This window comes from Ovis canadensis, chromosome 6 (genome assembly GCF_042477335.2).
Source record: "Ovis canadensis isolate MfBH-ARS-UI-01 breed Bighorn chromosome 6, ARS-UI_OviCan_v2, whole genome shotgun sequence".
NCBI classification, from domain to species: domain Eukaryota; kingdom Metazoa; phylum Chordata; class Mammalia; order Artiodactyla; family Bovidae; genus Ovis; species Ovis canadensis.
In genome coordinates this window covers 64,533,422-64,677,600 of record NC_091250.1, presented here as the reverse complement: position 1 = coordinate 64,677,600, position 144,179 = coordinate 64,533,422, and positions in this window count along the sequence as shown.

Below are 144,179 nucleotides of genomic sequence, written 5' to 3'. Positions count from 1 at the left end.
AGTAATGTCCCTGCTTTTGAATATGCTATCTAGGTTGGTCATAACTTTTCTTCCAACAACAGTCTTAGTAGAACTTAAAAAATGAAAAATGATATAAGAGAAGTTTCCTACTCCAAATATATATATTCTGTAGTGGGTTGGAGATCATAGAATTGAGGAGTCATATGTTTGGTTCACTGACAATTGGCCATATACATTGGCCCTGCGTGTGTGTGTGCTCACTTCAGTCATGTTCGATGCTTTGCAGCCTCATGAACTGTAGCCCCCACCAGGCTCCTCTGTCCATGGAATTTTCCAGGCAAGAATACTGGAATGGGTTGCTATGTCCTCCTTTAGGGAATCTTCCCAACTCAGGGATCAAACCCACATCTCATGTCTCCTGAATTGGCAGGTGGATTCTTTACCACTAGCTCCACATGGGAAGCCCATACATTGGCCCTATCCAGGACCAAAAACTGTAGATTGAGAGATGATGAGTGCAATAGTAATTAAAAAAAGCCTTAAGGTACAAGAACCCAAGAGCCCAGAGTGGGACTCAAACTATCACTCCTGGGGAGAATCTCAGCAATTGTGATTATTTTTGTTTGTTGGTCTCATATCCAAGGAATATGGATACTGACCATAGTTTCCCCACATCTCCTTCCCCATATCATTATGTTTCCTTCTTTATAACCTTTATAGAGGCAAATTTTTTGGCCAGTGCTCAAGTCATTTTCATTGATAGTTGCTCTGTAAATAATTCTAATCTTGGTATGTTCATGGGAGGAGGTGAGGTCAGCCAAGTCTTCATATGACTTACTAAAGAACACTGAACCTGACCATATTACTTAGAAAAATCAGGGTGATATAAGTTTTAATATCTTAAAGGAAAATTTGATAGATCCCCCTTTACTTGGACACCCTAAATATAACTCTTTCTTCTTTTGTATATGGAAAGAAAGGAAATGCCCTTAGGGTGTTCACCTAAAAACATGAGGCTCATCATCGAGCAGAATATTGTAGCTAACAAATAGACCCTTTGGCAAAAGAATACTCCCTTGCCTCAGAGATGTTCCTGCTGCTGTAATTTTAATGCTGCTGGAGAAATAATAATAGGGTCACCTTTAACCATTTTGTAACGCATGCAAGAAAAGGCCTAAATTCTCATCACAGTCAGTGCATTTTGCCCTGTTGCCTTACCTCCTATGCGATTCTCTTACTAACTGTTCCTCATTTAACTGTTTGCCACCCTAATAACTTTACTCCTGCTGCCTTTCTTCCTTCCCCTACAAAGGAGACTACTCATGACTGCTCAACACTGACAGACCACCCTTTGACTACATACAACAACTTACTGGAAAATCCTTTAGACAATGCCGATTTCTCAGGGTTCACTGATGGTTCTCATTTTAAAGATGGAAGTGGCAAATGTTATGCTGACTATGCAGTATCAACTCTTTTTAAATAACTGAAGAGGAACATTGCATTTGGCTACTTTGGTCCAACAAGACAAGGTATGTGCCTTCTCAGTGTCCTATATTCTGTTGTTGTTCAGTCACCAAGTTGTGTCTGACTCTGCAACCTCATGGACTGGAGCACACTAGGCCACCCTATGCCCCATCATCTCCCTGAGTTTGCCCAAGTCCATTGAATGAGTGATCCCTGTATTCTAGCCAAAGGAAAAATAGCCAATATTTACACTGAAATTATATAGGCCTTTGGAGTATCACAAAACTTTAAAATGTTATGAAAACAAGGTGGCTTTTTTACTTCCAACAGGGATAAAATTTTAAATGGCTCCAAAATTCATTAGATGCCATACTCCTACCCTTTGGCTATTGAGAAGCCTAGTGATGCTAATGTTGATTATAGAGGTGAATAGATTTTCAGTTTCTCCCTCTTGAATTATGCTGTAAATTGAAAATCATTATCTAAGAGAGACTATGAGTCTAGTGAATAAATATACCTGTCTCCTTCAGTTCATTTATCCACTATCTTTCTGTGATAGTGGATAAAGCAAGAGAACAAATTTGGCACACATATCAAATCCTGACTAGATGGGAAAATGCCATTAAGATTTTGCAAATTTCCTTCAAACTTCTATGATAAACAAAAATAGAAATGCTTTTAAAAACTAAAATGTTGGTTAGAGAAGAAGGATATTTAGCAGCTTTTATTTTCATTATACATGCACATCTCCGAGAGAAAAAGTGTGACATATGCATGAAAGATTTTTATTCTACCTTTTGAAATGCAAAAAATATTCTCAAATCAAAGCTGAAATAGAAGAAATGCATATAGTTTTAGCTAAAAATATCCTCTTTTACCTATCCTCATATCAAGATAGCTATAAAAATGATGTTTTTTGAGTTTCATTTATTTAGCTCTTCTAAATTTTATTTTTTCCAACTCTTCCAATCTAAAAATACTCACTGTCTAATTTTAGTCTTAATTCATAGAATACATAGAAATGCTAGCTAATTGTATATTTATAAACATATATTTTCCCTTAACAAATTTTTTCTTCTCTATCCTAATTAATTTTATCCTGAAATAACCATGGTAGATAACAAAACTAATCACAGAATCTTCCCTTTTCTTAAATATGGGGAGCTATTTCTATACTCACTCACTTAATCTGGATAGGACTTGTGACGTACTTTAGCCAAAGTATGGTAGAAGGGACAACGTATGAATTTAGAATCTAACCCTCAGGAGACTTTGTACAGTTGCCTTCTCTTTCTCAAAACTCTAGTAGGAAGCACTAGACAACCTTGTCTGAGGATGATAATTGCAGTTGAGAAAGGCTGCCCCATTTGCCTCTCCATAAAACTATAGAAGGTCTCTGAAAATAATCTAGTCCATTTGATCACAGCTAATGTCCAGATGATCATACTTGCATATGAAACTCCAGTAATATTCCATCTGAAGAATCACTTAGCTGAGCTCAGCCTTGCAGGTTCATGAGATTTACAATTTGGTTATGGCAAGCAGGATTTCTCACTTGTCTGATATATACACACTGTCCCTGGGATTTTAAATTTGATAGATTTTCCTTCCATAATTAAATTTTGCTGTTTGACAGCTAACCTTCAGAAATTACCTGGATAAGCCCTTTAAAAGTTTTCTATGGCTATTCTCAAAAGAGAATGCTTAGTAAGATCAAAGCAAGAGAGGATTTTGACTCAGAGGAGTTGCTCTATGGCTAAGTCAGAAGGGACTGCAAAGCAAAGAACTGAGAACAACTTCTAAAAACTGAAAGCAGTAACTAATCAATAGCTCATAAGACAATGGGGGCCTTGGTTCTGCACCTACAAGGAACTAATTTCTTCCAACAACCTGAGACATCTTGAAAGTGTATCTTTCCTGAGTCAAGCCCCAGGTGAGGACACAGTCAGTCAACACTTTGCTTCAGCCTTGTGAGACGTTGATTAGAGATATAACACACTGGACTCCTGACATAAGAATTGTAACAAAATAACATTGTGTTAAGTTGCTAAATTCCTGATAATTTGCTGTATAGCCATAGAATCCTGATTCATGCATTGCTTTAAATTGCTAAATTATATTCTTAAGTGCAAAACAAAATCTAACTGATATACACAGTAGAAATTATAAGCTTGAAATAGTTGGAGGCTAAGCTTTGTATTAGCTAAGTGAGAATTACATCTCTGACGTAGGACTATATCTTCCTATAAATAATGAATTTCTTAAATGTTCATGAAGAGGTAGTAATTCTTTTCTCCTACTTCTCTTCTAATGAAGCAAATGTTCTCTTCTTGGATATGTTTTTCTCAATCATGACAAAGACAAAAATAGTTATTAATAACATAGTTAATAGTAACAGAAAGGCAAATAGCCGTTTTTTTTTTAATATTTTTCATTTTATCCTCAATATTTCCTCTGAAGTTAACCATGGTAACTGTCATTCTAGTGTAATCTGTAAGTCATTTCAAAAGATTTTACTTGGTCACTCACATATCTGGCTTGTGCCTCCATTAAGATTCTTGTTTCTCCTTTGCCTTTCAAATATCAGCTTAGGACAGTAAATTAAAAATAAAGGTAATCAATTAAAATGCTTGGGGCTGGTGCACAGGGATGACCCAGAGAGATGTTATGGGGAGGGAGGCAGGAGGGGGGTTCATATTTGGGAACGCATGTACACCCGTGGTGAATTCATGTCAATGTATGGCAAAACCAACACAGTATTATAAAGTAAAATAAAGTAAAAATAAAAATTTAATTAAAAAAAGTTGCAAAATAATTTTGAAATTTTTTTCAAAAAAAAAAAAGTAGTTCTTGGCTTTCTGCCAAGAAACAGCAACTAATATATGTAATATTAATATACTAGAAAGGAAATGAAAATCAATGATTTTAGCTTATCCATGTCTTTTGTCTTGGATTACTCTAGATGATTGAGCATAGTAAGACTAAATTACAAACATATGTTTAAAAGGTTTATTAAGGCTATTCAGTGAGAGAGCCTCATAATAAATACTTTCTCCTTAATATGTCCATCTTTGACCATTAACCTCCATAGAAACAAATGTTGGGAGCACTAAGAATAAAAACAGTGAGAAGTTCTTTTTTTTTTTTTTTAAATTTTACAATCTTTAATTCTTACATGCGTTCCCAAACATGAACCCCCCCTCCCACCTCCCTCCCCATGACATCTCTCTGGGTCATCCCCATGCACCAGCCCCAAGCATGCTGCATCCTGCGTCAGACATAGACTGGCGATTCAATTCTTACATGATAGTATACATGTTAGAATGTCATTCTCCCAAATCGTCCCACCCTCTCCCTCTCCCTCTGAGTCCAAAAGTCCGTTATACACATCTGTGTCTCTTTCCCTGTCTTGCATACAGGGTCGTCATTGCCATCTTCCTAAATTCCATATATATGTGTTCGTATACTGTATTGGTGTTTTTCTTTCTGGCTTACTTCACTCTGTATAATCGGCTCCAGTTTCATCCATCTCGTCAGAACTGATTCAAATGAATTCTTTTTAATGGCTGAGTAATACTCCATTGTGTATATGTACCACAGCTTTCTTATCCATTCATCTGCTGATGGACATCTAGGTTGTTTCCATGTCCTGGCTATTATAAACAGTGCTGCAATGAACACTGGGGTACATGTGTCTCTTTCAATTCTGGTTTCCTTGGTGTGTATGCCCAGCAGTGGGATTGCTGGGTCATAAGGTAGTTCTATTTGCAATTTTTTAAGGAATCGCCACACTGTTCTCCATAGTGGCTGTACTAGTTTGCATTCCCACCAACAGTGTAGGAGGGTTCCCTTTTCTCCACACCCTCTCCAGCATTTATTGCTTGCAGATTTTTGGATCGCAGCCATTCTGACTGGTGTGAAGTGGTACCTCACTGTGGTTTTGATTTGCATTTCTCTAATAATGAGTGATGTTGAGCATCTTTTCATGTGTTTGTTAGCCATCCGTATGTCATCAAGACAGTATGGTACTGGCACAAAGACAGACACATAGATCAATGGAACAAAATAGAAAGCCCAGAGATAAATCCACACACATATGGACACCTTATCTTTGACAAAGGAGGCAAGAATATACAATGGAGTAAAGACAATCTCTTTAACAAGTGGTGCTGGGAAAACTGGTCAACCACTTGTAAAAGAATGAAACTAGATCACTTTCTAACACCACACACAAAAATAAACTCAAAATGGATTAAAGATCTAAATATAAGATCAGAAACTATAAAACTCCTAGAGGAGAACATAGGCAAAACACTCTCAGACATAAATCACAGCAGGATCCTCTATGATCCACCTCCCAGAATTCTGGAAATAAAAGCAAAAATAAACAAATGGGATCTAATTAAAATTAAAAGCTTCTGCACAACAAAGGAAAATATAAGCAAGGTGAAAAGACAGCCTTTGGAATGGGAGAAAACAATAGGAAATGAAGCAACTGACAAACAACTAATCTCAAAAATATACAAGCAACTTATGCAGCTCAATTCCAGAAAAATAAACGACCCAATCAAAAAATGGGCCAAAGAACTAAATAGACATTTCTCCAAAGAAGACATACGGATGGCTAACAGTGAGAAGTTCTTAAAAACTTTATATGCCATACAATTTAGAAGTGAGTCCTAGAGTAAATTAGCACAGGTAAATTGGGGTTATAGGAAATTCTGAGAAAATATCAAATGTTACTTATTATTTTAGAGGGAAAAGATGATTTACATATATACCTATATCTATATATATTATATATGTGTACATATATAGCCTGTGTTACCTGAGTCTGAAAAATTTCCTCTTCTAATGTCTGTTATGTGGCTCAGAGGTTAAAGCATCTGCCTCCAATGTGGGAGAGCAGGGTTCGATACTTGAGCCGGGAAGATCCCCTGGAGAAGGAAATGGTAACCCACTCCTGTATTCTTGCCTGGAGAATCCCATGGACAGAGAAGCCTGGCAGGCTACAGTCCACGGGGTCGCAAAGAGTCTGACACGACTGAGCGACTTCACTTCACTTCAATGTCTGTTATTATACCCTAGAAATATCCCTATTTTATTACTGCTTAATTACTCTTGCCTGAAAACATGCCTTTAACCCCAGCTTACAGCCTGATACAGGATTTCAAATTTATGAACTTAAAGTTCATAAATAAAGGAGAATTTCTTTTGTCAGCCTAATTATAACTCTGAATATTCTGTTAAATGCTCAGAATAATAAAATGAGAGTTAGAATAAGCCAAATGAATACTTCTTTTTGGTAGACAGTCTATTATTACAAACAAGTTTTAAGTGCGTTTTTAACTTACAGTGAAGACAACCATCTATGGCCCGGTAGGCAAAAGCTAAAACAGGTCACATGTTTTACTTGTTAGGGTTATGCCTTAATAATTTGTGTCATTATATTTCCAGATGCATATAATTTTCTGGCTTTTTTTTTCCAAAACTGACCACAAAAATTGTTGTAACATATACGAGAGAAATGCTCATTCAAATCTAAGAAAAAAGTAAACTCAAATGTAACTCAGAATTTTTTCCAATGATATGTTGAAATAATTAAAGAAAATGAATCATTAGAAGACAAGAGAGCATATGTCATAGTCTTAAAAATTTGTGTGGAAGGGAAGCAAACTAAGGACAATTAAAAAATGTTTCACTATTTATGAAATTATTTTCTTAAAATATCATATTAAATAAAGAGCATAGTTTCTGTCATATTAAGGAGACTGACCACAACTGACCTTTTCTACAACACACGAAAATATTCCAAATAAAACCTCAGTAATTTAGAAAAGTGCTTAAAAAAATTGAAGATAGAATTATCATTCTGAAAATGGCTAGAGTGGGCTCTGGGAAGAAGATATCAAAGAGTTCTGTATAGAAATGAGACAGAAATATTTCACATTGTTGGTAAGCATACTGTTTACATTTTAATAATAAAAATGATGATGGCAGTGTTTAGAACTGCCAGCCACCATTTCAAAATCCACACATATGATTATCTTTGAGCAAACAAACAAAAATCAGAGCACCTAGCCACATCAATTGGTAACATTCTCAGATGACACAAGTAAACTTTTATTGAAGAGCTGCTTTGCCTTTAAAGAGGGCATGCTCACACTCATCAGAGCCCTCAAACTTCCTTTTGAATTATTTAGGTAATTTTGATTTTGGCTTGTCCCAGATCCATTTGAGTATGTCATTCCTAAAGGGAAATACTCGGACTAAGAGTAAAGACATGTGATTTCTAGTCTAGTCTTTCTATCTTTCCACCATCTGACCCTACCTTAATTTCTTTAAAAAAAAATAGCTAATTTATGTAATTCATTCATTCATTAATTTTTATTTTTGGCTATTCTGGGTCTTCATTGTTTTCTCTAGGTGTAGTGAGCTGAGGCAACTCTCTGGTTGCAGCACACAGACTTCTCATTGCAGTGGCTTCTCATCGCAGAGCACAGGCTCTAGGGCACGTGGGCTTCAGTAGTTACAGTGCACAGGCTTAGTTGCCTCATAGTATGTGGGGTCTTCCAGGATCAGGGATTGAATTGGTGTTCCCTGCATTTCAAGGTATATTCATAACCACTGGGTCACCAGGGAAGCTCTAATCATAACTTTATTTCTTCTTTCCTCTTTATATTCCATTATTCAGGAAAAATGAATCAAGCTTCTCTTGTGTGTTAGCCATTGCACTTGGTGGTATGTATACAGCAGTGGACAATATATAGCATTTGTCCTCAATCAGACTACAGTTTAGTCAGGAATAAAGACTGATACAAAACACTAACAACACAAAGTGATGGTTACCATGTCACTGTCCTGTGTTAAATTTTCAAACAAGGGACAAAAGTCAGTATTTTAGCTTAAATTTAGTTGTATCCAAAACTAAGAAATAGATGCATAGGTGAGGAACAAGACTTAGCCAGATGAAGATTTGAGATTTCAATAAAAAAAATAACAGTATATAAAGGTATAGTGATAAGAGAATAGAAGGAATTTTCAGAATGTATGTATTCAGTGAAAGATGAGCACAGGACGAAAAGAGGAATAAGTTATAAAGAACTGAGATCTTACCCAGAGGATATACAGAAATAAACCAAGGACCTTAGGTAGTGGAACATCATGTCAGCTCATTAATAACTGTGTTCATAAAATTCCTAATGGACAAGTCTTCACTTGCTTCATATATAATCTGTTTTCTATTGAACAATAGCTTTATACTATTCTCCACAGAATATTATGAATGCCAACATTTTAGAAAATTCCTTGATTAAAAAAAAATTATTTCAATTGTCTGATTTATCTCTTAATCACTTGGTAAGGTCCTTCCTGTTAGAATCTGAATAATGCTGGTCTTTGGAAGATCATCTATCACCTAATATGTGCTTAAATGTGTGTTGAACTACTACAATGTGCTGTGGTGTTTACATTCTAGGATCTAAATTGGGAGGCTGCTCTACTCGTAATGATTTATTTCTCCCAATGTCTGCCTTAGCTACTTCTACTGGTACTTAGAGGTATTTTTTAATTTGTTTATTGTTGTAAAGTTGTCACAGTTCAGTTCAGTCACTCAGTCACATCGGACTCCTTTCGACCCCATGGACTGCAGCATGCCAGGCTTCACTGTCCCTCACCAACTCCTGGAGTTTACTCAAACTCATGTCCATTCAGTCAGTGATGTAATCCAACAATCTCATCCTCTGTTGTCCCCTTCTCCTCCTGCCTTCACTCTTTCCCAGCATCAGGGTTTTATCAAATGAGTCAGCTCTTCGCATCAGGTAGCCAAAGTATTGGAGTTTCAGCTTCATCAGTCCTTCCAATGAATATTCGGGACTGATTTTCTTTGGATGGACAGGTTGGATCTCCTTGCAGTCCAACGGATTCTCAAGAGTCTTCTCCAACACCACAGTTCAAAAGCCTCCAATTAAAATAAATAAATTTTAAAAAAATCATCAATTCTTCAGTGCTCAGCTTTCATTATTGTCCAACTCTCACGTCCATACAAGGTTACTGGGAAAAACATGAAGTGAAGAAGTGAAGTCACTCAGTCATGTCCGACTCTGTGACCCCATGGACTGTAGCCTATGAGGCTCCTGCATCCATGGGATTTTGCAAGCAAGAATACTGGACTGGGTTGCCATTTCCTTCTCCAGGTCTTCCTGACCCAGTCTGCTGCATTGTAGGAAAACACTTTAATGTCTGAGCCACTTTTAAGACTCATAAAAACCATAGCCTTGACGAGAGGGACCTTTGCTGGCAAAGTAATGTCTCTGCTTCTTAATATGCTGTCTAGATTGGACATAACTTTTCTTCCCAAGGAGTTGCTGCTGCTGCTGCTAAGTGGCTTCAGTCATGTCCGACTCTGTGCGACCAAATAGACGGAAGCCCGCCAGGCTTCCCCTGTACCTGGGATTCTCTAGGCAAGAACACTGGAGTGGGTTGTCATTTCCTTCTCCAATGCATGAAAGTGAAAGTGAAAGTGAAGTCTCTCAGTCGAGTCTGACTCTCTGTGAGGCCATGGACTGCAGCCTACCAGGTTCCCCTGTCCCTGGGATTCTCTAGGCAAGAACACTGGAGTGGGTTGCCATTGCCCAAGGAGTAAGAGTCTTTTAATTTCATGGCTGCAGTCACAATCTGCAGTGATTTTGGAGCCCCCCAAAATAAAGGCTCTCACTGTTTCCACTGTTTCCCTATCTATTTGCCATGAAGTGATGGGACCAGATGCCATGATCTTAGTTTTCTGAATGTTGAGCTTTAAGTCAACTTTTTCACTCTCCTTTTTCACTCTCTTCTTTCATTTAATCAAGAGAATTTTTAGTTCTTTACTTTCTGCCTTAAGGGTGGTGTCATCTGCATATCTGAGGTTATTAATATTTGTCCTGGCAATCTTGATTCCAGCTTGTGCTTCCTCCAGCCCAGCATTTCACATGATGTACTCTGCATATATGTTAAGTAAGCAGGATGACAATATATAGCCTTGATGTACTCCTTTCCTGATTTGGAACCAGTCTGTTGTTCCATGTCTGATTCTAACTGTTGCTTCTTGACCTGCATACAGATTTCTCAAAAGGGAAGGTCAGGTGGTCTGGTATTCCCATCTCTTTCAGAATTTTTGACAGTTTCTTGTGATCCACACAGTCAAAGACTTTGGCATAGTCAATAAAGCAGAAATAGATGTTTTTCTGGAACTCTCTTGCTTTTTCCATGATCCAGCGAATGTTGGCAATTTGATCTCTGGTTCCTCTGCCTTTTCTAAAACCAGTTGAACATCTGGAAGTTCATGGTTCACATAGTGTTGAGGCCTGGCTTGCAGAATTTTGAGCATTACTTTACTAGCATTTTAGATGAGTGCAATTGTATGGTAGTTTGAGCATTGTTTGGCATTGCCTTTCTTTGGGATTGGAATGAAAACTGACCTTTTCCAGTCCCATGGCCACTGCTGCATATTCCAAATTTGCTGGCATATTGAGTGCAGCATTTTCACAACATCGTCTTTTTTTTTTCAAAGTCAATTAAATTTTATTACAACCAAGAATATAAAATAAATGCAATGTAATTCATTTCTAACAGTCATTTCAAGAAGGATGTCAGGAAAACTCAAAAGCAAGAAACACTTGGCTCCAAAGCTGCAAGCTTGTCTTGCACCCCGGGGAGCAGGCCCCGCTGGGGGGCAGCCGGCTTTCAGTGCACAGCTCACAGTGTGTGTGCAAAGCATACACAGTCATGTCTAAAGTCGTACAAACAGGGATGCGTGCAGAAAAATGGCTGAAAAGAGAGACAAGAACAGGTACACTTCACATAGAGGAATTACGGGAAATAGAAACTAGGCAGTTTAGAAAGGATATACTACATAACATATATAAAAAGTACTTTAAATTGTTGTTAAAAAGGACATCTTCAGTTCAGATTTTGTGTAATACTTTCAGTGTCTACACAGACAAATTTTTTAAAAAATTAAATATATTAATTTACTAAATATTTAGGCAATAACAGTGCATTAAGGATTTTTTTTTCATATAATACATACATATCACTCCTTCACAGTGATAGCATAGAAGAGTAAGTATGGCCTTAGGTACAACACATTTTTAAAAAACCCTAAAACAATGAACTTTGCCTTATGATACTTGTGACTATTCTTGAAGATTAAGGAAACCTAAACAGCTATGTTTGAGATAGCTCAACTGGAATTCCATCACCTCCGTGAGCTTTGTTCACAATGATGCTTCTTAAGTCTCATTTGACTTTACATTCCAGGATCTGTCTCTAGGTGAATGATCACACCATTATGATTATCTGGGTCTTGTAGATCTTTTTTGTACAGTTCTTCTGTATTTTCTTGCCATCTCTTCTTAATATCTTCTGCTTCTGTTGTCACAGAAGAGAACATTAATTATTACAGCTCAATGAATTTTTACAAAAGAAATATTCCATGTTCAGAAGATGAAATACTCTAAACTTCTTAGAAGGAATCATGCTGTTTACTCCTTTATCCTACAATAAATTATTATTTTAACACCATGAACTATTTTGTCCATTTTTGAGCTACTTACAAATGTAATCAGATAGTAATTTGTCTTGTTAAACATTAGATTTAAGTGACTCATCCACACTGTTTATATACTGTGTTGTACATGTTTTGTCACCATGGCCTTAATTATTTTTTCCACAAAGAAAATCCCTTAATATTATATTTATAGCCATTTATATTTTTATTTGTTGATTATTTACACCCATCACTAGAATATATATGTTTTGAGGACAAAAGATTTTTTAATTTTTCTGGCTATATGGCCTTCCTAAAGATCATTTCCATACCCACTGAGATCCATGTCCATGTAAATGAATGAACATATAAATGGTGTAGTTCCAAAATTTTTACATCCCTTTCTTTATCAAAATCCCACTCTCATAGGTGGAATCTCCTAGTGTTGGAGAACAGGTCAATGAATGTTCGTGATTATCATGCTCAAAAAGTTAGAAGGCTGGTTTTAGAGTGCAGAGAACCAGAAATCAGAAGGTACAGCAGTAAACAGTCGTGGCTAATGGAATATAAGTATGCATAGGTGAGAAAAGGCAACATAGAGTGATAATAGCACAGAGACAACAGAAGACACTGAATTGGTCCCTATTAGAGTAAAATTTTTTGACAACTGATACAATCCCTTAAAAATTATATTTTATAAATTGAAAAGTGTTCATTGCTCAGTCATGTTTTTCTCTCCATGGAATTCTCCAGGCAAGAATATTGGAGTGGGTTGCTATTTCCTTCTCCAAGGGATCTTCCTAACCCAGGGATTGAACCTGGGTCTCCTGAATTGCAGGCATGTTCATTACTGTCTGAGCCACCAGAGAAGCCCTCTTGTAAGTTGTTGTAAGAACAAATACCCAGAGGAAGAGGGGAAAGGCTGAAAAGGATGCAGATATCCAGGAGATGGTAGAGTGACCAAAATGTAAAGGCCAAGAAAAAAATGCTGTCAGCATCATGCAGCTTCGTCATGTTGTTGTTTTTTGGTCCTCAGTCTTGCCTGACTCTTTGTGATCCCATGGATTGTAGCCTGCCAGCCTCCTCTGTCCATGGGATTTCCCAGGCAAGGATTTTGGAATGGGTTGCCATTTCCTTCTCCAGGGTATCTTCTCAACTCAGGGATGGACTCTGTGTCTCCTACATTGGCAGGCGGATTATTTACCACTGAGCCACAGGGGTTTCCCTGAACTGAATCATGGTACTATTATAACATTCAGTTCAGTTCAGTTCAGTTGCTCAGTCGTGTCCAACTGTTTGTAACCCCATGAATCTCAGCATGTCAGGCCTCCCTGTCCATCACCAAATCCCAGAGTTTATCCAAACTCATGTCCATCAAGTCGGTGATGCCATCCAGCCATCTCTTCCTCTGTCGTCCCCTTCTCCTCCTGCCCCCAATCCCTCCCAGCATCAGAGTCTTTTCCAATGAGTCAACTCTTCGCATGAGGTGGCCAAAATATTGCAGTTTCAGCTTCAGCATCAGTCCTTTCAATGAACACCCAGGACTGATCTCCTTTAGGATAGACTGGTTGGATCTCCTTGCAGTCCAAGGGACTCTCAAGAGTCTTCTTCAGCACCACAGTTCAAAAGCATCAATTCTTCAGTGCTCAGCTTCCTTCACAGTCCAACTCTCACATCCATACATGACCACTGGAAAAGCCATAGCCTTGACTAGATGGAACTATGTTGGCAAACTTTTTAATATGCTATCTAAGTTGGTCCTCCTTCCGAGGAGTACATGTCTTTTAATTTCCTGGCTGCAATCACCATCTGCAGTGATTTTGGAGCCCCCCAAAATAAAGTCTGACACTGTTTCCACTGTTTCCCCATCTATTTTCCATGAAGTGATTATAACATTAGAGCTATAAATTCTCTTATGGGCTGGGGTGAAAGGTATTTATAATGTTTAATAAATGGCACAGCAAGTGAAAGTGAAGTTGCTCAGTTGTGTCTGACTCTTTGCAATCCCATGGACTGTAGCCCACCAGGCTCCTCCATCCATGGAATTTTCCAGGCAAGAGTACTGGAGTGGGTTGCCATTTCCTTCTCCAGAAAGGGCTCAAACCCTGCTTTCAAACTAGAAAATGTAGGTTTGGATCTTTTATCTAATTGGTTTGGTGGTCAAGGCCAAATAATATTTCCTCCTTGAGCTTCAATTTTATCTCGGAAATTTTTTTTTAACAATAATTTGAGATCCTTTTCAAATTTAACTGTCTAAAATTCCTGTATGAATAGTCAAAGTCAATGCATATCTTCTCTTCTAGTAATTCTTAGGTGTAACATATTATGTGATATCAAACTTAATATCTTCCATGTAAGCCTGAAATATTAGAGTTTCCACAGGGGAATCAATAGGCAATGACAGATAGAGCAGGATGTCACTGGCATAACAGTGATGAGTCAGGCTGTTCTGTTGGAAAATTGAAGTCCATGATAGATAGACATTGAGGAATTTCTTTGGTGAGCAGGCAATAGCTCATGAAAAACAGATATCCCAGTCAGATACACTAATATTCTATATTCTAAAACCTTAAAACCTTATATTTTTCTGGCCACTTATCCCTAAGCTAATTAATATGTATATAAATAGAATGTATGAAAATTGGTTAAAATATGGTCTTAAAAAAGACTGCAATTATTTGGCCAATCTATTTACAATTTGTCAGTTTAAATTCTTCATTTAAAAGGTCAATATCAGAAAAAAAATAGACACTTGGCTTTGTTAAATTCTTAGTAATGAATAGTCTTTTACTCTGTTGGTTAAATAGACCCATGTCCACTGAGAAATATATAGATAGTGATAGAAATGCAATTATATAAATTAGACTAAAAATCCACCAAGAAGAGTTATAAACTTCAGCAGTAAAATTTTCTCAATCTTTCCTTTGTGGCAGAAGAATATCAATTATACATACACACCCACATGCAATCCTCTTGCCTTGAGTGTGAGGACTTGTAATTTGTTTTCAATCTACTAAAGATGGAAAAGGTGATGGAATGTCATTCCCTTTAGGTTCTATCATATTGTACCAGTGTTAGGATTTTACTTCCATGGTCAAATTATGACAAATGCAGCAATGTTAAGAAAAATAGATCCTCTTGGCCTTGAAGAAATAAACTACCATACTGTGAGAAAGCCATGTGGCAAGGAGCTGTGGGTAGCCTCTAGAGATTGAGAGTGGCCTTCAAATAACAGCCAGCAAGAAAACAGGATCTGCATTTCCCTAGGTCCAAAGAAATAGATGTTGCCAACAACATGACCGAGCTTGGAAGCAGATTCTTCCCCAACCAAGCATCCCAATAATCTTGCTCACCTGGTTAACATCCTGATTGCTGCCTTGTAAGATACAGAGCAGAGCACTCAGCTGTCATGCCCAGTATTCTCTCCCACAGAAACTGTGAAATAGTGTGTAGTTTTTAGCTCTGTTTGTTGTCATTATTTATGCACCAATAGAAAATTAACACATCCACGTCAGTAAATGTTATTTTAAATATATCCCATTGTCAGGGTGCAAGGTAAAAGGGTTGTATAGAAACAGGATATACATGATGGTGACAAGTTGTTTACATCTGCATCTGAAACTATTTCATTAATTCACCCAATCTTATTGTCTGCTGCTGGTCCAAAATCACTGTGTATCAAACAGATGATGAGGTGTGTCCAAGTAGAAGGTATTTGTTCACTGTTTCAAAGATTTTACAGTGTGGTGAGAGGATAAACTTCCAATTATAGGAGAAAAGGTAATATACCAAAGAGGAAATATGGAAAAATGATAAAGTATATTTGAGGTTGGGTTGTCATTTACATACAAATATGTTATTAGTCTGCCACCATTGGTTGTAAAATGTCATGGAATCTATTTAACAGGATATTTATTGAAAGCGTTTATCTTAAACTCATGAACTCAGGTAAAAATGTCTGTTGCATGCAACCAAAATTCGGTTTAAGTATTTTGCCTTTTTTTTTTTAATTTTTAAGGTGAAATTCCAAGTTAAATATGACAGGAATTCCTAATAGTGTAGAATAGATATGAGCCTGATCAGTCTAAATATTCCATCTGTAACATGTTCATAATAATGAAAACAAATCACTCTCCACTTAGGTTCAGTACACTTCAGTCGCTCACTCATGTCCGACTCTTTGTGACCCCATGGACTGCAGCACACCATGCTTCCCTGTCCATCACCAATGCCCAGAGCTGCTCAAACTCATGTCCATCTAGTTGGTGATGCCATGTAACCATCTCAAATCTCTGTTGTCCCCTTCTCCTTCTGCCTTCAGTCTTTCTCAGCATCAGGATCTTTTCCAATGAGTCAGTTCTTCACATCATGTAGCCAAAGTATTGAAGTTTCAGCTTCAGCATCAGGCTTTTCAATGAATATTCAAGACTGATTTCCTTTAAGATTGACTGATTGGATCTCCTTGCAGTCCAAGAGACCCTTAAGAGTCTAGCTTGGTCATAACTTTCTTTCCAAGGAGTAGCCATAGTTCAAAAACATCAATTCTTCAGCATTCAGCTTCCTTTATACTCCAGCTCTCACATCCATACATGACTGATGGAAAAGCCATAAATTTGACTAGACGGACTTTTGTTGGCAAAGTACTGTCCCCCTTTTTAATATGCTGCCTAGGTTGGTCATACTTTTCTTCCAAGGAGCAAGTGCCTTTTAATTTCATGGCTGCAGTCACCATCTGCTGTAATTTTGGAACCCTAGAAAGTAAAGTCTGTCACAGTTTCCATGGTTTCCCCATCTATTTGCCCTGAAGTGATGGGACCAGATGCCATGATCTTAGTTTTCTGAATGTTGAGTTTTAAGCCAACTTTTTCATCTTTCACTTTCAAGAGGCTCTTTAGTTCTTCTTCTCTTTTTGCCATAAGGGTGGTATCATCTGTGTATATGAGGTTATTGATATTTCTCCCAGCAATCTTGATCACATCTTGTGCTTCATCCAGCCTGGCATTTCATATGATGTACTCTACATATAAGTTAAATAAGCAGGGTGACAATATACAGCCTTGACGTACTCCTTTCCAGATTTGGAACCAGTCTGTTGTTCCATGTCTGGTTCTAACTGTTGCTTCTTGACCTGCATACAGATTTCTCAAGAGGCAGATCAGGTGGTCTGGTATTTCCATCTGTAGTAGAATTTTCCACAGTTTGTTGTGATCTACAGAGTCAAAGGCTTTGATGTAATCAGTAAAGCAGAAGTAGATATTTTTCTGGAACTCTCTTGCTTTTTTGATGATCCAACAGATGTTGGCAATTTGATCTCTACCTTTCCTAAATCCAGCTTGAACATCAGGAAATTCACAGTTGACATACTGTTGAAGCATCCATTCATGAATTTTGAGCATTACTTTGCTAGTATGTGAGATGAGTGTAATTGTGCTCAAAGGATTGTTTGAACATTCTTTGATATTGCCCTTCTTTGGGATTGGAATGAAAACTGACGTGTTCTAGTCCTGCGGCCACTGCTGAGTTTTCCAAATTTGCTGGCATATTGAGTGCAGCACTTTCAAATCATCTTTTAGGATTTGAAATAGCTCAACTGTAATCCCATCACCTCCACTAGCTTTGTCTGTACTGATGCTTCTTAAGGCCCACTTGACTTCACACTCCAAGATGTCTGGCTCTAGGTGAGTGATCACACCATTGTGGTTATCTGGATCATGAAGATCTTTTTTGTACAGTTTTTCTGTGTATTCTTGCCACCTCTCCTTAATATCTTTTGCTTCTGTTAGGTCCATACCATTTCTGTCCTGTATTGTGCCCATCTTTGCATGAAATGTTCCCTTGGTATGTCTAATTTTCTTGAGGAGATCTCTAGTCTTTCTCATTCTATTGTTTTCCTCTATTTCCTTGCATTGATCACTGAGGAAGGCTTCCTAATCTTCTTGCTATTCTTTGGAACTTTGCATTGAAATGGATATATCTTTCCTTTTCACCTTTGTCTTTTGTTTCTCTTCTTTTCTCAGCTATTTGTAAGGGCTCCTCAGAAAACCATTTTGCCTTTTTGCATTTCATTTTGTTGGTGATTTTCTTGATCACTGCCTCCTGTACAATGTCACAAACCTCTGTCCATAGTTTTTCAGGCACCCTATCTATCAGATCTAATTCCTTGAATCCATTTGTCACTTCCACTATATAATTGTAAGGGATTTTATTTAGGTCATACCTGAATGATCTAGTGCTTTTCCCTGTTTTCTTCAATTTAAGTCTGAATTTGGCAATGACAAATTCATGATCTGAACCACAGTCACCTCTCGGTCTTGTTTTTGCTGACTGTATAGAGCTTCTCCATCTTTGGCTGCAAAGAATATAATCAGTCTGATTTCAGTGTTGACCATCTGATGATGTCGTGTAGAGTCTTCTCTTGTGTTGGAAGAAGGTGTTTGCTATGACCAGTGCATTCTCTTGGGAGAACTCTGTTAGCCTTTGCCCTACTTCATTTTATACTCCAAATTTGCCTGTTACTCCAGGTTTCTTTTGACTTCCTACTTCCAGTCCCTTATGATGAATAAAGAACACTCAGAGAGATCAAACAAAATCTTGTGTGTACCAGGACCAAGAGACTCGACAGAGACTGAGCCAGATCTTGTTTGAGTCTCCTATAGAGGTAAGGGTCAGCATTGGCCAGTTGAAAGGGGCAGGGGCTCTGGGTGCAGCTACCTGGGTTACACGGCCTGTAGCATAAGCTCTCTACGAGGAGATTGCCATGAACCCCACCATAGACCCAACCAAGCAGACAACCCACAAACTGCAGAACAATTATATCAAAGAAATTCTCACACTATTAAGAAAGTTCTAGGACCCACAACAGATTTCCCAACCTGGGGATCTGGCAAAGGGGCTGAGACCCCCAGAGAATTTGACTTTGTAGGGCAGTGGGATTTGATTACAGAACTTACACAGGACTGGGGAAACAGACTCTTGGAGGGAACAGACAAAATCTTGTGCACACCAGGACCCAGGAGAAAGGAGCAGTGACCCCAGAGGAGACTGACCCAGACTTGCCTGTGAGTGTCCAGGAATCCCTGGAGGAGGCATGGGTCAGCAGGGGCCTGCTTCAGGGTGGGGGGCACTGAGTGTGGCAGTGTGAGATGGGAACACAGCCCTGCCAAACAACAGAAAATTGGATTAAAGATTTACTAAGCATGGCCCCGCCCATCAGAATAAGATCTAGTTTCCCCCCCAGTCAGCCTCCCCTATCAGGAAGCATCCATAAGCTTCAATAGTCTTCTGTCAGAGGACAGACAGAATGAAAACCACTTAAGTTAATTCACTTATTTTAAAAATATTTTTCTAAAAATAAATTAAAAATAAATAAAAATAAAAATATTTTTTCTCATACTGTATAAGAATAAGGGAAATCATGCATACAGTCATTTGACCTGTGCAAACAATCCCTTACCGAGAGATAAAGAGACCACACAGCCTGTGCTGCCTTGTTTAATAGTCAGTGGGTGTACCTTTGTTCTGCTTACTCATATGCCTCAGTGGCTCTCTGACTTTCAGCACTGAACACTTCATGGGGAAGGAAGAGGGGTCCCTCTTTTGCAGCACTAAGGAATGCCCATAGACCAATTGCCCTGCATCAGCTTGGAGGGGTACTGGGACAACTGTTGGATATTTGGGTGTTGCTAGTCATGAGGACCAATGAACCCTATCAGAGTTGATCTTACTTTTTCACTTCCCTGTGAGTAAAGGCATTGTTCCATCCAGTGCTTGACTGTGTTGTGTTTTCCTCAGATATTGTGATGCCAAGATGTAATGGGTAGGCATAGTTGGACTTCTAATCCTGCAGGGTGCTACTGTGATGACGTTTGCTATACTTCATGTAGTTGAAGTCCTTTCCTGGCATTGGTAATCAGTCCAGGTCTTCTGCTTGGTTAAAAAAAAAAATCAGGAAAATTGTAACAAATCTATGTGAGATACAGCTTGATCCACCAATCTGTGAAAAGCAATAGCACATCCATGGGAAGAAGAGTTACATGAAAACAATATTATTGAATGAACAATGTACTTATGAGATAATTTGGATTGGAATCCAAGCTCTTTCATTGTCTTGCTGTAACCACTGTGTACTTTAAAATATGTTCACTCATAAAATTAGATTATTTTTAATAAGCTCAATACTTAGTAAGGGCTCCACAATTATAAACTCTTTTGTTTTTCCAAAAGTAAATAACCTGAATGTATGTAATAAAATATATCATATGCAATATAAATTGTAAACAATTACATTGTTTTTCCAAAAGTGATCTAAATATATAGTATTACATATATACACATGGTCTTCTCTGGTGGCTCAGTCAGAAAATAATCTGCCAGCAATGCAGAAGACCTGAGTTTGATCTTGGGTCAGTATGATACCCTGGTGAAGGGAATGGAAACACACTCTAATATTCTTGCCTGGAGAATTCCATGGACAGAAGTACCTGATGGCCTACAGTCCATGAAGCTGCAAAGAGTTGGGCACTACTCAGCGACTAACACAGACACACATGTACACACAGTTATTTTTTAAGAATAGCATTTTCTTGATTTTATACTCTTTTTAAAGCTTCTTCTAACCTTTCTAATTTATAAACATTTATGAGGAGAAAAACAAGTTATATAAAAAAGTGTTATTCTAATAGCTGGGTAGATTCTATTAGAATATGTTAGTAGCTTTAAACAATCTCTGAGGTTATTCTAATTCACACTAAATAATTCACACTTAATAATAAATCTTCCAATGTGTGAGTTGGCCTAAAATCTTAAGTTTCAGTAATGTTTTTGTCAGAAAAATGTAAATTCACATCCTCTCTCTTTTTAAATCATTTCCAAAAGGTGAATGTCTATAACAGAAACATTACATCTCTGATGATATCATTTAGATTTTACAAATATGCAGAAAGGAACACGCATCTTTTTTAAATTCAGGCACTCTGCCTTAGCTCTTGAAACCTGTTGAGTGTAGCCATGCACCAATTCTAAAACCATTGCCTTTGGTAGGAAAGTAAACCATTGTCTTCATATCTGTGCAAATACCAGAAACTGAATCTTCAAGCCATTGACTTCTGAATTAAACAGAAATGTGGATCACAGACTTGGAATGGTCTGCCTGGATTTAAGCTCCAATTGCACCATAGGAACCAAATATTTCCTTTGCTGTGTTGAAAATTGTGAGCTATGCTCTATGACAAATATCATTTTGATTAAACACCCACTCACATTTGTCAAGGTTCTGTCAAGTGAAAATTTCAGATTCTAAGGGGCCTCTTATCCTCCAATTATTTTGTTCAGAACATTTGGTGTTTTGATTTCTGGGAAAGTTTGCTTTCCTGCAGTATGAATGAGTCTTGCCAAGTACTGAGATGATTAGTACCAACAATAATAATTGAACCATCATGAAAGGGGAATATTTGAATATGGATGGATTCTCAGTCCTTTCATTATTAAAAAAAAAGAAAAAAAAAAAAAAAACCTCTTCTATGGAAACCAAGGAACCATCACAGCTATTAAACTGAAAATTCTGTTTTATTATTAGAAGTCTCAAGAAAACAAAATTCTGACATAATAATCTAGGGCTTTTTAAAAATGTAAGGAAAATCATATCATGATTCTGGACTTGCCCACTTAAAGTGAACAATTAATTTCATAAGATAAAGCTTCCATTAAGTATTTCTTGAATTAGTGTTAACATAGACATAGATGCATAAAATAGGGAACAATGTTCAACTTCACAACAAGGTGAAGAGTTTAGTGTTAGTTTCTAATGGATTTATTGGTATTTGGCAACCATTTCAAGTTATGCTATGATGATTAGAGATTGAAAGAATTCTTTTGTTTATGTTATAGTCATCTGCAATTTCTTGAGTTCATTTCCAGGATTTCTTTTCCCTTTTTAATTCCACCAAATATTTAAATAGAATAATGTTTTCTTGTTATGTTTTCAGGGAAGAATACATCCACAAAGACCAAAAATATATTCATTTATATTCATTCATTAACTCAATAAACACTGTCATGACTATATGCAAAGACTGTGTTAGGTAAAATAAATATATTGTGACTCTGGCCTCTATGGAAGTTTATACTCTGATGGGGGCATATAAATAACAACAAATGTATGGAGTGGAAGTATAAGGGACCATGAGAGTCTATGATACAAAATCTTGGTATGATCTTGGGGTTCAGCAAAAGATTATTTAAGGAAATAGGGCTTGACTTTGTGTGTGTGTGTGTGTGTGTGTGTGTGTAGGGTAACAGAAAATTGTCTGCATGGCAGGATACAAAGTTCTTTCAAAGAGCCTGAATCAAGTAGAGATATGGTCAAGTCAAGGAATTATTGATTCATTGACTTGACATCCAGAAAATGATGTGAGAACTTCACGTTAAAATATAGAGGAAAAGATTTTCTGTCAAATTTCCATCTTTCAATGATACTGTCATCTATGGTTCCAGCAATTTCTATTCTAAACAACCGAGAGTCCCTCTTGGTATCTGCTTCCTTTGGATGTAGCTGTTGTGGCTGGTTACAATAACCCTAGGAGAAGGCAATGGCACTCCACTGCCCATACTTTTGCCTGGAGAATCCCAAGAACAGGGGAGCCTGGTGCGCCGCCGTCTATGGGGTCGCACAGAGTCGGACACGACTGAAGCGACTTAGCAGCCGCAGCAGCAGCAAGCACAGTCTCTGCTTCTTTTTCAGTAAACCTAGACTCTTATCATGAAGTCTTGTCCACTAGGACAAATCTTAAATGATCAGTTCTGTTCTAGTCCTTCTAAATAGCAGGGTTTTTTTTCTTTTTTTCTTTTTTAAAGTATAGAAAGAGTTTATTGATACCCACAAGAAGACTTGCTGAGCTTTTGGTGGGGATTGCATTGATCCATTTAGTATTAGGATAAATAGTTTTTACAGGTTTCTCAGTATTATTTCTTTTTATAAAAATATAAATTTATTTTTTTAATTGGAGGTTAATTTGAAGATAATTCAAATTTTCTTCTTGTCCAACCATAGTAGTAAATTATTTAGAAAATTTTCAAGACACTATATTGACATATTGGGGCAGGCTTTACGCATTCACCATCTGTGGGCTAAAAACAGTTTGCAAAAATGTTTAATATGGACTATATGGTGTTGGGATACACAATATTAAAAATAATTACTTTCAAAATATGTGAAAGCAGATTGATTTGGCAAAAGACAACAACATTTCCTTCTCCTTAAAAAATGTGCTTCTTGATATTTACACAAAGGAGTTGAAAACGTTTTCTACACTAAAACCTGCACACGTTTGCTGTAGTTTTATTTATAGTTTCCAAAATTTGGAAGCAACCCACATGCCCTGCAGTAAATGAAAGGCCAAACAAATATGCAGATAAAGAAATATTCAGTCAGTTCAGTCCCTCAATCGTGTCAGACTCTTTGCAACCCTGTGAACTGCAGCACGCCAGGCCTCCCTGTCCATCACCAACACCCAGAGTTCACTCAAACTCATGTCCATCGAGTCGGTGATGCCATCCAGCCATCTCATCCTCTGTCATCCGCTTCTCTGCCTGCCCCAATCCCTCCCAGCATCAGAGTATTTTCCAGTCAACTCTTCACATCAGGTGTCCAAAGTACAGGAGTTTCAGCTTTAGCATCACAGCTTCCAAAGAACATCAAGGACTGATTTGCTTTAGAATGGACTGGTTGGATCTCCTTGCAGTCCAAGAGACTCTCAAGAGTCTTCTCCAACACCACAATTCAAAAGCATCAATTCTTCAGTGCTCAGCCTTCTTCACAATCCAACTCTCACATCCATACATGACCACAGGAAAAACCTTAGCTTGACTAGACGGACCTTTATTGGCAAAGTAATGTCTCTGCCTTTGAATATACTATCTTGATTGGTCATAATTTCCTTCCAAGGAGTAAGCATCTTAATTCCATGGCTGCAATCACCATCTGCAGTGATTTTGGAGCCCAAAAAATAAAGTCTGACACTGTTTCCACTATTTCCCATCTATTTCCCATGAAGTGATGGGACTAGAAGCCATGATCTTAGTTTTCTGGATGTTGAGCTTTAAACCAACTTTTTCACTCTCCACTTTCACTTTCATCAAGAGGCTCTTTAGTTCTTCTTCATTTTCTGCCATAAGGGTGGTGTCATCTGCATATCTGAGGTTATTGATATTTCTCTCAGCAATCTTGATTCCAGCTTGTGCTTCTTCCAGCCCAACGTTTCTCATGATGGACTCTGCATATGAGTTAAACAAAGAGGGTGACAATAAACAGCCTTGACATACTCCTTTTCCTATTTGGACCAATCTGTTGTTCCATGTCCAGTTCTAACTGTTGCTTCCTGACCTGCATATAGGTTTCTCAAGAGGAAGGTCAGGTGGTCTGGTATTCCCATCTTTCTCAGAATTTTCCACAGTTGATTGTGAGCCACACAGTCAAAGGCTTTGGCATAGTCAACAAAACAGAAATAGATGTTTTTCTGGAACTCTCTTGCTTTTTCCATGATCCAGCGGATGTTGGCAATTTGATCTCTGGTTCCTCTGCCTTTTCTAAAACCAGCTTGAACATCTGGAAGTTCATGGTTCACATACTGCTGAAGCCTGGCTTGGAGAATTTTGAGCATTACTTTACTAGCATGTGAGATGAATGCAGTTGTGCGGTAGTTTAAGCATTCTTTGGCATTGCCTTTCTTTGGGATTGGAATGAAAACTGACCTTTTCCAGTCCTGTGGCCACTGCTGAGTTTTCCAGATTTGCTGGCATATTGAGTGCAGCACTTTCACAGCATCATCTTTCAGGATTTGAAATAGCTCCACTGGAATTCCATCACCTCCACTAGCTTTGTTCATAGTGATGCTTTCTAAGACCCACTTGACTTCACATTCCAGGATGTCTGGCTCTAGGTGAGTGATCACACCATTGTGATTATCTTGGTCATGAAGATCTCTTTTGTACAGTTCTTCTGTGTATTCTTCCCACCTCTTCTTAATATCTTCTGCTTCTGTTAGGTCCATACCATTTCTGTCCTTTATCGAGCCCATCTTTGCATGAAATGTTCCCTTGGTATTTAATTTTCTTCAAGAGATCTCTAACCTTTCCCATTCTGTTGTTTTCCTCTATTTCTTTGAATTGGTTGCTGAGGAAGGCTTTCTTATCTCTCCTTGCTATTCTTTGGAACTCTGCATTCAGATGGGAATATCTTTCCTTTTCTCCTTTGCTTTTCACTTCTCTTCTTTTCACAGCTGTTTGTAAGGCCTCCTCAGAAAGCCATTTTGCTTTTTTGCATTTCTTTTCCTTGAATGGTCTTGATTCTTGTCTCCTGTACAATGGCACGAACCTCAGTCCATAGTTCATCAGGCACTCTATCTATCAGATCTAGTCCCTTAAATCAATTTCTCATTTCTGCTATATAATCATAAGGAATTTGATTTAGGTCATACCTGAATGGTCTCTGATTTTCCTTATTTTCTTAAACTTAAGTCTGAATTTGGCAATAAGGAGTTCATGATCTGAGCCACGGTCAGCTCCCGGTCTTGTTTTTGATGACTATATAGAGCTTCTCCATCTTTGGCTGCAAAGAATATAATCAGTCTGATTTTGGGGTTGATCATCTGGTGATGTTCACGTATAGAATCTTCTCCTGTGTTGTTGGAAGAGGGTTTTTGCTATGACCAGTGCATTCTTTTGGCAAAACTCTATTAGTCTTTGCCCTGCTTCATTCCATATTCCCAGTTCAAATTTGCCTGTTCCTCCAGGTGTTTCTTGAGTTCCTACTTTTGCATTTCAGTCCCCTATAATGAAAAGGACATCTTTTTTGGGTGCTAGTTCTAAATATTATTCAGTACCAAAAAATAAATGAGCTGTCAAATCATAATAAGATATGGAGGAAATTCTGATGTCTATTACTAAGTGAATGAAGCAAAGTAAAAGACTACATACTGCTTCATTCTAACTATACAACTGGCATTCTTGAAAAGGCAAAATCTGTAGTTTCTGGGATTAAGTAAACAGAACGGATGATGAGGCAAACACTGAGGATTTTTAGGGCATTTAAATTTATTCTGTATATTATAATAATGGATACATGCCATCATACATTTGTTCAAACCCATAGACAATCAAGACCAAGAGTGAAAGCTAATATAAGATATGGACTCAGGTTAATACTTAATGGTTTACCAATTGACTTTCTATTCACTTATATTATTGTTGCAGCTGTTTAGCTGCTATGTCATGTCCGACTCTTTCGGATCCCTTAGACTGTAGCCCACCAGGCTCCTCTATCCATGGGATGCCCCAGAAAAAGAATACTGGAATGAGCTGCCATTTCCTTCTCCAAGGGATCTTCCCTACCCAAAGGTCAAACCCGCATCACCTATACTGCAGGCAGATTTTTCAACCCTGAGCCACCAAGGAAGTCCTTTCCATCACATTAAGTGATCCTAATATTATTCTATTTGTGCCTATAGTTCACATTTACATTATGACTTATATTTATTTATGACCTGCAATGTTTCACCTCTTCATGTAAGTGCTTGAGCACTGATTTTATTGATTTTAATCAAATATTTAATTTCTTTCCACGTTTTCCCCACCCAATCACTTGCTTCATAAATGAAGGTTTCTAAGGCATATGCACCACAGCATAGTGTTTGATATATTAGAGTCTTCCAAGATAGATGCATATGTCAAGTTTAAAAGTAGCATTGGACTATACTATCTTCTTTATTTTTTATTTTGTCACTTACCATATAAGAAAATACAAATATATCTACTAATGAATATTTAATTATATTTTGACAGGTAGGAGTGCTACCTTTCTTATATATATGAAGAAACCTAGAAATGCAGTAGATGCATTACTGAGGATTAAAGTGTTAGTTGTTCAGTTGTGTCCAACTCTTTGTAACCCCATGGGTTGTAGCCCATCAGGCTTCTCTGTCCATGGGATTCTCCAAGCAAGAATACTGGAGTGGGTTGTCATGCCTTTCTCCAGGGGGTATTCCTGACCCAGGGATTGAACTTGTGTCTCTTGCACTGCAGAGGGATCCCTTACTGTCTGAGCCACCAGGGAATCTTCACTGAGGGTTAACAAATTGGTAACTGACAAATTGGTAACCATGATCAAAGATCTGGTATCAGTTGAAACTCTGAGTCAGAATTTTGTAATGGAAGGTGAAGTAAGGATCACTGCATCACAAAAGAACAACCTGTTCTTTTCAGTTTTCTCTAATGGATTGAATAATTAACCATATGTTGTTTCATATTATAAAGGTTGTTATGAAATATTTCCTTTTTTCTATGAGAGAGAAAAAAGAAAAAATCCTTAAAAATATGAATATAATTAAGATGAAGCACATTGCTACATTTTTGCATTTGTTTATAATTCTATGTATGTCAGTTAAACATTAACCTAACACATAAAATAGCTTTGTCTTAATAAGCAAGTGGCTATAATTATAATAACACAATTTGCATACAAACATGAATTACAGAATAGAAACAACAAATCTAATCTTCTCATTAGTGACTCTGATAATTGCTGATGTCAAATGTTATTAAAATATTTTACACTAGCTTTTAAAAAATAAATTTTCTAAAATTATTATTATTGCTACTTCACTACTACCACCCTGATTTCTATTTTACACCATTAAACATGTTAAGGTATGTTTCAAGATTGATGTGAGGAGTTTTATAAGCATCATCTTATTTACCTTCAAACTGTAATGATGAGGAGGCATTTTGAAAATCATTGTGTATAGTCTCAAATAGGGATAAAGCTAAAATTTGATATGGGTTTCACTGCATGATTTCTATAGAGACTTTACAGATATCTTTGGATATTTTAAACTCTAATGTTCTTCTATTGAGGTCACTAAAATTAAACTTGTTTTGCAATGTATTCTAAGCATGGATCATAACTATAACACAAGAGAAAAACCTAACTCATCGTTAATTTTTTTAAACTGTGGATTGCATAGTCTTAACAATCATTTTTATTATGTCACGGTTTTTTGAAATGTTTATTCCCAATTGCAGTTTTATGAGCACTTTTGCAAAGTAATCAGATCAATAAAGGTAGTTTTCTGCTTATTTTCAAGGATTAAACCCTTGAAAGATTTATCCTTTAGATCAAAAGTTTCCAAGGACAATTTTGTTGCATATGCAAAACTGTTTTCTTTTGGGAAATAAAAAGAAAGTGACAAAAATAAGATCTCTTTGAAAATTTCACCTGAATGTGAAACTTGTAGTTGAGTTCTTACATCCTTTACAAGTCTCAAAGTTTATAGGAACGTATATATTATGAAACAATCCTTTTGGGACATAAGTAAATCCTCTAACTCAGCACAACCCCACTGAAAATTCTGGACTGTTAGATATGTGCAATTCTTTTGTTCTTTCTTCTCAGCAGTTATCCCCACTGATACAGTCAGTGTTTCATCTCAGCGTGAAATAACATCTGAAATAACATCAGATAATACTGCACTCTGAAAAGTAGATAAAATGAGGACTCTCAAATGAGAATGAATTAGAAAATTCCCAACAGTAGCAGTCAGAAGTTAAAAACCTGACACTGACAAATGTACTGCAGAGGGGGTTTACAAAGGGTTTTCCACTCCAGCTTCTTATTCATCACATATTATTAGTACTGGAAAGCGTCAATCAGACAGCAAAAGATAAAGCTGGCCATAACAAGTTTATTATTTGAAGGAAAATCAACTGTGTAGTAGATATCCATCTGATGATAGCTTTTAAATATAAAAACAAATAAACAAGGCATTTTCTCAAATTGTCTGAAAAGTTTCTGCCCCATTGGGTGGATGGAGATGGGAGGAGGTCTTCTTTTATTTCCCTATGATACTGAGAATTTTCAGAGAATTTTTTTTAAATACCTGGGGAAGAAGTTGCGAGAATATTTTGTAATATATACAAACTTCCTGTTTAATATTTATCCATATAATATGCTAAAATATTTTCCTGGAGGATATATAATTAATTATGGGATTATCTTTTTTACCAACTTTATTGAGATATAATTGACATATAACAATGTATACATTAAGGTGTACATGCTATGGGATTCTTTTAAAAACTTTAACAAAATTCCTCTTAAACTGTTATTTATGTATCTTAACCTTTGGTATAAAGGGAATAATAGTTGAAAACCAAAGAAAATTTGCCCTGTGTATTTAATTTACAACTTCCCAGGTAAAGAATCCACCTGCCAATGCAGGAGACTCAAGAGACAAGACTTCAATCACTGGGTCAAGAAGATCCCATGAAGCAGGAAATGGCAGCACTCCAGTACTCATGCCTAGAAAATTCCTTGGACAGAGAATCATGGCAGGCTATAGTCCATGTGGTCACAAAGAATCAACCACAACTGAGCAGCTGAGCACATTTGCTTCATAGTTGATTTTTTCCCCTGAAAGCACCATTATTGATTCATGTCTGTTTCAACAGTTTGAGGAGAGGCAAACATTTACATATCAGCAGGATCCAACCATTTAGTACAAAATATTTTATCCACAAAACATGAACAAGCATAATTTGCCTTCATTTTATAATGAGTTGAAATTTTTTGGTTTATCACTATAAGTGTGGTTGAATAGCCCAACACTGAGATATCTTAGTTCAGACAGTGCCTTTTCTGGAGTTCCTTCTCTTGATCAGACACTGTAAGAGTAGCACACACACAGAAGATTTATGCCATCAGTTCAGTTCAGTTGCTCAGTCATGTCTGGCTCTTTGCAACCCCATAGACTATAGCACACCAGGCATCCCTGTCCATCACCAACTCTCAGAGCTGGCTTAAACTCATGTTCATCAAGTCGGTGATACCATCCAACCATCTCATCATCTGTCATCCTCTTCTGCCTTCAATCTTTCTCAGCATCGGGGTCTTTTCTAATGAGTGAGTTCTTCACATCAGGTAGCCAAAATATTGAAATTTCACTTCAGCATCAGTCGTTCCAATGAATATTCAGGACTGATTTTCTTTAGGATTGACTGGTTTGGACTCCTTGCAGTCCAAAAGACTCTCAAGAGTCTTTTCCAACACCACAATTCAAAAGCATCAATTTTTCAGCACTCAGCTTTCCTTATAGTCTAACTCTTACATCCATACATGACTACTGGAAAAACCATAGATTTGGTTAGATGGATTTTTGTTGGCAAAGTAATGTCTCTGCTTTTTAGTATGTTTTCTATGTTGTTCATAGCTTTTCTTCCAAAGAGCAAGCATCTTTTAATTTCATGGCTGCAGTCACCATATGCAGTGATTTTGGAGCCCCCAAAAAATAAAGTCAGTCACTGTTTCCATTGCTTCCCCATCTATTTGCCATGAAGTGATAGGACCAGATCCCATGATCTTTGTTTTTTGAATGTTGACTTTTAAGCCAGCTTTTCCACTCTCCTCTTTAACTTTCATCAAGAAACTCTTTAGTTACCCTTTACTTTCTGCCATACAAGTGGTGTCAACTGCATTTCTGAGGTTATTGATATTTCTCCTGGCAATCTTGATGCTAGCTTGTTTGAAGCCATCTTGTGCTTTATGCCATTTGCCACATTAAAAAAAATGAATTTTACATAATTAAGCCAGATTACAATTAAATGTAAAATGTAACATGATTTAAAATGTGCACAGTATTCTGGGAGCCTAGAGTGTTAGTCAATATTCTAGTGCAAAACAGATGAGAGAGAGAATTCTATAGAATGTGAAGAATAAGACAACACATAAATTATATATCAAATTATTTAACAAAATGTAAGTTCGGTGAACTCCCCTGGTAGCACACTGTATAGGAATCTGCTTGTCAGTGCAGGGAATATGGGTTCAATCGCTGGTCTCGAAGGATTCTGCATGCCTCATAGCTGCTAAGCCATGTGCCACAGCTACTGAGCCTATGCTCTATAGCTCGCATGCTGCAATTACTGAAGCCCACATGCCTCGAGCCTGTGCTTCAAAACCAGAGAGATCACTTCAATGAGAAACCTGTGCACCCACAATGGAGAGTAGCCCCTGATCTCTGCAACTAGAGAAAGCCTGTGTGTAGAAATTAGGTAGATACTTTAAATAAAGATACATGAAAATTATATAATATACATATAATAAGATAAAATATATTGCCATATTTTAATATTATGTATCATCTGTAATGTTTCTCTAAACAGTTAAGCCAAATAATCTATGTGTCCTAAGTCATTGTACCACCATGATTTATTTAACAACTACCTCAAGCATCATATTGCATTATATATTCACATTGTTTATTTAGGCCTCATGGCAAATGTATGAAACAGATGCTTTCTTCACTCTTTAGAAGACAAAACTGAAGATGCTCAGTGAGATTAAAGTCAAATGTCCTCTGAAAAGCAGAGCCAGAACCCTCTCTAGATTTGTCTAACTTCGGAACTCAGGACACTATCTAACACTTTATTGCCTTTTACTTTCACTATGTAGATACATAGAACCGAAGATTTCCTAGTTCTTAACAATTGTAAATGTACTTGATAGATCTTTACACCTGCTAAATCTACCTGGAGCACATATAAATGGACTTGTTTCCCCAGCAATACTTCTATTGCTTCAGGACTCTCATAGCTTATACTTAAGTTAATATATTGTTTTAATTCCAAGGGTTTATATCTAAGAGTATTCAGTTTAGTAGTTCATGGAATGTCTTCATATTCTGACAAATGCAAGTATTCTTATTACACCTGTAAACTATGAAAGATAAGCTTCTGTTGATTTTAAAGTTAATATTTAATGTGGGCTAACTGAATTTGGAAGAAGGATGGAGAAAGTAAACAAAACAGTATATTGTCACCCTATCATTTTCAGGAGATTATGCTTTCTGCTTACTCCCTGGTGGTGTGCTGCAGTCCACAGAGTCACTAAGAATCGAGCACGACTGAGCAACTGAACAATTCTCAAGGATCTTAAAAAATATTATTTTTTTTAATGAGAAGACTATAGATTACACAGGTTAAATTACCTTAGGTCATAAGTGGTACCCAACTAAGTCTCAAAATGACCTGAAAACTTAGCTGATTTAATTGATAAATAATTTAGAAGCACAATAGAAAATAGAACACTATACACTTTTTGGAATTCTTACTGTATTTGTACATACATGACAGACCAGCTTGATAAAAGATTGTTCAAAACTCACAGATATTTGGTAATAAATATTTTCTTTGAGGGTTCAATGCAAATACCACCCTCTGCCAGCACGTTCCTTTGCTAAAGCTCAAAGGCTCAAATCTAGATTTTACTGTTTTTAAGATTTCTACCTCTTCATCCAAACACAATATTTCTAAGGCTTGTAGACAGGCCTATAAAAGTGAACAAGAAAAGGGGATTATTATTTTATAGCAGTTATAAATAGAGCTTGGAGGAATGGTGAATAGCTGCCTCCAGAAATCTTATAGATTTTGACCATTTTTTAAAAGATTGATTCTCTCTTTCTGTCTATCTCTTTTCTCCTTTTTCTCAGGTACACACACTGACTTTGCTGACAATATTTTCTGTGGTGACTGAAAGTAGTTCTGGAAAGATTTAAAACAAAAAGAAGACTATAATTACTTTTAAAATGAGACTTTAGAAATAATTATAAACTAATTTTCAAGTAAGACAGCAGGACACTATTGCTCCTTTCCTTAAAATGGAAATTAAAGGTGCTTTTACATGTTTTGTAGATGATAGTAATGTCACCCTTTCCTCCTTCCAGCTCCAGCTCTGCTCTCTATATTCTACAAGATATCTTTTCCAGATATGGCCCACATCTTCTCAGGAACCAATTAGATCCCTTCCAGAGAACATTTTAAATAGCTTACCCTTTTAAACTAAAATGGAGTTGTCATTGTCTTGTATATCAAACAAAAACAACAAATCATAAATATACCCAAGAAAAAGGCAGACTATTGAATGTTTGCTCCATTGTCTACATGGATTGGACTCATAAGCTTTCTTATCTAATGGAAGGTTAAATGTGATCCTTGGTGGATTTCTTCCTGAGTCACTTGAGGAATCTTCTCTTGTATTGCATTTGGGTAAACCATGCTGTCTGAGTAATGATTCTCTTCTTGCTTTTATCCTTTATCTCTGAATTTTATTCATCTCAACTTTTATTAATGCTTGTATCCTCCAAATGTTTATTAAATCATCACCTGTCCTACGTATTCTGGTTGTAACTGAACATTGTCCCCACTCTTTGGGAACTCAGTGTCAACCCATAGTAGATGTGGTTTCCAAGAACTATACTTGACTTATGAACATGTTCTTCAGGGACTAGTATTTTCTTTTATCTTTGCCCATGATGAACTAGTGTAATCATTTTCCAATGTCAATGATAACAGAAAGGCAAAATGAAATGTAAAGATTAAAACTTTTTTTTAGAAAGTTATTTGACAGTAATTATAGAATCTTAATTCTAGAATCTGGAATTATAGAAGCAAAAAGCAAAAAAGAAAAGGAAAGATATACTCATTTGAATGCAGAGTTCCAAAGAACAGCAAGGAGAGATAAGAAAACTTTCTTCCATGATCAATGCAAAGAAATAGAGGGAAAAAAATAGAATGGGAAAGACTGAGATCTCTTCAAGAAAACTAGAGATACCAAGGGACCATTTCATTCAAACATGGGTTCAATAAAGGACAGAAATGGTATGGACCTAACAGAAACAGAAGCTATTAAGGAGAGGTGGCAGAATACACAGAAGAACTATACAAAAAAGATCTTCATGACCCAGATAACTATGGTTAACACTGAGCTAAAGGTAATCCCTCAACTAGAGCCAAACATCCTGGAATGTGAAGTCAAGTAGACCTTAGGAAGCATCACAACAAAGCTGGTGGAAGTGATGGAATTCCAGTTATTTCATATCCTAAAAGATGATGTGCTGAAAGTGCTGCACTCAATATGCCAGCAAATTTGGAATATACAGCCATGGCCACAGGACTGGAAAATATTTGTTTTCACTCCAATCCCAAAGAAAGGTAGTGGCAAAGAATGTTCAAACTACTACACAACTGTAGTCAACACACACACTAGCAATGTAATGCTCAAAAACCTCTAAGCAAGGTTTCAACAGTATGTGAACCATGGAATTCTAGATTTTCAAGCCAGATTTAGAAAAGGCAGAGGAATAAGAGATCAAATTGACATCTGTTGGATCATCAAAAACACAAGAGAACACCAGAAAAACATCTATTTCTGTTTTATTGAATACACAAATGCCTTTGACTGTGTAGATCACAACAAACTGGAAAATTCTGAAAGAGATGGGAACATCAGACCACCTGAACTGCCTCCTAAGATATCTGTATGCAGGTCAAGAGCAATAGTTAGAACCAGACATGGAACAAGAGACTGGTTCCAAATCTGGAAAAGAGTACGTCAAGGCTGTATTTTTTTATCCTGCTTATTTAACATATATGCAGAGTACATCATGAGAAATGCTGGACTGGATGAAGCACAAGCTGGGATCAAGATTGCCGGGAGAAATATCAATAACTTCAGATATGCAAATGACACCACCCTTATAGCAGAAAGTGAAGAACTAAGGAGCCTCTTGATGAAAGTGAAAGAGGAGAGTGAAAAAGTTGGCTTAAAGCTCAACATTCAGAAAACTAAGATCATGGCATCTGATCCCATGACTTCATGGCAAATAGATGTGGAAATAATGGAAACAATGAAAGACTCTATGTTGGGGCTCCAAAATCACTGCAGATGGTTACTGCAACCATGAAATTATAACAAACTTGCTCCTTGGAAGAAAAGTTATGACCAACCTAGAAAGCATATTAAAAAGCATAGACAATACTTGGTCAACAAAGGTCCATATAGTCAAAGGTATGTTTTTTCCAGTAATTATGTATGGATGTGAGAGTTGGACTATAAAGAAAGCTGAGTGCTGAAGAATTGATGCTTTTGAACTATGGTGTTGGAGGAGACTCTTGAGAGTTCCTTGGACTGCAAGGCGATCAAACAAGTCCATCCTAAAGGAAAGCAGTCTTCAAAATTCATCAGAAGGACTGATGTTGAAGCTGAAACTCCAATACTTTGGCCATCTGATGTGAAAAACTGAGCCATTTGAAAAGACCCGGATGCTGGGAAAGATTGAAGGCAGGAGGAATAAGGGACGACAGAGGATGAGATAGTTGGGTGGCATCACTGACTCAATGGACATGAGTTTGAGCAAGATCCAGAAACTGGTGATGGACAGGGAAGCCTAGTGTGCTGCAGTCCATGGGGTCACAAAGAGTCAGAAATGACTGAGTGACTGAACTGAACTGAACTGATAGAATCTTAAAAAGCTTTATATATTTTTAATATTATTAATTATAAATTATCCAAAGATAATCATTCAAAATAGAGGAAAAGCACAGTATCTGAAGATATCCATTGCAATTTTATCTTCTGTTTAGAAGCAGCTAGTCCTTGAACAATATTAACATGGTTAAAAAAATTACAGTAATAATATCTATTAAGATGATGTAACAATGTAAAAACATTTATTCTGTGGCTACTTCCAGATAAACCATAAATTAATGCATATAGACAAAAGCACACTAATATGAACAGTGAAATCTAGAACAGAATATTAGTAAAAGTAAATAGTTGGTACGACAAGGTGCAATTGTGATTAAGTTTTTAATTTCAATTCTGTTGGTATAATATCATTTATGAATATTAAATTGAAAGATTAATGAATTCAACTGGGTAAGTTACTTTAGAGAAATATTCCTTAAGCAAATTTTAACATACAGTGTGTACAAGCTAAACACTGACTACAAAGATTATCATCTAAAATAAAATCATACCAAACATACAAGTAACTAATTCTGAACCACTGCATGAAATACATTTATATTCAAAACATCAGAATCTGTGGTGGCTTATCCATAGTACACACCCTTGAGAAGTTCTTGTTTTTCTTTAATCATGTTATTTGTTTATTTGTAACAATTTAATTCAAAATTGTTTATTTCTGTTGGGTCTATGTCTTTTCAAATTTTGAGGTAACATAACAAGTATAAGTAGATTTGATTGTGAAATAAGTATAGTACGACTTCTAAATGTCTTTTTTACTTCAATAAAAATCACATGTCCACTTACACTGAAAGAAAATGGACATACAATTTTATATATAGGATTTGCTCAGTGTCTTGATTGTTCTATGAATCCTCATGAAGCTACACAGATTCTAACTTAGTCCATGAAAGTAGCTATACCAAAATAACACAGACTGAGTAGTTTAAACAGCAAATTTTTATTTCTCACTGTGTGGAGGCTGGGAAGTCCAAGATTCATCACCAACAGATTTGGTGTCTGATACCTGCTTGCTTACTGGTTTGGAAACAACTATCTTTTTAAGATATCCTCACATGGCAGAAGTAGCAAGGGAGCTTTCTGGGGTCTCTTTTATAAGAACATTAATCCATTTTGAGTATTCTACCCTCATGACATAATCACCTCTCTAAGGCCCCATTCCTAATACCATCATCTTGGGGTTGAATTTCAGCTTATGACTTTATGGAAAACACAAACACCCTGACCTTATATCAAGTTCACTTACTCTGGGTGTAAAAACTGAAGTACCTTTCATCATACTGTTCCCTGAATATCTGTTTGGGGCCAAAAATTATTCCAGATTCTGTTTATTCAATGGTTAATATGACAAACAAAATGATGGCTTTATGAAACTTCTACTATACTTATGGGACAGATAATAGAGAAATGCTCAAGTAAATAAACATGACTTCAAAGAGAGGTAACTTCTATGAAAAATAAAACTATACAATATGTGGAATAATTTTCTTTTCATCTTTGAATTAATAGGCTAAAACCACATAAAGTAATGAATTTACACTAAAGTGTTATTGCAGTCAAAAGGACATGGTAGAAGTTTAGAACACCTTTTTTTCACTTTCAGAAAATTACTTATGTTTGCCTCAGCTTATAGCAAAATTGACAATGAGATACATAAAAAAAGACAAATGCATTTAACGATTACAAACTTAAAAATATCTGTGGAATGAATACAGAGAAAATTTTCAAAGTTGTTTTATATGTCATTAACTTGCAAACATCTTAAGATATTACAACTGAACATTGAAAATCATTAATATCATATTGCAATTTTGAGTGGACATAATTTAAACCATCCATCATACAGTTTGATTACTATTTTAATATTTCTCCTTATTCATTAGGCATATTGGTGTATAATAGTCATATCTAACACTATCTCTGAATTTATTAAGTACCACATCGTTCATTTGACATCAAACATATATTGTGGTACAGCCGCCCCATTTTAATGTATAGAAAAGGATCCAATCTTCACAGGCTTCATAGAAAGCACTGCCTTATTTTTGTGTAAGTCAAATGAAAACAGTTATGAGGTACTGTAGTTGAACTTTTACCATGAATAAAATAAGTTGTACACTTCAATGTGGTGTACACTTTAGGTGTACACTCATGTGGGAACCCAGTAGAAGGACCAGTCTAGCTTGTGATTTCTGAGTATGCATTTTAGGTGCAAACATTCTGAATCTGAATAGCAAGGAGAGATAAGAAAGACTTCCTCAGTTGTCAGTGCAAGGAAATGGAGGATAACAATAGAATGGGAAAGACTAGAGATCTCTTCAAGAAAATTAAACATACCTGTGCATATAAAGGGAACATTTCATGCACATGTTGGCACAATAAAGGACAGAAATGGTATGAACCTAACAGAAGCAGAACATGTTAAGAAGAGGTGGCAAGAATACACAGAAGAACTACACAAAAAAAGATCTTCATCACCCAGATAATCATGACAGTGTGATCACTCACCAAGAGCCACACATCCTGGAATGTGATGTCAAGCTGGCATTAGGAAGAATCACTATGAACAAAGCTAGTGGAGGTGACGGAATTCCAGTTGAGCTATTTGAAACTCTAAAAGATGATGCTGTAAAAGTGTTGCACTCAATATGCAAACAAATATGGAAAACTCAGCAGTGGCCATGGGACAGGAAAAGGTCAGTTTCATTCCAATCCCAAAGAAAGGTAATGCCAAAGAATGCTCAAACTACCACACAATTGCACTCATCTCACACACTAGTAAAGAAATATTCAAAATTCTCCAAGCCAGGCTTCAACAATACATGAACTGTGAACTTCCAGATCTTCAAGCTGGTTTTAGAAAAGGCAGAGGAACCAGAGATCAAACTGTCAACATCCGCTGGATCATCGGGAAAGCAAGAAAGTACCAGAAAAACATCTATTTCTCCTTTGTTGAATATGCCAATGCCTTCGACTGTGTGGATCACAGTAAACTGTGGAAAATCCTTCAAGCAATGGGAATACCAGACCATCTGACCTGCCTCTTGAGAAACCTATATGCAGGTCAGGAAGCAACAGTTAGAACTGGACTGGAACAACAGACTGGTTCCATACAGGAAAAGGAGTATGTCAAGGCTGTATATTGTTACCATTCTTGTTTAACTTATATGCAGAGTACATAATGAGAAACACTGGGCTGGATGAAGGACAAGCTGGAATCAAGATTGCTGGGAGAAATATCAATAACCTCAGATATGCAGATGACACCACCCTTATGGCAGAAAGTGAAGAACTAAAGAACCTCTTGATGAAAGTGAAAGAGGAGAGTGAAAATGTTGGCTTAAAGCTCAACATTCAGAAAACGAACATTATGGCATCTGGTCCCACCACTTCAGGACAAATAGATGGGGAAACAGTGTCAGACTTTATTTTTTGGGCTCCAAAATCACTGCAGATGGTGATTGCAGCCATTAAATTAAAAGACAGTTAATTCTTGGAAGAAAAGCTACGGCCAACCTAGACAGCATATTAAAAAGCAGAGACATTACTTTACCAACTAAGGTCCATCTAGTGAAGGCTAAGGTTTTTCCAGTGGTCATGTATGGATATGAGAGTTGGATTATAAAGAAAGCTGAGCTCTGAAGAACTGATGTTTCTGAACTGTGTTGCTGGAGAAGACTCTTGAGAGTCCCTTGATCTGCAAGGAGATCCAACAAGTCCATCCTAAAGGAAATCAGTCTTGACTATTCATTGGAAGGACTGACATTGAAGCTGAAACTTTAATGCCATCTGATGTGAAGAGCTGACTCATTTGAAAAGACCCAGATGCTGGGAAAGATTGAAGGCTGGAGAAGACAGGGACGACAGAGGATGAGATAGTTGGATGGCATCACCGACTCAATGGACATGAGTTTGAGTAGGCTCTGGGAGTTGATGATGGACAGGGAGGCCTTGCATGCTGCAGTCCATGGGGTTGCACAGAGTCAGACACAACTGAGCAACTGAACTGAACTGATTTTGAATCTGAACCCTGATATTGCTATTTAACTCTTGAAAAAGCTTGAGCAAATTCTTTGTACCTCAGTATTCTCCTATAATTTGGATAAAATTTTAATATCTGCCTCACAAGTATTGAACCTAAAGCAGTTAGAAAGTTATATGACAAATAGAAAATGCTTTATGTCTTAGTGTGATTGTAATGATTAATTTTGAGTGTTAAGTTGACTAGGCTCTAAGTATGGTCTAAGGAGATGTGTATAAGTATGGAGATGACTAACGACTCAGTTAATTTTCCTTGTTTTTTTCCAAGTTAATTTTCCAAGGCTCAGGGATCACCAGACAACTGGTAAAATGTTATATGTGGGTGTGTCTGTGAGGATGGTTCTGTAAGAGATTGGCATTTGAATTGGTAGACCTAGTAAAAAAGGTCCACCCTCACCAACATGAGTGAGCATCATCCGATCTTTGAGGGTTCAAATAAAACAAAATGGCAGAGGAATGGAAAATCTCTATCTTCTTGAGTTGGGAATCCATCTTTTCCTGCCCTTAGATGTTGCAACTTCTGTCTTCAGAATCTGAGACTTAAATCAGTCACTCAGCCCCATTTGGTCTTGAACTGGGACACCACTCGTCCCTCTGGTCCTTCAGCCTTTAGAGGACATGACTGAATTACGCCACAATTTTTCTAGAGCTTGCAGATTACGCACAGCAGACAATGCAAATTTCTAGTCTTTATAACTACATGAGCCAATTCCTGCAATGTCTCCTCCTATTTATATCTACTATATCTCTACTATCTCTCTACCTATTTATATCTACCCTAACTACATACATATAGCACATTGTTTCTCTTTTTCTGGAGAACCCTGACTAATATGGTGATTATTATTCTTTAATTCAGTCTGAGTATCTGACCAAACTTCCATGGGTAATTATACATAATACAGTGCCATGGTGATGATGCAGAGTTCTGTGTATACCAGAGAATAATGGAATGAGAAATAAACCTAGAGAAATAAGCTAGGGTCAGATTAAAGCTGTTTAGAATATTTAAAAATTAAATAGTCAAAAATTGAATATGTGATATATTTAAGTTGCTACATAGAAACAACTATAGCTGCTGCTGCTGCTAAGTCACTTCAGTTGTGTCTGACTCTATGTGACCCCATATATGGCAGCCCACCAGGCTCCCTCATCCCTGGGACTCTCCAAGCAGGAACACTGGAGTGGGTTGCCATTTCCTTCTCCAATGCATGAAAGTGAAATGTGAAAGTGAAGTTACTCAGTCGTGTCCGACTCTTAGAGACCCCATGGACTGCAGCCTACCAGGCTCCTCCATCCATGGGATTTTCCAGGCAAGAGTACTGGAGGGGGTTGCCATTGCCTTCTCTCAACTATAGCTACTACTTAGCTATAGAAAAAAAAGATAAATTAACAATCTTAAGGGCTTCCTTGGTGACTCAGACAGCAGATAGTTAGGCTGAAATGAGGGAGACCTAGGTTCAATCCTTGGGTTGGGAAAATCCCCTGGAGGAGGGCATGGCAACCCACTCCAGTATTCTTGCCTGGAGACTCTCCATGGTCAGAGGAGTCTGGCAAGCTACATTCCATGGGGTCACAAAGAATCTGACATGACTGAGTGACAAAGTATGTAAAGTATAACAAGTTTTATATGGAAAAACTTAGAAAAAAATAATTTGGCCACAGTGTGAAGGTTTAAAGACTGAGAGATAGAATCTCAAATCACAGCTATTAAAATAATCTAGGCAAATGATAAGAATATGAGCAGGGCAAAGGACTGAAGTGATAGAAGTGGTGATAACAGAGACATTTCAAAAGAGTGTGGCTAGAGTACAGTATTTTATACTTTATTACATTCTCAGCCCTAAGCATAATACATGTTCACATAATTTTAGTTGTCATGGTGGATTGTGAGCACTATCAGAGATGAGAGAGAAAAAAAAAAAAAAAACCTTATAGATAGATCTGCAGTCTCTTCCTAGGCATCAAGGAGTCCAGTGGTGTCATTAATATAGATTCTGAACACAGGCAGAAGAAAAGCCTTTTCAAGAGGAATAAGAAACAAAGCTTTTGAGTTTTAGGTAAGTTTAAAACCAAGTAATTTGGTATATCACATGTGACGCATGTACTCTAAGTAGCTCTGTTTAAATAGCTAATTTAATTTGCTTCAATGAGCTAAATCAACTTAATTTAGCAATGTGTCAGTGATATAAGTCCTGTAATCTTTGCTCTTTTATGAGAAAAAAATGGGCATATTTATTAACTAATTTTAATTTGGTGAGTACCTGTTTTAATGGAATATATTACAAATTTCTATAAAAACCCACTCTGCTTTTGGCACTAGTGATAAAGAGCTTACTTGCAAATACAGAAGACATAAGAGAGGAGGGTTTGATCCGGGTCTGGAAGATCTCCTGGAGGAAGGCATGGCAACCCACTCCAGTATTCTTTCCTGGAGAATCCCATGGACAGAGGAGCCTGGTGGGCTACAATCCGTAGGGTTGCAAAGAGTCTGACACAACTGAAGCGACTTAGCACACACTCACACTTGCCTGGGAGAAAAAAGTTGGAGAGCAGAGAGCATCAGGAAGGACATTTCTGTTTAGAACTGTGCTTTTAGGAATGGCTTGAAGAGTACAAGGTCAGAAGTGGTGGAGGGGAAGAGGACCAGATGAACTTCAAGAAACCTAAGTTTTAAACATAGTGGACACTAGGGTTATGATGAGAAGAGTAGAATTTTGTAGTGTCTGCATTTATTTTTGTGGCATATTTTTCCTTTCTATTTTCTTCTTAAATAAAAGGAAGAATTTTACTTTGATCCACTAAAAAGCTAGTTAATTATTATAATTTAGTTGCTATTGCAGGGCAATAGCTATTTATACAAATTATTACCCTAAACACCTGCTCCAGTTTTTCATGTATTATGCTAACAGTGTTTTTTGTCTTAATTAAAAATGTTAATTAGTGATGATATAAACAGCAGAAAAAGAGCTGGTAACATATGCACAAGAATTTTACAATATGTGCATAACTTTTTTCAAACTGATGAACTAAGCATGAAAGCAATCTAAAACACTTATGAACAGTTGCAAATATTCAACTGAATCTGAGAGTAGTCTCTGAGCATCAGGTTAGCATATGATTGTTCTCTGCTTTCCCATATTTTGCTTCTAACCTAATTATTGTACATTTATGAAATTGAACACTACTGTCCCCATTTAAATGTTTATATTTGGATTCCTAAGTTGATTTCTCAGCATGGTGTTTTTTTTTTTTTTTTGCATGTTCAATATCACCAATCTTATCAATTCATCTGCAAACCATTTCCTAGAATATTTAGAAATCTCACTTTAAAATTCTCCCACACAGACGTTGGCAGATGCCTACTTTATTGATTAGTTTAAAAACAGGAGATAAAAAAATGGGGGAGTGATGGTTTCTAATGGCATAAATAATCTTTTGTTCTGTTCCTTGTCCTTTGAGAAAAGAAGTTACAGATGGCAAGCATGATTTTCTATTCAGTTCGTCTACAGTTAGAATAATTCTAAATGAAGAAAATAAACTTCTTATATTCTTTTTCAAGTATCTTAACACAGCTTTCCTCCAATAACTCCACCCTATCAAAATATTTTTGATTGCTTTATAATCATCCCAAGTCAAATAAATAAGCAAAACTTAAAACTGAACAGTTAAAAAAGAGTGGGGAATTAAGTTACATATTTTGTTTTTCTTATCTACATAGTGACCAAAATATATAGATTTGATATGTCTTTCAAATGTACAAATTAAAATCTTTTCCTTATTTCTTTTAAAGAAGTTGTATCCTGTAGTATTTATTAAAGGATGAATAACTGAAATAGTGAATATGGTAATTCTGTATTTTTATTTTAGCAATCTCCCCTTTCACAACAATTTGAGGAAAATATAGAACTCCAAAATTAATATATTTTGTAAATATATTTTTTTACATATTTCCAAATTATATTTGTTTTTCAGTCACATAGTTGTGTCTGATGGAGAAAGCAATGACAACCCACTCCAGTACTCTTGCCTGGAAAATCCCATGGATGGAGGAGCCTGGTAGGCTGCAGTCCATGGGGTCACTGAGAGTCAGACACGACTGAGCAACTCCACTTTCACTTTTCATTTCCATGCATTGGAGAAGGAAATGGCAACCCACTCCAGTGTTCTTGCCTGGAGAATCCCAGGACGGGGGAGCCTGGTGGTCTGCCGTCTGTGCAGTCACACAGAGTCAGACACGACTGAAGTGACTTGGCAGCAGCAGCAGCAGTCGTGTCTGACTCTTTGTGACCCCATAGGCTCCAGCATGACAGGTTCCTCCGTCCTCCACTATCTCCTGGATTGCACTCAAATTCGTATCCATTGAGTCAGTGATGTTATCTAACCATCTCATCCTCTACCATCCCCCTCTCCCTTTGCCTTCAATCTTTCCCAACATCAGGGTCTTTTCCAATGAGTTACCTCTTCACATCAGGAGGCCAAATTATTGGAGCTTGAGCATCATTCCTCCCAATGAATATTCAGGATTGATTTCCTTTAAGATTCACTGGTTTGATCTCCATTTAGTCCAAGGGATTTTTGAGAGTCTTCTCCAGCACCACACTTCAAAATCATCAATTCTTCTGCACCTAGCCTTCTTTATGGTCCATCTCTCACAATTGTACATGACTAATGGAAAAACTATAGCTTTAACTTTATGGATCTTTATCAGCAAAGTGATGTTTCTGCTTTTTTATACACTATCTAGGTTTGTCACAGATTTCCTTCCAAGGAGTAAGCATCTTTTAATTTTGTGGTTGCAGTCCCTGTCCACAGTGATTTTGAAGCTATGATCTCTCTGTCTTGGGTGGCCCCACACAGCATGGCTCATAGCCTCACTGAATCACACAAGCTGCTTCACCATGATAAGGCTGTGATCCTTTAAGGGGAAACTCCAAATACAATAAGTTAAATAAGGAATCACACAAGCTGCTTCACCATGATAAGGCTGTGATCCTTTAAGGGGAAACTCCAAATACAATAAGTTAAATAAGGAAATTAATGTATGGGCTCTTTTTAAAACAGAAATATCCCATCTTATTGGAGACAGTGAACAGTAATAGAAAACCCACTGGAGTTTATGAGTTCAAGCCTCCAATCTCTTGTGGGTCTTCCTGTGGCTGGGTTTCCTTTTCCATTGGTTTCCACTCAAATATTACATTTGTACCAAGTCTTTCTTCATAACCCAGTTCCAAGTAGTTTCCTCTTTTCTATGTATCCATACATAAGTCTGGCATGTACTTACTATCACATCACTCTGTGTTATTTTTCTCTGTAGCCCCTTTCAATTTATGAAATGACTGTGTTTATTTGTTGACTGGTTTATTAAAATGAAAGATCTATGAGAGCAGAGTTATTGTCTATTAATTTTATTCTAGATTTTCAGTTCATAGACCAGTGCCGGCTCCTAACTGAATGCTTTTTTTGAACAGCAGAACTGTCAATTAAGTATTGATGAAGTAACAGAAGCGGATCTGATGGTCAAGTAGGATGGATTCATCTTGACCATATTTACCCACCCAAATTTAGATTTATGACAAATTAAAAAGAGAGCTCTAGAATCCTAAAGTCCTTTACTTTTAACTGCAGACTGTTTTTTTCCAGTTATGTAGGTTAAGATCTAAAATTCATACCATTCCTATCACTGGTTAAAACAAAGTTGAGAGTAATACAGATTATTGAAATCATGAGTCCACAAAGCTTGAGCAGGTATATGAGGGAATGAGAACAACAGGGTAGCATGAAATAGAAAAAGGGATCCAACTGGCTTTATGCTTAAGGCTCTAAAGTAGAAATAACCCATTTCTTAGAATATTATATGTATATGTATAAATATAAATATAATTGGAAAATGTATATGTAATCTAAATTTCTACATATAATTTCTACATAAAATTTTGATGTATCTATGATGTTAGCAATTATCTTATTCTTAATTTTTACATATAGTACTTTATAAAATATTTTATATTCTATATTATACATAAATTTAAATATGTGTGTGTATATATATATATATATAAATATATAAAAAACGTTCTTTCATGCACAGAGAGAGGGAAATAAAAACATTTTAAATATAAGGATGCTGTTTAGAAAACAGATATACCTAGATTATGGGAAAATATATGCTGGCTTTCATGAATGTTAACATGGTAACTCTGATAAATTACATGGAACAGAAAACTTGAAAATATGTGAAGATGTCTTAGTTTTCCAATTCCTTCTGCCCTTTGACTGAAAAAGTCATTTGTATCATGAAAATTTGGAAGATGATGTCTGTTTTCTTAATAATTCATTCCATGTTTTTCAATAACTCACAGTAATTATTCCTTCTCATAACTCATCTGATTAAGAATCCAGACAAGGGTCCCTTAGTTTTCTACATTTTGTGAGAAATAAAAGAAATATATCATACTTTGTGAGAATTTGTGTATTCTTAGTTGTGTAGGACTTTCTAGGACATGTGAGCAACTTGTAAAGGAAGTTGGCAATAGAACAGATTTTGAAAGCACAGCATACTTGGTATTGTACTTTCTGTTTATTATACTTTGGAGGGTACCAGAGGACAAACAGATAGCGATACAAGAATGATAAAATGATAGTATGCAATTTGAATAGAAACAATGCACACTCTGGTTTATTCTAGCTATAGGTATAAAAATGTGATTAGAAATACAAATGAGTAGGCAACTTAAATCCAAAGGAGGGAGGTGGCCAGGAGGACATAAATACATGACATTTGCAAATGATATAGAACAAAATTTCCTACAAGAAAGGCATTTTGCCTAAACTATGTGATATAAGTTTCTGGTTAACAATTAAATATTATTATATTATCTCTCATGGTTTTTTTTGTTTGTTTTTCAAAAGGCATTATATATCTATGATCTCTCCCTTACACTTATGCATCTAAGTCACAACTTCTAACTTCTTTATAACACTCCATGGTGTCATCTGCTACATTTTATCCATCCAGTCTCCAAAAGATGAGCAGTCAATTTGCTTCCAATTCCTTTCCCTGGTGAAGAACACTGCTTCAGTGAATGAACTTGCACATGTCCCTGTATGGAGCTTTCTAGACTGACTGCCAATGCCCACAGTCTTACCAGCAGTGAGACACACATACCCACTAGTGCTTGACATTTTCCAGCTTTTTGATTATGGTCAGTCCAATAGGTAAAGCCATACTTTTCTGCTTTAATTTTCTTTCCTCTGCTTACTTATAATTATGGACATTTTCATATATTCATTAGCTCTGGCAGCTTTTTCTTCTGTAAAGATTTTTTTTAACTTCTTTGCATTTTTAAAGTATTTTTATTTAGTCTTTTCTTTGTTGATTTGCAGAAGTTCTCTGTCTATTCTGGATGAGAATTTGTCATTTCTAGATAGCTAGAGTATGTTTTCATATTTTCTTATATATCATTTCACTTTCACCATTCTTCCATCCTATGAACAGAAAAATTAAAATCTGATGTAATCTATTAATCATCTTTGGCTTCATTTTTGTGTTTTGAAGTTTCTTTTAAAACAACCTGTTTGCAATCTAGGATAGAAAAGTAGTTTACATGTTTATTAATTATATAGTAAGTCTTTAATCCAACTAGGATCCACTTGCGTGTAGAAAAAAGAATCCAATATCTTTCAGAATTTAAGAAAATAATGCAATGTTACTTTTCTTGGTATGCTACTCCAGTTTTTCTAATACCATATGCTAAACTTTATAAAATTTCCCTAGCATACAGCATTGGTGCCCCTTTAGGATGTTATAAATTTGCCCTTGTGCATCTGTCTACTGTTTGCTCTTTGTTCTTCCAATAGTTTCTTTCTTTTATTGGTTCAGGTAGTTTATTATTGCTATTGTCTTTAATATTATCTCTGTTCTGACTTTGATAGTATTTGTCACATCTCCAGAAAAGTCACCGTCTTTACTTCCTTTTACAAAATTGATCTAGTTACCCACTGTTCTGTATTCCTATGTATATAAGTGTAAGTTTATAAAGGATCTTACAAATACAAGTGTATTTTATTTTGGGATTGCTTTGTGGAGATAAATCAGCTTTTTATATTATTATGTTATCTTCTATAAAAGTATGAATAATCTCCTCATTCTTTTAGATCAGTGGCAGTCTTGTCCTTTTGGAGACATTTGGCAGTTTCTAGAGATATTTAGTATTTTTGTTGTTACAGCTGGAAAGATACTACTGAAACCTAGGCAAGGATGCACATCCTACAATGCCCAGGGCTATTCTACCTGACAAAGAATTATGTTACAAAGTGTCGTTAATGCTAACATTGGGAAACTTAATTTAAATCATTATCTTTCTTTTATTAGATATTTAAAGGTTTTTCATGAAATGTCTATTAATTCTTAGTAGCATAGTTCCTAGATATTTTACATTTTTACTTGCTCTTTGTATATCTTACTCTCATTTGTATTTTCCAGCATATAATTGCTGCTGTAAAGAAACAGTACTGAGTTGGGCATGCTAAGTTTTTATCTCATTTCTGAAGTCTTGTTAAACTTTTAGTTAACTCTTATAGCTCATTAATTCTATTGGCTTTTCTAGGTAACTTAGTCTATCATTTTCAAATAAATTAAACTTCTCTTATGCTTCTTTATAGATGATTTGTTAAGATCTTGATTACAATGTAGTAGGAAAGTAACATTAGACATTCTTTTCTTTATTCCTGATGTTAAAAGAAGTATGTATAAAGTATACTTATTAAGTATAATGTAATATTGTTACCAGGTTTTGGTAAATAAAGTCAACTTCTATATACTTAAGAAGTATCTATTCTTTTACTAAGTATTTGTATCACAAATAAGTGAAGAACTTATTTGTGTTATTTTTCTGAAAGAATTTATCAAACAAAATAGATTTTCTTCCCCAATGTGTTAAGATTATCAAATGCAGTAATCCATTTTTTTTCTGCTATTTAAATATTTTCACATCTATGGAATAAAGCTCTTTAACCATAAAGTATAACTATACTATTAGAATCGATTACTTAGTAATTTCCTTTGAATTTTAATATCTGTATTTCTCAGTGAAATGGGCCTATACTTGTTTTTGTTTGTTTAGCCTTGGTCTAGTTTTGGAAACATAATTGTAGGGGCTTTTAAATTAATTGATACATGAGATTTTAAAAAATATTATTGGTACAATTTAATTAAAAATTAATTGTACCTTGAAAATTTTATAAATACAACTCAAAATTATCTGTTTGAAATGACTGAACGAAATTTTGAGATAGCTAATTTAATTTCTTTCACATTTATTTATTCATCTTTTATTAAGCACTGATTCAGTTCAGTTCAGTCGCTCAGTCGTGTCCGACTCTTCGCAACCCCATGAATTGTAGCACACCAGGCCTCCCTGTACATCACCAACTCCCGGAGTTCACTCAGAGTCACGTCCATCCAGTCAGTGATGCCATCCAGCCATCTCATCCCCTGTTTTCCCCTTCTCCTCCTGCCCTCAATCCCTCCCAACATCAGAGTCCTTTCCAATGAGTCAACTCTTTGCATGAGGTGGCCAAAGTACTGAAGTTTCACCTTTAGCATCATTCCTTCCAAAGAAAACCCAGAACTCTACCAAGGAAAGGAAAGTTTTGTAAGTCATTGGCATGTTATTATTTTCTTTTACAAATAAGTAATATCTTTGTATAGTGACAGATTACTGTAAACAATTATGGTTTTGTATCTGTTTCAGTTCAGTCCCTCATTCATGCTCCAACTCTTTGGGATCCAATGGACTGCAGCAAGCCATGCTTCCCTGTCCATCACCAACTCCTGGAACTTGCTCAAACTCATGTCAATTTAGTCGGTGATACCATCCAACCATCTCATCCTCTCTCATCCCCTTCTCCTCCTGTCTTCAATCTTTCCCAGCATCAGGGTCTTTTCCAGTGAGTCAGTTCATTGCATCAGGTGGCCAAAATATTGGATATTTCAACTTCAGCATCAGTCTTTCCAATGAATGTTCAGGACTGATTTCCTTCAAGATGGACTGATTGGATCTCCTTGCAGTCCAAGGGACTCTCAAGAGTCTTCTCCAACACCACAGTTCCAAAGCATCAATTCTTTGGTGCTCAGCTTTCTTCACAGTCCAACTCTCACATCCATACATGACCACTGGAAAAACCATAGCCTTGACTAGAAGGACATTTGTTGGCAAAGTAGTGTCTCTGCTTTTGAATATGCTGTTTAGGTTGGTCATAACTTTCCTTCCAAGGAGAAAGAGTCTTTTAATTTCATGGCTGCAATCACCATCTGCAGTGATTTTGAAGCCCCCCAAAATAAAGTCTGAAACTGTTTCCACTATTTCCCCATCTATTTCCCGTGAAGTGATGGGACCAGATGTCATGATCTTAGTTTTCTAAATGTTGAGCTTTAAGCCAACTTTTTCACTGTCCTCTTATTAATATTATATTAACCATGATCCACGGATTTCGATAACAGTTTTATTACAATTCAGTTTTAAATATTTTTAGATTTAATTTGTAACCCTAGTGTGCTTTTATATGGTTTTTGTTTGTTTGTTTGTTTGTTTGTTTTTTTGTTACCAACCACTGAGACCTAGCTGAAACACATATAGATAAAGTCAGGTTATGGACTATTGTAAACAAAGGGAGTGCCTTGGCTTCAAAGCAAGGGGAAAGAGGCAACTGGAAATAGCCCCCCTCTCTATGGGGAGCCAAGCAGTTCCCATAATAAAGCCACTTTGCCAGACGAATTGTTGAAGGACTCAAGCGAGTGCATGCTAAGACTTTAAAATATGGTAAATTGACTGACATAGAACAGGGAGAGAAGGAAATTCCTAGTTAATTCCTAGATAGAATACAGGGCTTGGTGGCTCAGCTGATAAAGAATCCACCTTCAGTGCAGGAGATCTGGGTTCTATCCCTGTGTTGGAAAAATCCCCTGGAGAAGGGAAAGGCTACCCTCTAGTATTCTGGCCTGGAGAATTCCATGGACAGTATAGTCCATGGGGTCCCAAAGAGTCGGACACAACTGAACAATTTTAACACACAAAGGTAATAATTTGTCATTAAGCTGGAAAGAGTAAATGTTCATTGAAGAATTCTAAGACTAAATATTAATTAGTGACTACAAAAGGGGAAGAAAAGGAGATAACATTGAGATATTAGTAGGTGCCATCTTTTGTATTTTATGATACACTTGTAAGCACTAACTGCAGAAGACACCATTAAAGAGATATGTGTTAGTAAAGATACAAATGCTTTATATTTTGAAAACTTTGATTTGACTCCTGTTTTGCAGTAGGCATGAGATATGGTGCTTAGATCACTCTTTAGGAAACAATTCTAGCTTCAAGGATTAGTCAGCAAACAGCCTCCACTGATCAGCTCCTTCTGGATCTCCAGAGGGCCACTTCATTTGAAATTGTAGCCTTTTCTGGGTGGTCCATAGCCCAGGGGCAGGAAGACCTAGATGTTTCAGCCAACAAAGGAGAAATCCTACATGCAGTATTCCTCTAGAACTCCTATGTCAAGTGCTTGTTGTTCCTGCATCACAGTTGAACTTCTTCCTTGGTGCAATCTTGCATCCTCCTACAGCTTTTCAGACGTACCAATTCCTTATAAACACCTTACATCCCTAACTCTGCCTGGGAAACCACCTAGAGGAAACAAACCTGTTCTGTGTTGGACAATGAATTATAGGGGACACCAGCATCTGTTAGGAGATCATTATAATAGGCTGCTGCTGCTGCTGCTGCTAAGTCTCGTCAGTCGTGTCCGACTCTGTGCGACCCCGTAGATGGAAGCCCACCAGGCTCCTCTGTCCCTAGGATTCTCCAGGCAAGAACACTGGAGTGGGTTGCCATTTCCTTCTCCAATACATGAAAGTGAAAAGTGAAAGTGAAGTCGCTCAGTCATGTCCAACTCTTAGCGTCCCCATGGACTGTAGCCTACCAGGCTCCTCCGTCCATGGGATTTCCCAGGCAAGAGTACTGGAGTGGGGTGCCATTGCCTTCTCCGTATAATAGGCTAGATGGAGGCAAATACATGGGAGGGATCTATTTTACTGAAATTTTCAGTTCTCAATTCTAAATGTTTATATTTGCCAGAAGAAGAAAATCAAGTCCTTAACCCATGTTTTAATCATATGACAATTTTTTTTCTTGAGTTTTGGCTCAGAATTGGTGGCTCACATTTGCAAGATTCAAGTGTTCTGTTTTAGATAGAATTTTACTTATGTGATGCTTTATGTCTTACGCTAGTTTGATCTCTCTAAAAACAAAAGTTGAATATCCTCAATGTTTGGTTTATGGCCAAAGTAAAGCTGGTTTCCTTTCATCCTCTGTTGTATGAAATACATCATATTGACCATCTTGATTATACTAATTTTTTATTATGCTACCAAGGAAAGGAAACTTTTGTAAGTCATTGGCATGTTATTATTTTCTTTTACAAATAAGTAATATCTTTGTATAGTGACAGATTACTGTAAACAATTATACTTTTGTATCTGTTTCAGTTCAGTCCCTCATTCGTGCCCCGACTCCTTGGGATCCAATGGACTGCAGCAAGCCATGCTTCCCTGTCCATCACCAATTCCTGGAACTTGCTCAAACTCATGTCCATTGAGTCGGTGATAACATCCAACCATCTCATCCTCTCTCATCCCCTTCTCCTCCTGCCTTCAATCTTTCCCAGCATCGGGGTCTTTTATTTTTAATATAAATTTACTTATTTTAATTAGAGCCTAATTACTTTACAATATTGTATTGAATCCCCCACAGGTATACACGTGTTCCCCATCCTGAACCCTCCTTCCTCCTCCCTCCCCGTACCATCCCTCTGGGTCATCTCAGTGCACCAGCCCCAACCATCCAGTATCATGCATCAAACCTGGACTCGTGATTCATTTCATATATGATATTATATATGTTTCAGTGCCATTCTCCCAAATCATCCCACCCTCTCCCTCTCTCACAGAGTCCAAAAGACGGTTCTATACATCTGTGTCTCTTTTGCTGTCTCTCATACAGTGAGTCAGTTCTTTGCATCAGGTGGCCAAAGTATTGGAGTTTCAACTTCAGCATCAGTCCTTCCAATGAATATTCAGGACTGATTTCCTTTAGAATGGACTGGTTGGATCTCCTTGCAGTCCAAGGAACTCTCAAGAGCCTTCTCCAACACCACAGTTCAAAATCATCAATTCTTCTGCATTCAGCTTTCTTTATAGTTCAACTCTCACATCCATACATGACTACTGGAAAAACCATAGCTTTGACTAGATAGACCATTGTTAGCAAAATAATACCTCTGCTTTTGAATATACTGTCTAAGTTAGTCATAGATTTTCTTCCAGGGAGCAAGCATTTTTAAATTTCATTACTACAGTCACCATCTGCAGTGATTTTACAGCCCCCCCCAAAATAGAGTCCCTCACTGTTCCCATTGTTTCCCCATCTAATTTCCATGAAGTGATGTGAAGGGATGCCATGACCATCATTTTTAGAATATTGACATTTTAAGTCAACTTTTTCACTCTCCGTTTTCACTTTCATCAAGAAGCCCTTTAGTTCTTTTTTTGCTTTCTGCCATAAGGGCGGTGTGTGCATATCTGAGATTATTGATATTTCTTCTGACAATTTTGATTCCAGCTTGTTTTTCAGCCAGCCTGGGATTTCCCATGATGTACTCTGCATATAATTTAAATAAATAGGGTGACAATATACAGCCTTGACATACTCATTTCTATTTGGAAATAGGCTGTTCCATGTCTGATCCATCTAGTCAAGGCTATGGTTTTTCCAGTGGTCATGTATGGATACGAGAGTTGGACTGTGAAGAAAGCTGAACACCGAAGAAGTGATGCTTTTGAACTGTGGTCTTGGAGAATACTCTTGAGACTCCCTTCGACTGCAAGGAGATCCAACCAGTCCATTCTGAAGGAGATCAGTCCTGGGTGTTCTTTGGAAGGAATGATGCTAAAGCTGAAACTTCAGTACTTTGGCCACCTCATGTGAAGTGTTGACTCACTGGAAAAGTCTCTGATGCTGGGAGAGATTGGGGGCAGGAGGAGAAGGGGACGACAGAGGATGAGATGGCTGGATGCCATCACCAACTTGATGGACGTGAGTTTGAGTGAACTCCGGGAGTTGGTGATAGATAGGGAGGTCTGACGTGCTGCAATTCATGGGGTCGCAAAGAGTCGGACATGACTGAGTGACTGATCTGATCTGATCTGATGTTTGATTTAACTGTTGCTTCTTGAACTGCAAACAGATTTCTCAAGTGGCAAATCAGGTGGTTTGGTATTCCCATCTCTTGAAGAATTTTCCACAGTTTGCTGTGATCTACAGAGTCAAAGGCTTTGGTGTATTCAGTGAAGTAGAAGTAGATGTCTTTCTGGCATTCTCTTGCTTTTTTGATGATCCAACGGATGTTAGCAATCTGATTTCTGGTTCCTCTGCCTTTTCTACATCTGGCTTAAAACATCTTTAAGTTCATGGTTCAGATACTGCTGAAGCCTGGCTTGGAGAATTTTGAGCTTTACTTTACTAGTGTGTGAGATGGGTGCAATTATGTGGTAGTTTGAGCATTCTTTGATATTGTCTTTCTTTGAGATTGGAATGAAAACTGACCTTTTCCAGTCCTGTGGCCACAGCTAAATTTTCCAATGTGGCTGGCATATTGAGTGCAGCACTTTCACAGCATCATCTTTCAAGATTTGAAATAGCTCCACTGGAATTCCATCACCTCCACTAGTTTTGTTTGTAGTGATGCCTCCGAAATCCCACTGGACTTTGCATTCTAGGTTGTTTGGCTCTAGGTGAGTGATCACCCCCATTGTGGTTATCTGGGTCATGAAGATCTTTGTATAATTCTTCTGTGTATTCTTGCCACTTGTTCTTAATATCTTCTGCTTCTGTTAGGTCCATACCATTTCTGTCTTTTATTGTGCCCATCTTTGCATGAAAAATGCCTTTGGTACCTCTAATTTTAATACTTTTGCATATTTGATATATGTATTATTAATTACGCTACAAAAACAAATAAGCAAAAGAGATCATATTTGTATTTACCAGAGGCAGAGGTTAATGGAGTGTGGAATTGAATGAAGTAAAAAAGTACAAATTTCAGATTATAAGATAAATTAGGATTGTGATGTAAATGATAAATATTATTAACAGTGCTAGTGTTGCTTCTGAAAGTTAAGAGCGTGGATCCTGGAAGTTCTCATCAAAAAGAAAAAGTATTTTTTCTTTTATTTTTTATCCATATGATAGGATGAATTTTCACTAAAATTATTGTGGTAATCATAACACGATGTATATAAGCCAAATTATTATGCTGGACACCTTAGATTTATGCAGTACTGTATATCAATATCACAACAAAACTGGGAGGAAATATAATAAGCAATATATGACTCATATTACTTCCTTTCTTAATTTCATATTATTATATCATTTTATATACTTGCTCTCAGTATATTAAATCAATTATAATAATATTTAGGTTTCTAGCAATATATGTCCTTTTGGAATTCTGATGTGAACATCATACTTCTCTGGAATAGGTTCAAGTTTATGGCTACCTTGCTTGAAAATACTTTATGAAAAACAAAATCAATGCACTCGTAAGAGTCTTGTCAAGAGTCAGTTAAGTGGCCAGAAAAAAATTTCTTCTGAATATCAAAAGCTGAGTAAAAGTAAACCATGATCTCATGCCAGAGTAAGGCAGTAATAGCTTAATGGTGCAATCTCCTAAGACATTCTTGATTATTTTACCATAATAGAGCATGTCCGTAGCCTTCAAAAGTGACTTCCCAGAATTGCTATCAAGCTCACAAAAGTTAGCTGATGTCAGTAACATGCAACAATCTTCAAGTTCTATAAATATAAGAATGTGTAGGGATTATGTCATAGAATAAGCCCAATAAACTTAACTCAAAATAAGTAGATATCCATCGGGCCTAACCACTGAAATAGCCAGTTGAAACTAAAATAGTAGTGATCCTATAACTTTGAACAGTCATGATAACATATATTTTGAAGAAAATTTCTCAAAATGAACACAGATTTCCTATCTTCAAGAATATACATTTCATTATGGAATATGAAATATATTTATAAACAATCATGACAGATGAGTATAGATAATCTAAGAGGGATTCCAATAGCTGTAGGAAAACAAAGTCAACTGATGGTCTTTGGGATTATTCTTTTCTCCTTAAGATACAGCAACTTGTTAAACACGTGATATAGAGACAGATGTACCAGAGACAGCTGTTCTGCAGTGTAAAGAAAAAAAGTGAAAGAAAGTGAAGTTGCTCAGTCATGTCCCACTCTTTGAGACCCCATGGACTGTAGCCTACCAGGCTCTTCTGTCTATGGGATTTTCCAGGCAAGAATACTGGAATAGGTTGTCATTTCCTTCTCCAGGTGACGTCCTGACCCAGGGATTGAATCCTGGTTTCCCGCATTGTAGGCAGAGGCTTTACTCTCTGAGCCATTAGGGAAGTCTCTGTAGTGTAAAGGAATTGCTAAAAAGTGACTCCTTAGCCAGAGGCTATATTTGCAAACCATGTGGGACAGTGTTATGAGTATTTATAAAACGTTTATATGAACCTCTACTGCCTTACTCTTACCTGCTATTGACCAAATATAACACTGAAGATTTCCTTAGAAATCACCATTTTGAGATGGTAGAAACAGGCTCATTGAGTGCTTGAACCCCACTGTGTTCAGTACACTGCATCACAGAAACTTCAAAATTTAAAGATTATAATTAAGAATAAGGTTAAAATAAATTGTCAAGTGATTCTACCTGTTTATGAATGTATATGTACACATAGAGAGATGCATGTACATGTATACACAGCGAGATGCATATCATATCATAAATATGATTGAATATATATATGTTGAATACACACACACAAAAAAGATTTGATTGCTTCTTCAATTTTCCCCAAACTAACATTTTTTTGTGTGTGAAGAATTCTTAAGCTTAAACTTCTTCAGAGATCTTTAATATACCTTGGAATGAGAACAAGCAATCCTTCCCACTTGCTTTTATCTTCCTCTTGTTCTCATCTACACTTTCATCCCCTTACCACACATCTTGTTAATGCAGAGAACTACATATGCTTCACAACAAAAATCTTTTCATGCAACTTTGTATCCTGAACAGCTGGCATAACATGGTCCCTAGTCATTTAATCAATGTTTGGATTAAATGAATGAATTTACGAATAAATAAATCATAAGTTCAGTTAGATTCTAGTTGTTCCCATTTATCTCTATATGTTTCTTGACATTTTCTGCTCACTGGGATTGCAGATATTTTCCAAAAATTTGCTTGCACTGTTCGTATTGGCAGAAGGGAGGCGTGCCTTAAGTATAAACTTTCAAGGACACCTGATGAATTCACTCTTCACCTTGACTATTTCATGGCATCCTTTCTAAGAATCTTATCTTTCTTCTTTAGTATTCTCAAAAGCAGGAAGAACATCTTTCTCTTAATGGTGTATTCAGTTGAATAACTCAGCTTGTGTTAATAGCATGAAAAACACAGAAGAGTTTCTACAGTTCTCTGGTTTTTGAACTTGCTGAAAGGGGAGACACAACTATTGTGCCTGCTTAGTTTCATTTGTGTCTGGTCAATCTGAAACACTATTGCTGCCTCTCAACTAGTAACATTTCCTAATAGCACTCAGTCTATAATAACATCCTTACAATATGCTTCTATACCTTTTAATCAAGATAAGTTGTTTTATAGGGCATTCGTATAAAATGTTTATAATATAATTATGCAGGTGGATTATACAAATAATAAAATCTCAGTGTACCACTTCAGACCAGGGGTCAGCAAAACTTTTCTGTAAAGGACAAAATGCAAAGTATTTTAGACTTCATAGGTCATATTTTCTCTGTCACAATGACTCAACAATGTCATTGCAGTTCAAAAATAGCCAAAAAAAAAAAAGAACAGATTTGGTTATATTTCAATGAAACTTTATTTCTAAAGATAGGCAATACATTAGATTTTGCTCATAGCCATGAATTGCCAATCCCTGCCCCAGACCATTTTATTAAACTAGGAAATGATTATTGTTAGATACAATTTATAAGTCATAAAACACATCTGAGCCTAAGGTTCAAATAGATTAGGTTTAACTAGTAGAAGTAGATTTTGTTGTATCAGCAATTTAAGGAAAACATGTATAATTAACAAGTTGTTCTGACAAACAGAAACAAATAAAAACTGTAGGGTTTTGACTCTGTCAAAACCATAGGTGTGAGGTGATCAAATAACACATATCACATCCTATAAGAAGAAGCATAGAGTCTAACAGAGAATACATTTTTCCAGCCTCAATTCTCTTTGTCCTGATTACAAAGACTTTTATATATGTTAATGCTACTATAATTAAAGAAAGAAAAATACATGGTATGACAAACTCTACCTCTGGGAAGCTTTGTGGGTTTGTTTGAAGGGGCCATTGGAGTGGAGAAAGTATATCATAAAAGATGATAAATTGAGTATAAAAGATATTAGACTTAATATGTGAGTTTATGCACATCTTAAACAGATCTGCCAGGGCCTCTATTGAAATGGTCTTCATATAGCCAGTTTAAGCCAGGTAGCAGTGCATTCACTCTGCTCAGCTGTTCAATACAGTAACAGGACTATATGAGAGGAATCTCCAGGAAAGGCTCATTCTCTTGTTTGGTGGCTTTGGTGAATTAGCTTGGAACATGCAAGAATAGAAGCTTGTCACCTTGTTGTTTGTTCTGTTGCTGCTATCAGGAAAGGCCAAAGCATCCTAATGAATAGAGTGAGTGAATGAGTGAGTGAGTGACTGAGAGTCGCTCAGTCGTGTCTGACTCTTTGGGACCCCAGGGACTGTAGTCTGCCAGGCTCCTCTGTCCACGGAATTCTCCAGGCAAGAATACTGGAGTGGGTTGCCATTTCCTTCTCCAGGAATGAATAGAAGGCTGATTGAATAGAAAATCGACAATAAATAATTAGCTTCCCATTTAGAGTTCAAAATCTCAGCCTCTCATCTAGCTCCTCTGCATTGATAAGATGAGAAGTCACTGGGATAAAAATCCAGAGATTGAATTGCTAAAGAAGCTAGGTTTTTGATTAAATGCCAAATATATGTGATTCAGGGAAAGTCCTCTTAATATAAGTCTTCTCAACTGCCCATGCTACTTCTTCTTTCAAGAGACAGTAAAAAGCTCTTGCCCACTAAGTTTCATTTTTATGTAGTGATGATTGAATAAAGATTCATTTCAGGTCAGACAGAGTTCCTCCTTGATAACCTGTCATGAATCTTGGAGGCATGGATAACATTATTTCCCACTGAAATAATATGATCATGTCTCCTTTCAAAGCTTCATGTTGTACCAAAATTTCATTCAGGAAGTGGCATGCTACAGTATAAAGAGTACGGCACTGAGAATCATAAAAGTGTCTTTTTTTCCTCTTACTGTGGAATCTTGTGAAAATTCACTCACCCTTCAAAATCCAACTCTCTCATTGACTGATTAAGTCAGCCAACATTTTATAGTGCCCCTATGTACTGGGTAATGTGCCTTAGTCACTGCCTTCAAGAAACTCAACATCCAGTAAAAGGCATACGTAGGAGTGACAATCTTAACTCAAATTATTACATATCCAAGAGTCTAGCAGCATATTATTTTTAAAAGATTTTTTTTTGCAGTGAAAACTGCACCTGCATTTATTTTACAGATTTTAAAAGTGCTATCCTAAAAAGAAAATTATGATGAGTTCATGTTACAAAGAGACATTATTTTGAAATCATGATGTAGCTAACCACATAAAAACAGATGAAACTAAGGTGTTGTCTTTAACCACAGGAATGGTAAAAATATGGCAAAATTCAAAATTTGAATGAACTTAAAAAAGAACAAAACCCACCAAGAAAAGTAGGTTGAAAGGGATAAATTCATGTTTATAGAAATAAGAGGTTATATTTTTTTGGCACAAATATGCATGGAGAAGAAAATTATCAAAACTTTACTAAGCTATCGTTTATTATTACTATTATGAAACGTATTTTCTAGCCGAAAAACATCCTTAAAAAATAGCATGCATAAACATCTGAAAAGCTTGGCTTTACAAACAGATGTAAAGCCAAGCTTTTCAGATGTTTATGCAGAGAAATTACTTTACCAACAAAGGTCCTTCTAGTCAAAGCTATGGTTTTTCCAGTAGTCATATATGGATGTGAGAGTTGGACTATAAGGAAAGCCGAGCACTGAAGAATTGATGCTTTTAAACTGTGGTGTTGGAGAAGACTCTTGAGAGTCCTTTGGACTGCAAGGAGATCCAACCAGTCCATCCGAAAGAAAAACAGTCCTGAATATTCATTGAAAAGACTGATGCTGAAGCTGAAACTCCAATATTTTGTCCACCTGATGTGAAGAACCGGCTCATTGCAAAAGACCCTGATGCTGGGAAAGATTGAAGGCGGGAGGAGAAGGGGACAACAGAGGATGAGATGATTAGATGGCATGACTGACACAATGGACATGAGTTTGAGTAGGATCCAGGAGTTGGTGATGGACAAGGAAGCCTGGTATGCTGCAGTCCATGGGGTTGCAGAGTTGGACACGACTGAGCAACTGAACTGAATTGAATATCTATTTATATTTTACTCTACCATTATAGTCTGGAAGATTTAGTGTTCTGTCAATTTTTTAGAGAAGGAGAAATGATATGAAATCTAAATAATTTTGTTAAAGAATCAAATACATAATTGCTAGGTATCCCAAAAAATGATTACATAATGTTCTTGATTAGAACAGTAAATGCATATCTCTCACCCTCAAATAGTATACACCCTGAAGAACTAAAAACACATGAGATCTAAAAATGACTGGTTCCTCTTGCTGAAGGTTTTTTTTTTCTTTTAAGTAAGAGTTTCTATCCTGGCTTGAGACATCAAAAAGTCATCGACATATTACAGTCACAGATATATTACAGAGGTATATATTATAGGAAGTATAATTGTAGTTAGAAACTTTGAGTTTCTTCAGGGCAATTGTGTTGAAATGGGATTCTCTAGGTATTTCATTGCTTACAGGCTAACAGCATATATTGTATAGACTTGCATAGATATCATAAATACTAAAGTACTAATGTAATCTACCTTGTGATGTTGTGTTACCAGGTCTAATAAGGAAGTGTGGAGATTCAGTGTGAAACAGTGATTTTTCAATTTATAAAATTAGTGCGAAATACAATTCTAAAATGTCATATTTTCCCTTCAAGTTCTCTATATATTTGTATCTGACTTTTTTAAAATTTATATTGTGATAGAAAACCTGTGTGCATGAAGAGATATGAGTGGTCGAATGGAAAAGAATCTGTTGATCACTTTTAAACAAGAATAGAGACATTTTAGGAATAAATTCAATATTGGGCTACAATAATTGAGTGTGTATGCATGCTGCATGCTAAGTTGCTTCAGTTGTGTCCAACTCTTTGCAGCCCCATGGACTGTAGACACGAGGCTCTTTGTCCATGGGATTCTCCAGGCGAAAATGCTGGAGTGGGTTGCCATGCCCTTCTCCAAGAGATCTTCCTGACCCGGGGATGGAATTCCAGTCTCCTGCCAGTCATGCACTGTAGGTGGATTCTTTACTGCTGAGCCACCAGGGAAGCCCTAATTAAGAGTGAGAGTTTGTTTAAATCTCCCTGGGCTTAAAATTAAAGAACATTTTGCACCTCGATTTATTCAGAGTTTCCAGTGCCTCAGAATTATGTTAGAATGCTTTTTAACATTAATAATACATTAATTAATTAATTACATTAATTAATACATAATCTCTCTTAATCTTTAAATCATGGGATTAATATTTATACCCATTTACAGACAAGTAAAATGAAGCTTTAAAGAGTTAAACAGCTCAATACTAGGCTTCATAGCAAATAAATTACAGAGTTGGAATTTTAACTTCAGGTGATCCTGACAATAAAGGTGATGCTCCCCAAAATATGACTTCTCTCTCTCTCATAAATCAGGGCAAATAAAGGAGGCTAAATATCTGGTGAAAACAATTTGTCTTCCTGTTGCTTGTATGGGGTGAGGGTAACATGTATCTCCTACAACAGAACTTCCTCTGAGATAGATGCAGAAAAATAACTGAGTCCCAGATTTTCTGTACAAAATTTAAGATCCTCCTCTGAAAGAATAAAATCTAAACTCAGATACAGGTGTGAGAGCCTCCCAACTTGTTTGATAAAGACACGTTCTTAATCAAGTATTGAGGGAATGGTTAAAACACCAGCCAGTTGGAACAGTGACTGAACAGGTGCAGCAGCAAATAGCCTGAAAATGAGCAGGACTCATTTCAGAAGTTTTTGATTATCCTGAGTGCAGGTCCTTTCCAAAGTTGATTTTTTTTTACTCAAATTCCTTGTGTTGCTATAGTTTTCCATAGAGATAAACCTTGCAAATGGCAAACATGAAAGGTCAATTTAGTTGAATGGGAGTCATTTTACTTGCTTACCAATTATTTCAGATCAAATCCAGGAAAGATAAAAAGAATCTCTGATACATTTGCTCCCAATCCATCTTCATGATCTTTTTGGAATGATTTGTCCCCATGATGTAATATGGCCAGTGTCTAAAAGTAAATATTTATTATATATATATATAATAAATTTATAGTTAAATATACTTATAAATTTATATTTAAATATAAATGTCTGGGTCAGTCTATTATCAATCTGAATCAGGAAATTTGAGTCCTTGTAAAAGGCACCACAATATTTGCTCTTGTAAAAGTAATAATGTTTTTTAGTGATGACAGCCATATTCTCTGACTCTGGCAGTCTTAGAGTAGGATATTATTTATCCTATTTCCTGTCCATGATTTTAACAATGATAAGGATTCACCCAAACTGTTCAAATACTGCAATGAAAAGTGATAGGAGAAAATTCTGACAAGGAGTTTTACCTCTCAAGCACACTTCAGACACATTGTACATTGAAGATTTACCTGGTCTGATTGATAATGTATTATCACCTCACGCCTTAAGTATTGCACCTCAGACAATCTACATTGTCTAAATTGCCATGTATACTAAGAGGATGATTAAATAAATTGCCCACTCTTTGCAGTCCTGTCTCAATTCTCAATGTTAAAATACTCTGTGAGATGCGGGCAGTGTGTGTGCGCACACAAAAGAAAACAAATTTTGAACTAATGGAAAAACAACAAAAAATAGAGTGGTAGATTTAAATTTTTATCCATTTCACATTTTGTTAACTTGAGCTTCCAAAGATCAATGAACTACCTACCCTTCCCCAAAAGGATGAACAAATTACTGAACATAAATTTCTTTTAACCAAACAAAGGAAATACCTATAAATCTGAAGAAGCGTTTTAAAGTGTCTTTTTTTGAGGACTAAAAATATTGGGCTTCCCTTGTAACTCAGACAGCAAAGAATCTGCCTGCAATGCAGGAGACCTGGGTTAGATTCCTGGGTCTGGAAGATCCCCTGGAGAAGGGAATTGTAAGCCACTCCAGTATTCTTGTCTAGAGAGTTCCATGGACAGACCATGGGGTCACAAAGAGTTGGCTATGACTGAGCTACTAACACACAAAAATATTACACCATTGGAATTATGTTATTCCCTTTCAGGATCATTATTTTTTGCTCTGTTTCACATGACCATACTTTAATATTTTTTTAAATAATTTAACTGACTCCATAAATCCTACATGAGAAAACCTGAGCATATTAGCATGATATATGTGTGCCCATCTCAATCTGGTTGAATGGATTAGTGTAAAGAGATTGAATCTTGAAGTCAGACAGACTAAAGTTTAAATTTAGTGATGATATTTAATGAAAATTGACCTTGAAAAAATGACTTAAAATCCTTGGGTCTCAGGTGTATTATTTATAACACAGACTGCAAAGCCTCTGTGTAGGATTCTTGTAGAGAATACACCTCATGCAAATTGGATGTTCCTTAAAATTGTTCACTTTTTCTTACTACTGCTTCCCTCATTTTCTGATTTTTTTTCAGCTTCAACTCCTAGTCTCCAATGATTTTGCTCTACATTCTAAGAAATAATTACGTTTTCATGGACATGATAAATGTTTCTATATCTCTCTGAAGTTACTCTACTTTCTTCTTTGGATGAAATAGCCTTCAGTATCTAGTAACCTCTACTTTTTCCAATGTCAAGATCAAATGCCAGTCCTTCAATGAAATCTTTCTTGAACCTGCAAATATAAAGTAATCTTTTCCTTTTAATTGTTCCCATAGCATTTCTATTTCTACTTTTAAAAATTTATTTTATTGGAGCATAGTTGATTTATAATGTTATGATAATTTCTGCTGTGCATAAAAATGATTCAGTTTATATATACATACACACACATATATATAAAAGAATATATATACACATATATATGTGTGTGTATGTATATATATGTATATGTATTCTTTTTCATATTCTTTTCAATGTCTGTGTGTGGCTTATCACAGCATATTGAATATAGCTCCTTGTGCTATACAGTAGGACCTTGTTGATTATCAATTCTATATATAATAGCTTGCATCTGTTAATCCCAATCTCTCAACCCAACCCTCTCCCACTCTTCCTCTTCCTTAGCAACCACAAGTCTGTTCTTACCATAGTGTTTTTAAATACCTCTATTACACCACTTATGGTACTACAAAAACAGTACTTTATTTTCAGTCCATAATGTCTGGTTATAAAGTAAATTTTAAACTATAGGAGTAGGATTTTTATTATATATTTACTTATACAAACAAAAATCCTTTGTACTAAGAAGAAACTGTTTTTTAATGTTTGTTCACTCAGTAACAACGTTATTGATAATAACAGACTGTTTAATAAAACTATTGATTGTCCATAATTTGTGTAGCTCTTCAATGTCACAGTATTTTGCAAAATAATTTTTATAATGAGATATGGTTTAAAATACAGAAAAATATAAAACAACTATGTTTGCTTCTGAATTTTCTGATTAAATTGTGAAAATCTAATTCTTAGTCTTTAATAAATAATTAAATATTCTAATTTTCTGTAAATATTATGAATACTTAATCATTTAAAAACTCAATTTTTATCTTCTTTTGAATTTTTCACAAGTTATTAATACCTCTCTGTTTTTGTTTCTATCATTATACTACTTAGCATCCTCTGTATTGCAAGAGCTCTCAGTCAGATGTAATAGAAGACCATCCTTGCTTGTAAAAATTGAGAATGAACAGTTAATAAGAACCTTTCCATTGTTCTGTGTAGGCAATTATTCTTTGAGTAATTTTTAATCTCTGGAAAAGATATTTTGTGTCAACTATGTGACTATGCAATATTGCTTTAATTAAAACAACATCTCTGTTGGGAGAACTATAAGCTCCTGGTAGAGGCTCCTTGTTTTGAATTTCTCTGAGAGTAGAGTCCTTTATAAATGGGCACATACCTTTTAAATAGTTACATAAAATTAGAAGCTGTATCTATGGAATTGTTTCAAGACATGTTGCTCTTCATGCCACCTGAGGTTTTTAAGCCATAGTGGCTTCCATGCCCACCAGTAGATGTTAACCTTTGCATTTGGGTCAGAGCTTCTAGAACAGGTGGCTACCAGACAGCCCTATGCTCTCCTGTGGGATACTGCAAGGACTGCCACCCAGATACCATTTGATATCGCCCTGTTGACAAGCTGTAGCTCCTATGATTTATACCTCTGAGTATACTGGTCCCAAGCATAGTACTCTGATTTTTAAAGTCATTGTAGTGGCTATAATGACTAACATATCACAAAATAACATATCACATAATTATCAACTAGAATCAATGTACTTTTATAAAATGATTTAGCAAATGCTGAAACAAAAGTAGAGGTTTTATTTATATGATTCATTCTATATTCAAAATTTTCTTTTAGATTCCATATTTTCTCTTGATTATAAGTGTTATACATTTTTGAAGAAATTTAGCATCTTGACACTTTAAAAAATATATCCCTAATTTAATGTGTATTACTTCAGTATCCAGTCAAGTTTCAGCATTCAAACTTCCCAAAATATTTTCCAAAGTTTGATTTTCAGTGATATATAAACGGAAAACACAGTGATAGAAACAGCTATTATATTTTAATTATTGTGTTTTCTTTTATTCATGAGTATAAAAATCACAGATCTTTTCATGGAGGAAAAAGAAAGTCCAACAAATATCATAACAGAAAAAAGCCAACAGTAATTCATTTCAAATGAAATTTCAGTGGTGAACAGAGGCAAGGAAACAGACATGTAAAAGTCATGCTTATTAAGAAATGATAATCAACTTGACATGGACTATGTGTTGTATAATAATGTAAAGGGAAGTAAAGACAAGGACTTACACATTTACATTGTAATAAATTAGCATTCAATATCAGACTAAAAAGTTTGGATAATATCTTTTGTAAATGTTTTTATCACTAAATCATATTTTGAAAGATTAAAGTAAGAAGCCTATAAGGTTAGAAATAATTTATTAATAATATTTACAGGATATAGAAGACAGATTTGTAGCTGAAATAATTTTAATAGTATAAATAGTAATACAAATTTGAAGAGTTACAAATAGAAGGCATTTTCTTTCTCTCTCTCAAAAACTGAAGTACTAAATGGATATTCTGCTCTGAACTTTATGAGAAATCTTGCTGTTTCCATTTTGCTTTTGGGGTTCTATTAAAATTCTTAGGAAATTGATATGTGGGCCTAATATTTTCAGATAAAAATATGAACTAGTGACAAATATGTTCCTTCGGACAAACTTAATCATGATTCCTCATTATTTGTTGATTCAGCTGAAACAATTTTAATTGATTGGCTATTTCATTGAAATTATTACTTCCTAAAACAACTGTCCTGATCAGAAAACTTTGCACAGTGTCAGGCAGAAAGGAAATGTGGTTAAGTTTTAATTATCTATGTGTTGAACTTGCACAAACACATTTTCTTTTTCTCATTAGAGACTTGACTAGGAATTCTCAAGTTTTTTTGAGTTTTTGCAATATCTTTTTCTTATTCCTTGCATCTGTCATCCTCTTTATTCTCCAAACTTTTGCAAACAAAACAGAGTAATTCTCAAATCAATATTCAAATGTCAATTAATGCATAAATTATAGGTATATAATCATGTTAAATTATTTTTGTTTTGAAGGTGTTTGTTAAATCTGATTTTTTATATAACAGTTAATATAAATATATATTTAAATTGTGTACTTACAATATTTTAAATGGGTAGGTTTCATTTATAAATTTTTCTGTATTCCTCCATTGGACGATATGGGGGCTTCCCAACTGGCACCAATGGTAGATCATCTGCCTGCCAATGCAGAAGATGCAAGAGATGCAAGTTCAGTCTCTGGGTTGCAAGATCCCTGGAGAAGGAGATGGTAACCCACTCCAGTATTCTTGGCTGGGAAATTCCATGGACAGAGAAGCCTGGTGGGCTACAGTCCATGGAGGTCACAGAAGTTGGACATGAACGAACTACTGAGCATACACGTACACATTGGACTATATAGTCTTCTCATATATGTTATAAAAATAATCTAGACATCAATACATCACCACTCTCAAAGAATAACATTTGGTATGTTAATAACTTTTGCAAAGAGTATCATCTTGATGAATTAAATATATGAGACACTGAATATTTAGCAAGATAAAAAATAAAATGCAGAATCTGCTAATTTTAAAATTATTTTTTTCAAGACAATCATCATCATTTGTCAGAATACTGAAAGTAGAGATGGAACTCAGTACTACATAACAATCACATATTCAATACCTTCATTTGGGTGCTGATATTGCCACCATAGAAAAAAAAAAAGAAAAGTATTTAAATGTCAAGTTAAAACTGTGACTTAAAAAAAAGAACAAAACAAAACTGTGACTTTAGTTGGAATTTGGTGAAAATCTTAAGAATCGCTAGTCTAGGTTCGATACAGGATACAGGATGCTTGGGGGTGGTGCACTGGGATGACCCAGAGAGATGATATCGGGAGGGTGGTGGGAGGGGGGTTCAGAGTTGGGAACTCATGAACACCTGTGGTGGATTCATGTCAATATGGCAAACTCAATACAGTATTGTAAAGTAAAAAAATAAAATTTAAATTAAAAAAAAGAAACGTTAATGATTTCTACTTGTTTAACTGAGGTTGTCTTAAATGTAATTCTCTGAGATGTAGAATTCTAAATAAAAATTCAAAATATAATTACCTCTGTATCTCTCCTTAAAATAACTTATTAATTAGTTTTTAAAATGGTATTTATTTTTTAATTTCAATTTATTTATTTTAATTGTAGGCTAATTACTTTACAGTATTGTATTGGTTTTGCCATACATCAATCAAAGTCAAATGAAGATTTAAAATTGCAAAATGTAATTTCTGTTCAAAATGGAAATATCATTAAGTTCATTCTACCTAAAAGAATAATTTATTGTTTCAGTTTTAGCTTATTTTTTATTAACTGGTCCTACAAGTTTCCTACTGGGTTTTATTTATTATTGAAACTTGCTTATCTACTCCCATTACAGCATTCACAAACTCATAAAATTCTAGAGGCTACCCAGTGTAGACAAATTTCCAAAATGAATGAATGCATCTGAAAGGTACATAATGGAAGGGTCATGGAGAAGTCCACCAGAAGTTCATTCCTAGTCATTCTTTAGCTTTCCTTTTAATCATGCTTTCCAACAAAGAGGGGAGCCACTTTTTTATTCCTCATGCTTTTCTTCACAACTTCCACTGGCCCTTTTGTTCTGGCTTGTTCAGCTCTCCAGACATGTTGATAAACACTGGTCTCTCATGTGCCTGATACAGTATGACTTAGACCTCAGATTTCCTATTTTACACCAAAATAGAACTGCTTGCATTCTGAATTCTATAGTATTATATTGTATTCAGTTCAGTTCAGTCGCTCAGTCGTGTCCGACTTTTTGCGACCCCTTGAATCACAGCACGCCAGGCCTCCCTGTCCATCACCATCTCCCGGAGTTCACTCAGACTCAGTCCATCGAGTTCGTGATGCCATCCAGCCATTATATTGTATAGCTGAGGTTAAATTTTGTTACTTGTCTCTGACTCAGAGACTGGGAAAATGATTGCCTTCATTTGGAAAGCAAATCACTAGGTTCATTTCATGTGGTGGAAAAGGTGCAGGAGTCAGAATTCTAGATTGTAATAGACCTAGATTTCAGTCTCCAAACCCATAAAACAGTGTTTTAGAAAATCATAATATTTATTGAAACTTTATGTGTCATCCTAAATTCTTTCTATAATCAAGGATGATATAATTAATAATAATGATATATATGTATGGTAAGCTAAGTAAGGATAATCTGCTAGTGGTGGTATTATTTCCCTCTTTAGTTCTATATTTATGGTTGAGGATGACACTTGTGTCCCATGGAAAGAACACCTAAATTATATCCTGCTGGGAAAACAGTTAAACATCCCTAAGAAAAAGTGATTAAAATCTAAGGCCATGTATAATAATTATGCATTAGTTATGTACTTAAAATGCCATATTGAACTTTGTTAAATTCCAAAAGTATTATCACTAAAAGTTTTACTTCTATTCAACATATAAAAACACTAAAATTAATTAGCTATTTCAAAAGACAACAAATATAAAATTAAGTATGTTTACATTTAATTATTTACTTTCTTATTATAAATTTGTTGTCATTTGTTGTTTCCTACTTTATACATATCTCAAAGACACTTTTGAAAACCTTTAATTATAAAAAAATCAAATGTATACATAAATAAATAGAGAGTATTTTTTTAATTTTATTGAAATAGAATGGATTTACAACCTTGTGAATGGAGAGCATTATAAATGAACTTCCATATGCGCTTCACCCATCAGTTGCCAATTCAAGGTTAATTTTGTTCCATTTCTATCTTTACTGGATTTACCTAAAGCAAATTCTCAGGCATTGTATCTTTTTATCCATAAATGTTGTAAAACACTTCTTTACAACCAATAAACTTATTAAAAACACAATAATGGTATCATTATTAAACTTTCAGTAGACTAAGAATTGTTTCATATTATCAAATATGATAGCGGTCAACTTTTTTCATTACCCTAAAAATGCTTTTTGAAAAAACAGCAATTTGCTGGAATCAGGAAGGATATACAGATTGGATAAATCAATACAGCACATTGAATTTTGTTAATATATCAAGAAAATCTCTTAATATATAAATAACTCTTTATCCACTTTTGGTTTTTCTGGCAATCTACTTATTAAGGAAACTGGATCATTTTTCCTGGGGAGTTAGTATATTCTGGATTTCATAAATTATTTCCCCATAATATCATTTAACATGTTCTCCTGGTTACCATATTTCTGTGAAATGGTCAACGTCTAAAAACCCGATCTATTCAGTTGGATTTTTTCTGTTTTGGTGTGTGTGTTGGGTAGGGGCGATACTGTGTCCCTCCATCATAAGGATATATGGTGCAGTTGTCTGTGTATAGGTCACCACTACGACCACTGCCTACATGCACTGTTTCTCTAGGAGTTTGAAAATGTCACATTCTAGTTTCATGAAATTTTTGCTTACTATATAAGTTGAAATATACTGAAGAGTGAGTTTTTTATCATAAAATATTTAGTTATGGTAACTTACACGTGGGGAGGAAATGCAATGAAATGCCTGATTTCCCCATTTTCCCTTACTTATCATCTTAGAATAATGATTTATTGTTTTCATCTCTTTAAAAGGTGAAAGGTTATTTTAACTTGGAATTGTCATTGTGAAATCATGGATTTTTATACACTTTAGTCTAGGTTTTAGTCGTGATTCTTATTGATGCTTTGTGGAATGTATTATCTGTTTGTAATTATTCATTCATTCCCTTTCATTGGTATCTTTGTTATTCCTGCCTGGGCTTCCCTCATGGCTCAGCTGGTAAAGAATCCGCCTGCAATGTGGAAAACCTGGGTTTGATCCCTGGGTTGAAAAGACTCCTTGGCGAAGGAAATAGCTACCGACTCCAGTATTCTGGCCTGGAGAATTCAAAGGACTGTATATCCACGGGGTCGCAAAGAGTGGGACACGACTGAGCGACTTTCACTTTCACTTTCTCTGTCTCACTGACTTTAAGTTTTGCCTCCTAGCTTAATGTGCCCAGTGGAATGTGAATAGATTTGACTTTTGCCATGTTCTACCATACCTTTTAGAGGCGATGGAAGCTTCTGCCATCTGTTATTTTCTGTTCTTAGTCTTGAAGGACTAGAACAAACATGGATTCATTTCTAATTTTCTGGACTTATAATTCATTGCCATTCCCAATGGATTTCTTGGACTTTTTTTATTAAAAATAAAACAACAGTTGCCTTTTGTTTATGAATACATACTATATCTATCTCTATATAGTATGAACATTTAACAATTGAAGTATTCAAAATTTCTCTACAAAAATGCTTATTTTATATGTATATATGTGTATATATATATACATACATTCAGCAATAAAATATGACATCATCTTTCCTCCTAAATAATCTTCAACAGTGCTATACCACACTTTTTAGCTTAATCAATTTAATAAGTGAAAGGTAGTCTCTTGTCATTTTAACATGTATATTTCTAACTACGGGCAAGTTTGTAATAAATCATTTTAAAATTATTTAAATGATTTAAATCTAGGATATGTGTATTTGTTTTTAAACAATCATCTTCTATACTAGAATATTTATATTTCACAATAAAATTTACTTTAGTATGCTTTGCAAAATGATTTTTCAGCATTCATAAAGAAAAACAAATAAATGACATAATTTTAATAAAGAGAAAATTATCAAGGGACTCATTAACATGCTTCATGAAACTACAGTAATTAAAATTTTCAGCATCTAGAGAGAAATAGAAACAATAAAATAATATAAGATTAGATACAGGAAAAAAGTATAGTTCAAAATTTAACACATTGAAAATGCCTTCTAAAATAGTGGGGGGGGATGGAAAGTTTTAAATAATATTGAAAGTGATGCACCTAAAAAAAATTAAATAGATAAAATATAGTGAATATAGAATTAAATGTAGGTAAGTATAAATAACCTGGAAGAGGACATGGCAACCCACTCCAGTATTCTTGCCAAGAGAATCGCCATGGACAGAAGAGCCCCAGAGAGATGGTACAGGGAGGGAGGAGGGAGAGGGGTTCAGGATGGGGAACACGTGTATACCTGTGGCGGATTCATGTTGATGTATGACAAAACCAATATAATATTGTAAAGTAATTAACCTCCAATTAAAAGAAATAAATTTATTTTTTTAAAAAAAAGAAGAGCCTGGAAGGCTACAGTCCATGGGGGCGCAAAGAGTTAGACACAACTGACCAACTAAATAAATATAGGTAAGCTAAATAAATTTATTAAATATTCAGCTTAAGTTTGGGGACTAAGTTTAAAATTAAGAAATCCTGAAAGAAAAAAATGGTTCAATCAATCTACTGATTTTTCCACACCAGTGTATAATTATAATTTATTACTTTCTATTATAATAAACTAATATAACATCATTGACTTTTCACTGTCTTTCATCTTTCATAAACTCCCTCATCCTTCCCTCCACAGGAAAAGATTTTTCAGTTACTTTCATTTTCAGTCTCTATGTCCCTTCTCTTCCCTCAACTATTTATCTATTCTCATTGGTGTTTTAATAACACCACTCTCCTGAAATGGTTCTTTACAAGGTTTCCGACAATATCTATCTGACAAGTGCAAAGGAAACTCCTCTGTTCCCAGTTTACTTAGTCTCTCAAGATCACTTTGTAATTTTTGTGAAAAACTTTGCTTTAGCTTCATTGACACCATACTCACCAGAATTATTCCCTAAGTTTATGGTCAGTCCTTTTCAGTTTCATTTCTTTGCTCTCTCTTCTACCTGAGCTCCAAATATTGAAATATCCTAGGAATCAGTATTGGTCCTCTTCTCTAACCAACTATCATGCAGGTAGTCTATTCTTTTTCCATAGTTTTACAAATCGTCTATATGCTAAAGACTCCCTAAGTTGTAACAACTCTACATTTGGCCTCTTCCTTGAGTTCAATAATTTTATACCCAACTTCTTATTTGACATATTAATCTACATGTCTAGAAGGGATTTCAAAACTTATGCCTAAATTGGAAGCCCTGATTTATGTTTCCAAGTCTGCTGTAGTCTAACCCATTCCAGGGACAAAAATAATCAGTATTCCAAATGGCTCAAGACACAAACTTATTTCTGGCTTTGATTCTTTACTTTCCCTCATTTTCTATATGAAATGCATTTGTAAAACTATTATTTCTACATGGAAAATGCATTTTATATTTTTGTCCTATTTTTCTCTATCCCCACTGTCAACGTCATTCCATATCTAAACAATTGTTGCGAAAATTCCTCAGTCTTCATGCTTTCATGGAGAATTGCCCTTTCATTAATGGAGACAAATTTATAAAAGATGCCAGTAACTCTACAGAATGGTATGGCCCAATGCTTCAGGATAACACAAATATCATGGTGCTATTTACAGACATAGCTATCTCTGGAATTAGTAAGACTCTAATCTATACTTGTAAACACCTCTTTACCTATCTTCTTCCCTGTCCAGTCTGGTTTCACAAGTTTTTTTTTACAGTTTTCTCCAAAATGTACTCCACTAAGAAATCACTTGTCTAATGTTCAAGCTGGTTTTAGAAAAGGCAGAGGAACCAGAGAACAAATTGCCAACATCCGCTGGATCATGGAAAAAGCAAGAGAGTTCCAGAAAAATATCTATTTCTGCTTTATTGACTATGCCAAAGCCTTTGACTGTGTGGATCACAATCAACTGTGGAAAATTCTGAAAGAGATGGGAATACCAGATCACCTGACCTGCCTCTTGAGAAATCTGTATGCAGGTCAGGAAGCAACAGTTAGAACTGGACATGGAACAACAGACTGGTTCCAAATAGGAAAAGGAGTATGTCAAGGCTGTATATTGTCACCCTGCTTATTTAACTTCTATGCAGAGTACATCATGAGAAACGCTGGACTGGAAGAAACACAAGCTGGAATCAAGATTGCCAGGAGAAATATCAATAACCTCAGATATGCAGATGACACCACCCTTGTGGCAGAAAGTGAAGAGGAGCTAAAAAGCCTCTTGATGAAAGTGAAAGAGGAGAGCGAAAAAGTTGGCTTCAAGCTCAACATTCAGAAAATGAAGATCATGGCATCTGGTCCCATCACTTCATGGGAAATAGATGTGGAAACAGTTGAAACAGTGTCAGACTTTATTTTGGGGGGCTTCAAAATCACTGCAGATGGTGATTGCAGCCATGAAATTCAAAGAAGCTTACACCTTGGAAGAAAAGTTATGACCAACCTAGACACCATATTCAAAAGCAGAGACGTTACTTTGCCAAGAAAGGTCCATCTAGTCAAAGCTATGGTTTTTCCAGTAGTCATGTATGGATGTGAGAGTTGGACTGTGAAGAAGGCTGAATGCTGAAGAATTTATGCTTTTGAACTGTGGTGTTGGAGAAGACTCTTGATAGTCCCTTGGACTGCAAGGAGATCCAACCTATCCATTCTGAAGGAGATCAGCCCTGGGATTTCTTTGGAAGGAATGATGCTAAAGCTGAAATTCCAGTACTTTGGCCACCTCATGCGAAGAGTTGACTCATTGGAAAAGACTCTGATGCTGGGAGGGATTGGGGGCAGGAGGAGAAGGGGACGACAGAGGATGAGATGACTGGTTGGCATCACTGACTCAATGGACGTGAGTCTGTGTCAACTCCCGGAGTTGGTGATGGACAGGGAGGCCTGGCATGCTGCGATTCATGGGGTCGCAAAGAGTCGGACACGACTGAGTGACTGAACTGAACTGAACTGAAGAGGCTTGTCTTGATAGCTGAGAACTTTTTAGAGGTTTGAATTTTGTTTAATCCTGAAGAAGCCAGAGGTTATTTTCATCTATCAACCGTATGATATTTCTGAGCAGTAGGGCCTTTTTGTCTTATTTTTATTAAAAATAATGAAGGTGATGTTTCCATTTGCTCTAAATTTCCTGGTTAATCTTAATACTCTTGATTACTTATAGTATTTTTATTAGTAATTATCTGAAATATATGTTGTCTGTGTTTAGACTACTTTGGATGTAGTCTAACAATCATCCCAAGGCAAGACATAACAGTAGAAAAGCTGGCCTAAACTATTTCAAAAGTGACTTTTAAAAATTAAATAGAAAGTATATAGAGCAGCTTTGCATACCATCTGTGTTGCAGGAAAAGTATAAGAAAATGATAGACAAATTAGAACTGAAAGTAGGTAAAATTCCAAAGAAAAGTGTTCTCATTTATGAAAATTTTTGCTTTTTCTTTCCCAAGCTTATTAACTTTCACTCAGCTCACTGTCTGTGCAAGTCTTGTCTGTTCAAATGTGAGCAATGAAAAATATGTATCATCTTAATATATGTATTTATTATAGATTTATTATAAAAGCAAACGCATGCCACATCAGACAGGAAATGTATATTCCAGAGCATGTTGGAAGAACTGGGTAGTTAGCCCATTGACAATGAAAGAATAATAGGAGCACACAAAAAAATTCCATCATTTTAATGGAATAAAAAAAGGTTTACAAACATCAGTAACTGCCCTCAAAATTTGCTATTCTTTTTAACAGTATTTGTTGATTACACTAAACCTAAATCATCATGAAAAGATATATTCATATAGGTTTTAATATATTTTATAGAATTTCTTTGCAAATTATTTATGTCATCCTGTGGAATAAGAACAATTTATTTACAAATTTTAAAAAACAAGAATACTTCATCTTTTTTAGAAAGTCATAATCTATGTATTATTAACATATAATTTTTATGGCCCCATAATTTATTTTTCAATGAAATAAAACTAGAAAAAAATTAAAAGCACTCAAGAGATGGAAAATATATGTGGTAAATGTGGTAATATATAAAATTATATCAGAAGTTATACTTTTGAAGTAGCATTTTTTTCTGACATTGTAAACTTGTTTGAATTATATAGTTTCAAAGTTTCCCCAAAGATTATAGATGGTAATTAATGCAATTTAGCTTGCTAGAGCTACACACAAAGCACCACAAACTGAATGGCTTAAACAACAAAAACGTATGTTCTCACGGTTCCGAAGTCCAGGTGTCCAAGACCAAGTTGTTGACAGGATTGGTTCCTTCTTAAGATCTGAGGGAAGGGTCTGTCCCAGGCTCCTCTCCTTGGTTTCTAGATCACTGTCTTCTCTCTCCACTTCACGTTAGGCTTTGTCTAAGTGTATCTGTCCCCAGTTTCCTCCTTTTATAAACACAGTAGACATATTGGTTTGGGACCACCTCCTCCTTTTGTCACTTCAGTCATGTCTGACTCTGTAAGACTTTATGGACTGTAGCCCGCCAGGCTCCTCTGTCCATGGGATTCTCCAGACAAGAATATTCGAATGGGTTTCCATGTCCTCCTCCAGGGGATCTTCCTGACCCAAGGATCAAATCCACGTCTCTTGACTATCTTGCATTGGAAAGCAGATTCCTTACCACTCAGCCACTGGGGAAGCCCAACTAATGACTCAATTTTAACTCGGTTATCTGTATAAAGACCTTATCTATAAATAAGGTAAACTCTGAGGTACTGAGAGTTAGGACATCAACATATGAACTAGGGAGAGGACCTGATTAAATTCATAGCACTTAATCTTTTATGTAACTAAGGGAATGTGTTGTATAAGTCATTCTTTATTTTAAAGAAATTTTATTTTTAGCAGCTGAAATTAATAATGCTCTTTGGTCTTATATAGCAGAGTGGTCAAAATGTGCCTAAGAGAAAGGAGAGAAACCGGCAAAATCGAGAAATCCAGGAGACAAAACACTGCTGCATAAACTTCCAATTTGTTCTTTAAAAATCCCATTTTTAGTGGCCAAAGAAATTTTAATTTCTGTGCATAAATTAATTCAAATAAAGAAAACAATAATTAAAACAATTCATTATTGGAATAACCATTTTGAGTTGGTTTAGTAGTTAATTTTTTAATGTTCAAGCATAATTTTTAATAAATGCACTTTTACATATATATGTCACATTAAGGCATGTTATTAATATTTAATTTTGAGAACTGATTTTTATTTGGATAAATCATTGTACATAGCATATTTTATCACAATAATTCTGATGGCAGAATCAGAGTTAATTTTTAAATCTGTTTATAATTAAATGTTTTTATAATAAAGTTCAAGTAACACTAACAGTTTTGGTGTTTTACTGTAAATATCACACATCCAAACTCTTAGGTTTCTATAGTAATAGATTATGCATTCCCTAGTCTTATCATGTGTGTTTAATTGCACATTGCAAACATACTTTTTCTACTGTCAGTGAAATTCACTTTATATCTTACAAATCAAATGTTTAGTCAGACAAAGAAAAATAATGCTTGACAAGGAATGTCACATAGATATGCTGTTACATGAGACATTATGTAATTCAGCCTTGATGAAGGGCTTTATGCAAAATTCATAACCTCCATTTGAGTCAAGCACTTGTATATTCATTCATCAGATAAGTACCACCTTAAGCAGTCTATTTTTTATAGCTATGATCTCTGACTTACTTCTCATCTTTTTAAATAGTGATGATAGAAAATGCCTCACAAATACTTAAAGCATTTTATCCTTGGTGACATTTTATCACCAATTCACTATTGAACAGTAGCTAAGTAGACTGTAAGAGAGAGGGATATAGGAAACTAAGACTAGTAAAATCTAGGGTCAGATTTGCATGTAGTTTAGTCAGATTCAATTACAGCAGCACCACCTATTGGTGATGTTTATCAGTGTAAATTCTAAATAATTCTGCATATGTTAAAATGTATTTTTAACTAATATACATATATTTTCTTATACTTATTGCACAGATTATTGGTTAAATAATAATTGTCAAGTGTATTCTTTGTATGAGAGGTCTACCTGAATATTTCTTTCTCTATATGACCTTCAGTTTTGTATTCTGGAAAAAGTATTCAATGTGTATTCTTACACATTATATACTGCTGGATGCACATTTCAATGCAGATTCCAGCATGAATTTTTTTTCCTTAATATAATTTCATTTTTCCATTGCTTTATATTTTTTAAGGAACTAAGGAATTTCATTTTACAATTAGAGTTTTCTTATATTTTTTATTTTTCCTTTTCAGGTCTAAAATCACTGTAAACTCACAGGATGTTAAGTCTGTTGTATTAAGAAATATTCTGACTATAAATAACAGAAGCTGAACTGAATGTAATTGTTCCTGTTAACATAGGAAATAGTACAAATGGCTCTTACTTGTGAGAACATAGTTAAATAAATACAAGGCTTGAGACTCTTTTTTGGATGTCCAAATATGATAAACTATAGTACAAAATACTATTTAATATTAAAGCAGGAAGTGTCAATTGTATAAGACACGTAGAGTTTGCTAGACATTTTTGAAGCACAGGAAATATGGGAGTTGCAGGGAATAAAGTGGGACAAAATCTTTGATAACATTTGTGAGAAAACTCAATAGTGACCATTCATGATTTTAGGCTATATAATGGAGCCCCGAACACTTTTTCACACAATCTAAGCTGAGCAAATTAGGTTTAATTTAGTAATCACAAGTTGATTTCATAAACCCTCATTTATAGTAATTTGTAAGTTTTTAAAAATGTACCTTTTTTTGAAATGGTTGAAAGTCATATAAAATATAAATATTTTCTTCTATAATTAGAAAATAAAGGTCTAATATGTAAAAATGAACTTCCCACGTTGCTCAGTGGTTAGAGTTTGCCTGCCAAAGCAGGAGATGCAGGAGACATTTAATCTCTGGGTCAAGAATATCCCCTGGAGAAGGAAATAGCCTGCTCCAGTATTCTTGCCTGGAAAATCCCATGGACAGAAGACCCTGGTGGGCTACACTCCTTGGGGTTGCAGAGTGGGACATAACTGAGCTACTAAACAACAAAACAACAATATGTAACAAAGCTCTTAGTATTCAATATTTAGAATTTTAGCTGAAGCATAATCAGAAAACAAGTGCAGATAACTGTTTTTAGGATCATTTTTCTTTTGGTAAGAATACAGAAATTAGTAAAATGGCTATAAAGTTTGCCTAAAATAAGAGGCATAAGTTTGCATAGAAAAGATTTAAAAATTGTTGAGTGAAATGACTAATATGAAAAGCTTTAGTCCAAGAGCCAGAAAAACTCCCAAATTAATTTCTTTTTCATTTGCTGCAAATGCAGGGTGCTACACTTGACATGGCTTGCCTGATATCTGAATGTTTTATTCATATATATTTATTTATACATAAAATATCTGTTTCCTAAGGAACAAAAGTCTGCAACATTGCTTATTTTTCAGCAAAAGAGAAAAACAAAATGACACTGTTATGAAGTGAATTTGTGTCCCCCTAAAATTCGCAAGTTGAAATATTAACCCTCAATGGGACTATATCTGGAGACGAGGCTTTTATACTTTAATGTATCCTTTTATTTTCATGTTTGGTTATCATGAAATCTGTTAAACTGAGTCCTTTTCCCTAGTTACACATCCTGTAAAATTCAGATATATTCCAAACATGTAATTCATTAGTTATTCTTTCACAAAATGGACAAGACCAAGGATTTTTGAGACAAATCAGTTTGGAAGTATGAAAAGGTATTGACACACACACATACAGAAATTTAACTTCATAATTAAAAGAACTAGTTGGGATTAAAGATTAGGAATGTTTTGCTGCTATCTTTTTTTTAATTAAAATATAATTGACATAATTCTTATTAGTTTCAGATGTATAGCAAAGTGATTCAATTATATACCTATACACATACACATATATAATTTTCAGGTTGTTTTCCATTAATAGGTCATTAAAAGACATAGATATAGCTCCCGTGCTAGTGGTCCTAGTTCATAGTAGGTCCTTGTTCATCTATTTTTAACTAATTTTATAGGAGTATGGTTGATTCGTAATGTTGTGTTAGTTTCTGCTGTACAGCAAAATGAACAAGCAAAGACTGAGCTTTTGGTTAATAATAAAAATTAAAAGTCTGATACTTCTCACTGGGTGATTATGGGGCACATTTTCAAGTTTGAGGCTCATTTTTTATCAGAAAAAAAAAACGGCTTTTAGTGATACATTTCTCTTCTTTTTTTAATTTTTGGGAAGAAAAATGACATGGCAAGGAATAGTTTTGAGTCTTTCATTCAAGAATGAGAATAAATGGCTCCAGGCTGCCTCTTACTTAGTTCTATAGCACTTTCAGAATTGGATATTTGTAAAAAAGAATCAGATGTACTATTTTTTGAACCATACGTTTCCTCATAATGTAAAAATTTCTATCATGATATTTGGATCCTGATTATACAATTTATTTGACTCATAGTATGTAAGTCTCATAGATATCACATTATGCTAACTACAAGTTTAGTATATTGTGCCTATATTTGTATTGAACAGAACACAGACATTGACAGTCTTAGATTGTGGCCATTCATTTATTCCTGAAAAATATTTGTGCTTTTAATTTTACATCTTTAATTCTTGGGTAGTCATTCATCTGAGAATGAAAATGTCTCTCTTCAAAGAAATAAATCTAATGTGAGAGGATACTTTATTTCTATAACCTGTGCATTTTAGCCCCAATTGCATTAAATGTATTTTCTTTCTCAAATAAGGATCCTCTGGTTTTCAGTGTTTCTTGGTATTAGAGTCACATTGAAGCTTTTTGAAACTAAGTCAAAATTTTCCAAGCATTTTATATTTGGGTAACTTTGAATCTATCTTCCTCTTTTAGAGAGTAAATATATTTCAACCATTCTTTGCTCTCAAAATTCTAATTCAAGTCATTTTCATGAGTACATTTCACCAAGCACCCCATATAATAAGCATGAACTTCCATACCTTGTAATTTTCAGACAATTTCCATATGTTATACAGTTATTATGTTCTTGTAGGCTAATTGGTAATTATATCCAAATTGGGGTACTTGGAAAAGTTGCTCTTAAGAAAAATTATCTTTAATTTTTCTCAATAACCTTTTTTCCATTAGATATTTTATAATTCATTTACATCATATCCAATACCAGTTGGTCTCTTTAATAATGTGTTCAGGACACAATAACTTAAATTTTTAGTAATATTGATATTACATGAATCTCAAGAACATCACCAGTCTGGAAAAGATTCTCATTTCCTCCCCTTCCCCAGATAAAAGTTGTAAAAATAATTCAAAATATATATTACCAATAAAGCACATCAGCAAATAAAATCCTTGTCTACTCTTGGGTTTATATTCTGGGGAGGGAGGTGGGAGGGGGTTCATGTTTGGGAATGCATGTAAGAATTAAAGATTTTAAAATTTAAAAAATAAAAAACTAAAATAAAATTTAAAAAAAGATAAAAAATTAAAATAAATAAATTAAATTAAATTAATGAATTAAAAAAAAAAAGAAATGGATGTAGTTGTGTAAATGCCCTCCAGTGAAAAACCACTGGGAATAAACCAGTAGCTAAACACTTTGGGTTTATTACACACTGCATATATGGGAGGGAAGACTTACAATTAGGGTTTCTTTGCTCCTAAGTGATGCCAATCAGAAAGTGTTCCCCTCCCCAACTCAGCTCTGCCAGGAATTGGAGGTCTCATGGAAGGGGCAGTATAAGGAGATTCTCACCAGCTGTGTGATGATAGAGAGCCTCGGTTTCCTCATCTTAAACATGAATCTTCTTCCCAGGTGACGCTAGTGGTAAAGAACCTGCCTGCCAATGCAGGAGATGTAAGAGACGCAGGTTCAATCCCTGGATCTGGAAGATCCCCTGGAGGAGGACACGGCAACCCGCTCCAGCATTCTTGCCTGGAAAACACCATGGACAGAGGAGACTGGGTGGGCTACTGTCCACAAGGTCCCAGAGAGTCCTAAACACAAAAACGCAACTGAGGTGACTTAGCACACACACACAGGGGGAATCTAAATGTGGACTACCTATAGTTTGTAAATACCCACTTTACATAGTGGAAGACCCATAGTTTATGTATTCAATAAAAGATATTAATCATTGTTCGAGGCAACATCTGCTTTTCAATGAAGCCCAGATCCCACCTCTACCATCTTTAAGCCCCATATGAGAGTATCTTCCTAGATGCCCAAATCTCACACTAAAAAGACAAATAAAAGCTTGAATACTGTGGCAGAAGAGTGAAACATTTGAGGGCTGGGATCACCTTCATTCTGTGCTTGCCTATTTGCACATTTGGTTTGGCTCTGGCCTATGGGTCTCTAAGGAGTGGATGTTAAAAAAACCTACTAGATTTTGCTTTGTGTTAGATTATTTGGGAGAAAATATCAGGATAGAGCTCTATTCTGACTTTGATGGTATTGGGAAGCAGGGATCATACTTCAATTTGGTATCTTAACAAATATTACCTAGAAGATAGAAAAGTTAAAGTTGTAATTGGAAAAGAAGCAGCAGTCACTCAAATAAATTGGGATAAGGGGATGTTTGATCATCTTGTCTGTGTTCACAAGCAATAGTGGAGAAGTCTTATTTTTATCTTGATCCACCAGGGATAGAGAACAGCCTAGCTTGATGCTGATGTTGTGTGAAATTGTGTATTTTCAACAGGTAGACACTAAGATCTAACTATGAGTACCAGGCCAGCTCACAGCAACACTATGGTCTAGCAAGCAGTACCAAGTCAGCACCAGATGTCAGGGAGTTTTCTCTTTCTCAGTAACTACAATGGCAATAAGTTTTTTGCCTTTTGTACAATAAGCTCAAACACATTAGCCAGAACCTATAGACAAAATAAAGAGAAAGTTCTCATTTTGTAAACCACTGTTCCCAAAACTTTCAGAACAGTCATATTGACTTTTTTCTGTCTCTCTGTAATTCTCAGCCATTTCCCAACTTAAGGCATTTTTATTATCTCTACCATAATTCTCAAATTCTATGCTTGCATTTATTATTCATGTTTTGCTTAAATATCTCAAAATATTTCTTTCCTATACAATCAAAAATACACTATTGATATATGTGTGTGAATGTGTTAATCGCTCAGTAATGTCCGACTCCTGTGACTCCATGGATTGCAGCTCACCACGCTCCTCTGTCCACAGGGATTCTCCAGGCAAGAATACTGGAATGGATTGCCTTCTCCACACTGTTGATACTATGTATAAAATAGATAATAAGTGAGAACATAGTGTATAGTACAGGAACTCTATTCAATGCTCTGTGGTGACCTAAAGGGAAAGGAAATCCAAGGAGGGGGATATATGTACAAGTATGGGCTTCCCTGGTGTCTCAGACAGTAAAGAATCTGCCTGCAGTGCAGAAGATCCAGGTTCGGTCCCTGGGTCAGGAAGATCCCCTGGAGAAAGAAATGACAATCTATTCCAGTATTCTTACCTGGAGAATTCCATGGACAGAGGAGCCTGCTGGGTCCATGGGGTCACAAAGAGTCAGACTCAACTGAGTGACTTTCACTTTTCATGTACATAGCTGATTCACTTTGCTGTATAGAAACTAACACAACATTGTAAAGGAACTATACCTCAATAAAAAGTAGTTTAAAAAGGAAAAAAAATAGCCCCAACTTTCATTTCCTATCCATTACACTCTCTTTTCCTTATCTTCCTAATCTCAGAAAATGTCTCATTTATTTAGTTTTTACTTATTTTGTGAAGGTCATATTTTCCCCAAAGGATAAGTTTCATACATTCAGAATTCATGTAAATTGTGTTTACTATGCTTTCCTCTTGCACATTACAGGCTCTTATTAGACATTTGAAGAATAAATCAATACAAAAGCAGATTTAGTTGTTAAGTATATACTTTTCTGAAGAAAAAACTTTTCTGAGTTAAAAGGAAAGTTTTCTGAGTATAGAAAATGAATATATAAATTCCACCATCCTAACTAGAGTTTTTAGAAAGAGTCAAATATTTTCTAGGAAACAGAGTGCAAGGAGAGAGAATCACTGAAGCTGAACCATGTGAGCATAATTTAGAACACTAACCTATACTCTCTTATTTTTCTTCCAGAGTTATGTATCAGAAGCAATTAAAGTTAATTAATTTAAATTTAAAGGAAAGAGTTGATCTCATGGCACTCTCACAATTACAGGCTACAGATTTCCACCTAGGGGTATTCACAAGCAAACCTGAGAAAGTAATTCAGTTGATTATGTATAATACATCCAACAAATGACATTCGAGGACAATCTGACCTGCCTAATTCTGCTGCAGGCAGCTCAGACTTAATGTAAGGAGAGATAACAAGACTAAAGGGCATTTTCTCTCCTATTTGCCATAAAAGCCTACCGCCAGCTTTCATCCCAGTGCCAAAATCAAGCAGGCTCTTACAGTCCTTAGAAGTCTGTAGGCACAACCTAATATTTCTGTGATTATTTAGCTGGAGAGTTGACCTGATCATGGTATTATAGTAATGTGATGGACATATTTTACTTAGACCCTCACATTAAGACCCAATCTCATCCATAGTTTGCAGCTCCCTTGAAGCCATGTTGCAACAGAGTTCTATTAAATGACATTGTTCTATGATATTTGTGCATGGTCAGCTCTTGTTTGTAACTATCTTTCCGAGATTGTTCATATAACAAGCATTCTTAGAAGGTACAAATACGGTCTCCCTCTGAGGAGTAGGAACAGATTTGATTTCTGACTAAAATGATAAAGATAATGTCTTCCTCTGGGGTAATGGGTGGACAGGTTTGCTGGTAATTCTTTTTAAAGAGTCGAGATTCTCTGTTTAGCATTCAGTGGCTGATACACACGCATTGTACCTGTGCCTGCCTCCACATCATCTCTGTGGGACTTGGTGAAAGGGTGCAAGGAAAACCAATGCAAACAGGAAGTTCATGCACTTTATTGCGCCATGAGTAATAAAGTCCTTTGTCTCATATTTAGTACATCTATGCCTTCTGTCACTACCTAAGAAACTGTAGGAAGATCATACAGGATAGATAAAAACAAATATGAAACAATTAGAGAAATATATTTCAGCTGTGCCTTAGGCTTCCTTCTTCTTCTGTCTGGGTTTTTTCATTATAAATATTAGTTAATATTTAATAAATATTATAAATGTATAATATATAATAAATATTTATGCAAATATTATTATTCATTATATAGAAGTGAACATGTGCTTGTGCACAGTTCTGCACACTCTGCAATGCCATGGACTGTAGCTCACTAGACTCCTCGGTCTATGGAATTTTCCAAGTAAGAATATTGGAGTGGGTTGCGATTTCCTACTCCAGGTGATCTTCCTCACCCAGGGATCAAACCTGTGTCTCTTTCATCTCCTGCATTGGTAGGAGGATTAGTTACCACTGTGCCATAAAATGCTGGTCATATATATTGCCTCGATATAGGTAAGATCATTTGGTGACTGTTTACATTTCTACACAATTTTAGCTATAACTGCATTGTTTTTTTTCTCATTCAGGTAAATATGGAGATGTAGATGATTAAGTGAGATAAGATATTACGGACAATCTTTAATTATTTCTACCCATATAATGAAAAAGTAATTTAATTAAAATTCAATACTTTAACGACTTCTAGGTACAGATTATTTGTTGCTAATCTTGCAACTAGGTATGACACATACTACAAAAGTTCCATTGAAAAAATGTGGACCAGGCAATATCTAATGTTTCTCCCAATACTATAATTACTCTGTGCATTAGTTTATAGTAGAAATGTACAGTCTTATTATTTCCAAAGTGCAGAAGAAAATGCATCTTTTCTACTTAGTTATCTACTTAATTTTGGACATATCTTGCTTATTTTTGTAGCTAATGTCAAACACCTTATTTAAGTCATCACATCTTTCTTTGTTAAAATATACATGGAAGAGTCCTATACCTAGCCATAAAAATGAGCCTGCTTATTATTCCATATATTTTCACAAATATTCTTTTCTTACAGATGTTATAAGTGAGACCTCCACTTGTCACTTCAACAATTATTCATAGAATCCTGAGCTCCTCCTCTAAGACTGGGGATTAAATATAACTTTAATATTGGACAAAAGAGTGTTGATGCACAGTGGGCAGTGCACAAAAAAAAGTCACTGAGGATGGTTTAATTGCTGCTGTATGGCCATGTACCACAATTCTTATTTTAATATAGTAGTCACTATGTGATTATATTTTTGAAATAATGGACTTTTTAAAGAAAAAAAATACTGAAAGCTAAGTTTTGAAAAAACCCATAACTCAATTTTAAATGTTGTCTCTATATGATTAATCATTGAGAAGTGGTTATAAGTTAAAAAACAAAAAGTTACCCATGGCCATCTGCTTACAGAATGAATGTCAAACTATGAAGACTACAAATTTTGTTTCTTTTAAAAGAACTTGTAACTCTATACTATGCTGTTAACATAAAGTTCCTAACAATGAATTATGTCTGTTAAAATATCAAATATACTTATATATTCAATAAAATCATAATAGGAAATTTAGCTCTCAGTTTGATGTGTCTGACACCAAAATGGAACTTGTGATGACCTAGAACATATATAAGAAAATATCGATAGTTTCTTTGCAAATAAATACAAGTTGTCATATTTTAAACCACTGACATTTATAATGCATCAACTGTACCTTAATATGATTACTTATAGCTGAAATTAATGACAATTTGCAATCACATTTGTGTGTGTGTATGGATAAAGATGAAATACAGAAAGAAAAATTCTATTAAAATTCTGTAATGTGAAATACAATAACTTTTCATCAAAATATAAATTTGCATTTAATTATTATTTAAGAAGAGTGCTTAGAATATCCTAGAAGCAACACCTTCCTGTGTTGGCTTTGTCACTAACTGGAAGATATGGAGAACTAGAAATTACACGTGGTTCTACATAATATAAGTCTGGCAAGAACAAACAGAACCTTCATTTCATTTTCTGCAAATCTCTTTTAAGTGATTAGTTGTTACTTACTTCATGGATACCTTCTGGAAATTTTTGATAATAATAGTATTTTTAAAATATCTCAGTTCAGTCGCTCAGTCGTGACCCAATGCACTGCAGCGTGGCAGGCTTCCCTATCCATCACCAACTCCCGGAGCTTTCTCATACTCATGCCCACTGAGTCAGTGATACCATCTAACCATCTCATTCTCTGTTGTCCCCTTCTCCTCCTGTCTTCAATCTTAACCAGCTTCAGCATCTTTGCAAATGAGTCAGTTCTTTGCATCAGGTGGTCAAAGTATTGGAGTTTCAGCTTCAGTATCAGTCCTTCCAATGAATATTCAGGACTGATTTCTTCTAGGATGGACTGGTTTGATCTCCTTGCAGTCCAAGGGACTCTCAAGAGTCCTCTCCAACACCACAGTTCAAAAGCATCAATTCTTCTGTGCTCAGCTTTCTTTATAGTCCAACTCTCACATCCATACATGACCACTGGAAAAACCATAGCCTTGACTAGACGGACTTTAGTTGGCAAAGTAATGTCTCTGCTTTTGAATATACTATCTAGGTTGTTCATAACATTTCTTCCAAGGAGTAAGCGTCTTTTAATTTCATGGCTGCAATCACCATCTGCAGTGATTTTGGAGCCCCCCAAAATAAAGTCTGACACTGTTTCCACTGTTTCCCCATCTATTTCCCATGAAGTGATGGGACGAGATGCCAGGATCTTCATTTTCTGAATGTTGAGCTTTAAGCCAACTTCTTCACTCTCCTCTTTCACCTTCATCACCTCTTTAGTTCTTCTTCACTTTTTGCCATAATAGTAGTGTTATCTGCATATCTAAGGTTATTGATATTTCTCCTGGTAATCTTGATTCCAGCTTGTGCTTCATCCAGCCCAGCATTTCTCTGCATATAAGTTAAATAAGCAGAGTGACAATATACAGCCTTGATGTACTCCTTTCCCAATTTGGAACCAGTCCTTTTTTCCGTGTGCGCTTCTAAACAGTAAGAAGGGGTCCAGTAAGTTATGTACCAGGTATGAAATGGTTCCCCCATACTTGTAGTTTTCTCCTCTTCTCTAAGAAGCCAATGCTCAGCTGATACCACTAACTCTACTCTGTTTCCAAGTGGTCTCACTTTTATGGAAGCCACCTATCCAGTCTATACTTTTATATTCATTAACCTAAATTTATCTTTGTTGCTGCCATCCTTTTTTGTTTTCTTTTCTTTTAAGCTTCCTTTTAAATCAATTTCCATATGGATAAAGAAAAGTGTGCATGTGTGTTCAGTCGTACAGGACGCTTTGTTACCCCGTGGACTGTAGCCCACCAGGCTCCTCTGTCCATGGACTTTTCTAAGCAAGAACACTGGAGTGGGTTGTTATTCCTTTCTCCAGGGGATCTTCCTACTAGTGTCATTAGTAATTCCTCCTAAGATTCCATTGAAGAAGAGAGTACTAGTAACCTGGGATGAGAAATAAGAAAGTAAATGAATGATCCAAATCATCAAGGGCTTCCCTGGTGGCTCAGGAGGTAAAGAATCTGCCTGTAATGTGGAAACTGCACCAGGGTATCTTCCTGACCTCTTCTTCCAAGGGATCTTCCCAACCCAGGGATTTAACCCACATCTCCTGCATTGACAAGTGGATTTTTTTTTACCACTGCACCTTCAAGGAATCAAAGAAAAGTTAAAAGAAACTAATTCCCAGAAGATTTGTAATACTTTAGTTCAATTATAGGGATATTAAAGCCAACCACAAACAAAGAAAAAAGGAACTGATATTTTTAAAAAATTAAACAATAGGGAAGTACCACTTCTTCACGATATGGCAAAGTAATCATTCATGTCTAAATTCTGTCTTTGATGGGTCATTCATGGGCCCTTCATGAAGGATACAGACTTTAATTAGTGTTGTTCTAGGTCCCTGAAAAAATCCAACCACTGAAACATGTGAACAGAGGAGTGTCTTCCTAAATGAGCTGAAAATGAAAGCTGCTCTGTCATGTGGGACTCTTTGCAACCCCATGGGCTGTACAGTCCATGGAATTCTCTAGGCCAGAATACTAAAGTGGGTACCCTATTCCTTCTCCAGCAGATCTTCCTGACTCAGAAATTTAACCAGGGTTCCCTGCATTGCAGGTATATTCATTACCAACTGAGCTGTCAGGGAAGTCCTAAATTCACTGGCAACCTTTCAAAGAGTTTAACGTCATGTTGGACACTCACCTTAATGTGCAAAGGCCTATGATGGATACTATTACTAAGTACAATGCTGTGTGTGTGTGTGTGTGTGTGTGTGTGTGTGTGTGTGTGTGTGTGTGACTCACTTGTGTCTTACTCTGCAACCCTATAACTTGTAGCTTTCCAGGCTCTTTTGTCCATGGAATTTCTCAGATAACGATACTGGAATGGGCTGCTATCCCCTTCTCCAGGGGATTTTCCCAACACATGGATTGAACCTGAGTCTCTCACAGTACAGACAGATTCTTTATCATCTGAGCCACCAGGGAAGCCCACAATACTTTGGATCATTCATTTACTTGCTTGCTTCTCATCCCAGGTTGCTAGTACCATTTTCTTCAATGGGATCTTAGGAGGAATTGCTAATGGCACTAGTAGGCCACAGGTTATAGAGTGTTCTCCAACAGCATTTAATAGCAATGTAGACCTCTTATCAGGCGTTAGGCCTTTGTACAAATATGAAGAATCGCTGGTCAGAGAAATTTTGTTTTTATTTTGTTGATTATACTGTGCTCACCTTGAATGGACAGGGAATTTGAATGGAAAAAATAATTCTCATTAAGGAAAATCTTACCTTTCAATTTAAACAATATTTTCCCCTAAAACAATAATTACATGTTCTCTTTTCATCTCCCAATGGTATTAATAATATGAGAGCCCTATTTTGAATACTTCAATGAAATGGATTTTAATATCTTACCAACCAAGTTTTTCTGTGATTCCCAAGGTTATAAATGCAAATCATAAAATACTTTTTTCATGCCTTATCTTGTTCCAAGATAAACATATTATCACAAAGGTATAAGCAATTGACAATATGAAGATTATTTTAAAAAATTTAAAAATGATGAAACACTAGAGACCCAAAAGTAGGAAAAAATGTTCATTGGAGGTTATCTACAAATTGTATGTTATGGATCATTATGCTCCTATACAATAGTCTTAAGGAAGGAGAAAACCTAGTAAGTGATAGAACTGATAGAATTCATGAGGTAAAACAAAAGTTCATGAAAAGTCTAATTGTTCATGAGTGTGAGAAAAGACATAAATGATTCCCAAGAATTCTTATAGGTAGAGATTCCATAAATTAATTATATAAAACTTATATGATTCATTTATAATTTAGTATTAAAAAATCTTAACAGATAAGGGAGATCCTAGCTCAGATTTTCCTGCCAAAACTTAAGTAGAAGTAATTTAAAAATGATGGTTCCAAAATTGATGATTTCAGATTAGTTAGGCTATAGATGAATTGAATTATAGTGAAAGCTATGGTTTTTCTAGTAGTCATGTATGGATGTGAGAGTTGGACCATGAAGAATGCTGAGGACCAAAGAATTGATGCTTTTGAACTGTGGTGCTGGAGAAGACTCTTGAGAGTCTGTTGGACTGCAAGGAGATCAAACCAGTCAGTCCTAAAGGAAATCAACCCTGAATATTCATTGGAAGGACTGATGCTGAAGTTGAAACTCCAATACTTCGGCCACCTGTGTGAAGAGTTGATTCATTGGAAAATATCCTGATTCTGGGAAATATTGAGGACAGGAGGAGAATGGGACAACAGAGGATGAGATGGTTGGATGGCATCACTGACTCAATAGATACGAGTAGGAGCCAACTCAAACTTCCCTGTGTTGGGAAGATCCCCTGGAGAGGGGAATGGTAACCCACTCCAGTATTCTTGCCTGGAAAATTCCATGGACAGAGGAACCTGGTGGGTTACATTCCATAGAGTCACGGAGAGTCCGACATGACTGAGTGACTAATACATACACACACACTTTTAACTGAAGGAAAATTGCTTTACAAAATTATGATGGTTTCTGCCACATGTCAACATGAATCAGTCATAGGTATTCATATCTCCCCTCCCTCTAGAACTTCCCTCCCACCTCCCACCCAATCCTACCTCTCTGGGTTGTCACAGAGCATCAACTTGAGCGCTCTGAGTCACACAGCATATTCCCACTGGCTCTCCCACTGTATCTATTAAAATAGTGTTCTATCACCATGTTCTCATTATTTTACTTAGAATGACAAAATTATCCCAGTTTTTCTAGGACTTTCCTGTTTTATTCTTGCAAACTCTTTAAATTTGGGCAGGTAAGAACGTTGCCACATTGGCGGTGACCCTTAACAAACTGTGCTCTTTGCCTGGAATATTTTTTCTAGACTTTTTTTTTTTTTTAATCATGTACCATCAAACCACTGTTGTGTAGGTATTGACTAAAATCCAAGAACTATTTCTTTATACTCCCACACCTGTATTTCATAGATATAGCTTATAAATCTCTTGAACACTTGTTTCTTTCTTATGTTTCTATATCTAACTTTCCATCTGGCTGAGTTCAAGTACTATGACTTACCGTGAGAACTCCAGGGAGTGTTTCACACAGAAAAATTATTTCACAAATGAATTTTATAAGCAATGTAATTCATCAATTCATTTTAGAATATATTCATATTTTAAATATATTAAAAATTGTTTTGAAGCAATTTGGGGAGAGCAGGCTGAACTAGTTATATAATCTGTGTGAAAAGCTCTAGACTTGCAATCGTGTGCAGATGTATGATGAACTAAGAATCCATAAATAGTACTGTATGGGATGAAAACCACTGTGTTTGATAACACATACTGCATAGAAGGGATAGTGAGGAATTACATCAAGAAATAGTTAACACTGACTTTTCCTAAGTGGTCCTAGTGGTAAACCTCCTGTCAATGCAGGAGACATAAGAGACATGGATTAAATCCCTGGGTTTGGAAGATCTCCTGGAGAAGAGCATGGCAATCCACTCTAGTATTCTTGCCTGAAAAATCCCATGGACAGTGGAGTCTGGCAGACTACAATTCATAGGGTCACAAAGAGTAGGATATGACTGGAGTGACTTAGCACACATGACTTTTATAAAAGAAGTTACAGCTTCCTGTAGGGAGAAAAACAAACAAACAACAAAAGATCTATTTGAACAAATCACCCGTGCATTCTTTTCTTCCAAACAGGACCAGAGACTATACCTGAAAACATGTACATTCCCTATAAAGCACACACAAAAAAAATTAGGGAACAATGAATCCCTCTCATGGCCTTGCTGTGCTGTACTTAGTCACTCAGTCGTGTGCAATCTTTGTGACCCTATGGACTACAGTCCATTAGGCTCCTCTGTCCATGGGATTCTCCAGGCAAGAATACTTCACCTTATAATCCAGGTAATGTAAAAATATATAAATTAGCAACCAAATTAATAATTGGGGTGTAGGGGACTGTGTTGAGTCAGATGGGAACCATTCTCTATTTTTTTTAGTTATAAATTTGTCATAATTTACATTAGAAAAATATTTCCTGTAGCTCTGACTTGTTTTTGCATTTATCAGATTGATTCAGTAAGCTTTGAATATCACATATCTGCCAGACAAATTACTGAGTACTGTAAAAACAAAGATAATAAGAAAATATCCTATTTAAATGAATAGAGGTATAATAAAAATGCACACTTACAAAGTACATCCATAGTACTCAAGGATGATACACATGATGGCATGTAATTCTGTATGCATAGATAGTTTTGAGATATTTATCACTGTACTTTTTATATTGTTGAAGAAACTAGAACATTGAAATTTAAATAACAATAAAATGTTTAGATAGCTATTAATTGGTAGAGCCAAAATTTGACCCAGATATTTGTTTCAAAGTCTGCCTGCACACTTAATTACAAAAATGGTATGTATAATAATGACTCTGAGCCTCTCAGCTCTGGGACTGAACCAGCGCCTAAGTCTGTACTCAGTCGCTTAGTTGTGTCCAACTCTTTGCTGCCCCATGATCTGTAGCCCACCAGGCTTCTCTGACCATATAATTTTCTAGGTAAGAATACTAGAGTAGGGAGCCATTTCCTATCCTAGGAGCTCTTCCCCATTAAGGGATCAAACTGGTGTCTCTTGTGTCTCGGGCATTGGCAGACAGATTCTTTACCACTAATGCCGCCTGAGAAGCCCCATGTATAAAAATAGGTATGTATAATAAAATACTATTATTTTCAAATGAGAAACATATAAAATAGAAACAACTATGGAATACATTGAGGTATCAGTTAGGTAATCTAAATGAGTGGAATGAACTAGCTATGAATCAACAAATTATAATAGTACTAGACCTCACTGTAGAGGATTCAAGTGATCGTGGTTTCAGTTCAGTTCAGTTCAGTCACTCAGTCATGTCCAACTCTTTGAGACCCCATGAATTGCAGCGCACCAGGCCTCCCTGTCCATCACCAACTCCTGGAGATCACCCAAACTCATGTCCATCGAGTCGGTGATGCCATCCAGCCATCTCATCCTCTGTCATCCATCCCCTTCTCCTCCTGCCCTCAATCCCTCCCAACATCAGAGTCTTTTCCAATGAGGCAACTCTTCGCATGAGGTGGCCAAAGGTTTAGACAATGGTAATTAAAGGAATACAGGCCTAAACTTATCAGAACTTCTAATTTTTCAAGATAAGTCAGAAATTCAGATTTTTATATGAGCTCCCTTTATGTTTAACTGTAGGAAATTAATTAAAATTAATGTGTCTCAAACAATATTAGAGAATGCATCTGTGATCCAGAGATAGTCCACAAATAACCAGATTGTTTCCTCTGAGATAAAAGGCACAGGCATATGTATATGTATGTGCTTGCAGGAGGCAAAGAGGTCAGAGAGTTTGGTCACATCTACTGAACTTAAGAAGTTATGGAATATCTGGAGTGTCACTTTCATGGAGGAGTGAAAAAAAAATGTTAGAAAGGTCACCAGAGGTAATTTTATGCAGATATTTTCTTTCCTGGAAAGTATCTAATACTGTCTAAGATGGAACATAAGAGGAGGCATAAGAAAGGATTGGACATAATTTTTTAAGTTCTTTAGTAACATCTAAATTTAAAAAAAAAGTATTTTCATAGTCTTCTGAATATTTCCCTACAGCTGCTGTTTTGTTTTGATTTCAAATTTATAATTCCTGGCAACCCTTATCAAAGCAAAGCTATATGATATTTTTATTATTCTTAGAGTTAGTCACACATGTGCCACCATCATTTAAATTACTTGGGATAAATAAAATTTTGAAATGTCATTTCTAAAAATTAGACTCTAACAAAATTTCCAATAATCTAATTCATGATTTTTGAGTATTTGCAATAGTAAAATATTTCACTCAACTTTGAAAAAGCTTAAGCTGCAAGTTAAATGAAGATGTAGTTCAACTCATATTTCTTCAGAAGTACCCTGATATTACAGCCTTTCTGTTTCAACATTTAATTCCAGTGCTACTGCTTGAAGTCTTGCTAAAATCACCTTCAATTATTTGTCCTCTTCCTCCCCTTCAGATGAATAGAGAAACAGTTATGAGCTTTCTCTTGAGATTTTTCATGAAAAGGATCGAGAGATAAAAAGGCTCTTGTTGTCCCATATATCTTCTTCTTTAGCAAAGTTTTATAATTGTTAAAGTAAAACTTTCAATGTATTTATGTGATAGGCCAGTGAAATTAATAACTTTCCCGTTCCCTTTGGTGATTATACATTTTCCAGTGACATATGGAAGGTGATTTAAATTGTCTTTAAAGATATTTAGCTTTAATATATCAGGCTTTACTTTCATGAAAAGGTATCATACAAGTTGAAAGAAAATTCTAGGGAGAACAAAAATAATTTAGGCACTAGATAATTTTTAAATATAATTTCAAAAATGAGGATGGTTATTCAGACATTAGTGGATAATTAATTTAGAATGTAGCACTTGAATGGAATAATTTCCTTCCCACAAAACACCTAAGTGCTATTCAGAAGATGTACAGTTAGCAGAACAGGTAGCAGAAATAAACTGAAGATAAATTAGAAAAGAAGATATTTTCTGAAATAAATGAGCTTGCCTCTGAACTTATATTAATAGACCTATGTCTACTGCCAACATATCCTAAATAAACTGCATTTTCCACATTAGTTTTTCTTCAGACCAAGTGATATAGAATTAAAATATTGATAAGACATATTTCAAGTGTAGATAAAGAAAATAATCCAGAAAAGTATGGATGATTTCCCTTGATATAGCAACACTTATTTGCAATCTGTGTGATCCAGCACAATTTCTCATGTGTATGTTTGAGGCTGCAGTACGATACTCAGTATAGCCTATAAGTGGCTACAATAGTGGCATAAGGTTGGTAGTTAAATCCATATGTATTGAAGTCAAATAACCCTGGTCTAAATTTGATAGCTATGTGATCTGGGACAAGTTGTTGGTCTCCCTTCTTCATATCCTTATATATAAAATACTGATAATAATTTTATCTCCTCTTTAGATTTTGCAGAATAGGATAGCACAATGCTTATAAAATAGTATTTATTTACTACTAGTGTTTACTTCAGTTAGTTTTAATAGAAGTATTGACTTCCCTGATGGTTCAGCAGCAGAGAATCCTCCTGTCAACGCAACAGAGGTGATTTAGATCCTTGAGCTGGGAAGATCCCAAGGAGAAGGAAATGGCAATCCACTCCAGTATTCTTGCCTGGAAAAATCTCATGGACAGAGAAGCCTGGTGGGCACAGTCTATGGGGTAACAAAGAGTTGGACATGATTTAGCAATTAGACAACAATAAGTATTATGTAGGCATATTTTTATAAGAGTTAATATATAATGTAATCAGTTCACACCTATTGGAATGTTATCATCAAGAAGATACGAAGCAGTAAATGCTGGCAAGGATGTGTTAAAAAGGTAATCCTTATATCTTATTGCTGAGAAGGTAAGATAGTCCAGCCTTCATAAAAAACAACATGGAGGTGCCTCAAAAATTGAAAATAGAGCTACCGTATGATCCAAAAATTCTGTTCCTGGGTACAAACCTGAAGGAGATGAAAACAGGATTTTGATAAAATATATACACACCATGTTTATCACAGCATTATTCATAATACCCAAAATATGGGAAAAATCCATATCTGAAGACCTGTCAATTGATAAGAAATGTTGTAAATATATATAATAAAATATTCAGCTGTGAGAAAGGAGGATATTCTCTCATTTACAATGACATCAATGTATATTAAGCACATTGTGCTAAGTGAGACAGAAAAAAGCAAATACTATATGGTATTACTTATAAAAGAAATTCAAAAACATCAAACCTCTAAGAAAGCAGTGTAAAGTGGTGGCTACAAGAAGATGGGAAATGAAGGGAGAAAACTGATGAGGTTTATGGGTACAAACTTGTAACAAGTAGGAAAAAAAAATAAAGATCTACTGTACAGTATAATGAATATAGACAATAATATTATAATGATATAATATAAATATTATTTCAATGGCAATCATTACAGTACACAAACGTATCAAAGTAATATGTTGTACACTTTACAAAATGTTAACATTTCAAATTTGTCAAATTAAAAAATGAGTAATCTTATGATTATGTCATCAGTATTCCTCTCAGAGTAATCCCCCACATTATCACAGGATCATATTTCTAAACCTTTGGAATCTACATTTTTTGTACAATTTAATCAATTATGACAAAACTCTAAATGGTAAAAATATTTTAGTAGGAGAGATAAAGGGGAAGAGATGCTACAAACTCTAAGGAATATTGAAAGATTAAGAATGACACTCTATGAAATAGGACCATGAGCTATTTCATTTTAAAATACTGTAATAAAATTTTAGCAATAACTTATCATTTTAACTTTATGTTGAAGTACAATAAAAATAGACAAAAGTGCAAAGACCCTACATCAACAGCTTAGTAAATTTTTACCAATTAGATCAAGGAACAAAATATTGCTGCATCCTAGGAGTCACTATTTTTTCTCCCAGATTACCTTCAACAAAAGTTATAATAATAGCAGAATGTCTAACATAGTAGCTTAGATTAACTTGCCCTTTTTAAATGTTAGATAAATGAAATCACACAGTTTGTGTTTTTTGTGTTGGTTGATCTGGTTGCTTTTCACTCAATATTACACTTGTTTATGCTTTATGAACATAAGCATAAATTACCCTTCTTGTGTGAAGCTTTGGGTTGTTCATTTCAATTGTTATAGTATTTCATTATGTGAATATATTACAAGTTATTTTTTCATTTAACTGCTTATGAGGCTTTTGGATTATTAAAAAGTTGTGATATTACAAATAGTACATCAATGTACATCTTTGTTCATGGTTTTGAATGAACATATGTGTATATTACTATTGGACAAATACCCAGAAGTAGAATCTCTGTGATGATAGTGTCTAAATATCTATATAGAGATTTTCTCTCTCTCTTCCTTAGACCTCTTTTGATACACCATCAAAGTAGGATATACCTCTGAAAGCATAGATTAGGGAGTTAGCAAAACTATTCAATTTTTGTATTAATTTATTCATTCAAATGTTCATTTAAATAGTTAACAAATAATGAATATTTTCTAGGTCTAATTCTTAACTCTTAATACCAGGAATATGAAGTTAAATACATGTAGAACTAGACCTTGATGGCCCCATTGACCTGTTAGACAAAGAGAAAAATTCAAATATTATTGTAGCTCAGCGAGATAAGTATAATAGTAAAAGTATAAGTAACATGAAATGAAGGTAAATAATATTCACTTTTGGCTTAAGGGAGTCATAGCGATAGAAGTCAACTTTCAGTTGGCAAGGTCGTCTTTGGAGTGAGACAAACAAAGAAAGGGGATCAAGGGCATTTAGCTGAGAGGAATAGTACATAAAAATTGCATCTGTATAGTGGCCCTTTTCATACTGTTCATGGGGTTCTCATGAACACATTGGAAAAGACTCTGATGCTGGGAGGGACTGGGGGCAGGAGGAGAAGGGGACGACCGAGGATGAGATGGCTGGATGGCATCACTGACTCCATGGACGTGAGTCTAAGTGAACTCCGGGAGTTGGTGATGGACAGGGAGGACTGGCGTGCTGCAATTCATGGGATCGCAAAGAGTTGGACACGACTGAGCGACTGAACTGATCTGATAGAAGCCCTGTTGAAATAGTGATACAATTTAAAATGACCATTTTGTATATTCTTAGAGAATACTGCTAGATAGAGCAAAAAAGGCAAATTATAAAGGGTTTAGATATTGTCCCATGAGCAAAGGAAAGACAAGATTTTTTTTTCTTAGTAATTGAGGGACTTGATTAGATTTAATTTTCAGAGACAATAATTCAGACAAGCAAGTTCGTGGGAAATTACTTTTCTGAATATGTAGTATTACCTCTAGATGTATTCAGGCATTAAAAATATCACATTATTATGAAATCATATTCTGTTATATATATTTCTTATAGAAGACTTATCAAAAGAATATCTTAAATTGATCTCAGAATCATCTCTTATAGAATCTTCAAACTATTCAAAACATCAGCCAAGAAATAATGTATCTGAAATTCCTCCACTGAGGTCTTATTTTAATTAGTGAATCTACTTTAGTAAAACTTTGTCATTCAAAAACCTTAAGAACAAATTTATCATCAATACATTGAGGTTATCATACTGATTCAAACCATATCATTGGGCTTGATAAATACCTGAGTGCAATAACCAATAAAATAACTTTGGAAAATCAGAAAGTTCTATAAAAATGGAAGGTTTGAACCTATTACTGTGGTGGATAATGAAATAGGTATTTCCACATAATAGTTGTCTGCTAAAATTTCTCCCATAGTGATGTATACCAGCATATCTAGAATCAAAAACTTTCTGAATAAAAAAAATGAAAATAAAAATGATCAACTGTGTTACAAAATATTGATTCTTTTAAGTTCTTGTAATTAAGTATGTGTGTATTTGCTCAGTCGCTTCAGTCCTGTCCTATTCTCTGGGGACATATGGACTGTAGCCCACCAGGCTTCTCTGTCCACAAGATTCTCCAGACAAGAATAAAGGAGAGGGTTGTCATGCCGTCCTTCATATCTTCCTAACCCAGGGATCAAATTCTCATCTTTTGTATTGCTAGTGGAATCTGTACTGCTGAGCCAGTGGGGAAGCCTGTAATTAAGTATAACTAAGTTCTTTTAGTATCACGTGACAGAAAAAATCTCCAATTGATTTAAACTAAATGATAAATTGGTTTCCACTATCAGAAATATAGAGGCTTCCCTGGTAATTCAGCTGGCAAAGAATCTGCCTGCAATGTAGGAGACCCCAGTTTGATTCCTGAGTGGGGAAGATGTGCTGGAGAAGAGATACGCTACCCATTCCAGTATTCTTGGGCTTCCCTGGTGGCTCAGACAGTAAAGGAAGTGCCTGTACTGCAGGAAACCTGGGTTCGATCCCTGGGTTTGGAAGATCCCCTGGAGGAAGGAATGCCTACCCACTCCAGTATTCTGGCCCGGAGAATTTCATGGATAGAGTCTGGCAGGCTACAGTACATGGGGTCACAAAGAGTCAGACATGATGGCAACTTTCACTTTCACCAGAATATGTAGTATCAGAAAACTAAATGTAGTTAAATAAGGTTGTTAAAAACTCCAGTGATTCATTAATATTGTCTCTCTTCTGCTTTCTTCTTTGTGTATTTTGTCTGCTGCAGCTCAGGACCTATATGAGCATCTACATTGTCCTCAATGAAAATAATTTTAGAAGGAAATCTCTTTTTCTTTAGAGATCCAGGAAGGCTTTAACTGGTTTGCTTTGTCTGAGACCTTCACTAAACCAGTCACTGTGATGGAAATAATACCTTGTCTTAATTGGACAAATTTAAAGCATGTGCTTTCTCCTAATCCAGGGGATGATAGGGGCCTGACCAGAGCCACACTGATTGGACATGGTGGATGGACGGTAGACCAGAGTGATGTCAAACAGGTATACCCACACACACACACTGCAGAAGGATAAGCACATAATAAAGTATAAAATAGAGCAGCATAATTTGAGTTTGTATTATCCCCAGAATTATACAGAGCTCAAGATTTACAATTAGAAAATCCTGGCATTAAATTCCACTCTGTCATGGTATGAACACGTTTCTTTTTCTCTCCCCATCTATCAGGAGTTTAAGAAATTGGCTCATGATGGTTGTAGAGCCTGGCAAGTTCAAAACTCTGCAGAGCAGGCTGGCAGGTTGGCAGTTGGGAGAAGAATAGCAGTTCAAGTCTGGAGGGAGTCTGCTGGCAGGCTTCCTTCTTCCTCAGGGGATGACAATCTTTCTCAAAAGACCTTCAACTGATTGAATGAGGCTTACCCACATTATGGAGAACAATCTGCTTTACCAAAGTCTATTGATTTACCTAGTAATCCCATCCAAAATAGAACTTCACAGAAACTTCTAGAATAGTGTTTTACCAAATAGTCAGGTACTGTGGTTTAGCCAAGTTCACATAAAATTAATCAATGTAGTCACTATATAGGGAAAATTTATTTCACTTAGCTTCGGTTTCAGTTCTTTTGTAATGTGCTTAATCTATTTCTGCTTTATTGACTATGCCAAAGACTTTGACTGTGTGGATCACAATAAACTGTGGAAAATTCTGAAAGAGATGAGAATACCAGATCACCTGACCTGCCTCTTGAGAAATCTGTATGCAGATCAGGAAGCAACAGTTAGAACTGGACATGGAACAACAGACTGGTTCCAAATAAGAAAAGGAGTGTGTCAAGGCTGTATATTGTCACCCTGCTTATTTAACTTATATGCAGAGTACATCATGAGAAACACTGGACTGGAAGAAACACAAGCTGAAATCAAGATTGCTGGGAGAAATATCAATAACCTCAGATATGCAGATGACACCACCCTTATGGCAGAAAGTGAAGAGGAACTGAAAAGCCTCTTGATGAAAGTGAAAGAGGAGAGTGAAAAAGTTGGCTTAAAACTCAACATTCAGAAAACGAAGATCATGGCACCTTGTCCTATCACTTCATGGGAAATAGATAGGGAAACAGTGGAAACAGTGTCAGACTTTATTTTTGGGGGCTCCAAAATCACTGCAGATGGTGACTGCAGCCATGAAATTAAAAGACGCTTCCTCCTTGGAAGAAAAGTTATGACCAACCTAGACAGCATATTCAAAAGCAGAGACATTACTTTGCCGACTAAAGTCCATCTAGTCAAGGCTATGGTTTTTCCTGTGGTCATATATGGATGTGAGAGTTGGACTGTGAAGAAGGCTGAGCGCCAAAGAATTGATGCTTTTGAACTGTGGTGTTGGAGAAGACTCTTTAGAGTCCCTTGGACTGCAAGGACATCCAACCCGTCCATTCTGAAGGAAATCAGCCCTGGGCTTTCTTTGGAAGAAATGATGCTAAAGCTGAAACTCCAGTACTTTGGCCACCTTATGTGAAGAGTTGACTCACTGGAAAAGACTCTGATGCTGGGAGGGATTGGGGGCAGGAGGATAAGGGGACGACAGAGGATGAGATGGCTTGATGGCATCACCGACTTGATGGACGTGAGTCTGAGTGAACTTCGGTAGTTGGTGATGGACAGGGAGGCCTCGTGTGCTGCAATTCATAGGGTCCAAAGAGTCGGACATGACTGAGCAACTGAACTGATCTGAACTGAACTTACTTGTAGGAATTAAACAGAGGTATAAGTCCTATTAGCACAGTGCAACCAATAAATTTTTGCTATTGCTGCATTTGAATTTAATTAGCACACTTTTTACTAGCTAATCTAATGCCATACATTTTTGTGTGCACTAGGTAATCTATGGTTTCTATGGTTTTTATTTCAAGACAGAAGTCAAAAAATTAAAAAAAAACTATTGACGACAAAGGCATAAAGTGATAGTATTTGTTTATCAATTTAAGTGGCCATTAATTGTGAGAAAACCATTTAAAATGCATTCCCAATTGCAATCCATGGTGACGCATTGTAAACAGACACCAACACAGTTTACTGTCTTTAGTATCCATGACTGTGTATAGTCCAGTAAAAATCAATGAAGAAGAAAGGGGAAAAAAGACCTGATTAATAACAACTATGACATGTATTGATTATAATGACAAATGCTGTAAGGAACTTTTCAAAGGAGATAATTTTAAAATATAAGTAAAGTTGCATAATAATAATGTATAATTTACTTAGCTGACACAGTTTCTAGCACATCTACTCTATCACAGTATTTTCTTAGGCCATTATAGTGTATGTATTCAGTTAGCTGGTATTTATTGAACAGCTACTTTATATTAAACCTACAAGCTTCCCAAAAGCAAAGATTAAGCCAGAAAACATCTTGTCCTTAATACTCCCAGAATTCTATGATATACACTTGGTGATTTATCAGATTTTTTTTTTCCTAATGTAATAAGATAAGACTTGTGAAGTAACACATAAACAAACCCCCAGTGCTTTTCTTTACATGATAAGACAGGCTAACTTTCTATAAGTTATAGCAAACTTAGAGGCTATCTTTTCCTCTTAACACAGCCTAGAGGCAAGGTTATGGAAGCAGGGAACAACTAAAGGCATTTCTGTCCTTAGGCAGTTTTTTAACTATTGGGGTTAAAGACCAAACTTTCCAGAAGCCCCAAGGAAAGAATGCTTGCAAAACAGACCTTCAGAAAAAATTCAGTACTTATTTTGACACTCTAAATGTTAGAAAATGTGTTCTCCTTCATGGAATGGAGATCTGCTAGTTTTATGAAGTTTGGTTATCTATTAATAAATTTCAGTATTTGGAAATCTAAATTGTTTGCAGATAAATAGCAAATGACCACAGATGAAAATTTGTGTAGTAAGTCTTATACTTGTTCTTTTATTCAACATAGTTTCTGAACATTTATTCTGTATGAAGCCAGTACCTCTGCTTTAAGGATTCTTCTCTCTGTTGATGAGTTAGGGATCCTCCATCCTCCAGGGCTGCAGGTATGGCTGAACGTAAGACTCATGACCCCAGACAGGTGAGATAGACAGCAGTTTATTTGTTACAGATAATAATGAAACGGGCATCTGAGCTCTTTGTCCACAAAGCTGAAGAATGGAATCCCCACACACACACTCACACAGGCAGTTTTGTTTTAGAGAGTAGAAGTACAAAGTTCTCAGCATAGACACTGAGAGTGGGAACAGTGTCCTGAAACAGTGGGAATCACAATTTATAACTTTGTCAACTACTGCACAATTGCACTCATCTCACACGCTAGTGAAGTAATGCTCAAAATTCTCCAAGCCAGGCTTCAGAAATACGTGAACCGTGAACTTCCTGATGTTTAAGCTTGTTGTAGAAAAGGCAGAGGAACCAGAGATCAAATTGCTAACATCCGCTGGATCATTGATAAAAGGGAGAGAGTTCCATAAAAACATCTATTTCTGCTTTATTGACTATGCCAACGCCTTTGACTGTGTGGATCACAATAAACTGGAAAATTCTGAAAGAGATGGCAATACCATATCACCCGACCTGCCTCTTGAGAAACCTATATGCATGTCAGGAAGCAATAGTTAGCACTGGACATGGAACAACAGACTGGTTCCAAATAGGAAAAAAAGAGTACATCAGGACTGTATATTGTCACCCTGCTTATTTAACTTATATGCAGAGTACATCATGAGAAAAGCTGGGCTGGAAGAAGCACAAGCTGGAATCAAGATTGCCAGGAGAAATATCAATAACCTCAGGTATGCAGATGACACCACCCTTATGGCAGAAAGTGAAGAGGAACTAAAAAGCCTCTTGATGAAAGTGAGAGAGGAGAGTGAAAAAGTTGGCTTAAAGCTCAAGATTCAGAAAACTAAAATCATAGCATCTGGTCCCATCACTTCATGGGAAATAGATGGGGAAACAGTGAAAACAGTGTCAGACTTTATTGTTTTGGGTTCCAAAATCACTGCAGATGGTGATTGCAGCTGTGAAATTAAAAGATGACCTTTGTTGGCAAAATAATATCTCTGCTTTTTAATTACTATCTAAGTTGGTCATAACTTTTCTTCCAAGCAGTAAGCATCTTTTAATTTTATGGCTACAAAGGAAAGTTATGACCAACCTCTGCTTTAGCATATTCAAAAGTAGAGGCATTACTTTGCCAACAAAGGTCCATCTAGTCAAAGCTATGGTTTTTCCAGTATTCATGTATGGATGTGAGAGTTGGACTGTGAAGAAAGCTGAGTGCTGAAGAATTGATGCTTTTGAACTGTGGTGTTGGAGAAGACTCTTGAGAGTCCCTTGGACTGCAAAGAGATCCAATCAGTCTATTTTGAAGGAGATCAGCCCTGGGTTTTGTGTTTTTTTTTTTTTTTTTTTTGAAGGAAGGAAGGATGCTAAAGCTAAACTCCAGTACTTTTGCCAACTCAAGTGAAGAGTTGACTCTTTGGAAAAGACTTTGATGCTGGGAGGGAGTGGGGGCAGGAGGAGAACATGACGACAGAGGGTGAGATGGCTGGATGGCATCACCAACTCGATGGATGTGAGTTTGAGTGAATTCTGGGAGTTGGTGATGGACAGGGAGGCCTGGCGTGCTTCAATTCATGGGGTCGCAAAGAGTAGGACACGACTGAGTGACTAAACTGAACTGAAGGTAATGTGTTGAAATGTATCTATATATTTCCCTGGGTCATCTGTATAGCTTCCCAGGTCTTGTTCGATCCATCTTAGTTCTAAGAGGGAGAAGGACTTATGAACCTGGGTTTGTCCAAATTCTCCTCCAGTTTCTACTAAGGGACATATTCAAGTTGGCTTTTGTGGAGGGATGCTCACAGATATGGGGGCATGTTTGAATACAAGGAAGTGAGACAGTAATAGGCAGAAAGGCCAGGGGTCTCCAAATGGAAGAAATACGCTGCAAGTGTCAGATATTTTTATCTCTCTTAAATGGCTACTGCTGCTAAGTCACTTCAGTCGTGTCCGACTCTGTGCGACCCCATAGATGACAGCCCACCAGGCTCCCCCGTCCCTGGGATTCTCCAGGCAAGAACACTGGAGTGGGTTGCCATTTCCTTCTCCAATGCATGAAAGTGAAAAGTGAAAGTGAAGTTGCTCAATCATGTCTGACCCCCAGCGACCCCATGGACTGCAGCATTCCAGGCTTCTCTGTCCATGGGATTTTCCAGTCAAGAGTACTGGAGTGGGGTGCCATTGCCTTCTCTGCTCTTAAAAGGCAGGAGGAGACAAACTAGGGATATTTTTTTCCCTTCTCTATACAAATTTAAAAGGTTCTCTTAAAATGCTGTGTTGCCGTAATGACACATGGTTTCACCTGAAGTTAACTATTCTCAATCCTTGAGTTAACCAATGCATTTTTCTTATGTAAATGTTTGTCTTAAGCTATTTTAATGTACTATGCATTTATGCCAGACTCTGTCTTCAAGTCGGTTCTGCCTAATGGCTCAGAACCTACTTAACAAAACGTTATACTCAGACACTGTTCCCCTAATCTATGTAAACAAAACTATTTGTATAGTAATCTGCCTTTCTACAAGATTCAAGTCAATTGTTTTATGGCCTGGAATGAATCATCTGGTGCCAAGATTATCCCAAAATACATTTTATGGATGAGGGGCTTGGCAACATTCTGAGTTTTAAGACATTCTTTGCTTTCATTAACAGACTGCTAGTGACTGTATAACATCCAGCTGAAGACTAGCAGGCTGGTACTCTTTCTGCCCCCTTCTGATGCCTATGTTAGAAGCTTTCTCTATCTCTTTTATACTTTAATAAATCTTTATTATACAAAAGGTCTGAGCAATCAAGCCTCATCTCTGGCCCCGGATTGAATTCTTCTGCTCCAGAGGCCAAGAATCCCAGAGTCTTTTCATGGCTCAGCAATAACCTTTCAGAAGGATCACCAGGCAACTCAAGAGCCATGGGAGGTAAACCTTCATGGGCGGCTTCCTTCTCTTGGTTGTCTGTGCCTAACACCATTTGCCTAGTAGGCTCACTTTTAGGGCATACAACAACCCCATACTTAAGACAGGGTACTGTCATATCTCTTAGTCAGAAGAAAATCTGGACATTGGGGATCTCTGTCCATTTCTCTTGTCTTTTGCAGACTAAGTCTAGCTGCAGGATGGTACTGTAGTTTAAACTCCCATCCTCAGGTGAGTGTTCCTTGTCCTCCAGAGGATATGGTAGCCATGCAGTGGCATACAATAGTTTTTAAGCCACTTCTCCTTAGGGTTAGAGGATCGAACAACTTCCAGTTATGAAGGATGCATCTCAAGGACATCTGTTGGAAAGTGGATTGGTTACTTCCCATCTGAAACACAGTGACGACAGGGAGGAAAAGAAAAATACTAATAGGCCTCCTTCTATTTCCATGGTTAGACTTCCTTAGTGGTGAGTTTTTTGAAGCTTATCCTACCCAGTACTGTTGCAACCTGAGAGCCAGGAGACCTCAGGTCAGGGTGCAGATCCCCAGGCATGAGAGCCTCCTGGAGAGTGAATCCCCAGGCAGGTTGAGGCAGGTCGGCCTCATGAGAATTGTGTACCTGGGCAGTTGAGGCATGTCGACCTCCTAGGACCCCTGGATTGAAAGATCCCTGAGCAGGCTGAGGCATGACAACATTTTGAGGACCAGATTCCTAGGCAGGATGATCTCCTGGAACCTCAAGACTGGAGTTGGGAATCCCCAAGGTCTCCAGCATGATCAGTGCTGGGGGGGAGGTCAGATTTAAGGGGTTGTAAACTTAACCCAGTGCTGGTTTGTCCACAGCAGATTGGAAGAGCAAGCATGATGTAAAGCTATCCAAGTCTGTGCTCTGAGACAAGGAACCTGGGGAAATAGCCATAAGCCTTATCCTCTTATTTCTCTGAGGGAATGTAAGTCACTGGCTTCCTCCCTTTGTCCTCCATAAAACAGCTTAGGGAATTTCCAATGATAAAAGTCTCATTGTCATAGATCTGCTTTAGGAAATAACAGAAGTAATGACAAAGCAGAGGATTATCTGGTCCTGTGTAGAGTCTTCTCTTGTGCTATTGGAAGACGGTGTTTGCTATGACCAGTTCATTCTCTTGGCGAAACTCTATTAGCCTTTGCCCTGCTTCATTCTGTATTCTAAGGCCAAATTTGCCTGTTACTCCAGATGTTTCTTGAAATCCAGCTTTGACATTCAAGTCCCTTATAATGAAAAGGACATCTTTTTTGAGTGTTAGTTCTAAAAGGTCTTGTAGGTCTTCATAGAACTGTTCAACTTCAGCTTCTTCAGCATTACAGGTCAGGGCATAGACGGGGATTACTGTGATATTGAATGGTCTGTCTTCGAAACGAACAGAGATCATTCTGTCATTTTTGAGATTGCATCCAAATACTGCATTTCAGACTCTTTTGTTCACCATGATGGCTACTCCATTTCTTCCAAGGAATTCTTGCCCACAGTGGTAGATACAATGGTCAACTGAGTTAAATTCACCCATTCCAGTCCATTTTAGCTCACTGATTCCTAAAATGTTGACGTTCACTTTTTCCATCTCCTGTTTGATGACTTGATTTGCCTTGATTCATGGACCTGACATTCCAGGTTCCTATGCAATATTGCTCTTTACAGCATCGGGCCTTGCTTCCGTCACAGTCACTTCCACAACTGGGTGTTATTTTTGGTTTGGCTCCCTCTCTTCATTCTTTCTGGAGTTATTTCTCCACTGATCTCCAGTAGCATATTGGGCACTTACCAACTTGGGGAGTTCATCTTTCAGTGTGCTATCTTTTTGCTTTTTCATGCTATTCTTGGGGTTCTCAAGGCAAGAATACTGAAGGAGATTGCCATTCCCTTCTCCAGTGGGCCACATTTTTTCAGAACTCTCCGCCATGACCCTTGCATCTTGGGACATCACCAGATGGTCAACACTGAAATCAGATTGATTATATTCTTTGCAGCCAAAGATGAAGAAGCTCTATACAGTCAGCAAAACCAAGACTGGGAGCTGACTGTGGCTTAAATCATGAACTCCTTATTGCCAAATTCAGATTTAAGTTGAAGAAAGTAGGGAAAACCACTAGACCATTCAGGTATGAACTAAATCAAATCCCTAATGATGACAGTGGAAGTGAGAAATAGATTTAAGGGACTAGATCTGATAGACAGAGTGCCTGATGAACTATGGACAGAGGTTCTTGACATTGTACAGGAGACAGAGAACAAGACCATCCCCAAGAAAAAGAAATGCAAAAAAGCAAAATGGCTGTCTGAAGAGGCCTTACAAATAGCTATGAAATGAGGAGAAGTGAAAATGGAAGGAGAAAAGGAAAGTTATACCCATTTGAATGCAGAGTTCCAGAAGAATAGCAAGGAGAGATAAGAACACCTTCCTCAGTGAGCAGTGCAAAAAAAAATAGAGGAAAACAATAGAATGGGAAAGGCTAGAGATCTCTTCAGGATGATTAGAGATAACAAGGGAACATTTCATGCAAAGATGGGCTCAATAAAGGACAGAAATGGTATGGACCTAACAGAAGCAGAAGATATTAAGAAGAGGTGGCAAGAATACACAGGAAAACTGAACAAAGAAGATTTTTATGATCCAGATAATCACGATGGAGTAATCACTCACCTAGAGAAGGCATCTTGGAATCTGAAGTCAAGTGGGCCTTAGGAAGCATCACTGTGAACAAAGCTAGTGGAGGTGATGGAATTCCAGTTGAGCTATTTCAAATCTTAAAAGATGGTGATATGAAAGTATTGCACTCAATATGCCAGCAAATTTGGAAAACTCAGCAGTGGCAACAAGACTGGGAAAGGTCAGTTTCATTCCAATCCCATTTTTGGATTGGGTCATTTATTTTTCTGGAATTGAGCTGCATAAGTTGCTTGTATATTTTTCAGATTAGTTGTTTGTCAGTTGCTTCATTTGCTATTATTTTCTCCCATTCAGAAGGCTGTCTTTTCACCTTGCTTATATTTTCCTTTGTTGTGCAGAAGCTTTTAATTTTAATTAGATCCCATTTGTTTATTTTTGCTTTTATTTCCAGAATTCTGGGAGGTGGATCATAGAGGATCCTGCTGTGATTTATGTCTGAGAGTGTTTTGCCTATGTTCTCCTCTAGGAGTTTTATAGTTTCTGATCTTACATTTAGATCTTTACTCCATTTTGAGTTTATTTTTGTGTGCGGTGTTAGAAAGTGATCTAGTTTCATTCTTTTACAAGTGGTTGACCAGTTTTCCCAGCACCACTTGTTAAACAGATTGTCTTTACTCCATTGTATATTCTTGCCTCCTTTGTCAAAGATAAGGTGTCCATATGTGTGTGGATTTATCTCTGGGCTTTCTATTTTGTTCCATTGATCTATATGTCTGTCTTTGTGCCAGTACCATACTGTCTTGATGACTGTGGCTTTGTAGTAGAGCCTGAAGTCAGGCAAGTTGATTCCTCCAGTTCCATTCTTCTTTCTCAAGATTGCTTTGGCTATTCGAGGTTTTTTGTATTTCCATACAAATCTTGAAAATATTTGTTCTAGTTCTGTGAAAAATGTGGCTGGTAGCTTGATAGGGATTGCATTGAATTTGTAAATTGCTTTGGGTAGTATACTTGCTCAAACTGCAGCACAATTGCACTCATCTCACATGCTAGTAAAGAAATGCTCAAAATTCTCCAAGTCAGGCTTCAACAATACATGAACCATGAACTTCAAGATGTTCAAGCTAATTTTAGAAAAGGCAGAAGAACCAGAGATCAAATTGCCAATATCAGCTGAATCATCAAAAAAGCAAGAGAGTTCCAGAAATACATCTATTTCTCTTGATTGACTATGCCAGAGCCTTTGACTGTGTGGATCACAATAAACTGGAAAATTCTGAAAGAGATGCGAATACCAGACTACCTGACCTACCTCTTGAGAAACCTTTATGCAGGTCAAGAAGCAATAGTTAGAACTGAACTTGAAACAATAGACTGATTCCAAATAGGAAAAGGAGTACATCAAGACTGTATGTTGTAACCCTGCTTATTTAATTCATATGCAGAGTACATCATGAGAAATGCTGGGCTGGATGAAGCTCAAGATGGAGTCAAGGTTTCTGGGGGAAATATCAATAACCTGAGGTACGCAGATGTCACCACACTTATGGCAGTGAGTGAAGAGCATCTTGATGAAAGTGAAAGAGGAGAATGAAAAAGTTGACTTAAAGCTCAACATTCAGAAAACAAATATCATGGCATCTAGTCCCATCACTTCATGGCAAAAGATGAAGAAACAGTGGAAACTATGACAGACTTTATTTTGGGGGGCTCTAAAATTACTGTAGATGGTGACTGCAGCCATGAAGCAAAAAGCCACTTACTCCTTGGAAGAAAAGTTATGAACAACATAGGCAGCATATTAAAAAGCAGAGGTATTACTTTGTCAACAAAGTTCCATCTAGTCAGGGTACTGGTTTTTCTAGTAGTCATGTATAAATGTGAGAGTCGGACTATAAAGAAAGCTTGGCACCAAACAATTAATGCTTGTGAACTGTGGTGTTGGAGAAGACCCTTGAGAGTCCCTTGGACTGCAAGGAGATCCAACCAGTCCACTGGTTGGATTGCACTTATTATTAGTGTAATAAGTGGGGTGGGCTGATGTTGCCTACAAGGGGGCAGGGTCCTGCTTGTCGGAGTTAGTAAATGGCTTAAGAACAAATTATTAAGAGGCAACAGAACAGATTTTCCTTAGTAGTGCAGTGGAGATTTGTTCCAGGGGCCTGCAGGGCTAACATCCAAATTGGCAAACTTTATCCTTGGAAGCCCAATTGCCCTTGAAGGGATGGACCAACAGATGGACTTCTAGCAAGCATTGTGTGCCTGTCACCTTCATTAGCATGTTCACTGAGAGATGCTTTTGTTGCACGTGTTGTAGGAAACATGGAAGATGAAGGCCTGAATGTCTAGAGGGATTGGATATTATACAGTATTTCCCTCCCAAGGGCCAGCTATTTTCTGGTTGTCTTTCCAGAAGATTCTAGAGGTAACATTGTGGGCAGGAAGGAGCTCAGAAAAAGAGCATGACACAGTGGGGAGGTGAGGCACAACTTTTGAAAAAATGACATAGCCCAAGGGTACAACATAAACCAATTAAAATAAAATGGGTCCCAGATGACAAGTCAAATTCAAGTAAACTTTGATCCTCAATCTGCAAGCTAAATGACATACCCAGAGGTGCCAGGACAGTTCCAAGGCACTGTCAAAAGACCAAGGAGTGGGTGATTCCCTAATTGTTGGAATGATCCTCCCACTCATTAGCATGTGAAATCACCTAGCTAGCAAAATCTAACCACACCACCTTCCATGACTGTTGCACTTGCCCTCTTGATGGCCCACACTCTGGGGGTGTTTTTCTCTGAATCCAAACAAATCCACCTCTTACTTATCCTTGTGTCTCTCACTGAATTTTTGCAATGAGCCATCAAGAACTTGAGCTTCATTAGGTCCTGAATTCAAGCACTGAGTGTTTTGGCTGGGCTCAAGTCCCAGGAGAGAGGAACTGAAAAATGGAAGGAAAAAGCAGTGGGAAAAACGTGCTATGGAATCACCTTCATAATCTACCAGAAAATCTGCTAAATACATGAACTGTGCACACAGTTTTCATTGGCCTGATCCTTGACACAAAGATGATTAAGGACAGAAGAACCCCCACTTGCTTGGACAACAGCTACTAAGTAGTCCTTGCCAGAGCCCCTCAATTGCACCCATTGCTGCTCACCGGTTCATGGGGGGTTCAAGAAAATAAGAAACAGGAGATTGTAAAGGAATTGAGATTTTGTTAGCCATACGTCCTTCTAGCCATAGGAATGAGGACCTCCTACCTTAATATGAGATCTGGAATCTGAGACTGAGCTGCGTGAGCTTTCTGCTGAGTTTGTTTTTGCTGTCCCAGTTTCCACCATGCTGGGCTTCTTGTCGCTCTTTGTCACTTCCCCTGCACTGAGCTTTCTTCGTGTTCAGCTTCCATGGTTGGAGTATTTGCAGAGTTTGTCTTCTGCTGTGCTTGGCTTCTGCCTCACCAGGGCCGAGCTGAGGCTGTTAAATCCGAAGAAGGTTAAATCCGAGTCATGGCACCATATATGTCTGCAGAATGTATAATTTACTCTGTTCTGTCTGGCCACAGGAAAATTTGAAGCAATGGATGGACCAGTGTTATAGCTCAATTTTATTTGGCAAACAAAGGAAAATACATCCTCAAGGCATGAGGGTGGGCTGACCCAAAAGACTCGAAGAGAAGAGAAACCCCCAGCGCAATTTTGGCTCCTCTTTTTGTTTTTCCTCTTCCTCCTGAGCCTGCCCTATGTAAATTGGGCTAGCCAGAAGGGCTGTTTGTTTTACCTGAGGTTCTCACTCTGGTCCTCGGACCTTCCTTTGTTCTATTTTCATAGACTTTTCCCTTCTTGTCCTTTAGTCACTGCCAAAGACAGTGGACTGGACTCCTTTTTCCAATTCCAACTACTTAATGGGCCTGCTCTCATTTTAAAGAGCTTCCCAGATGGTGCAGAGGTAAAGAAATCTCCTACAAGCTGGAGACCTGGGTTCAATCCCTGGCTCAGGAAGATCCCCTGGAGAAGGAAGCACAAGCACAAGCACCCCAGTATTTTTGCCTGGAGAATCCCATGGGCAGAGGAACCTGGCAGCTTACAATCCGTGGGGTTGCGGAGTCTAATACAATTTAGCGACAGAACATGCATGCATCTTTTAAAAATCTACCTAGTTCTTGTGCCTATTATTCTTCTATGTCCTTTCCCAAACTACTTAGAAATGACCCCTGAAGAATTCAGAATTCTTTATTTCCAAGGAATTAGCAACAATGCTGAACTTTCTAAGAGATTGGCAGGAGATCACACAGAATAAAGAAATTCTCAATCCTTCTTAGAAGCAGAAGAAAGAACCCTGCGTTAACTTAAAAGTTAATGGTGAGGGTGGCTTTTGGTGTTTAATAATTATTTTAATTGGTTTGTGTTAGGAGCTGTTTTTAATGCTCTCAGAGGTAAATGAAGTTCTTAGAGGCTCTCAGATTCTTAGGATAGTCAAAGGTAAGAAAAAGAAGAATACAGGAAACAAAAGAGACAAAGAAAAGGCAAAAATAAAAGGAATAATCATGTGAAAACTAAAGAAACGCAGTGTAAGAAAGCACAGAATGAATAAAGTTTCAATACCTTTCCCCTGCTTTACAACTGAGGAATTAAATGAAAATCTTTCAAATGCAAATGTTACTTTGTTCCCATCACTTTACATCCTAAATCAAGTCCTGAGGAAATATAAGGTGTTCCTTTTCTCTGAGTACATTTAAAAGACACTATAAAGTTCTCCTAAAATATTTTATGAAATTCAAGATGTACATCCTTCATATTAAAAATCCATGAAATCCAGGACATTTTTACAATTACAGTCATCAAGGCCAAAGTTGTTGATGCTATTGTCGTTGACCAAGCAGACGCTTGCAAATCCAAATTTGCAATGTAGATTTTATCAGTTTGGAAGAACGTCTCGAAGAAAATGGTGGAATACTCATTTAAGACAACAGTATTCTACTTTGTAGATGCTTTGATGGCACAGAAAATGATGCTACATGGAAAAACTGACATTGATGACTCTGAAACTTAATGTGATTCAGTAATATCAAACTCTGAATAAGAAGATATTTTTGGAATGCTTTAACCACTTTATTTCACTTATGTGTGTGTTTGTGTGCTCACTCCTTCAACAGTGCATGACTCTTTGTGAACCCTTGGACTGTAGCTTGCCAGGCTCCTCTGTCCATGGAATTTTCCAGGTAGTGATATTGGAGTTGGTATTTCTGCGTCAGGGATTCTTCCCAATGCAGAGACTGAACTCAAGTCTCTTGTGTCTCCTGCACTGGCAGGTAGATTCTTTACCACTGAGCCATTTTATTTGTTTTACATGTGCTCAAGTTTGGTATTTGATAAAAGCAAGCATCAAAATGAGTCTAAAAATAGAAAATAAAAATTCTTAATAATAAGAAAACATTGTGTTCTATTTTGATTGGCCCTATTTTTTTCTTAACACCACTTAAAATAATGCTGGGTCACAAAATTAACCTTTTCTTATATTTTATGAAAGCTGGTTTTTTGAACCTTCATCTTGTAACTACAGTCCTTTTTTTTTTTCAGATGAAGCATACGATATTGTCATACTACATGTATAACAAGAGAACAATAAAATATCTACCAGTTTTGAAACATATGTTTTTATATGAGGCATAAAAATGAGGAAGTATTTTCAAAACATGCTGTGTTTAGTTACTCAGTTGTATCCAACACTATGACCCCCATGGACTGTAGCCTGCCAGGCTCCTCTGTCCATGGGGATTCTCCAGGCAAGAATACTGGAGTGGATCGCCATGTCCTACTCCAAGGGATCTTCCCAACCCAGGGATCGAACCCAGGTCTCCCAAATTGTGGGCACTTTTTTTACTGTCTGAACCACCAAGGAAGAAGAATACTTGTCCTTACTATATATAGCAATTATTCTATCTGTAAATAACCAGTAAACTCCCATTTTGTTCTTATCAGTGCTCAGGGTGGGGGTGGGGGGAACTCATTATTTTAAATATTTGCAAACAGGTAGAGACCCCTTACATATTTGTTCCTTTTTCTTTTTTTTTTTTTGTTTTGTTTTGTTTTCACTTAAATGGACATGGATAATTTGGTTATAGCCAATTATTAAATATTGTCTTTAAAATATGCTTTTTGTATGTTTGTTTGTTTTAGGATGATATAAGGAATGTGGTTGAAACGTAGAGATCATAATCACAAGTGTTAGGGAGAAAAGGCACTTTCTCTATCCTTCTGGGTTCTTTGGCTGATCTAAATAATTAAAATAATATAAGACAGATGAACAGAGAAAAACTAATTAAATTTTGTACATACAGGATACCTAAAATATAAGATCTAAAGGCAAGTCAGGCACTTGAGGCTTAAAGGCTGCTTTGAGCTAAGTACTAGAATATGGCCTAAAGCTTCAAAGAAGAGAAGGGTAATTCAAGGGATGGTAGATATTAGGAAATTAGATGTTTGCCCTGTGGCACAGATGGGTCATTCAGATAAAAGTTGTCTTTGGTAGTCTCTGTCTCTCTTTCTGAGTCAGGCCACCTTCAGTTCAGTTTAGCCACTCAGTCGTGTGTGACTTTTTGTGACCCCATGGACTGCAGCACGATAAGCCTCCCTGCCCATCACCAACTCCTGGAGTTTACTCAAATTTATGCCCATTTAGGCAGTGATGCCATCCAACCATCTCATCCTCTGTCGTCCCCTTCTCCTCCTGCCCTCAATCCTTCCCAGCATCAAGATCTTTCCAAATGAGTCAGCTCTTTGCATCAGGTGGCCAAAGTATTGGAGTTTCAGCTTCAAATCAGTCCTTCCAATGAACATTCAGGACTGATTTCCTTTAGGGTGGACTGGTTGGATCTCTTGGCAGTCCAAGGGACTCTCAAGTCTTCTTCAACATCACAGTTCAAAAGGATCATTTCTCAGTTTTCGTTATAGTCCAACTCTCACATCCATATATGACTACTGGAAAAAACATAGCCTTGACTAGATGGACCTTTGTTGGCAAAGCAAAGTTTCTGCTTTTTAACATGCTGTCTGGGTAGAGTCTGAGTGAACTCCAGGAGTTGGTGATGGACAGGGAGGTCTGGCACGCTGCGATTCATGGGGTTGCAAAGAGTTGGACACGACTGAGCGACTGAACTGAACTGAACTAGGCTGTTAATAACTTTCCTTCCAAGGAGTACGCATCTTTTAATTTCATGGCTGCAGTCACCATCTGCAGTGATTTTGGAGCCCAAAAAATAAAGCCTGTCACTGTTTCCACAGTTTCTCCATCTATTTGCCATGAAGTAATGAGACTTGAGTGAATTCCAGGATTTGGTAATGGACAGGGAGGCCTGGCATGCTGCAGTTCATGGGATTGCAAAGAGTCAGACACAACTGAACGACTGAACTGAACTGAACTGAACTGAACTGAATGAGACTAGATGCCATGATATTTGTTTTCTGAATGTTGAGTTTTAAGCCAAGTTTTTTTACTTTCAGGCCAACTTATCTATATTATTTTAGGTAACTGAGGGCAAGGTGAAAAGCTCTTCCTGAGTCTTCTGGTTCTCGATGAATTGTCTTCAGCCCAAGATAATCTCCAACTCAAAGTGGAACGTTTTAGGGAAGCTCATTTTGAATCCCTTCACAGGATATGTCTTCAACACTTCTAACATATTCTCCAAGTCTGTAGGGGTCAAACTGGAAGTAATTCTTCATCCTTTCAAATGTATGTTTTATTTTCCTAGCTGACATCTTTTCCTTCTCCTCCAGTCCCTGGCAGGTCTTCATAGCTTTCCTGATTACTACAGATAACAGGTTTATCTTTTTGCCTGATACAAATTTCAGTCCAGAAGTACAAAAACTTCAGTCTCATCTGTATTCTTATCCCTTGTGTACCCTGAGCCAATTTCAGCCCAAGAAACGTACAGTTAGAAGAAAGCAAAGTTGGCACCTCCCTTACTCTATTTCCCAGGTCATCTCCTCTTTTTCCCCCTTAACAGCCGCTTGATGCAGTGTTTGGACAGAAGGGAAAGGAAACGGAGACAAATGTTTTTAGTGAACTTTTACAGTTGTAATCTGGGAATGCCTGATACCAAATATTTACTGAAGCTTTTATTCAAGGGGGGCTTGTGCTATTTCACTCATGCATGCATCTGTGTCCACAAACACACACACATAGATACATACACATTCACTCTTGGGGATCGCTTGCCTGCAGTTCCTTTGGCACTCGGAGTACCATCCATCTGGCACCTAACAACCCATCAGCTCTGTAGTGAATGTTCCACCTCAAGTCACTTTTTGGTGAAGTCATGAGGCATCATGAAAATGTTTTGGATAGACCTACTTTTTTTTCTTCCCAAAGCAACCCATAGTAAATTCTGTCTCAGGCAATGTCGTTTAACCTGGTAGAATCTGTAAGTGCAGCTTTCTACTAATGCAGTTAATATCTCTCTTTGCTCTTTTGTCCTAGGCTAAGCTAATCAATCTACCCAGTTGAGAATTTTACTTGGTGTATTCCAAATATCACTTCTTGCTTCATCAAACTCTACAAACAAAATTTTTGCTATCAGTTTCTTCAACATTCCAGTGAATTTTTCAACTTAAGTAGCATGCCGCTACTGCTGCTAAGTCGCTTCAGTCGAGTCCGACTCTGTGCGACCCCATAGACGGCAGCCCAAAAGGCTCCCCAATCCCTGGGATTCTCTAGGCAAGAACACTGGAGTGGGTTGCCATTTCTTTCTCCAATGCATGAAAGTGAAAAGCGAAAGTGAAGTCGCTCAGTCCTGTCCGACTCGTAGCGATCCCATGGACTGCAGCTCACCAGGCTCATCAGTCCATGGGATTTTCCAAGCAAGAGTACTGGAAGTGCCATCATCTTCTCTGTTAAGCTGTTGTAAAAAATATTCTTAGCAAAAACATTCACTATCTATATTCTGTTCTTTGTTACATTCATTCAAGTACCTAGTTTTAGAACGTGTGATCATTTATCATATAACCAATTATTCTGATCTTTGTTGGCTTCTCCAGAATTAATGAAATACCCCAACAATACTCTGATTTACATGTCTATCTCCATTTAGCTATATCTATCCATCCATTTATAATCTATTAATCAATTTTCATATATTTATGGAGATTTATAGATGTGCATGTGTGTTTGGTTATAAACAGGCAATTAGAAATAGAAAGATGAAAAAGGAGGAGAAAGAGGAAAGGCACAGTAGGGGATTAATGAGAAGGAAAAGAAGAAAAATGTAGAGAAAGTGACGTTGTTTAGCTGTTAAGTTGGGTCAGACTCTTTTGCTACCCATTGGACTGTAGCTCATCAGGCTTCTTTGTCCACGGGATTTCCCAGGCAAGAATACTGAAGTGGGTTGCCATTTCCTTCTCCAGGGAATCTTCCTGACCCTGGGATCAAACTTGAGACTCTTGCTTGCACACAGATTCTTTACTGCTGAGCCACCAGAGAATGTCATAGAAGGGTGATTTTTCAGCTTCCCTCTAGTGAATGCTTTTTGCACCCTCTTTCTGACTCTGAGTTTTATTCTTTTCTCAAGAAACATGGAAAATATTTGTCCCATTGCCAATAGGTTAAAAACTAAATTCTGCTTCGCAATCATAAAATTATTAAACAGTAATCACAGGAAATCTGAATTCTGCTTCATAGTTGTAACATGATTAAACAGTAATCCAGGGAATCTGAAAAACTGGTCAAATGAGCCCCCTGAACTTCTGGAACCCTCAATGGGCATCAAGATACTTCAGTTTCTTTTCTTCCACTATGAGATCTAGTCTCTCCTCGACTAGGAATTAGGAATTTCATGATCAAACTAAAGGAAAAGACAGTGTGCTAGCTGACAAAGCTAACCAGCCAATGCGAAACTGCAGGATCCAGGAGAAAATGCCAACCACCTTGTGGTAAAAAGCCTGTAATGAAACAAAATAATTAGCAGCAGAACAGCTTATTGCTGAAGGACTGAAACACCTTCACAACTGATCACTAAGAGATAATCAGAGGTCATCGTAAAGCAAATGGTTGAAAATGCATAACTGTTGAGGAAAAAATATTGAAAACTCCCACCAATAGACTATTATGAACTATGAATTTTACACAGCATTTATTATTAAGTATGCTGTGCTGTGCTGAGCTTAATTGTTCAGTTGTCCAACTCTTTGCAACTCCATGGACTGTAGCCTACCAGGCTCCTCTGTCCATGGGATTTCCCAGACAAGCATACTGGAACAGGTTGCCATGTTCTTCCCCAGGGGATCTCCCTAACCCAAGGATTGAACCCAAGTCTCCTGCATTGCAGACAGATTCTTTACCATCTGAGCCACCAGGGAAGCTCAATATTAAGTATGTTAAAGATAAATAAGATTTAGTCCTTCACTCTAGGAGTTATAGTAAAAGTGAGACAAAAGTTTAATACAATGTAATAATTAAGCAATTATTTGTGTGTATGTGTGTGTTTTAAAAACAGTCATTTTGCAGTAGTAGCTGCTTTAAGTTTGATGTGTCACATGGCCACTCTAGACTATAGATTCTTCTTTTGTGAAATGCAGATTATAAAAGTAATTTCCTTAAAGTGTCTTTGGGTGTGTGTGTGTGTGTGTGTGTAAGTGGATTAACTAAAAATTAATTCATTAAATGAAAATTTAAGTTAAATATTTAGTTTTATCTTGTAAATGCTCGATAATTTTATTTACTAATTTATTGACAGTATTTTCACTATTATTATCCCATAATGGTTTTAGGTATTGATGGCTACAACTATATCAGTTCCTAGGCTGAGGGAAGTCAAAATAGCAAAAATAAAATGAAGAAGAATCCAGAAGATTGGAGTTCAAAACAGAGTGGATACTCACTTACTTGATTTTCTGTTTACTTAAGAAAAACACTTTTTGGGGGCCACATACATACTTATGTCTGTTTGTAAAATTTGTTTTAAGGAAAAAAGAACTAACATTCTTGTAGTTTGTATTTTTACATTCTTGTAGAATGTAAAAACTTACATTCTCTTCATTTCTTGACATGCTTTGAAATACTAGTACCTGCAAACATCTTGTTGAAAGTTGGGAATAGAATTGTAACTACAGTGCCAGCTTATTTCTGATTTTATTCTGTAGCATCTCATGTGAGAATAAAATCAGGCTCAAGTCAACAAACCCATTTGTTCGCATTCAGACTGACTAGAACACAGAGTTTGCTTTTATTTTTAACTGCTGCTGCTGCTGCTAAGTCGCTTCAGTCGTGTCCGACTCTGTGTGACCCCATAGATGGCAGCCTACCGGGCTCCACCATCCCTGGGATTCTCTAGGCACTACTGGGGAGTAAAAGAAAAGGAAGAATTCCACTTGAATGATAATCCCTAAGACTCTTCCAGCTTGGTTCATATACCAGATTTAGGTGCACTACTGCTAACACTTCATGGGAAATAGATGGGGAAACAGTGGAAACAGTGTCAGACTTTATTTTTGGGGGCTCCAAAATCACTGCAGATGGTGACTGCAGCCATGAAATTAAAAGATGCTTACTTCTTGGAAGAAAAGTTATGACCAACCTAGATAGCATTTTGAAAAGCAGAGACATTGCTTTGCCAACAGAGGTCCGTCTAGTCAAGGCTATGGTTTTTCCAGTGGTCATGTATGGAGTTGAGAGTTGGACTGTGAAGAAAGCTGAGTGCCAAAGAACTGATGCGTTTGAACTGTGGTGTTGGAGAAGACTCTTGCGAGTCCCTTGGACTGAAACGAGATCCAGCCAGTCCATTCTAAAGGAGATCAGTCCTGGGTGTTCTTTGGAAGGAATGATGCTAAAGCTAAACTCCGGTACTTGGCCCACCTCATGCGAAGAGTTGACTCATTGGAAAAGACTCTGATGCTGGGAGGGATTGGGGGCAGGAGGTGAAGGAGACGACAAAGGATGAGATGGCTGGATGGCATCACTGACTCAATGGACATGAGTTTGAGTGAACTCTGGGAGTTGGTGATAGACAGGGAGGCCTGGCGTTCTGCAATTCATGGGGTCACAAAGAATCAGACACGACTGAGCGACTGAACTGAACTGAACTGAACTGCTAACATTGGCTAATCTGATTAATTTTGGAATTCTTATTTGGAACCCCTTCAAACTAATAAGACTTATTCTTGCGAGAAATTTGGCAAGACATTTCATCATATTTCTAAGAGTGTATTTCTTCTAATCAAATGAAGGATATTATCTATTCTATGAAGAATTTAGATCTTTTAATTTGCTTTATATATATTTTTTCAATATTAGAATCTTAGCTATTTTACCATTATATTAAATTCAAAATAATGAAGTGCATATACACAAGAAAATAAATTGAACTAGATTATAAGAATATCAATCTACACACATTTACTTTTCCTTTTATAAACATTCTAATGCTTCTTAGCAGTTATCAAAATTGATATGTGTCATCCTAATGGCTTTACATTTTATGCATGTCCACCAATACTCAACTGACATAGGTGACTAGCTTACCTGAGGAGTATGAATAATAATATGCTATGGAACTTGAGAAAGTGAAGAAAAAGTGTATTACTTATAAATAAATTACTTAGTTATGTATTATTTATGTTACACAAATTTAAACAATGTATAATACATGAGGAGAAATTTACTATATTTGCAGCAAAAATAACTGAACAGTCTCTTAGGACCTTTATTAATATTTCAATATCAGTATTATTCTCCTGTATAATTGATTTTGGGGAGAGAATTTTGCGTATGTTTTCTGAAATCTAATGACTGAAGCTCAAAATCCTTAGAGTATGCATGAGTTTGATATCACTTGCTTTGGGACAATTTTCTGAGTCTGAGGCCAAGATAAGTGAAGTTGCTCAGTCATGTCTGACTCTTTTTGACCTCATGGACTGTAGCCTGCCAGGCTTCTCTGTCCCTGGAATTTTCCCAGCAAGAATACTGGAGTGGATTGCCATTTCCTTCTCCAAGGGATCTTCCTGACCCAAGGATCGAAAGCTGGTCTCCCGCACTGCAGGCAGAATCTTTACCATCTAAGCCTCTAGGGGAGCCCTTAGCTATTGTTAAACTGGGAGACACTTTCAACAACTTTCAAAATGACCTCTTTTAAGAGTCTCTACACAGGTTTATATCCTTTACCTCATACACAGACATATGAAAAGAGAAAAGGATCAAAGCCTTTCCCTTATATTCCAGGTCTCATGGCTTTTCTATTTCTTGTTTGAGAGGAGGGAGGAAAGAGGGGTTAAGTTCAATTTCTATTTCAGGAGACTCTGGATAATTACTTTTAAAATGAAACAAACCCCAAATAATATGGCTTTGATTAATCATCTGGAGTATTGAATTTATAAGCAATCCCAAGAAACTTTTTCTGCTTAAACCAATATTTTTATCTCATTTTTGAAAAAGCAGGAAATGAGTGACAAAGATTTGCAAAGCTAAGGTGAAATGCTTCGTAGGCAAAAATGGGTTTAGTAAATATTTGTGAAAAGAATATTGAATTAAAATAATTTATTGGACTTCTACACATGAGAGGCACAGGTTTTTAACAGATATAAAAGAAAACAACTAGGATACTAATTCAGTACGACAAAACAGTGAGTAAGTGGATCAAGAAATGTAACCCAACTCTATTCTACTTCCCTGACCATTCGTTACTTCATTGGCATAATTGGAAGGGCATTAGAGATAAAGTAAACTGCTCTTCTACTGTATCTTAAAATTTTCAATCTTAAAATTGTAAGTGATAAATCTAATTCCCTAATTATAGAAATAATTATGTTACTGAGTTTAAGCTCATACTGTGCTCCCCCCAAAAATCAAGTGCCAATAGACCAATTAATCAAGAGATGCACTGTTGAGGTAATAGTGACTTTATTCAGAAAGCCAGCAGCTTGGGAAGATAGTGGACTAGTGTCCAAAAGAACCATGTTGCCTGACCGTGGATGCTAGTATTTATAGAACAAAGAAAGGGAGGTGATAAGGTCAAGTAAAAAAGGGGACATGTTGCAAATATTTCCTGTTTCTTGCCAGGTTCTGGAAGGCATATGTCAATTTCTCCTCTCCTGTGGCCATTCACGATGCATTCATAGGTGGGCCTCATCGGGACGTTTCTTATGAGCTAAACAAAGATATTTTAGCTTAAGGCTCAGGCATGGGAGAGAGAGTTCTTGAAGATGGGCAGTCATGTATAATTTAAGCCATAGGCAACACCCCTTTAGTGATTCAATTCAGTTCAGTTCAGTCGCTCAGTCATGTCCGACTGTGTGTGACCCCATGGACCACAGCACTCCAGACCTCCCTGTCCATCACCAACTCCCAGAGTTCACCCAAAGTCATGTCCATTATGTCAGTGATGCCATCCAACCATCTCATCCTCTGTTGTCCCCTTCTCTTACTGCCCTCATCTTTCCCAGCATCAGGGTCTTTTCAAATGAGTCAGCTCTTCACATCAGGTGGTCAAAGTATTGGAGTTTCACTTCAACATCAGTCCTACCAATGAACACCCAGGACTAATCTTCTTTAGGGTGGACTAGTTGGATCTCCTTGCAGTCCGAGGGATTCTCAAGAGTCTTCTCCAACACCACAGTTCACAAGCATCAATTCTTAGGCCCCCAACTTCCTTTATAGTCAAACTCTCACATCTATACATGACTACTGGAAAAAAAATAGCTCGACTAGACAGACCTTTATTGGTAAAGTAATGTCTCTGCTTTTTAATATGCTGTCTAGGTTGGTCATAACTTGCCTTCCAAGGAGTAAGCGTTTTTTTATTTCATGGCTGCAGTCACCATCTGCAGTGATTTTTGGAGCCCCCCAAAATAAAGTCAGCCACTGTTTCCATTTTTTCCCCATCTATATGGCATGAAGTGATGGGAACAGATGCCATGATCTTAGTTTTCTGAATGTTGAAGTTTAAGCCAACTTTTTCACTCTGCTGTTACACTTTCATCAAGAGGCTCTTTAGTTGTTCTTCACTTTATGCCATAAAAGTGGTATCATCTGCATATCTGAAGTTATTGCTATTTCTTTCAGCAATCTTGATTCCAGCTTGTGCTTCATCCAGCCCAGCATTTCTCATGATATACTCTGCATATAAGTTAAATAAACAGGGTGAGAATACACAGCCTTGACGTACTCCTTTTCCTATTTGGAACCAGTCTGCTGTTCCATGTCCAGTTCTAACTGTTGCTTCCTGGCCTGCATACAGATTTCTCAAAAGTCAGGTCAGGTGGTCAGGTATTTCCATCTCTTTCAGAATTTTCCATAGTTTATTGTGATCCACACAGTCAAAGGCTTTGGCATAGTCAATAAAGCAGAAAGAGATGTTTTTATGAAACTTTCTTGTTTTTTCGATGATCTAGAAAATGTTGGCAATTTTTTCACTGGTTCCCTGACATTTTCTAAAACCTGCTTGAATATCTGGAAGTTCACAGTTCACATTTTTCTGAAGACAGGCTTGGAGAATTTTGAGCATTTCTTTATTAGCATGTGAGAAGAGTGTAATTGTGCTGTAGTTTGACTTCTTTGGCATTGCCTTTCTTTGAGATTGGAATGAAAACTGACCTTTTCCAGTCCTGTGGCCACTTGAGTTTTCCAAATTTGCTGGCATATTGAGTTCAGCACTTTCACAGCTTCTTATTTTAGGATTTGAAATAGATCAGCTAGAATTCTATCACCTCCACTAGCTTTGTTCATAATGATGCTTCCTAAGGCCCACTTGACTTCACATTTCAGGATGTCTGGCTCTAGGTGAGTGATCACACCATCATGATTATATGGGTTGTTGCCGGGGGCCAGAGTGAGGAATTCCGCCCATGGCAAAGGTCATGAGGAACAAGGCTTGGCATATGCAAAGGCGTGATCAAGCCTCAGGAAACCCCCTGTTCCCAAGCATTAACCCCAAAACCAGAGTCTGTTTTACGCTCTCACCTACACCTCTGACTTTACGGGGGGCTCTCCCCCATAACCGTTTCTCTCGGAGAAGGAGTAAACGTGCAGCTCCAAGGCAATAAAAATTCTTGGGCGTGACAAGAGTGTTTCAGCTTTCGGAATCCTCTGAAGGTTATCTAGCCCACCTGTATAGGTTTGTCCGGCCACATGTGATTGTTTACAGCCTCCAAATCTGAGAGTCATGAGATGTTTTAGACTTACTAAAGGCAAATTATTTTGGGGCGTTGGAAATTATTAGTATAGTGTGTTGGTTAGGAATTATTTGGTGAAGGGTTCTTCATTTGTTGTGTCAATAATTGTTGCTAATTCCCTGCGCTGGGTGGGACAAGGATGTCTCAGGTCAAACCTCTCTGCTGACAGACTAGCTTGTGTGACAGGATTATCCTTACTGCTGCCACTAGGCACATGATTGTTTACTACCTCTCAACCATAAACAGCACAGAGAGTTTTGGAGTATTTTGAGAGTCTTAATTAGCATAGGACTTTTTCTTCTTGTTGAGTCAATGATTGCCGCCAGGCCTCTATATCCTTAGGCACCTGGGAATATATTAATCAATGTATTTGGAATATAGCAAAGGAAATATGGTAGTTTTTGATGTTAGCAATACTAGACTTTTTGAGTTAATGGATTTTCTCTTTTGTAATAGATCACTGTACTTATATATCACTGTGTCCTTGCTGTGTAAGAATGTAACTTTATCATATCTTAAGACTAAATCGATCTTAAGGGGAGCATTGGTGAAAGGATTTTCATTTGTTGGGTTGATGTTTGCTGCTAAATCTCCATGTTCCCTACCCTTATAATGAATATAACTAACATATAGGAGAAATAAGTATTAACCTTTAAACATATAGGAAGAAATAAGTATTAACCTTTAAGCATATAGGAGAAATAAGTATTAACCTTTAAGATTAATCATGTTAACCTTGGGTTAAATAAGTTCCTTTCTTGATTGTAACTCACTACACCCTCACCCTATAGGAATGCAACTTTACTTGGAGGGTGGTGCCTGGTTTAAGAAAAAACACCCTTGGAAGAAATAAGTTTTTTTGGTTATCAGAAAGAAAGGATCATAAAATGTAAGCAGGTCTCACTCATGGCCAGAAGATGATGTAATATCCCTAGACCTTTTTTTTATACATTTATGTGAAGCACCTGATTTTGACAAAGGTCAGGACTGCTGACCCCCACGTGACTCTGTATTCATCCCTATGTGTAACAAAAGGTATATAAGCAAACCCAAAAATAAAAAAAATCAGATCAGTTTCCGGAAAGACTGATTCCCCCATGTCGCTTCTTTCTTGCTCCCGTTTTTCTGGCTGAATTCCCATCTGGAGCATGGATGCTATTCCACGTAATCCAAGTTATTCAGCTTCTTTTTCTCCACTGATCTTCCTACTACACTATCCATTTCTAATCTCTCTATATCTGTGATTAAATATGTATTTTTCCAAAGACGCCGACTCCGTCCCCACCTTCGAATCACCCTGGATCCACCGGGGCTGGACCCCAGCAGGTTGTGAAGATCTTTTTTGTACAGTTCTGTGTATTTTTGCCACCTCTTCTAATTATCTTCTGCTTCTTTTAGGTTCATACCATTTTTGTCCTTTATTGTGCCCATCTTTGAATGAAATGTTCCCTTGATATTTCTAATTTTTTGAAGAGATCTCTAATCTTTCCCATTCTATTGTTTTCCTCTATTTCTTTGAACTCATCACTGCGGAAATCTTTCTTATCTCTCCTTGCTATTCTTTGGAACTCTGAATTCAAAAATGGTATATCTTTCCTTCTATTCTTTGCTTTTTGCTTCTCTTCTTTTCACAGCTATTTGTAAGGCCTCCTCAGACAGCTATTTTGTCTTTTTGAAATTCTTTTTTTGGGGGGATGGTCTTGATCCCTGTCTCCTGTACAAGGTTATGAACCTCCATCCATAGTTCATTAGGCACTCTGTGTATCAGATCTAGTCCCCTATATCTATTTCTCACTTCCACCGTATTATCATAAGGGATTTGATTTAAGTCATACCTGAATAGTCTAGTGGTTTTCGTCACTTTCTTCAATTAACTCTGAATTTGGCAATAAGGAGTTCATGTTCAGAGCCACAGTTAGCCCTGGTCTTATTTTTGTTGACTGTATAGAGCTTCTCCATCTTTGGCTGCAAAGCATATAATCAGTTTGATTTTGGTCTTGGCCATCTGGTGATGTCGTGTGTAGGGTCTTCTCTTGTGTAGTTGGCAGAGGGTGTTTGCTATGACCAGTGCGTTCTCTTGGCAAAACTCTATTAGCCTTAACCCTGCTTCATTCTGTACCCCAAGGCCAACTTTGCCTGTTACTCCAGGTGTTTCTTGACTTCCTACTTTTGCATTTCAGTCCCCTTTAATGAGAAGACATCTTTTTGGGGGGTTAGGTCTAAAAGATCTTGTAGGTCTTCATAGAACCATTCTACTTCAGCTTCTTCAGTGTTACTGGTCAGGGCATAGATTTGGATATCATGATATTGAATGGTTTGCCTTGGAAATGAACAGAAATCATTCTGCTGTTTTTGAGACTGCATCCAAGTACTGCATTTCGGACTCTTTTGTGGGGTTTCTCTTACCTTGGACATAGGGTGTCTCTTCACTGCTGCTCCAGCAAAGCACAGCTGCTGCTCCTTACCTTGGATGTAGGATATCTCCTCACAGGCCCCACTCCTGACCTTAGACACGGGGTTTCTCCTCTCTGCTGCTGCTCCTAACCTTGTACGTGGGGTATCTCCTCACAGCCACTGCTCCTGACCTCGACGCGGGGTATCTCCGCATGGCCGCTGCTCTTGACCTTGGACGTGGGGTATATCCTCTCGGCCACTCACCTCTTCAGTGCTGCACAGTCACTGGACAGATGCCACGTGCCACTCCAGTGCCAAGTTCAGTGATTAACTTGTTGGGACATTTCCCTGGTGGATCAGATGATAAAGAATCTCCCAGAAGACCTGGACCCCATTCCTGAGTTGGGAAGATCCCCTGGAGAAGGGAATGTCTACCCACTTCAGTATCTTGTCTGGAGAATTCCATGGACAGTGGAGCCTGGCGGGCCCCAGTCCATGGGGCTGTGAATAGTCAGACATGACTGAGCAACTAACACTTGTAGAAAAAGCAATAGAATACAAGGATTAAAGTATAAGAAATTGATCCAATGTGGAGTCAGATTTGTTCTTCCCTATTACAATTACATTTCTCTGAGGAAATATTTTGGTATTATAAATCACATCACTGAGTATGCTGTCTTTTTTATATACTTATAAGTTTATGTCTGAAGACATTGCTTCAACTAGGATATATAAGTAGAAATAAACTCACAAAACAGTACAGAATAAAGACCTAAATATGCTTAAGAGTGCAAAGAATTTTGTCATAAGTTTTGAAGAATAACTGTCTATAAGTTCAGAAGTACCCAAATTATAGCTTTTCCTTTTTCATTTTCTTCCACCATTATTTATCTTGGTATAATTCATTTATTAATTCATATATTCAACAGATATTTACTGAGCACCTACTCTCAGCTAAGCTTTCAAGTGAGTGTTGGGAAAGTCAAGAATTAACCCTACAGAAATTTCATTTCTGCTAGAGATACAAATAAGTCTTGTTAGATGTGAGAATAGAGCCAGGATAGGTTCAAATTCAGAAGTACAGAATTTAATCGGGTACATGGGCAAAGAACCCTGAGCTCACATATGTGGACAATAATTTGGATCGAGAAATTAATAGTTATCCTAAACCTATCTTGGATACAGAATATGAAACTTTGTAATGAGAATGTCTGTGGTGACAAAAGCAATAACAGCATGTCAGTTTATAAATGACTGAAAATATAAATGAATTTCAAAAATGAGGAATTTCTAATAAAATATTGCTTTTCATTAAACTTTTAAAAAATTAACATGACCAATAGTTTTCTTAACTCTATTATGAATCCTAGATGAAATCTGAAAGAAGAATAAAGTTATAACACATTTTAAAAACCATAAACACCATTTTTTTCAATCCTTTATATTATTTCCTGAGATCTCATTCAAGCACTAAGAGGAACTGACCCTACTCAGCTGCTAAGAATTGACAAACTCACAGCTCAAGATGGTATGTCTTTAGAAAAATGATACTTTCTTATTACCTTTATATTCTTAGTACAAATGTCTCAATAAAGTTCTCCAAGTTTCCATCCTTCTCCTTGAAACTTCTCAGTTCTCCACATAATTTTGAAGAATGGTTGTGTTAGCTAGGCAGGCCAAAAGTCAAAATGTAAGAAAAAAAATGTTCCACACTTCAGTATGTCATTCTTATCAGCTTATGATCCTGGTGTTTAAGTGTTTTTGCTCTAGATTGTTAGCTAGAATTTAAACAATAGATAAAGAGGTAAATGTTGAATAAATAGTATTACATGTGCACAGTTAATCATTAACACAGATATTTTGGGGCCCTTGGCTGCATTTCTATTACAGACTCCATTTTTAAAGGACCCTTCAAGCTGAAATTAGTTTTGGAATGCCTTAGTGAGTGAGTGACAGTTGCTCAGTCATGCCTGACTCTGCAACCCCACGGACTGTAGCTTGCCAGGCTCTTCTGTCCATGGAATTCTCCAGGCAAGATTATTGGAGTGGATTGCCATTTCCTTCTCCATAGAATGCCTTAGCTTAGGGGTATATATGCTTCATCTAATATAGTGTAGATAATTCTAAGCAATTATAAAACATAAAATATGCACATTATCCAGTCCTAATGCATTTAATACAATTCAAAACATATTTCATTTCATATATGAGATTCTGCTGATTGTTCTGATGTTAAATAAAAAGAGATATTTAGAGATCATTGGAACACAAAGTGAGATGGAGATGTAGTTTTAGGTTCAGATTGAGAGAATGTTATATTATTTCAAAATGGTTACTATTGTACTATTACGGGTATTGCATAATATAAAAATACTTCTGTGATAGCAATAATTTCCAATACCAGATGTAGCAACATATTTATGGGATTTCTATGATCTGCCCAAGTGGGTTTTGTTGGATAGGGATTAGGATGAGGGCTGGGAGCTAGAAAGTTCCCCAGATCCATTAGAAAATATTGAGCAAACACAATCTTCTTTAAAAACATAGTTAAGTGAGACACCTGTTCACCAAAGCCCCATTTCAGAGTTTTGCAATGCCAAGTCTATAATATTGATTACAGACTCATCATTTTGTTGGAATTGCACTTCATTTATCCACAAGCAAAGTTTTACTGATCTAAGAAAATATATAGGAAATAAAATTATAACAAGAAAACTCCAACCATTCATATTTTCTTTTTTTAATATAAATTTATTTATTTTAATTGGAGGCTAATTACTTTAAAATATTGTATTGGTTTTACCATACTTTGACATGAATCTGCCATGGGCATACATGTGTTCCCCATCCTAAACCCCTCTCCCACCTCCCTCACCATATGTGTTACCTTCTTATCCTTCTATTCCATCAGGTCATATGCTTAGAAAATCAATTTTTTTAAAAACAAAAATTCTGGATTAAGAGAAGTGCTCCTCTTATTATTATACCTTATATTTAGGTTATAAGTTCAGAAATCTTGGCCACTTTGAAAACAACAACAAAAAAAATAGTACAACTCCATAGATTCTGTGCTTATTGGTAAAGGTTTGAATTCATCCTCATGGCCCTGAAAATTCTCTTATACAGAAAAAAATGCATTAGGGATACCTTTGGCCTTTTTAATGTGAAATGAGCTGTTTTTATGACACAGTCAATGAGATGTTAAATATATTTTATATAAATGTGACAAGTTGTTTTTATTGTGAGCATATTTTTGCATCTCTACAGATAACTATATTACCTGAAAGAAAGCCTAAGAAATGGAATATGAAGAAGTCTTGTATGGTCACCAACTTGAGATATGAAGAATGAACACTGGTCATTCTGTTAATGAAGGCAATTTCCACAGAATTTGTCATTATTTTCCGGTGTCTGACTGCATGAAAATTGAAATAAAACACCATATTTTGTCTACACTGAATGAAAATATACAATGACTGAAACGAAGCTAGTACTGGTCAACATCATCCACCATATATATTTAATTTCTAAATATTACCAAATGTGTCCATCTGTAATGTTTCAACAATATGAGGCAGTTATGACTAGGCATCTTTCTTTTTTGAGTGATTATTAGAGTAAAAATCAAATGAAAAATAAATTCCCATTCTTCTTTAACAGCTTTGTGGAAAATGGCCAGAGGGAGTCTACTAAGATTTGTTATATGGGAACAAAGTACATGGGCAGAAGTCAATGACTAAGCAATAAAATGTTAATCCCAGAACAGAGAGGAGGAATAGGTATTGGGTTGCTCATCAACTTCATGAGCATACTGAAGCCAAAATCAAAACCTCAGAATTTCTGTAGGCGAGAGCCTTCCCAGGTTCATAATGATACCAAGCCACAATCCAAGGGTGTCACTAATATTATGTCCATTGTTAGCTCTGGAACATGATGATATTATGACTTGTGACCAGCAGTAAAGTATAAAGAAGGGTAATTAATGTCTATCTATAGTTTATGTTTATATCACAGGATAAATTGGTCTAAAACTGACTTCTATGTCATAGAAGCAAAACTATCTAAAGTGGATGTCATTTTGTAATGAGCTGAAGAGTGAGAAAAAATATTGCCATTACTATTTCTTCTTATTCTCCTTGAATTGCATAAATAGTTATGTGAAGTGAAGTGAAGTGAAGTCGCTCAGTCGTGTCCGACTCTTTGTGACCCCGTGGACTGTAGCCCACCAGGCTCCTCTGTCCATAGGATTCTCCAGGCAAGAACACTGGAGTGGGTTGCCCTTTCCTTCTCCAGGGGAATCTTCCCAACCCAGAGATCGAACCTGGGTCTCCTGCTTTGCAGGCAGATGCTTTAACCTCTGAGCTAAATAGTTATGTATGTGTCTAAAAAGAAGGTCAGCACTGACAGTGAAAGTGTCTATCACCTTTAGATGGAATTAGTGGGTTGATCATGCATTGGAGAAGGAAATGGCAACCCACTCCAGCGTTCTTGCCTAGAGAATCCCAGGGACAGGGGAGCCTGGTAGGCTGGCATCTATGGGGTCGCACAGAGTCGGACACGACTGAAGCAACGCAGCAGCAGTGGTTTGATCAGATCAGTCTTGTTGGAGATGAACATATGTAGCTCATGGACAGATATTTAGGTGAGAGGTGGCTGAAAACTATAAAAGACAATCAGGAACATCTAGGGCTTAATATTTAGTACCTATTTTAAATCATTGTTACATAATACAAAATTAATTCAAGTATGTTGTGAGACACAAACCATGAGAGTTTTGCATATCAAATTCTTACATCAATTTTTACAAATGAATATATTATATGCTTTTGAATCTTTATTAGGTTAATATTAAAGTATTATAAGCATTTTTTCCTGACAAATACTAATTATGCAGTGTGAATAATGGCTTACATAATTATTTATATGAATTCTACCCAAATCATCCTCAGATTTCACTAGAATTGTGCATACGTTAAATATATACACTTTAAAAAGTGGGAGGAAGTTCCATGTATTTGGTGGTAGGACCAAAACACTGAAATTTCCAACCATCATTTTCCCCCATATTCTCCCCCTTCAGATTAACCAAAATTTTTGTTAATGGCTCCTTGTGAATAGGTAGTCTACTTCAGTTTTCAAGTTTCCTTATTGGAAAGTTTAAAGGACACTGGGTTTCATAATACCAAAAGTAAAGAAAATCAAATATAGTCATTACCGCCATCTGAGATTAGGTTTAACATCCACTATCTGGCTCCCTCCCAATCTAGCTCTTATTCAGAATGGAGTCAGCTGGCCCAATCAATCTATTTGAGAAGTGCTTTATTATATTATTTAAAAATAAATCAGTAAATATAGTTAGGAGAATTTGACTTGTTTTTTAAAGATTTCTCAGATTACTTAATTATTCTGATGTAGATCATAAATATATAAGAGGGAAAAAAATTGTAGGCATTATCTCCCCAAATTATTTCCTTATTAGACTCTGTTTGGAGAAGGCAATGCCAACCCACTCCAGTACTCTTGCCTGAAAAATCCCATTGAGGGAGGAGCCTGGTAGGCTGCAGTCCATGGGGTCGCTTGGAGTCGGACACGACTGAGCGACTTCACTTTCACTTTTCACTTCCTTGCATTGGAGAAGGAAATGGCAACCCGCTCCAGTGTTCTTGCCTGGAGAAACCCAGGGACGGGGGAGCCTGGTGGGCTGCCGTCTATGGGGTCGCACACAGTTGGACACGACTGAAGTGACTTAGCAGCAGACTCTGTTTTCCCATTTTTAACGATTTTTCTAAAAATATCCTTAAGATTAATGATCTGTGAAACAAACTTTTGAATGCCATGCCATAGGTAAATATCAAGTCTGTAGTAAGTTATCTCTCTTTCTTTCTCTCCTTCCCTCCTTCCTCTCTATTTATCTGATATCATGTCCAGTAATTTGATAATTTGAATCCAAGTAATGATCAAGATCATAATATTATGGACATCAGCTCCCTGTGAACTGCAGAGGGTTCACACAATGACTTTTACCCCATCTCCAGAAAGGATGTTACAAGATGACATCATTTAGTCATATTGCTTTGGAAGAGCCCCAACATTTAAAAACTTTCTAGGGACTGTATGTCATCCAACTTCCCAGTAAGGATTCCCCATCAGTTTCAAATTTATGATTTATTAGGGAAATTAATGTGGATATCATTCAGTGGATACCTGGAAATTCTGCAGAGAAGTTTAAGCATATCCCCATATTGGGTAGGTACCCAATATGCTACTGGAGATCAGTGGAGAAATAACTCCAGAAAGAATGAAGGGATGGAACCAAAGCAAAAACAACACCTAGTTGTGGTTAGAAGCAAGGTCCTATGCTATAAAGAGCAATATTGTATAGGAACCTGGAATGTTAGGTCCGTGAATCAAGGCAAATTGGAAGTGGTCAAACGGGAGATGGCAAGAGTGAACGTCAACATTCTAGGAATCAACAAACTAAAATGGACTGGAATGGGGGAATTTAATTCAGATGATCATTAAATCTACTACTGTGGGCAGGAATCCCTTAAAAGAAATGGAGTAGCCATCATAGTCAACAAAAAAGTCCAAAATGCAGTACTTGGGTGCAATCTCAAAAACGACAGAATGATCTCTGTTCATTTCCAAGGCAAGTCATTCAAAACCACGGTAATCCAAGTATATGCCCTGACCAGTAACACTGAAGAAGCTGAAGTTGAATGGTTCTATGAAAAACTACAAGACTTTTAGAACTAACACCCCCAAAAATTTCCTTTTCATTATAGGGGAGTGGAATGCAAAACTAGGAACTCAAGAAACACCTAGAGTAACAGGAACATTGGAGTACAGAATGAAGCAGGGCAAAGACTAATAGAGTTTTGCCAAGAAAATGCACTGGTGATAGCAAACATCCTCTTCCAACAACACAAGAGAAGACTCTACACATGGACATCACCAGATGGCCAAGACTGAAATCAGATTGATTATATTCTTTGCAACCAAATATGGAGAAGCTCTATACAGTCAGTAAAAACAAGACTGGGAGATGACTGTGGCTCAGATCATGAACCCCTTACTGCCAAATTCAGACTTAAATTGAAGAAAGTGAAGAAAACCACTAGACCATTCAGGCATGACTTAAATCAAATCCCTCATGATAATACAGTGGAAGTGAGAAATAGATATAAGGGACTAGACCTGAGAGGCAGAGTGCCTGATGAACTATGGATGGAGGTTCATGACCTTGTACAGGAGACAGGGATTAAGACCATTCCCAGGAAAAACAAAGGCAAAAAAGCAAAATGGCTGTCTGGGGAGGCCTTACAAATAGTTGTGAAAAGAAGAGACACCAAAACCAAAGGAGAAAAGGAAAGAAATACCCATCTGAATTCAGAGTTCCAAAGAATAGCAAGGAGAGATAAGAAAGCCTTCCTCAGTGATCAATACAAAAAAAAAAAGAAAAAAATAGAGGAAAACAACAGAATGGGAAAGACTAGAGATCTCTTTAAGAAAATTAGAGATACCAAGGGAACATTTCATGCAAAGATAGGCATAATAAAGGACAGAAATTGTATGGACCTAACAGAAGCAGAAGATATTAAGAAGTGGTGGCAAGAATACACAGAAGAAGTGTACAAAAAAGATCTTCACGACCCAGGTAATCATAATGGTGTGATCACTCACCTAAAGCCAGACATCCTGGAATGTGAAGTTGAGTGGGCCTTAGGAAGCATCACTATAAGCAAAGCAAATGGATGTGATGGAATTCCCATTGAGCTATTTCAAATCCTAAAAGATGATGCCCTGAAAGTGTTCCACTCAATATGCCAGCAAATTTGGAAAACTCAGCAATGGCCACAGGACTGGAAAAAGTCAGTTTTCCCAAAGAAAGGCAATGCCAAAGAATGCTCAAACTACCGCACAATTGCACTCATCTCACACGCTAGCAAAGCAATGCTCAAAATTCTCCAAGCGAGGTTACAACAGTGCATAAACCATGAACTTACAGATGTCAAAGCAGGTTTTAGAAAAGGTCGAGGAACCAGAGATCAAATTGTCAACATGCGCTGGATCATGGAAAAAGCAAGGGAGTTCGAGAAAGGAACATCTCTTTCTGTTTTCTTGACTATGCCAACGCCTTTGACTGTGTGGATCACAATAAACTATGGAAAATTCTGAAAGAAATGGGAATACCACACCACCTGACCTGCCTCTTGAGAAATCTGCATGCAGGTCAGGATGCAACAGTTAGAATTGGACATGGAAGAGCAGACTGGTTCCAAATAGGAAAAGGAGTACGTCAAGGCTGTATATTGCCGCCTTGATTATTTAACTTATACACAGAGCACATCATGAGCAACGCTGGGCTGGAGGAAGTACAAGCTGGAATCAAGATTGCTGGGAGAAATGCCAATAACCTCAGATATGCAGATGACACCACACTTATGGGAGAAAGTGAAGAAGAACTAAAGAGCCTCTTGGTGAAAATAAAAGAGGAGAGTGAACAAGTTGGCTTAAAGCTCAACATTCAGAAAACTAAGATCATGGTATCTGGTCCCATCACTTTATGGCAGATAGGTGAGGAAACAGTGGAAACAGTAACTCACTTTATTTTGGGGGGGGCTCCAGAATCGCTGCAGATGGTGATTGCAGCCATGAAATTAAAAGATGCTTACTCCTTGGAAGGAAAGTTATGACCAACCTAGACAGCATATTGAAAAGTAGAGAAGTTACCAACTTTGCCAACGAAGGTCCTTCTAGTCATGGCTATGGTTTTTCAGTAGTCATGTATGGATGTGAGAGTTGGACTATAAAGAAAGCTGAGTGCCGAAGAATTGATGCTTTTGAACTGTGGTATTGGAGAAGACTCTTGAGAGTCCCTTGGACTGCAAGGAGATCCAACCAGTCCATCCTAAAGGAGATCAGTCCTGGGTGTTTTGTGGAAGGACTGATATTGAAGCTGAAACTCCAATATTTGGCCACCTGATGCAAAAGACTGACATTTGAAAAGATCCTGATGCTGGGAAAGACTGAGGGCAGGAGGAGAAGGGGATGACAGAGGATGAGAATGTTGGATGGTATCACTGACTCAATGGACAATAGTTTGGGTAAACTCTGGAAGTTGGTGACAGACAGTGAGGCTGACATGCTGCAGTTGATGGGGTTGCATAGAGTTGGACACGACTGAGCGACTGAACTGACTGACAATGCATAAATCACATTAAGAAGAAAGAAATGAGAATACTGGTATGTATTCCTAAACTCTCAAATACCATAAGATACTTTCCCTTTTCAAGAATAAATATCATTGTTCAAATTGTTTTACTGTATTTAACTCAAAAATGTGTTTAGACTAAGAAGATATTATAGAATTATTAAGCCAAATAGATTTTTTTCCTCTAATTAGTAGTTTTGAAAAATACACAAATAATAGGGTAGCGTGAGACAAGAGCATTTCATCTCCAAGTAGAAGCTGTGAAGATAAGACTGTGCTCTGAAAGCTGCAAGAGAAAGGCAGAAAAGTAGGCGAGTGACCATCAGAGATTTTCAATTCAACACAATAGCACAATAGTTTTACTTCACTAGCCTAAGTGCAGACTACAAAAAATGGTCAAGAAATTTCACCTTCCATATATACATGTCCTTTTGCAAAGTAATTTTAAAGCTGTTCCAATCAAGAGATAAAGATTATTTCTTCACTTTTTATATCTGGATGTTTCCATATGTCTTGTCTTGGTTCATGGATATTAGCAAATGTGATACAGCAAAGGTTTGAAAAGAGTTCAGAGCTCATTTTGCCTATGCTTAAACTGCCATGTAGGGAAGGAAATGGCAACCCACTCCAGTATTCTTGCCTAGAAAGGGATGGCAGAGCCCTGTGGCCTATAGTCAATTGGGTCATAAAGAGTTGGACACAAATAACTGACTGGGCTTTCCAGGTGGTGCTAGCGGCAAAGATCTGGCCTGCCAATGAAGGTAGACCTAAGGAATGCAGGTTCGATCCCTGGGTTGGGAAGATTCCCTGGAGTAGGAAATGGCAACCAGTCCGGTGTTCTTGCCTGGGGAATTTCATGGACAAATGATTCGGGCAGGCGGCAGTCTATAAGGGTGGCACAGAGTCAGACACGACTGAAGTGACTTAGCAAACATGCGGGTGACTAAAAGCAAAACGGTTATGTAACCAAAGCAGACTTAGCTCATTGGAGGTTGAGAGACCACCTGTAGTTTAGATGAACCATCCCACCTGCAGATCCGCTATTCCTGGCTTGTCAGTCATGTGACTGAGGTGCTGTGAGATCTAACAACCAGCCAGCCTGACAGCTGACCATGCTTATGTGAGAGAGACCAGCATGACCAGCAGAACTGGCTTAGATCATGAGAATATCAAGACAATCCTTGAAAGTATGAGCTAAATAACACTGTTACTATTTTAAATCATTATACTGGAGGGGGGTAGTTTGTTATACATCCAAAGCTAACTGCAATGCTTGTTTAGTTAATACAGCAATGACTGGCTGTGTTTACTAAATCCTGTTTTATTTTTGTTTTCCATAATTCACAGGGAGAGTAAATTGCTCACCTGCCCTTGTTAGTTTGGTGCTAGATGATAGATTCTGGCAAATATCTTCCACTGCTGCTCAATTAAACTAAAAGTTACACTTTTATGGTTAGATTTCAAATTAATAACCTCTGTTTGGAAAGAGGGTAAAGTTAGGTACCTTTTAGGCTATTGGCTACAAAATGTAAAATACACTGAAGAATAGATTTTAATATGATAATTGATCCTTCCAAGGCAGTACCTGGTAAAATGACATGTAATTACTACCTTGAGATTTAGCTCCAAGCTTTACTGCAAGACCCAGAGATTTTTGTTGAATATATTAGGAGAATAATTTACTCAACTAATATTAATCCTTAATGGTTAAGAAATAAACCAGGACACATGATATATTTTCTTGACTTGTCCTAAATTCAAAGATGAGCATGTCTACTTATGCACTAAGTTGCAAAGGGTCAGACATTACTGATTGTGTCTGCTCACACACACACAGATACATACAGCATAGTAAATCAACCAAATTATTAAAAGTAATCACAAGGATTGATGCTTTTGAACTGTGGTGTTGGAGAAGACTCTTGAGAGTCCTTTGGACTGCAAGGAGATCCAACCAGTCCCTCCTAAAGGAAATCAGTCCTGAATATTTATTGGAAGGACTGAAGCTGAAGCTGAACCTCCAATACTTCGGTCACCTGATGTGAAGAACTAACTCATTTGAAAAGATCCTCATGCTGGGAAAGATTGAATGTGGGAGGAGAAATGGACAACAGAGGATGAGATGGTTGGATGACATCACCAACTCAATGGACATGAGTTTGAGTAAGCTCCTAGAGTTGGTGATGGACAGGGAAGACTGTAGTGCTGTGGCCCATGGGGTCGCAAGGTGTTGGACATGACTGAGCCACTGAACTGAGCTAAACTGAAGTGAATCATAAAGAATCTGGCTGGAATTATAGCAGAGGATGCTGTTCTATTCCAGATTAATAGTCCTCTTGGAGGGTGAACCTAAAGGGGCCAAAGAAGAGTTTTGATTTTCCCTATTTTCCATTGAACTCTAACTTAGAATGACCCATAAAGAAATTTAAACTTGTTCCCTAATAATCATTAAAAACATTCATTTAATTCCTTTTTAGAATCCAAAAGAAGGGGGAAAAACTTGGATATGTGGAAAACAAGAATTTAGAAAAATAATGGGACTATAAAAATTGGAAAGTTGAACACTCGTGGGGAAATAAAAATTGATTTTGAGAAAGATAGAGTTTCTATTCCTTTAATTCAAACAAAAAATGTGCAGGTTAGATATTGGCAGTGGTAGGAGTTTATGGGAACGAGAGGGTTTTAATTGCTAGGAAATACAGGCTTCCTAATTCCGGGGTTTGCTGCACACTAGGTAAAGTATTGCATCTGGGACTTGGTCAAGTACAAACAGCCTGCTCTTTTCTCCTCTCTTATCAAAAAGTATTAGTTTCCTCATCATTTCTTAAAAGATTAAATTCTAACTTCTTTTCCAGTTTTTAGATTGCTTTAGATTTGTATTTCATTTTCTAAACAGCTGTCCAAAGATAAATGTTCCCTGAGTTTTTAATAAGTATTTGGAACAACCATTGAAACATTCAGTTTAAAACAATAATAGAGATGTTTAAAAAATCATAATTACATGCTCTTCTTTCAGAATATGTTTTTTTTAAAACATATTTTTATTCAGGGCCTCAGGGGGCAGCTTGAGAACAACTTGGGATATATACTTTACAGTTTACAATTTTTTAATTAAAGAAATTCCTGTTTTATTATTTTTATAGATTGATGTTTAGTGAAGTCTATTAGGAATAAATGCAAATAAAATGTATTCCATATGAAAATTCTATATTTAGTAGTAGATTTACATTAATGGTAATAAAGCTTAATTTTCTGAACCTCTCACTTGTACAAGCCATTTGCAAGACTCTGAACCTCACTTTGTAGTTTTAATTCTTTATATATTTTTTAAAGGAGGATACTAAGAATTGTATCACCCTGCAGAAGCCTGATCTACTGGGGTAAAGAATCATTAATTATCAGTGAGTTATCCATGTTCTTATCCATTCCACAGCTAATACTCCTAACACCTCTGTATAGATCCCTTTGTCACTACTAACTTAGAAATACATATATATATATATATATATATATATATATACACACACACTATGGTTTTTCCTGTGGTCACGTATGGATGTGAGAGTTGGACTGTGAAGAAGGCTGAGTGCCGAAGAATTGATGCTTTTGAACTGTGGTGTTGGAGAAGACTCTTGAGAGTCCCTTGAACCGCAAGGAGATACAACCAATCCATTCTGAAGGAGACCAGCCCTGGGATTTCTTAGGAAGGAATGATGCTAAAGCTGAAACTCCAGTACTTTGGCCACCACATGCAAAGAGTTGACTCATTGGAAAAGACTCTGATGCTGGGAGGGATTGGGGGCAGGAGGAGAAGGGGACGACAGAGGATGAGATGGCTGGATGGCATCACTGACTCAATGGACGTGAGTCTGAGGGAACTCTGGGAGTTGGTGATGGACAGGGAGGCCTGGCATGCTGCAATTCATGGGGTTGCAAAGAGTCGGACGCGACTGAGCGACTGAACTGAACTGAACTGATATATACTTTGAGGTCCAAAGTCTGGACACCATTACCCTTTGTTTATTTCTATATGATACCCCCTTGTCTCCTCAGTCTACCTTTCTTGTTCCCCATTCCTTAGATCCTACATTTTTTTAGTGGAATATTATCATTACAGATGGCACCCATACTATAGAAAGAATAATTCATTTAAAATCATGGCTGCAAAACTTCTCAAAAAGTAAGTTTAAATTCGGTTATCATTGAAAAACTGCTCACCATGTGACCCATACTCTGCTCCCTGTTTTTGTTGCCCACAGAGTTAATCTGCACAACTGCAGGAGCTACAATAATTGGGAGGGCCCTCAGTTATGTCCAGCTCTTTGTGACCCCTTGGATTGTAGCCCACCAGGCTTTTCTGTCCAAGGAATTTTCTAGGCAAGAAATACTGGAGTGGGTTGCCATTTCCTATTCCAGGGTATCTTCTCTACTCAGGGATTGAACTGGCATCTCCTGTTTCTTGCATTGGCAAGCAGATCTTTAACACTGTGCCACCTGGGAAGCCCCAAATTTGTGTGGGGGGGTATTGATAATGTCACAGTAAGTAACTCTCAGCCTTACTTTGGGCTTGTATTCAGAATCTAATTTGTCGCTCTGTTTATCTGACCTAAGACACTCTTAAGTCTTTTCAGGAATTTTGCCCTAGTCCACTAGCATCCCTGCTTCTGCCCTTGACCTTCCACAGTCTCTTTCCCACCCAACACTGCGAAGTGACACAGATAAGATAAATTGAATTAGTTTGTGTCCCTCTTATGTTAACAATCATTCAAAAGTTAGTTGTCTGATCCAAGTGAGACCTCTCAAGTCCCTAAAATGGCCTGCAAACTCCTGCCTCTGTATGACACTACCCTCATGCCCTGTTCCCTTCCACCAAGAGCTTCCTTGGTGGTTCAGTGGTAAAGAATTTGCCCAGAATCTGCCTGCCAGTGTAGGAAATGGGTGTTCCCTGGGGAAGGAAATGGCTACCCTTTCCAGTATTCTTGCCTGAAGAATACCATGCACAGAGGAGCCCTGTGGCCTGCAGTCTTAGGGATCACAAAAAAGTCAGATACTACTCAGCGCCTAAACAACAACCACCCAACCACATGCACTTCTTCCAAACATCAGAAATATGCACCTGCTCCAGAGCTTTGTACTTCCCGTCCCCACCTTGCCAGAATTCTCTTTCCCTGGTTTTCCTATGCTCTCTGTTCAGTTCTTCACCCAAATATCATCATCTTGCTGAGGTTTTTCCTGGTTCATACATATGTTTAACAATGTACATCACTTCTTCTCTCTCTCTCACACACTCACATATTCCCTAACACCTTTTCCCTATAACCTTTTTCCACAGCAATTATCAGCATCTGACTCAGTTTTAGTTAACATTTTTGTTTAAAGTACCAGAATAAAAGCCCCCATCTATCCTTCACCATTTTATCTCTATCACATAGAACATAACCTGACTCACTGTAGGGACAAAATCAATCTTTTATGAATAGATAAATGTTACAGCTAAGTATTTCTGTACAGAGTGGAATAGTTTTTCATGTTTAATCATTTGAAAATTAATTTTTCCTGATGAGTTTTATTAATAAGTTACTGCACTTAATTTTTAAAAGAGAGCCAGCACTAGAGATAAAAATAAGGAGAAGAGAGAGAAAAAAGAAGAAAAAAAAAGAAGAGGAGGAGGAAGAGAAAGACTGAGGAAGAGAGAAAGATTTTCTCTAGGAGGCAAGAAAAGATATGTGAAGATTAAGAACATGGATTTCAAGTGTATGAGTTGAAACGCTGCCTCTGATCATATTGCTTGACTTGAAACAGTCATTCACCTTTTTATATTTCAGTTTCCATAAACTTAAAATGAGGATGATCTGGGTACTTCTGTTTTAGTTATGTATTTGTTTTATAATTCAAGGCATTAATACACCGTCTGGCATATGGTAACTACAAAACAAATGTTAAACTATTATCCTCAGAATATCGTCTTAAAGAATATATAATGAAGAAGGACCCAATCTCTTAAAGGTCAGAATCCTAAATAAGCTTGTGCATTAGCAATAAATGAAATACAACTCCTTTGAGTATTGTTGAATACAGATCTCCAGAATGATAGTTCTTTACTAATACTTGCAGTAAGATGATCATTGTGTGAGTTATCATTGGCATACACTCAATTCTATAATGAAGACAAGTGCTAATTTTCTTTATCCCTACAAAAAACCTAAGGGGTAGCTGCTATCATTTTCCCTCTTTTTACAAATGAAGTAATCGGAACATAAAAAGTTACTTAACTTGTCTGAGTCAGGATTGAAACTCATGTATTATATGTAACATTTTTTAAAATCTACTACATTCTCAATTATATTATGTTTGATTCTTTGGGCAGTTACAGAGCAGTGATTTAAAATTGATTGCATCTGTTTATATGTGATACAACTACTCTTTTACAGACATTGCATATTCATTCTGCCCTTACCTGTTGATAGCAGTGTTTTAAGTAGAATTTTCAAAAGCCATCTTTAGAAACTTCTGCAAAAAGATATAAAGACATCTTAAGAAATTCTATTTGGAAAATTTCCATTTACCATTTTCCTACTTTTCTTTTGCTATAATTTTCAATATTAATTAGCACAATGTCAATGCATTGAACATACTCTTCTGACTATTTTTTTGTCATTTTTTTTTCCTTTTTTTAAAATTTTTATTTTTACTTTATTTTACTTTACAATACTGTATTGGTTTTGTCATACATCGACACGAATCCACCACGGGTGTACATGAGTTCGCAAACATGAACTCCCCTCCTACCTCCCACCCCACACCACCCCTCTGTGCACCTGTATCCTGCATCGAACATAGACTGGTGATTCGTTTCTTACATGATAGTATACATGTTTCAATGCCATTCTCCCAAATCATCCCACCCTCTCCCTCTCCCTCAGAGTCCAAAAGTCTGCTCTACACATCTGTGTCTCTTTTGCTGTCTTGCATACAGGGTCATCATTACCATCTTTCTAAATTCCATATATATGTGTTAGTATACTGTATTGGTATTTTTCTTTCTGGCTTACTTCACTCTGTATAATCAGCTCCAGTTTCATCCACCTCATTAGAACTGATTCAAATGTATTCTTTTTAATGGCTGAGTAATACTCCATTGTGTATATGTACCACAGTTTTCTTATCCATTCATCTGCTGATGGACATCTAGGTTGTTTCCATGTCCTGGCTATTATAAACAGTGCTGCAATGAACACTGGGGTACATGTGTCTCTTTCTATTCTGGTTTCCTCAGTGTGTATGCCCAGCAGTGGGATTGCTGGGTCATAAGGCAGTTCTATTTGCAATTTTTTAAGGAATCTCAACACTGTTCTCCATAGTGGCTGTACTAGTTTGCATTCCCACCAACAGTGCAAGAGGGTTCCCTTTTCTCCACCTCTGACTACTTTATACTGTAAACACATGCACATTTATTTTGTTATTGCATTACTGTTATCTAAGATTAAGGATATAATTCTGTCATCTTTCATTACATGGTCCAGAAAGGTTTGACCTCTGTGTATATTTTTCAAATACAGATCTGCTACCATTATTCATACCAGAAAAACATCAACCTGATATACTTTTTGATTATTCCCACCTCACTGTTTCTTGCGGCTCCCCACTGGTTAGGTTTACAAACTGCAGAGTTGTGTAGATACCTGGAAAAAATCATTTCCAATCTACACAACTTCACCAAGTATACATGTATCATCTTAAGAACCTCAAACTCTATGTAAGTTCTAAAGAAACTATTTAAAATGCCAAGTCTTTCTGTATATTCACTTGCAGGGCAAATGTAGAGATATATTTCCTTATTTTGAGGGCATTATAGAACCCCCATGTTCTTCATTCAAAATGAAATTGGGTAAATGGATCTATTAAAGAATACAAAATTGACAGTCCTTGAATTTAAAATATTAGGAGATTTTGGTTTTATTGATTTATTTATCCAGTCATTTTATCTATATTACTATGAACCCCAAGCTATACATAGATGCTTCCAGATTATTAGAGGTTAAAGAAGTGAGTTTTAAAAGATAGAAAAGTATGATTACTGAAAAATACATAGAAAAGTCAACTATTCAATTCGGGGAGAATGAAAATAAAGCTTTCTGCAGCTAGAAGATGAATAGGAATTTACCAGATAAAGACATTTTGGGATGGGAGTGAGACATTTATGAAAGAACCTGCATAAGAGAAAGAACAAAGTGGAGGCAGCTGAGAAAGAGAATGTCAAGGTCAAAAACCTGTTTATTAAATCCTACAGTGTAA